General features: G+C 43.5%; 3 protein-coding genes across 3 annotated transcripts in view; 2 read left to right on the top strand and 1 right to left on the bottom strand.

Annotated features, from left to right (window-relative positions):
- The window catches only part of LOC137094847 (alpha-tectorin-like), a 15089-nt gene extending 8789 nt beyond the window's left edge, over positions 1-6300 (top strand). The window contains exons 5-6 of the mRNA XM_067460756.1: positions 2358-3010; positions 6142-6300. Of these exons, the coding sequence (XP_067316857.1) occupies positions 2358-3010; position 6142 (654 nt within the window). The 3' untranslated portion in view covers positions 6143-6300. The remainder of the gene's footprint in view (positions 1-2357; positions 3011-6141) is intronic.
- Positions 6301-47384: 41084 nt separating this feature from the next.
- Positions 47385-75157, top strand: LOC132780225 (uncharacterized). The gene is made up of 8 exons (XM_060783812.2): positions 47385-47659; positions 61226-61290; positions 62945-62977; positions 65563-65586; positions 66502-66576; positions 71062-71098; positions 71305-71342; positions 72848-75157. The coding sequence occupies exons 1-8, from the start codon at positions 47397-47399 to the stop codon at positions 72865-72867; spliced, it is 555 nt and encodes a 184-aa protein (XP_060639795.2). The 5' UTR covers positions 47385-47396; the 3' UTR covers positions 72868-75157.
- A 2816-nt stretch (positions 75158-77973) lies between these two features.
- Positions 77974-107591, bottom strand: LOC132780224 (leucine-rich glioma-inactivated protein 1). Its single transcript, XM_060783811.2, has 9 exons — positions 107300-107591; positions 100756-100827; positions 97212-97283; positions 93759-93830; positions 91593-91664; positions 88387-88556; positions 86795-86959; positions 83988-84493; positions 77974-79802 (listed from the first exon to the last, which is right to left on the bottom strand). Exons 1-9 carry the CDS (start codon positions 107488-107490, stop codon positions 79497-79499), a joined length of 1626 nt encoding a protein of 541 aa, XP_060639794.1. The 5' UTR covers positions 107491-107591; the 3' UTR covers positions 77974-79496.
- Positions 107592-132837: the final 25246 nt, after the last annotated feature.

Below are 132837 nucleotides of genomic sequence, written 5' to 3'. Positions count from 1 at the left end.
TTGTGTCTGATCTTTCTTGCCTTTTAAGGTCTTTCGTTGTCTGTTTGTCCAGGAATTTCCTTTGTGGAGTTTCTTGTGGTTTGGCTTTGATATGTTCTGTGTAGAAGATTTTGGCTTTCTCTTTTGTGTTCAACCAGTATTGTTTGTCGTGTAGTGTGACGGTGATGCCCTCCACTTTTTCCCATTTGAATTTTATTTTCCTCTTCTTGAGTTCTTCAGTTAGGAAAGCATATTTCCTTCTTTTTATTAGGGTTTGCTGCGTCACTTCCTTCATTATCGTTACTTTTTTCTCCTTGTAGAATACAGTTTTTTTGGCGTTTTCTTTCAGTATCTCATCCCTGGTGCTCTTCCGACAGAAAGTAATTACGATGTCTCTTGCTGTTCTGTGTTTTTTAGCATAACCAGTGGGAACACGGTAAACTCTGTCCACATCGTTGCCTATAATTTCGGTGCTAACGTCCATTAGGTCTGCTAACAGTTCAATCATAATTTGTTTTACGTTTTCATCTTTGGCCTCTTCTAGATTTCTGATTCTCAGTTGATACTCCAATTCCCTGTTCTCAATCATTTCTGTTTGTTGCTGTATCTTTTGGCTTATATTTTCCAACTTGGAAATTTTATTTTCCATTTTCCCATGTTCAGTAGTGATTTTTTGGTTTTCTTTTTTCATTTTGTCTAGGTCTTCTTGTAGTTTATTTATGTCCTTTTTGAGATCTGCTTTCATGCTTTTGATTTCATCTTGCAATTCTTTATGTTGTGTGTCTTGCTTTGTGGAGATCTTGATGATTTCTGCCAGTATTTGGCTAAGTGCGTTCTCGTCGGTCAGGGAGTCCTTCTTCGTTTGGTTTTGAGTCTTTATTAGGGGTGTGCTTTTCCCTTTGGCGCTTTGCGTTGCCATGTTCTTATCCTTCTTTGTTTATCTTTATTTCTTCTCTCTTCCTTTATTTTGATTTCTTTGGTATTTTCCTGTTTACTTTCTAGATTTATTTTGCCTTTCTGTGGTTATTCTATGTTATATCTGCTTTGAACTGGGTTATCTGAGTCTACACTCAGATAATGTGGGATTTTCTGCCTTGATATTATGGGATATAGGGCTGTGTGGAAGGGCCCCTGAGACTTTTTGAACATGATCTGAATGGTCCTATAACATGACATTTGCTCCATTCCATCAGTAATCTGTTGGAATCTGTCTGCAAAACATTGCAGAAATGGAATGACACAGGATTCTAGTCATGTTTTTTTTTAATTTACTACGATTTAATTTGTTGCTGAGATGCTGTTTTTATGACTGATCTGAAAATCAGGATCCATTCTGTGAGCTAAAACCTCGTGAGAATGGTAGTTCAAGTCTTCCAATGCTATGTCACCATTCAATATTAGAAAAATAAAAATGTGATGTAGTGGTATTCAATGGATTAGGAGGAGCCAGTCTTCTGAGTCAAAGCACAGTATTTTCAAATTGTAATAATCATAATAATCAGGTGTGATGGGGAAGGTATGCATCCCCTCTGAATATATAGTATGACCCCAGTCCTTTAAAAATACACAATGAATACTGATATAAACAGATTTATTTATTTACTTACTTACTTACTTTATTTGTGTACTGCTCTTCTCAGCCCTTAGGCGACTCAGAGCGGTTTACAACAATTTAGGTATACACAATACAAAATCATTAAGCATTTAAAAGCAATAGCATCACAAATCATTAAACATCAACATCAATACATCACTACATCAATATAACAAATCCATCAGGTCTCATCAATGAAATCAGAATCCAAACTCGTTATCCGATATTCCGTGATCCGATAGTCAGTCAATCAGTCACACTGCTTAGTCGAATGCCTGTTCAAACAGCCAGGTCTTTACTTTCCTCCGGAATGCCAGCAAGGAGGGGGTCGGTCTAATATCTGCAGGAAGGGCATTCCACAGCCAAGGGGCCACCACTGAGAAGGCCCTGTCTCTCGTCCCCACCAGGCGTGCTTGTCATATCCTAATGTAACAAGGCTAAGTTGGGATATCCAGTTTGCTATGGTGATAGTTTGGAGGTTCCTTTGAGAGGCTGTGGTAAGGAAGTGAGAATCAAAATGTGAAGGATGAGCTGGAGGCAAAGACCTCTCTTGAGCATTGTCCATGCGTGGCAGCCTATAACAGAGTAGCCCTTTCACTGGTTGTCTTCTGCAGTAATTAAGGAACCTAGTCATTTTTATATTTAGACCTTTGGACTCTTTCATTGATCTGAGGAAGATTCATATCCTAGGATGGTTAACGGTAAATAGATAAAGTTTGTACTTTAAAGATAAAGAAAGTGGTTGAATATTGCACAAAGATGGCTGATGATGCTTTTATTTTAGGCTGGATTCAACACTGGTGATAATGAAAACTACTATAGTATCCCTGGTTCCCGCTCTGCACATATTCTCAACATTATTAACACTAGCAATGTGGAGGTCCCAGGACGCTGGGCATTCCGGGCGGATAATTTCTCAGCGACTGGAGTTTCTGAAGAGCTTCAGAAATTAATACCCACTGTAGCGCCAGAGCCTGAGCCTGAGGAAGAGGAGGAAGAGCCACAGACCCCTGAAGAAGAGCCACAGACCCCCATGGAAGAGCCACAGACCCCTGAAGAAGAGCCACAGACCCCCATGGAAGAGCCACAGACCCCTGAAGAAGAGCCACAGACCCCCATGGAAGAGCCACAGACCCCCATGGAAGAGCCACAGACCACCATAGAGGAGCCACCAGCCCCTGTAGAGGAAAAGCCACAGACCCCCGAAGAAGAGCCACAGATCCCCATGGAAGAGCCACAGACCCCCATAGAGGAGCCCCAAGCCCCTGAAGAAAAGCCACAGACCACTGTAGAAGAGCCATCAACCCCTGTAGAAGAGCCACCGGCATCTGTAGAGGAAGAACCTGAGGATCCCTTCGTGGAGGAAGAACCCGAGGATCCCCTATATGATGATGATGATGATTATTATTATGATTATGATGATGAAGATTGTGAGTGGTAAGTATATCCAAGCAAGACCTCTAGCATGGGAGTCAACTGCCTTTTCATGCAATCCTGTGACCAAAGCCTTCCTCATGTCCCCAATATTCTTGTCATGATAGCAGAGACTGGGTCCTTCCTTCTTTTTTTTCAGGAAAATACCACATCACATTTTCAGGGAATGTCACATAAACAGATGACCTCCCTATTGGTACTTCTTCCCAATCAAAACATAGAGGGGGAAATAATTTTTGTAGTGTTTCCCATCATATTTGAACATCCTGAAATATTCCAGTGAATTTTTCTGCACAGAAAAAATAGCTTTCCAACACAAACACATATACCTTTTTTAAAAAGAGGAAACTGTGTATCCTGCACAGGAAATTTTGTCATCTGTGGAGAAAGTGTGTGTGTGAAAAATATTCTGGAACTCCAAGATGGTCAAATATGGGGAGAATCAAAAATATGTTTTCACCATCAGTGAGAGAAAAATCACAATTATATATATTTGAATGCAAAGATGATATAATCAAAAATTATATCACTGATCCCTTCCAAGAGAAGTCAAATTGACTCTATCCCTTTGGGGCAGTGGTTCCCAACCTTTATTTTATTTTATTTTTTTGCCCAGGGACTACTTGATAACATTAGTACCAAAAGAGTTATGAATCCGTTTTTGGTCAGCTTTAGATTTGGTTTGGTTATTGCATTGGATAGATCACATTACCTCTAGTTTCTGATACAGAACATATGCTATCCAGTAGTCGCCATCTGCTCCCCCAAAGAAAACCATATTTAATAATCTAGAACTGATACCAAAGTGCCCCCATTTCCATGTGTCACATAGAATGGCTCTGCTCAAGGGGAGGGAGGGAGAAAGGAGGAGGAGAAGCAGCAGTCAGGAGGCTTGTTGTAGCGCCTTTCATGGGTAGTCAGCCTCTCCTCTCCCAACATCCCCATTGCCTCAGCACTATAAGAGGGTTTTGCAAGACCAGTTGCTCTCGTTGCAATGGTATAGTAATGGTGAGGCTGTGGACCATATTTTAGTTCTTGGGAACCACTGGTAGTCCATGGAGCACAGGTTGGGAACCACTGCTTTGGGGGTACCAACAGGAAGTCAAGTCTGCATTATTTCAAATGGCCTTTAAACTTTAGTTGGCTGTTCGCACTATTTTAAGTGTGTCTTTTGGGGGGGGGGGGGGAAGGGTGGTTTCAGTTTCTTTTAAATAACAATTTTGATCAATTTTGCCCATTTTTCATGATATGTTTTTATCTGCCATTTTTACAAAGGCTTTGCAAAAAGGCAGTTCTTTGTCAGAGGCTTTTCAGCTGAGATGATTCCAGCAATTATCTTTCAATATTTGTTTGTTTGTTTAATTAGTGAAAGGCTATATTTATTGCCTCTCAACCCACCTAATTAATATTTTTTGAAATCAGCAAAACAGCGAGTCCATTAAAAGCGAACCGCAAAGTTGCAAGGGAGCACTGTAATACCATACATCTCGGTCCATGTCTCTTGAAATGGTCGGCTACTGCTACTATCACTCTCTTTACTTAACCTTATTGTTTTTTTGTGTGTTCTCCATCGGGGGGGGGGGGGGGGCAGTGACAGATGATAGAATTATAAATAGCCTGTTAGCCCTGCAGGCAATAAGATGTTAACTAGCCTAACTGACCACAAAATGGCACATGCAACTGTCTTTTAGGAAAGGGCAGGGTTAATAAGCAGAACTAGGGAGCCCCCGGTGGCGCAGTGGGTTAAAGCTCTGAGCTGCTGAGCTTGTTAACCGAAAGGTCACAGGTTCGAATCCGGGGAGCGGCGTGAGCTTCCGCTGTCAGCCCCAGCTTCTGCCAACCTAGCAGTTCGAAAACATTCAAATGTGAGTAGATCAATAGGTACCGCTCCAGTGGGAAGGTAACGGCACTCCATGCAGTCATGATGGCCATATGACCTTGGAGGTGTCTACGGACAACGCCGGCTCTTCGGCTTAGAAATGGAGATGAGCACCACACCCCAGAGTCGGACACAACTGGACTTAATATCAGGGGACAACATTTACCTTTACATAGGGTTATTAAGCAGAACTAGAAGCCCCCCGGTGGTGCAGTGGGTTAAAACACTGAGCTGCTAAACTTGTTGAATGAAAGGTCACAAGTTCGATTCCGGGGAGTGGCATGAGTTTCCTCAGTCAGCCCCAGCTTCTGCCAACCTAGCAGTTCGAAAACATGCAAATGTGAGTAGATCAATAGGTACCGCTCCGTGGGAAGGTAACGGCACTCCATGCAGTCATGGTGGCCACATGACCTTGGAGGTGTCTACGGACACTGCCAGCTCTTCAGCTTAGAAATGGAGATGAGCACCACACCCCAGAGTCAGACATGACTGGACCTAATGTCAGGGAAAACCTTTACCTTTACCTTAGGGGTTAATAAGGATGCACAACAGTAGTAGTGGTGAAATGGAGTATGCTGGAAGATGGTGTTCCGTATATAAATTAAGACGGCTGCTGCTATTTCTAACTGTGGGAAACTGTACCCATGACACAGGCCCTCGCCCTTCCCAGCCTCCCCCTCAGTTATCTCAGTAATTATGGTCAATTAGAAATCCACGACACCCCAGAAGAGTAGATTGGATGATGGTTGCTGTGGTTATGTGGTTGCTGGTAATGGCGATCACAGGGCCCCCAGAGATGCATCCCCCACAGCATTCCGCTGCTCCCTGTTCCACCGGCTGGAAGTGAGGTCAAAGATCCCCTAACGGCTTAACTGGAAGTCCCAGAACTAGACACTCTGTTCTGGAGTTCTGTTGTTTAGGCCCACAGACCTCCAGCACAGACTCTCTACACGATACTACAGCAAATGTTTCATCCTTGGCTAATGCGCCTGCCATGCAGGAGCTGAGAATGAAACGTCCTTCTCTGCATACGGCCCCATACTTCTCTCTATGCGACCATGTGTCATCGAACATGGCTATGTGTGTCAGTGCTGACATGCGTGTCATAGGTTCGCCACCATGGGCATACAAAAAGCTCAAAATAAAATGGCAGGAGTGAGTGGCACTGGAAGGGCATCAGTGTAATCTCTGAAAAATCTTCTTGAACTGCCTAGCTTTTTCTTCTAATGCAAATATGGTCTTTTTTCTCCTTCAGATAAAACCATCTCAGAAGAACTCAACTTCAAGTGGACATTGACAATGTCCTAAAAGAGCCAGATGGGATTTGGAACAGTCCTCTTCGTAGCCCACTAGAATCAGGAAGCCTAATGCAATCATAGCTTAATTGTAGTGTAGCAAAATAATAAAAATCAATTCTGGCATTCTCCTTTTTGTGTCTCTCAAGTAGTGGAGTAATTAAGAGGTGCCAAGAGAGGTTTGCATGTAATAATGAGGTTGATAGTTATGAATTTAAATGCACTTGTGTGTCAGAAACAGTTAGAGAAATGATAACAATATGCTGTATTTGCTCTCAAAAGACACTTTGTGCAGATTCAGAAGCCCACTATTTCTACTACAATTACATCCCATAGTCTGAATGCACGTAATTCACATGGTGTTATTTGGCTTTTCTGCAAGGACACAATTGTGAGTCTTTAACAACCCAGTAGTCCTGTCCATGGAACAGAAAACATACTGCAAACTTGTCAAACTTACTACCAATTAAACAAACCCAAATCAAGTTAGTATGCCACAGATTAGAAATGTGATTCTCTGGGCCTCCAATTGTTTTGGACTTCAGCTCCCACAGTTCCTAACAGCTGTTTAAGTTGGCTGGGATTTCTGGGAGTTGAAGTCCAAAACACCAAGAGGCCCAAAGGTTGGGAACCACTGTAACCCTCTGAATTCACCAAGCAAATAATTACCATTTATCCAAAATGCCTTTGAAACATTGATGGAAAGTATGGTTCCAAGTGCCATCTAGTGGACATATCTATGCCTCTCCCGTCCTTTGTGAAAGGGGTGCTGTACAAAAATGTTTTTAGATATGTTACAATGTTAATAAATAGAACTGGCAAGATTAAGATGTAATTTCTTTTTCCTAGAGTGATGGTAAAATATGATTGGCCAATATTCCACAAGAGTCCAAAGCTGTTGTTACGTATAGGCAGTCCCAGTTACAAATATTTGACTCATAGTTAAGAACAATAATAACTTTGTAATAGTAACTTTGTTTTTGAACCCCACTTCCATCTCCCTGAAGGGGAGGTTTACACATGGCACAAAGTGCCTAAAACTGCACATAAAATAAACACACAGTACAATACAAGATAAACCAGGAGTGTATAAAACAAGAATTTGAACTGAAAACAGTGCCCAATAACCTATACTGTCATAAAAACATAGCCAACTGTAAACAAGAAGAAGGGAAATGGATAGTGCAAGTTGTACCTAAGGGACATGGGCTTGGGCTGAAAGTGCTGTGCTGTATCATAATTGTGGACCATTGGGCAAGACATTTTCAAAGGTTTGTCTAAACCAGGGGTCCCCAAACTAAGGTCCTAGGGCCGGATACGGTCCTCCGAGGTCATTTACCCGGCCCTCACTCAGGGTCAACCTAAGTCTGAAACGGCTTGAAGGCACACAACAACAACAACAACAACAACAATCCTATCTCATCAGCCAAAAGCAGGCCCACACTTCCCATTGAAATACTAATAAGTTTATATTTGTTAAAATTGTTCTTCGTTTTAATTATTGTATTGTTTTAAAGTGTTTTTTGCACTACAAATAAGATATGCGCAGTGTGCGTATGAATTCATTCATGTTTTTTCAAATTATAATTGGGCCCTCCAACAGTTTGAAGGACTGTGACCTGGCTCTCTGTTTAAATAGTTTGAGGACCTCTGGTCTAAACATCCAAGTCTTTAATTCCCTCCAGAAGAAGGACAGGGTGAGGCTCTGCAAGGAGGGAAAGGCCTGATTCCCCATTAGGAACCTGCCTACTACCTTACGCTGGAGGAAAGGGCACAGCAGGGGAGCAGAGCAGCCTTAAATGGCCTGCAACTCCGCCCCTGTCAACTGCCCCCACCAAGTCTGGTCATGAGTGTTGGAAATAGCAACCTTTCAAGCATCCACTAATTATCACTGACTTTTTAGGATGACATTATTTCTGTTCTTATTGCATGCCACACACATCTTGCGTTTCAACAAGAAATTGAAAAATGCTTACCCTAAATATCCAAGCAAAGAAAAAGATGGGTTTCCAACAGACCTCACAACCTCTGATGGTACTTGCCATAGATGCAAGCGAAACGTCAGGAGAGAATGCTTCTAGATAATGGACATATAGCCCGAAAAACCTACAACAACCCAATGATTCCAGCCATGAAAGCCTTTGACAATACATCCACTAACTGTTTGTAAATATGTATAATTGCTAACCTATATTGTATGTATGTTTTGGTTTGCCAGTTTGACTGTAAGTCTTTGGTGTGGGAGGGGCTTCAGACACAGAACTCCATTTTGGTATTAGTATGCTATCAGACCACAATGGAGGTGGATGCATGTTGCTGTTTGGGCTTTAGTGGAGAAGTATGACTTATGGGCTTCAGTGAGTACAGCTATACTTAAAGACCATGGACAATTGATTAAGGGTAATAGTATGAAAGCTGGGTCCGGAAGCTCTGAGCCTTACGCTCTTTCTGCTTCACACCTTTGGGAGCGCTGTTTGCGCAACACAGAACGGAACACAGATATTATAGAAGGAATGTAAGAATTCTTTAATGGTAAAACCCTAATCCTTACCTGAAACCTAAGCCTTACCCCAGGGGTCCACAAACTTTTTACACAGAGGGCCGGGTCATAGTCCCTCAAACTGTTGGAGGGCTGGATTATAATTTGAAAAAAAAATGAATGAATTCCTATGCACAGTGCATATATCTTATTTGTAGTGCAAAAAACACTTTAGAAAAATACAATAATTAAAATGAAGAACAATTTTAACCAATATAAACTTATTAGTATTTCATTGGGAAGTGTGGGCCTGCTTTTGGCTGATGAAATAGGATTGTTGTTGTGTGCTTTCAAGTCGTTTCAGACTTAGGTTGACCCTGAGCAAAGGCCAGGTAAATGACCTTGGAGGGCTGCATCCGGGCCCCGGGCCTTAGTTTGAGGACCCCTGCCTTACCCCAAACCTTACCCTAACCCTAAGCCTAGCCCTTAAACCTAATCCTAACCCAAACCCTAATCCTAATCCTTACCCAAACCCTAAACTTTACCCTAACCCTAAACCTAATTCTAACCCTAATCCTGACTCTTACCCTACCCCTAACCCTAAACCTCACCCTAAACTTTATCCTAACCCTCCCCTCCTTTCTATCATTCCACCAAATGGAAGAATATTCCCTCCCTCAGTGTGCTGCTCTCCACCTCAATTATTCACAACCGCCATTGCGGAATGTGCGTAACGTTTGGAGCTTCTGGACCCAGCTATCATACTATCATCTGATTAAGTATCATACCCTGTGTGCTCAACACAGAGAAGAAACTACATCTTATCTAACTGAACTCTAATAAGAAATGTGTCTGTATGATGACTCCATATATAGGCATGAGTGGTTGTATATGGCCATGTTCATGAAGCATTCTCTTCTGACGTTTTGTCTGCATCTATGGTCAGCATCTTCAGAGGTTGTGAGGTCTGTTGGAACTAGGAAATTTGGGTTTTTGTACCTGTGGAATGTCCAGGGTGGGAGAAAGAACTTTTGTCTGTTGGAGCCAAGGGTGAATATTTCAATTGGCCACCTTGATTAGCATTTGATAGCCTGACAGTTTTTAGGTGTGGCTTCTTACTGCCTGGAGGAATCCTTTGTTGAGAGGCGATTAGTTGTCCCTGATTGTTCTTTGTCTGGTGTGTTTGAGTGTTGTTCTTATTTACCATTATAATTTTAGAGTTTTGCAATACTGGTAGCCAGATTAGGTTCATTTTCATGGTTTCCTCCTTTCTGATGAAATTGTCCACATGTTTGTGGATTTCAATGGCTTTTCTATGTAGTTTGACATGGTGTTTGTTAGGGTGGTCCAGCATCTCTGTGTTCTGTGTCCAGGTTGGTTCATCAGGTGCTCTGCCATAGCTGACTTCTCAGGTTGAGTTAGTCTGCAGTGCCTTTCACCTTCCTTGATTCGTGTTTGGGCAATGCTGCATTTGGTGGACCCTATGTAGACTTGTCCACAGCTGCATGGTATATAGTAGACTCCTGCAGAGGTGAGAGGATCCCTCTTGTGATCACTCTATGGCAGGCATCCTCAGAGGATCCCTCACAACCTCTGAGGATGCCTGCTATAGATGCAAGCAAAACATCAGGAGAGAATGCTTCTAGCACATTTTCATATAGCCTGGAAAACCTAAACAACCCAGGATTCCGGCCATGAAAGCCTTCGACAATACAGGGAACTCTACTATCTGGGAAAGGGGAGGGGGGAGCACGGCAGGGGGGCAGAGCAGCCTTCATCTCCACCTCTGTCAACTGCCCCCACCAAGTCTGGTTTTCATGAGGGCCTTCAAATCCCCTCCCCACCAATGCCTTAGGCTTTGCCTGCCAGTTATGGGTGGGCCAACTCTATATTGGCTATAGCTGCTAGTAATGATGAATTGTCAACATTTTCTTGAGATAGTGCTTGCAGTTCTGGAGGGACTTGTTTAATTTTTGCTTCTCATAGATTTAGCAGGGGGATTTGATTAACCAGTTCAAATTCATAAGTAAACCACGTTTTTAAAAACTTGAGCAATTTCAGGGGGACTTGAACCCCAACCCCCCCCCCCCCCTTGGCTACAGCCCCTTTTTGTGTCAGGAGGACTTGAGAAACTGCAAGTCGCTTCTGGTGTGAGAGAATTGGCCATCTGCAAGGACGTTGCCCAGGGGAGCCAGGATGTTTGTGATGTTTTACCATCCTTGTGGAAGCTTCTCTCATGTCCCCGCATGGAGAGCTGGAGCTGACAGAGGGAGCTCATCCACGCTCTCCCTGGATTCGAACTCGCAACTTGTTGATCTTGAGTCCTGCTGGCACAAGGGTTTAACCCATTGCTCCACCAGAGCACAATATGAGGCCAAATTGTCACTGACTTTTTAGGATGACATTATTTCTGTTCTTATTTCATGCCACACACATCTTGTGTTTCAACAAGAATTGAAAAATGTTTACATTAAATATCCAAGTAAAGAAAAAGATGAGTTATTTAATGACCACAAAGGAAGCAGAAGCATTTTAGATTATTACATATGTGTTGAAATAACATTGCTTGGGGTTTGCCTGCATTTAGATGCATAAAAGGGGACTGTGACTGCCAAATAATCTGAAAACTTTGGATAGTAGGGATGGCTAGGAATAAAACATATGAATTTGGACATCCGATGTAGTTTTGAACCATGCAGGAAAGGTTTGGGGGGTGGGGGTGGGGGGGAGGAGAGGAATCTGAATTTTAACCTTTTTTTAAAAAAAAACTTTTAAAAAAATATCTTATAATGTTTGGATGTCTCCCAAGGTTATTTTAATTTTCCTAACCATTAAGCAACTTTGGTAAAAGCAAGGGAAATTTTAAATCTCGTGCTTTCCAGTAGCGGGCAATGCAAGGAGGGAAGTGGTGGGTGTGGCTAATCACAGCGATCTTTAACTGTAGTAGTTTGTGAAGGCCAGGCCCCCAATGGTAGAGATTGCAAAAGGCCTTGCTGTTAAACTACATTGCCCACAATGCTTGCCTGCTCATTAGCCGAAATGGCTGAAGGACCCAAAAATAACTGTCTGTAGCAATCTTCGTCTAAATATAAAATAAACTGATTGAATCTACAAAGGAGTCTAAAGAACGCAGCAAAGCAATAAGCAACTTTTGCAAAGCCAAAAACCAATCATTTCACTTTGGCCTGATTGCCATGAACAAGGCACTGGGATAGCCAGCCACAGCCAGCCAGCCCTTTATGTCAGTAAGCAATTATAAAATAAAATGATTGATTGCATCTGCAAATAGGAATAAATGGGTGGATGTGTCTTGAGAATCCCCTCCAACTCAGTAGAGGAAGCAAATGGATGTCAGGAGAGTTTGGATGGTGACTTTCTGCTCCAAAGAAGGGGGTCAGTTTAGATGTCCCTTGATGGGGTCTGTACTATGATTTCTCTTCTCCACCAATTTAACACAGTTTGTGGCACACAAACAAAGTTTCTGGAGTAGAACAACAACTTTCAAAGTAAAGACCACTCAATGAAACAGGAAATAACACTTTCAAATCAGGAACAGATATTCTTTATTATTAAAAATGTTTTTTAAAAAAAAATGAAAATTCACCAAAATTCCATGGATAAGTCAAAAGTTATGAAACTTGGTGAGCTAACAGTGGCCCATGTGTTCTACCACTGTAGCAAATTTCATCAGGATTGGTCTAGAAACGAGGGAGGGAGAATCCCCTGAAATTTCCCTAGTGCCAGTGCTGTTTTTCCCTACTGTGCATGCGTGTCCACATTAACAAATCGATTCGGAAGTTTTGAATTTATTTTTTTTTGAAAAATCTGGAAGTGACTTTAGAATCGAACCACCAGCGCACCTCCTACATCCGAAATGAGTTTAGAACCAGTTTTTTTTAATCAACCAAGCCTATTGGATAGTGGTTTGTACAGTAGCACAGTATGTGGTACATTTTAAACATGGAGGTGAAACTTGCTTTGAACAGATGAAGGGGTGCAAATCTATATATCTACTAGATATTCCCTGCCATGCGTTGCTGTGGCCCAGTCTCCTGAGCTGGAAAATAAAATAATGAGAAAGTTTTGGTTTCTAATATATGTAATGCTTGTGGGATAAAAGTATTTCTTGCCTACTCTGGAACATGCAATATTCTGACAAAGCCTTTGCCAACTTCCAAACATGTAGAATTGAGAAAACAATTAAACGTTATTTATAGACAATAAGTTGATTTATATATGTTAAGGTAATATGTATATAAGAGAGCAGAAAAATTACATTTAAAGAGGGGGATATTGTTAATGTAAGATTAGTTTGGCAGAGTGGGTGACGGTGATGGTTAATGCCTCCTTATAGGAAGGAAAGTTTCCAGCGAGCTTAAAACAAGCAATTATAAAACCACTGTTGAAGAAACCATCACTGGATCCCACTCAATTCGACAACTATCGGCCAGTTTCCAATCTCCCCTATTTGGAACGTGTGGTGGCAACACAACTCCAGGAGTTTCTGGTAGACACTGATTATCTAGATTATCTAGATCCGGCACATTCTGGCTTTAGGCCGGGACATGGAACTGAGACAGCCTTGGTCGCCTTGGTAGATGATCTTCGCCGGGAAATGGACAGGGGGAGTGTGTCCCTGTTAGTTTTGCTGGGCCTCTCAGCGGCCTTCGATACCATCGATCACGGTATCCTTCTGGGGCGCCCAGAGGCGGCCATAGGTAATTTTCAATGGTAAGCAAACAGTATTTTGGCGCCCGCTCCCCCCAACCAATCATTGATATATATTTTCTCTTTGTCGTGGGAGTTCTGTGTGCCATATTTGGTTCAATTCCATCATTGGTGGAGTTCAGAATGCTCTTTGATTGTAGGTGAACTATACATCCCAGTAACTACACTTGCCACACTTGCTCCCTTGCCTGGCCCGCTTTGGGTCCGGAGGTGTGCCTGAAGACCTCGGCGTGTGCACCAAAAGTCACCTCTTCTCCTTACTTTCTCCTCAGCCATTGGAACCGAGAGAGAGAGAGAGAGAGGTGGAGATGCCCACCTTTCCTGAAGGTGCAAAAACAAAGGAGGGAGTGGACGTGGGAGATACCTCCAGCTGGAGGGGCTTTCCCTCTCTCTCTCTCTCTCTCTCTCTGGTCCCAATGGCTGAAGAGAAAGTCAGGAGAAGAGGCGACTTTTGGTGCGCACGCTGGGGTCTTCAGCCACACCTCCGGACCTGAAGCAGGCCAGGCGCAGCGGCTCCGCCCCTTGGCCCACCCACGGATTGGGAAGAGAGGAAGCGGGTGGAGCGCCGGGGGATCGGGAAAGGGAGCCGGTCATGGGGAAGGGATCGAATGCGGAGAATGACTGAGCGCCGGCTCTGTTCGCACACCGGGTGGCCGGGTGGAGCAGGAACAAGAGGGATAGGCGAGGCTCAGGGGCCCGGCCCCTTTGGGAAGAGGATCGCCCAGCAGTGAGGCAAGAAAGCCGAGGCTCCCCCCGGATTGCTAGGGCTGTTGTGAGCTGAGGGGGCGCTCCTCAAGTGGCAGTCGAGGGGCACTTACAGAGGCGCCTCTGCGCCCCTGGCAAAAAAAAGTGTTCTGCGACCGCTTACTTCGCGTAATGAACGAGCCGACCCTGGGGGCGCCTCATGGATATGGGGCTCGGGGGCACGGCTTTGCAGTGGCTTCGATCCTTCCTTGAGGGATGGTCCCAGAAGGTGTTATTGGGAGACACCTGTTTGGCCCCACAACCGTTGTTGTGTGGAGTCCCACAGGGTTCAATCTTGTCCCCGATGTTATTTAACATCTACATGAAGCCGCTGGGGGAGATCATTCAGAGTTTCGGAATGAGATGTTATCTCTACACAGATGATGTCCAAATCTGTCACTCCTTTCCACCTGTCACCAAGGAGGCTGTCCAGACCTTGAATCGGTGCTTGGCTGCTGTGTCGGACTGGATGAGAGCTAACAAATTGAAATTGAATCCAGACAAGACAGAGGTCCTACTGGTCAGTCGTAAGGCCGAACAGGGCATAGGGTTACAGCCTGTGTTAGATGGGGTTACACTCCCCCTGAAGACGCAGGTTCGCAGCTTGGGAGTGATCATCACTGAGCCTGGAATCCCAGGTCTCAGCAGTGGCTGGGAGAGCTTTTGCACAATTAAAACTTGTGCGCCAGCTGGGCCCGTACCTTGGGAAGTCGGATCTGGCCACGGTGGTCCACGCTCTTGTTACATCCCGATTGGATTACTGCAACGCACTCTACATGGGGTTGCCTTTGAAGACTGTTCGGAAACTCCAACTAGTCCAGTGAGAGGCAGCCAGACTGCTCATTGGAGCATCATACAGGGAGCATACCACCCCCCTGTTGTGTCAGCTCCACTGGCTGCCAATCCAGTTCCGAGCACAATTCAAAGTGCTGGTTTTGACCTATAAAACCCTATACGGCTCCAGCCCAGTGTATCTGTCCAAACGGATCTCCCTCTACATTCCACCCCGGAGTCTAAGATCCTCTGGGGAGGCCCTGCTCTCAACCCTGCCTCTATCACAAGTGAGGTTGGCGGGGATGAGGAGCAGGGCCTTCTCGGGGGTGGCCCCCTGCCTGTGGAATTCGCTCCTTGGGAAAATCAGGTCAGTGACATCACTCCTTTCCTTCAGGAAAAAACTGAAAACTTGGATTTGAGACCAGGCATTCGGACAATCGGGCAGATAAAGAAAGTACTTTGACAATGGCCAGGAAATGACTAATGGAATGGAATTTGGAACTCTGAAAGACTTACGCTAAGCATGTGAATAGTTTTATATGATGCGTTGTATACTGATGTTTTGATTGTTTTAATTTGTGATAATTGTTTTAACTATGGTGGTTTGTACATTATGTGTAAATTGTATAGGCATCGAATCGTGCCTTTTTTGTAAGCCTCCCTGAGTCCCCCCTCAAGGGTTGAGAAGGGCGAGGTAAAAGTACCCGAAATAAATAAATAAATAAAATAGTGTAATGTGAATATTTAAATGTAATTTTGTGTAATGCCTGTGAATGTAACCTGATTGCATTAGCAGAGAGTGTATTGATTCCGAAAGGGTTAATCAGTCAAGCCTCTAATTAACTGTGAAGTTGTGACTCTGAGTGTACCTGGAACACGTAGGGAGGATCCAGAGATAAGATTTCGTTTGTCCTTCTTACTTCGGCCCTTTTGTCTTGTTTCTGTCTTTATGGTTGGGTGTCAATGTGAGTGTGTGCTGTATATTTGCTCTACTCAGTAAAGCTATATGTTTGCTTTTACTGAAGTCTCAAAGTGTCCATTTTTCCAAGCTTCAAAGCTTCTGTCACACTCGGATATAATTGTCCTTCTTTAGGGGTCCCTTTCAAATCTATACTATTTCTGTCATTTACATATGTGTGTGTGAATCATATCTATCTATCTATATCTATGGCTGGATGGCTCTTTGTCAGGAGGGCTTTGATTACGTTTTCTTGCCCTGGTGAAGGGAGTTGGACTCAATGGCCTTAAGTATTTTCTGTTGGTCATGGGGGTTCTTTATGGGAAGTTTGCCACAATTCTGTCATTGGTGGAGTTCAGATTGTAGGTGCACTATAAATCCCAGCAACTACAACTCCCAAATGTCCAGGGTCCATCAGTGTTCACATTTGGGCATATTGAGTATTTGTGCCAAATTTGATCCAGAACGATCATTGTTTGAGTCCATAGTGCTCTCTGGGTGTAGGTGAACTAACTCCCAAACTCAAGGTCAATGCCCACCAAACCCTTGTAGTGTTTTCTGTTGGTCATGGGAGTCCTGTCTGCCAAGTTTGGTTCAGTTCCATCATTGGTGGTGTTCAGAATGCCCTTTGATTGTAGGTGAACTATAAATCCCAGCAACTACAACTCCCAAATGTTAGTAGGTGTCTTGTGGACAAATTTGGCGGAAGGGGCGGCCCATCCATTACGTGAAGTAAGCGGTTGCAGAACACTTTTTCTTTTTGCCAGGGGCGCAGAGGCGCCTCTGTAAATGCCCCTCGACCATCACTTGAGGAGTGCCCCCTCAGCTCACAACAGCCCAAGCAGTCCGGGGGAAGCCTCGGCTTTCTTGCCTCGCTGCTGGGCGATCCTCTTCCCAAAGGGGCCGGGCCCTTGAACCTTGCCTAGCCCCTCTCGTTCCTGCTCCATCCGGCCACCGGGTGCGCGAGCAGAGCCAGCACTCAATCGTTCTCCGCGTTCGATTCCTTCCCCATGACCGGCTCCCTTTCCCGATCCCCCGGTGGTCCACCCACCTCCTCTCCTCTCCCCAATCCATGTGTGGGCCAAGGGACGGAGCCGCCACACCTGGCCGGCTTCGGGTCCGGAGGCGTGTCTGAAGACCCCAGCGTGCGCACCAAAAGTCGCCTCTTCTCCTGACTTTCTCTTCAGCCATTGGGACCAGAGAGAGAGAGAGAGAGAGAGAGGGAAAGCCCCTCCAGCTGGAGGTATCTCCCACCTCCGCTCCCTCCTTTGTTTTTGTGCCTACCTTCAGGAAAGGTGGGCATCTCCACCTCTGTCTCTCTCTGTCTCTCTCTCTCTGTCCCAATGGCTGAGGAGAAAGTCAGGAGAAGAGGTGACTTTTGGTGCCCACGCCGGGGTCCTCAGGCATGCCTCCGGACCCAAAGCGGGCCAGGCAAGGGAGCAAGTGCAGCAAGTGTAGTTACTGGGATGTATAGTTCACCTACAATCAAAGAGCTTTCTGAACTCCACCAATGATGGAATTGAACCAAATATGGCACACAGAACTCCCACGACAAACAGAAAATATATATCAATGATTGGTTGGGGGGGGGGGGCGCCAAAATACTGTTTGCTTACCGTTGAAAATTACCTAGGACCGCCTCTATTTGGCGGCAATTCGTCCAGTGGTTTTTGACTTATGTTAATCCCACAAACGAACATTACATTTTTATGTATATAGATTTCTTCCATCTTCTGTTTCTACAGTCTTGATCACAGGTCACTGTCTTCACTGGGAGGCTCCTGAGGCACTTTCTGTGACATTCCATGAGCCGAGCACTGCTTCCAGTGTTGGCCACTAGAGGGCAGCGCCGCGCCCCCTCCCGGCTTGCTTGCAGTGTTGTGTAATTGTGCCTGGACCGGTTCCCAGGAGCAGAGGAGAAGGAGGAGAAAAGGCTGCGGCGCCCGAGCAGGATTCCTCTCCTGAAAGAAGAAGAAAAAGAAGCAGAGAGAGGGTGGTTGACATGATTTATGGTTGTGAGGCAGAAAGCGCTTGTTCGGGGCCTTTCCAACCATGCCAAATGCCTCCAGGGCGCCTTGTTTTCGCCTGTAGAAGAAAAGAAGGGGGCATAGACTGTTTTTGGGCAGATGAAGCTTTGTTTACTCTGCAGGCTTGTTTTGTCTTTCAAGAGCTATCTTGACAGGCAAATATCTTGACCACTGCTATTGACAGTGATATTAGATCCTCTTTTACTTCCCTTTTTGGGGACCACATTGGTCTGCATTGAAGGAAGGCTTAACTTGATCTCTGGAAATTTCCAGGCTGCATCTATACTGTAAAATTAATACAGTTTGGTGCCGCTTTGACTGCCATGGCTCAGTGCTGTGGAATCATGGGTGCTGCAGTTTTACAAAGTCTGTTGTCTTCTCTGTTAAAGTGTGCTGGGGCCAAACCCAAATACGACTGTGTTGTCGAAGGCTTTCATGGCTGAAATCAATGGGTTGCTGTGAGTTTTCCGGGCTGTATGACCATGTTCCAGAAGCATTCTCTCCTGACGTTTTGTCCCATAGATGCAGGTGAAACGTCAGGAGAAAATGCTTCTGGAACATGGCCATAAAGGTAAAGGTTTCTCCTTGACATTAAATCTAGTCGTGCTCATCTCCATTTCTTTTTTAAAAATATATTTTATTGGTTTTCTTAGAATACATCAATATATCTTCAATACTCTTATATTCAATACTCAATTCAATACATCGACTTATAAGTGTATATCTTGTAAAAAAATTTGTTCACCTCTGTCCCCCCCCCCCCCCCTTCAGAGCCACTTCAATTTACATTCTCTTTCCAAAATACCATTTCATCTTGTGGGGGTAATTTCCCATCTACTTCCTTCCGTTCTCAATAAATTTCCCCCAAACTTCATCAAAGTCATTTTCCTTCCATACCCCTTTCCTGACTCTTAACCTACATGTCAATTTATTGTTTATTGCTGATTTCCATAGTTCTTTATACCATTCTTCAATTGGTATATTTATTTTACCTCTCCATTTCTAAGCCGAAGAGCAGGCATTGTCTGTAGACGCCTCCAAGGTCATGTGGCCAGCATGACTGCATGGAGCACCATTACCTTCCAACAGAAGCGGTACCTATTAATCTATTCACATGTGCATGTTTTCAAACTGCTAAGTTGGCAGGAGCTGGGGCTAACAACAGGAGCTCACCCCTTGCTTCTGCTCAGCAAGTTCTGCAGCTTAGTGGTTTAACTTTCAACACCACCCTATACAGCCTGGAACACTCACAGCAACCCAAATACAACGCACATGATTTTGTGTCATTGAGTTATGGCAGTTAAAGTGCTGTCAAACTGCATTATCTACACGTTGTAGATACACCCTATGAGAATATAGAACCCCCCCCCCCCCCAGTTTAAACTTGCACCATCCATATAGCTAGGTAATCCAGTATCTGAATCCAGATTATCTGCTTTGGATTGGATTATATGAGTCTACACTGTCATATAATCCAGTTCAAAGCAGATAATCTGTATTCAGAAACTGGCAGTGTAAGGGCTCTTCCATGCATCCCTATATCCCAGAATATCAAGGCAGGAAATCTCACAATATCTGCTTTGAATTGGGTTATCTGAGTCCATACTCAGATAATGTGGGATTTTCTGCCTTGATATTCTGGGATATAAGGCTGTGTGGAAGGGCCCTAAGTGGGGTCTCAGTTTCTCTGATCCTAGAGTCATCTGAAGCAGCAAAATGGGTCTGAACCCATTCTTTTCTTATTTTGGACTTCAGCCCTTTCCCTGTATAATTTATTCCATGTCCACAAGGCTGAATCTAGTTTTCTTTTGGAAGAAGACAGACACAAAATAAGTGCTGATCCAAGGGTGAATGATGTTGGCTGTGAAGGAAAATTCAACAGAATCCACAAAAATAGTGATAGCTTTATTGGGTCAACAAAAATCCATACGAAACATCATGTAGGCTAAGTTCCACTGGCTTTTTTATCAGTTAAAGGAATTAGAAAATCATACATGACAAGCATCATGTTGGACTACACACAGAAGCCATTGAAATCCACAAACGTGGACAATTTCAACAGAAAGGAAACCAATAAAGAACAGCAGTCAAAAACAGGAGAATTCCAGATAGCAAACAAGCGTCAGTTAACACATCCCATACAACAGGCATGTAGCCGGGGGGGGGGGGGGGGGGGCTTGAGGGGCTTCAGCCCCCCCCCCCCTCCCCGAAATTCTCATGGTGATTCGCAAAAAGGCTTTACTGGTGCATTATTTAAACTGTTATGTTTATTGCTATCATGATCTGATCACCATACTCAATATATCCCATATGCATGGGGGTATTGGGGTAATGATACAAAAGGTTTGCTAGGGTAGACCCTCTTTCACTCAGACTCAGCCCGAAACTCAGCCCCCCCCGAACCCCCCCTGAAAAAAAATCAGCCCCCCCCCCCCCCCCCCCCCAGAAACGAAATCCTGGATACGGGCCTGCCATACAAAGGATATCCCCAGGCAGCAACAGCCAGGCACTTACTTACTTACTTAGGCTATCCCTTGTTCTTCGCGTAAGATGCTCTTCCGGGGTCTGTGTGCAGTGTGCGATGGGTCCGTAAGTGACTGTGGAGCCCTATTCTTGATCTGCATCTTCTCCCGCAGTGAGAGCATTGGTTTCCAGGTGGAAGGTGGTCCCAGTTGGGGTTGGCTTGACGCGCCTTCATCTTGGCACGTTTCTCTCTTTCGCCCTTCATTCGTGCCTCTTCAAATTCTACAGCACTGATGGTCACAGCTGACCTCCAGCTGGATCACTCAAGGGACAGGGCTTCCCAGTTCTCAGTGTCTATGCCAGAGTTTTTAAGGTTGGCTTTGAGCCCATCTTTAAATTTCTTTTCCTGTCCACCAACGTTCCGTTTCCTGTTCTTGAGTTCGGAGGAGAGCAACTGCTTTGAGAGATGGTGGTCAGGCATCCGGGCAACTCCAGCGGAGTTGATGGCGGAGGACCATCGCTTCAATGCTGGTGGTCTTTGCTTCTTCCAGAATGCTGACATTCGTCCGCTTGTCTACCCAAGCGATTTGCAGGATTTTCCGGAGGCAGTGCTGATGGAATCATTCTAGGAGTTGCATGTGACATCTGTAGACAGTCCACATTTCGCAGGTGTATAGCAGGGTTGGGGGGACAATAGCTTTATAACAAGCACCTTGGTATCCCTACGGATGTCCCGGTCCTCAAACACTCTTTGCTTCATTCGGAAAAATGCTGCACTTGCAGAGCTCAGGCGGTGTTGTATTTTGGTGTCAATGTTGACTTTTGTGGAGAGGTGGCTGCCAGGGTAGCAGAAATCATCAACATTTTCCAATGTTACTCCATTAACCTGTATCTGGCATTGGAGAGGGATTGGCTGGTGACTGCTGGAACAGCACTTTGGTTTTCTTGATGTTCAATGACAGGCCAAGCTTCTCGTATGCTTCTGCGAAGGTGTTTAGAGTGACTTGTAGTCTTCTTCTGAATGTGCACTTTATTAAGTGTCTCAAAGAAGACAGACTGTGTTTTCAGACTCTCTTCAAGAAAGGGGCAGGTAGGTCCATCAGCCCCTGAACAGGTAGGGAAATTGACATGCAGGGCTGATTTATCATCTATCCTGGAAGGAAGCCAGAGTTCCTTCATTTTAAATGTATGGTGAAGGACAAGTACCCTGAGGTACTTTCCTTTATTATGCAATGCCCCTTTACATCAAACGCTTGTTTGTTATTTAGCAAGGCTTAAAAAAACAAAAACAAAGAAGGGCTGGTGCAAAATGAAGGAGTTCTTTGAAGGTAGAACTACGAGAAAAACAGTATCTTCAACATTTCCACCATTTTAATTTAAACTACTTTGGCAAGGATATTCTAAAATAATTCTTAGCCTGGTTTAGAGTACGTGTTTGAGGAAGCTGGATCTACAATATATATAATCCAGTTTCTGGATGCAGACTAACTGCTTTGAACTGGATTATATGAATCTACGCTGCTATATAATCCAGTTCAATGCATCATCATCTGGCATTTTTTGTCAAACCAGATGGGCCCAGTAGTCCTGGGATTTTTTTGTTGGAGGTGGCCAGGCTTGGGGACAAAGTTAGGTCTTCTTGTAGAAGAATGATTCAGAATCATAAGCTCTCAGAGTCGCTTCCATTGGTCAATCCAAGAGAATTACTGATCTTAGACTTATCAGATTGTGATAACAACTCTTTTTGTTGTGTTTTCAGTCATATTGCCGTCCAGATTCTCTCCAAACTTTAGCCTTTGATACTTTGTTATGTTTCCTCAATATGGATTTTTATATTGTCTTTTCTGATGAATTCAATACATTTTTCCTAGTTTGTTTTTTTATTTTTGTGTATTATTGTTTGTTAATTTATGTGTAAGCAAATCCAGATACATAATGTCCCAAACTTTCAGTAGCCAATTTTCCATTGTCGGTATTTTTTTGGTTTTTCATAGTTGTGCCAACTTGATCCTTGCTGCTGTTATTAGGTAAATGAAAATTCTGTTTGTGTTCTTTTCCATTTCAAAATCTGTTAATCCTAATAAAAAGTACTCTGTTTTGAATTCAAAGCTGATTGACAAAATTGATTCTATCTTTTTGTGTATTGACTGACAGAAGGATTTGATTTTCTTGCAATTCCACCATAGGTGTATAAAGTACCTACTTTTCCCCTGCATTTCCAGCATTTTTCACTGGTTCTACCTTTGTTGATCTTTGCTAGCTTTTCCGATGTTAGGTACCATCTGTAGAATAGTTTATACCAATTTTCTTTAAATTCTGTGGAATATGTTAGTTTTAATTTTTTTGTCCATATCTCTTCCCACTCTGACATGTTTATCATTCTACGCCCTACACCACTGGAGAAATTACACTGCTTAGCCGGTATTGCACCACCTGACATCCGCCGGAAAGTAGCAGCCAATAATGAAAGGACCAAGGCAGAGACATCTCCAGCTCATCCCCTGTTTGGGTATCAGCCAGCATGTCAACGATTTAAATCTAGAAATAGTTTTCTAAAATCTACGGAGACACTCGCTGGAACACCTCAGCAAGCAAGAGTCCAAAAGTGGCAGGCTCAAACCCAGAACCTCAATCAATGGCTGATACCAAATGAGAGACTCCCCCCCTTGGCACACAGAGGACTGGGCGACTTGGAAGGCGCTGAACAGACTGCGCTCTGGCACCATGAGATGCAGAGCCTCAAGAAATGGGGCTACAAAGTGGAATCCTTGACATGCGAATGTGGAGAGGAGCAAACCACTGACCACCTGCTGCAATGCAACCTGAGCCCTGCCACATGCACAATGGAGGACCTTCTTGCGGCAACACCAGAAGCACTCCAAGTGGCCAGATACTGGTCAAAGGATATTTAATCAACTACCAAACTCACAAATTTTGTATTTTGTCTGTTTGTTTGCTTTGTTTCTGTTAGAAATGTAATATAATTGACTGGTTGCCCTGACACGACAAATAAATACGGATGTTTTAATTGGTTAAAGTGTTTTACATGTGTGTTTTAATTGTAATCTTGGTCGCCCTTGTAAGCCGCCCCGAGTCCCCTAGGCGGGGTATAAAAATAAAGTTGTTGTTGTTGTTGTTATTATTATTATTATTATTATTATTATTATTATTATTATTATTATTATTTCAGCTAGAGAATCATGGGGACAACACACGATGGGCAAGTGGGTGGTGCAGGCAATATGGGGTGCTGAATGACAGAGTCACCCCACTGCCTTATGAGTCCCCCCACCCCCAGGCTGTCCCCCGCATCAAGGACCTCAATGTGATGAAGTCCCAAGTGATTTCTGACTTATGGCAAGCTTATCAAAAGATTTTCTTGACTAGGTATGTTCAAAGAGGGCTTGTCTTCACCTGCGTCTGAGGCTGAGAATGTGACTTGCCCAAGGTCAACCACTGGGTTTCCACAACCAGGCTGGGATTCAACCCTGCTCTCCAGATTCGGAGCTCATCATTACACCATTCACTATGTACATCTTTACCTTGACTTTGACCATTGTCACTCTGCTGAACTCTCGCTGACATTTGTGCAAAGGCACAGATAGGGACGTTGCCAGGGTGCTTTGCAGGCTGTTGCTATTGCTCAGCCACACACAGCTGTGCTGGCTCAAGAAAACAAGCTTTGAATCACTCCATTCTCCCTTGGGCAAAAAAGAGTCCTCTTCATCCCTCCCTCTCTACAGGCGGCCCATGATTCAGGGACACCATTAGTCTCTGTGTTCCCCCATTTTTAAAATCTATTTTGGCCAATCTTGCCTCCCTTGTTCCCTCTATTCCAGCCAGGAGTTCAGTCTCCCTTTGCAAGACAGAAAGCTCACCATCCTTTCCTTTTCTCTCATCCTTGAAAGCCACCCAGACAATGTGGCTCTATTTAGGGACTGTGGCTGCATCCCACAGCCAAAGCCAAGCCAAGCAAGCTTGCCTTTGTCTTGGGGGTTGGGGAGGCACTCCAATGATCCAGAGACTCCCTCATCTTGTATCTGGGTTTTGTCATTGGTTCTCGATGTCTCATCTGGAGCCGGAACAAAAGGCCAAGCCCCCTGCCCGCTCTGCAGTGCCGCTATTCTCACATTGTTGAATGGGACGCTTGTTTTCTATCGAGCTTCCAAACAATGTCTCGTCTGTGCCACAAGCAGCCAAGCAGGGGCCCAGAGTCATTCTCAGAAGGGCTGGGGTCACTGCTGAGTTGAAGTCAGCGGAAATGGCTGAGAGGAGGGAAGCATTCAGGGTTAGACCAAAAACACCCATCTTGGAGGCCAGCACAAGGCCCCCTCTGCCCACAAACCTCCAGCCAGTGATGGAGCTTGATAATTTTAGACTCTGGACTGAATGGTTTCAGGGGGGCACCACTTCTTTATATGGCAATGGGTATTACTTGGATTTTTTTTTCCAAAATAGGATAAGCCAAGCCTGCACGAGGCCTTCCTATTCTTTCTGCCAAATGGGAATTCTGCTCCAGAGAGTTGCCTGACAGTGAGTGTTGGCCTGACAGTGCCGCCTCCTCCAGCCCTGGGGGCTTCAAATGGCAAAAGAGAGCAAAAGTTGAACTTCCTTCATGTCCGACTCTCCAGTCTGTGATTCTCCCTAACCCTATTCTGTAATGGATGTTACTCCTGAGGAAATTAAAATTGTTCTTGTTGTGTGCCTTCAAATAATTTCTCACCAATGGGGACCCTATCACAGGTTATTCATGATGGGATTTGATCCAAAGAAGTTTGCTCTTGCCTTCCCCTGAAGTCAAGGAAGTATGGCTTGTGCAATGTCACCAGGTTGAGTAGGGATACGAATTCTAGTCTCTTGGAGTCCTACTACAATTATCAAACCTCAATAATAATAATAATAAGAAGAAGAAGAAGAAGAAGAGGAAGAAGAAGAAGAAGCGGCGGCGGCGGCAGCAGCAGCAGCAGGACATCAGAACCAATGTCATTAAGGCCAGGATTGAAAAATCAGCTGATGACCCAAAATGCAGACTGTGGAAGGAAGCTGATGAAACCATTGATCATATCCTCAGCTGCTGCAAGAAAATCGCACAGACAGTCTACAAACAGAGGCACAACTCTGCGGCCCAAATGATTCATTGGAACTTATGTCACTGCCAGTAGTAAAGAACTGGTGGGATCACAATCTGCAAAGGTCGTGTAAAATGAACATGCAAAAATACTGTGGGACTTTTGAATCCAGACTTACAAAGTTTTGGAACACAATACACCAGACATCACAATTGTGGAAAAGAAAAAAGTTTGGATTATTGATGTCTCTATACCAGGTTACAGTCGCATTGAGAAAAAACAACTGGAAAAACTCAGCCATTATCAGGACTTGAAAATTGAACTGCAAAGGCTCTGGCATAAACCAGTACAGGTGGTCCCAGTGGTCATCAGCACACTGGGTGCCATGCCAAAGGATCTCAGCCAGCATTTGGAAACAATAAACATTGACAAAATCACAATCTGTCACCTGCAAAAGGCCACCTTACTTGGATCTGTGTGCATCATTCGAAAATACATCACACAGTCCTAGACGCTTGGGAAGTGTTCGACTTGTGATTTTGTGATACGAAATCCAGCATATAGATCTCGTTTGCTTTGATATACTGTGTTTTGTGTCAGTAACAACAACAACAATGTATTGTCGAAGGCTTTCATGGCTGGAATCACTGGGTTGTTGTAGGTTTTTTCGGGCTGTATGGCCATGGTCTAGAGGCATTCTCTCCTGATGTTTCGCCTGCACTTTGGCAAGCATCCTCAGAGGTAGTGAGGTCTGTTGGAACTAGGCAAAAGGATTTATATATCTGTGGCATGACCAGGGTGAGACAAAGGACTCTTCTCTGCTAGAGCTAGGTGTGAATGTTTGAACTGACCACCTTGATTAGCATACAATGGCCTGACTGCGCCTACAGCTGTGGACAAGTCTATATAGGGACCACCAAATGCAGCGGCCAAACACGAATCAAGGAACATGAAAGGCACTGCAGACTACTTCAACCAGATAAATCAGCAATAGCAGAGCACCTGATGAATCAACCTGGACACAGCATTTTATTTGAGAACACAGAAATGCTGGACCACTCTCACAACCACCATGTCAAACTACACAGAGAAGCCATTGAAATACACAAGCATGTGGACAATTTCAACAGAAAGGAGGAAACCATGAAAATGAACAAAATCTGTCTACCAGTATTAAAAAACTCTAAAATTGCAACAGCACAACAACAGAGAGGAAACAAACAAGGACATCTAATTACCTCTCAACAAAAGTTTGCCCCAGGCGCAGTCAGGCCATTGTATGCTAATCAAGGTGGTCAGTTGAAACATTCACACCTAGCTCTAGCAGAGAAGAGTCCTTTGTCTTACCCTGGTCATTCCACAGATATATAAATCCTTTTGTCTAGTTCCAACAGACCTCACTACCTCTGAGGATGCTTGCCAAAGTGCAGGCGAAACATCAGGAGAGAATGCCTATAGACCATGGCCACACAGCCCGAAAAAACCTACAACAACCCAACAACAACAACAACAATAATCTATTTATATCCTGCCACTATCTCCCAAAAGGACTTGTGGCTCACAAAACACTCAAGGTGTGACATGCAAAATACAACAAGTGCAAAACAAAACATATGATTAGACAATCAACAATCAATACGACATCATAAATTCACAGGACCTCCTGGTAAAACCAACAAAATACAGCATTTGCTGAAGATAAAATGGCAGTGTTTGATCTCAGAAATATAAAGTGGCAATAAAGAATCTAAAGATCCTCATATATATTATTAGTGAGTCTAAACATGATCAAAGGCTTGTCAGAAAAGCCAGGTCTTCAATTGTGGGTGGGGGCTAACCTGATCTCCCTCAGGAAGGTATCCCAAAGCCAAGGGGCCACCATTGAGAAGGCTCTATCTTTAGTCCTCACCAACTCTACCAGTGGTTCTCAACCTATTGGTCCCCAGGTGTTTTGGCTTACAACTCCCAGAAATCCCAGCCAGTTTACCAGCTGTTACGATTTCTGGAAGTTAAAGGCCAAAACATCTGGGGACCCACAGGTTGAAAACCACTGCTCTATACTATGCTGGCTCATGCTACCACACTGGTTCTGCATTCATTCATTAGCTACAGTTATATTCTGTAATATATTCTTTACTACAATGGCTCACCAGTTCCCTGCAGACACACACACCCATATGGCAGAGAGAAGGCTGAAGAGCTGGCCCCAAATCACCATACTAAGGGTGTGTCCAGACAGTACAGGAGCTTTCGCAGTAAACAGGAAGGTGGCCAGGTGCCGTTCCCTGTAAACACGGATGCAATAGCTACAAAAGGCAAAAAACACGAGATTTTCAGGTATGCGAATATCCTGGTTCTGAGCCGAAAATCCACAACTTCAAATGTCTGTTTATGTCCCCACACTCAGAAATCATGGAATTTTTTTATCTAGGTTTGTTCCCGGGTTTTAGATGTTTGTTCCTGGTTGGTTGGTTGGTTGCTAAAAAGAAGGTGACAGTTGAGTAGAATGCGAAAACTTTGTTTGTGTGTCAGAAACTTCATGAAACATGTGGATGGCACATTTTCTCTCGCCAGGACAAAGCTGTGGCCCCCGGTCAATGTTGTACATCTTTTTACAATAAGAGAAATCAGGAACAGACATATACATATAACCCAGGAACAACAGCCTGTCTGCACAGATGGCCCTGCAGCTTATATAATCCAGGAATGAAACTTATACAGTGATTCGCATCTTCACATCTTGAGTTTTCTTAAAAAAATAAAAAAAAAAAAACCAGATGTCCCACGGTGGCCATCTTGGGAGCTTCTAAATACTGCAATGAAGCAGCAAGTGTGCACCACGGAGACAGAAATCCCGGGACCAACAGGTCTGTATGTAGACCTCTTCTCAGATCCAGGGATTTTTTTGCCCCAATTAAAATCCGTGATTTGCTGTTGACTGGAAGCAAAGACTTAAAACACATGGGAAACTCTTGGAGTTCTTGAGTCTCATATGCACTAACGACTACACTTAATGGGTTAAGCCATCCAGACTTGAACCTTTCAAACTTTCTCCCTTTAACGCATACTGCATGCATTGCCTTCAAGTCGCATATCAACTTATGGAAACCCCTTGAAATTCATAGAGGTTTTCTAAAAAAAGAATGCTCACTCAGAGGTGGCTTTGCCAGTTCCTTCCTCTGTAATATACCATATAGCACCTCTAAAATACACCCTATGGCTGACCCTGCTCACTGTCCAAAATCAGATGGGATCCAATGCTTTTGGGGTATTTTGGCAGACACCTATATAATACCCTATCATGAGTAGCTTTGTCTCCAACCTAACCATGTGCCAGAAAATTGTGGAATCCTACATAGCATTCTTGTTCATGCAGGCTGTTGAGACCAAGCCTGCTAGATCTTGCAGTACTTTGATGGATGATGTTTATCTATTTGAAAGGATGTCATAAGGAAGAAGGAGCAGGCTTCTTTTCCGCTGCCCTGGAGACAAGGACCCAGAGCAATGGGTTCAAATTATAGGAAAGATATTTCCACCTGAACCTTAGGAAGAACTTCCTGACCTTAAGAGTGCTGGAACTCTCTGCTTCCGAGTATGGTGGAAGCTCCTTCCTTGAACTCCAAGAGGCTGGATGGCCTTTTTTCGGGGGTGCTTTGATTGTGCTTAACCTGCAAAGCAGGGGGTTGGACTAGATGGCCCATGTGGTCTCTTCCAGTACTATGATTTTAGGAAATAAACTATCATATATACTTGAGTATAAGCCAAGTTTTTCAGCCCTTTTTAAGGCTGAAAAAGCCCCCTCAACTTATACTTGAGTTAAGGTAATTTATTATTTTACTCTGTTGTTGCTGTTGTTGTTATTATTAATTTTATATTTATTATTGTTATTATTACATTTATTATTTTACTCTATTATTGCTATTATATTTATTATTTTACTCGATTGTTAGTGTTATTATTACATTTCCATTATTTTACTTATTTTATTTATTATTAATTCTATTACATTTATTATTTTACTCTATTATTTTTGGAAGGCTACATAAGCATATTTACATTGAAGAAGGTTAAAATAATGGTTTAACTAGAATAGGACAGCCTTATGTAAAATTACAGTTTTATGTAAATATTCAAAAACATTTAACCTTATGATGCCTCAATTAATGTAATTATATTGGTATCTGTTTTTATTTTGAAATTTACCAGTAGCTGCTGCATTTCTCACCCTCAGCTTATACTCAAATCAATACATTTTCCCAGTTTTTTGTGGTAAAATTAGGTGCCTCGGCTTATATTCGGGTCTGTTTATACTCAAGTATATATGGTACGTGAATGTCTTTAATGATTCTTTGCCATACTTGAGCACTTCACAACATTCCAAGTGGGCTTGAAGCAGTATTCTTTGGGGGGAAGGTTGTTGACTGGGGAAAGTCTAAAATTATTAAACCAACTTTAATCACTCTCAACACATGCACAGGATGATTCTTAGTTTGCATAGTTTAGGCAGGAAAGTGAGGTCACTTATCAAGAATAGATCGTTTAAATGCACACAACACCCCAAAGGTATGTCTCAACTTAGAATGAATGTTGTTTGACACAACTTTAACTGCCATGGCTTAGTGCAATGGCAGCATCAGAACAAGTTTTACAAGCTTTTTAGCCTTCTCTATCGAATAGTGCTGGTGCTTCACCAAACTGCAGCTCTCAGGATGCCATAGTATTGAGCCATGGCAGTTAAAGTAGTGTCAAACTGCATTTATTCTAACTGCACCCACAAGACAGGGTCTCTCACTCCTCTTCCACTCCACAACTGGGGATATGCAAATGATATCAAGCTCTGTGCCCCTTTGGTGGCAGGACATTCCCTTTCTTCACTCTTCCCTGGTTCAAGGAGAATTTTTGCAGAGCCCCAGGCAAGCATTTAAGCAAGCACACTTACCGACAAGTAATTAAATAGATCTAGATCTGCAGCGGAAGCACAGCACTAATGTCCCTTTTAAACAAGCCTCACCCTGCAGGAGAAGTACAGTTTGTACTGTTCATGTTGCATAATATGGATCGAGAAGTGAATCTTGGTACAGATGTCCACCCAGCAAAATAATGTCATTGGAGCAGACTCCAGAATAGATGGTGAGAGGAGGGCTTTATATAGTGCCAGCGTTAAGCAGTGGTTCATGTTGGACTGTGACAAGCTGCAAAACTGACAGTGGATAACACATGGATAACAAATGGTGCATGTATTTCTCACTGATGGCATAGGCTTCAAAAGGTTTGAAAGACACCTTCCCTAAATCACAGTCAATTCCTCCCAAATCTCTCCAGTATTTTCTCACCAGGAAAGGGAGTGTAGCTAAGAGATTTCCCATTGGAAAAGGTAATCTACAACATGTATGTCTGTGTTTCTCAACCTGAGTTCAGGACCACTGAGAGGGTTGCAAGGGGGTGTCAGAGGGGTTGTCAAAGACCATCAGAAAACACAGTACTTTCTGTTGGTTCTGTGGGTTCTGTGTGAGAAGTTTGGCCCAATTCTATTGTTGGTGGGGTTCAGAATGCTCTTTGATTGTAAGTGAACTATAAATCCCAGCAACTACAACTCCCAAATGTCAAGGTCTGTTTTCCCCAAATTACACCAGTGTTCACATTTGGGCATACTGAGTATTCGTTCCAAGTTTGGTCCAGATTTATCATTGTTTGAGTCCACAGCGCTCTCTAGATGTGGGTGAACTACCACTCCAAAACTCAACATCAATGACCACCAAACCCTTCCAGTATTTTCTATTGATTATGAGAGTTCAGTGTGCAGAGATTGGTTCAAGAATTTTCTTTGATTGTAGGCAAACTATAAATCCCAACTACAATTCCCAAATGACAAAATCAATCCCCCCAACCCCCAAATGACAAAATCAATCCCCCCATCAGTATTCAAATTTGGGCACATCGGGTATTTGTGCCAAATTTGGTTTAGTGAATGAAAATACATCCTTAATGTCAGATATTTACATTATGATTCATAACAGGAGTAAAATTACAGTTATTAAGTAGCAATGAAAATAATGTTATTGTTGGGGGGTCACCATAACATGAGGAACTGTATTAAGGGATTGCAGCATAAGGAAGATTGAGAAACACTGGCTTAGTCTTTCGCCTGACTTGACCTGCATTTGTTGGAAGGGCAGGAAGCCAAGTACTCCACTTTGAGTTCAAGGAAGGAAACAAATGTAACACAATGTAATAATTTTAAAAATTAATAAATTGTTTTAGATTGAGATCTCACGGCAACTACAGTTAGCTTCTGTATTGCTTCCTTGGGTGATAACAATACCACTTGGCATTGACCAAGACCCATATTCCAAAGGGGGGCATTCCTGAGCATGTTGTTATTGTTCATTCGTTCAGTCACTTCTGACTCTTTGTGACCTCATGGACCATCCCACTCCAGAGTGCCCTGTCGGCCGTCACCTCCCCCAGCTCCTTCAGAGTCAAGCCAGTCACTTCAAGGATACCATCCATCCCTCTTGCCCTTGGTTGGCCCCTCTTCCTTTTTTCTTCGATTTTCCCCAGCATCATTGTTTTCTCTAAGCTTTCCTTTCTTTTCATGATATGGCCAAAGTACTTCATCTTTGCCTCTAGTATCTTTCCCTCCAATGAGTTGGGCTTTATTTCCTGAGCATAGAAGTCCCAATTTGTCAGATCCTGTTCCTGTCTGTTCAATGGCCTTCCAGAAATGCTGAGAGTGAGAAAAGAAAGGAAGAACAGCAATGACTCCCACTTGTCTTTTTTTCTTTATCTTGATTTTGGTAATAGTGTTGCCGGTGAGAAGAAAGTGGGCCAACTCAAGTGGGTGCACAGAGAGCATTTCACCCAAGCTCACTTCAGGCTGATGCTGCCCCAAATGGACAAGGAGGATTAGTCTGTCTCCTGGGTTGCTGTGAGTTTTTTCGGGCTGTATGGCTATGTTTGTGTAGCATTCCCTCCTAATGTTTCACCGGCATCTATGTGAAGCATCCTCAGAGGTTGGTTCAGAGGTCTATTGGAAATTAGGCGTGGAGTGTATATATATTCTGGAATATCCAGGGTGGGAGAAAGAACCCTTGTCTGTTTGAAGCAGCGTGAATGTTGCAATTAGCAAGCTTGATTAGCACTGAGTAGCCTTTCAGCTGCAAAGTCAAGCAGTGAGGGTATTAGAGTTGTGTGTGGAACTGTTTTCCTTCGGTACCTTCATTCTTTCATTATTTCTGTTACCTTCGGGAGCACATAATGGGAAGGCCTCTCCTGGTACAAAAATCAACTCTACACAAAAGCAAGCAGGAACCGATCCTGGCTCTGCACCTATTTTTCGTTAGCACGTGGTACTCCATGGCTCCTTCCTTGGAATGAGTGTGTGTGTAGTGTGCAGGCCCAGAAAACATACCTGTCTGCCTGCAGCCAAGTGTCTCCTCTAGAATAAGAATGAGAACTTGCTTCCTTGCCTTGGAAAGAGAGAGTATGTGTGGCGTGCAGGACCAGAAAGCACACACTCCTACCTGCAGCCAAGCACCTCTCTTCTAGAGTAGAAACAGGTAAGAAACCTTAAAGTGCACACCTGCCTACTGCTGAGTAAGACAGCTTAAATGCCTAAAATGATGGGAAGGGGAGCCTGGGAATCCCCCATAATGGGTGGATAGAAAACGTATCTTTTGACACCCCAGAGCGAAAACAGATATGTGACCTCCCGACTTCGGGAAGCTTCTAAAAAATGGATCGGGACCCCTACCGAAAGCCAGGACATGAAACGGGCCAATGTTTATCCTGAATGCACAACTTTAGAGGATATCTGCATAGAGATAGCCTAGGTGCTGTGCCTGGAGGCATCCTTTGTTATGGAGGTGTTAACTGGCACTTGATTGTTTGCGGTCTGGAATTTCCGCTTCTGAGTTTGTCCTTATTTACTGTCTTGAATCTAGTGTTTTTTAATACTGATAACCAGATATTATTCATTTTAATTGTTTCCTCCTTTTTGTTGAAATTGTCCACATGCTTGTGGATTTCAATGGCTTCTCTGTGCAGCCTGACATGATAGTTGTCAAAGTGGTCCAGCATTTCTGTGCTGTCAAATAATATATCTCCTCATGGCTAACGGGTTTGACAACTCAGTAAGGCTCAAATAGAAGCCACCAGAGCAAGAGACTCAAGGCAAGAGGTATTGTATGAATTAAAACAGTGCAGACAAAAGGATATGTGCATTGTGCATTAGTTAGCACCTTCCAAGCCCCAGCCTTCCCAACAAAGCATCCTCTGCTTGCTTCCAGGCTTTCTAATTGGGAAGTAATGCTTATGTTCCCTACAGATTCTCAGAGATCTGAGGACTTTTGACAAGCTGTTGCCAGGATAAGGCATTTAAGATGCTCGCTGCTCCCATCCCTCCACGCACCCTCCTTGTCTCTCTGCCAAGGGGCTGATTTGTATGCACATCAGGTACTGTACATTCTGGGCTTGGTTCCTCCACCCCTGCTCTCGAAATGCTGACCTATAAACAGACAATCAAGAAGAAAAGACTGTGATCCAAAATCGCAGCCACTGCCCTGGGAAAAGGGAGTGGGAATGGCATGTCCCAGAGCCATGAATTCTGCAGTGTTCCGCTTTTGCGCAGGAGAGATCTTTCTGCAGCTGTGACTGCGGTGACATAGTGGGCCTTTTGTCCCATCACACTCCTATTTCTGAACCTTCAGTACACAGAAGTTCTTTTTAAAATATTGTTCAAATATTGTTCAAATTTACTACACTGTGAACTTGTAATGAGAGCTAAGTCTGTTCCTGAGCTTTCTACATATATCCCTCTGCTATATAACATTGTGTTTTTAGAAAAGCAGCTCCAATTATGAGTCCCCTGATATGGTTGGACTTTACTTGCCCAGACAGCATGGCCAATATCCAGGAATTCAGGAAATTGTAATCCAAACTGGAAACCGGTGTCATTGAATATGAGGGCAAGTAGAAGCTTTTAGAGATACTGATGCTGATGATAACAACAAATAAAACTCAGATCTCCCAGGTCCTAAGACAGTGGTTCTCAAACTTCCTCATGCCATGACCCCTTAATACACTTCCTCATGTGAATCCCAACCATAACATTATTTTAGTTGCGACTTCATAACTGTAATTCTGCTACTGTTATGAATCATAAAGTAAATATCTGATATATGGGATGTATTGTTATTCACTGGACCAAATTTGGCACAAAGACCGATATGCCTAAATTTGAATACTGGTGGGGTTGGGGAGGGGGGGGGGTGATTGATTTTGTCATTTGGGAGTTGCTGGGATGTATAGTTCACCTAAATCAAAGAGCATTCAGAACTCCACCAATGATGGAATTGAACCAAACTTGGCACACAGAACTCCCATGACCAACTGAAAATACGAGGAGGGTTTGATGGGTATTGACCTTGAGTTTTGGAGTTGTAGTTCACCTACATCCAAAGAGAACAGTGGACTCAAACAATGATTGATCTGGACCAAACTTGGCATGAATACTCAATGATAGAATTGGGCCAGACTTCCCACAAACAATCCTCATGACCAACAGAAAATGCTGTGTTTTCCGATGGTCTTTGGTGACCCCTCTGACTCCCACTCATGTCCCCCCAGGGGTCCCGACCCCCAGGTTGAGAAATGCTGTTCCAAGACAATATTCTAAGACAATACATTAGATTTTGCAAATATAGATAGGCTACCAGTGAACTGAGATTAAACAGATTTTCTAAATGGAGAAAAATATATAATGCTATGTTTTTAATGGGTTTGGTTTATTTACCAATGTATTAATATATGGCCTTGAATTTTTGCTTTTTTAAGGCTGCCCTGAGTCCCCTTTGGGGTTGAGAAGGGCAGGATATAAATAAATAAATAAATAAATAAATAAATAATACATAAAATAATCATGGTGGTTGCTGCTTATCTTCATTTGTTTGGAAGTGTTTACAGGGGCCATGTAATGATCTAAGGAACAGCTGAACTATTGTTTTATAGCCATTCTGAATTCCAGAGAAATGCCATCAAATGCCACTTTTAAGAGGTTTCCCCTCTATCTATGTGTATCTATGGCGTCCTCTTGAAAGACAATTAAATCAAAGGTGGAGTTCAGAAAAACTACTTTTTTGCCTCATGCTGTCAAAATTCACAGTAACCGTGATTCCTGGGAGTTGTAGGCTCAATAAGTAAATCTCCCAAATTCACATCAGGTGAAAATATAACATGCCCATATTTCCCCAGAAACCTTTTTGATAAAGTTAAAGTTTTAGTTATAGTATCAGTTATTACTATTTATTTATTTATAGTACTTATGTTCTACCCTTCTCACTTCGAAGGGAACTCAGGGCGGATCACACAACACATATACGGCAAACATTCAATGCCATTATTTATTTATTTATTTGTCATGTCAGGGCAACCAGTCAATTGTATTACACTTCCAACAGAACAAAACAAACAAACAAAACACAAAATTTGCAAGTTTGGTAGTTGATTAAATGTCCTTTGACCAGGATCTGGCCACTTGGAGTGCCTCTGGTGTTGTTGCAAGAAGGTCCTTGTGCATGTGGCAAGGCTCAGGGTGCATTGCAGCAGGTGGTCTGTGGTTTGCTCTTCTCCACACTCGCATGTCGTGAATTCCACTTTGTAGCCCCATTTCTTGAGGTTGGCTCTGCATCTCGTGGTGCCAGAGCGCAGTCTGTTCAGCGCTTTCCAAGTCGCCCAGTCTTCTGTGTGCCCAGGGGGGAGTCTCTCATTTGGTATCAGCCATTGATTGAGGTTCTGAGTTTGAGCCTGCCACTTTTGGACTTTCACTTTCTGAGGTGTTCCAGCGAGTGTCTCTGTAGATATTAGAAAACTATTTCTAGATTTAAGTTGCTGACGTGCTGGCTGATACCCAAACGGGATGAGCTGGAGATGTCTCTGCCTTAGTCCTTTCACTATTGGCTGCTACTTCCCGGCGGATGCCATTATACAATGACAAGACAGACAACAGATAGAGGTATATTTAGGCTTTTTCTTCATCATTTGGCACCTTGCTGAAGAGCTTTCTTTGTTCGTAAACCTTCCTCCAAAATGCTGTGCATAAAATACCTCCCCGCTTAATGCAGTTCCTATTAATTTACTCACCTTGCTGTTTTTGATCCGCTAGGTGGGCGGGGAGCTGGGCTGAAAGTTAAGAGCTCACCCTGACCCGGCTTTGAACTGTCAACCTTTCATTTGGCAAGATTTACTGCAGCTGCAGCTAGTGATAAACCTTCTGTGCTAAAGCCAGCCCTTGTTATTATATTCTCCATTTTTAATACAATTTTGCATATTTAGAAGATGTGAACTTAGTTTGCTTATTTTTCTGGACTTGGGAATGGGGAACAGGCCAAACCATCCTATCTGGCCAAGCATCCTCTTGTTTCCAAAAATGTCCAGCCCAGCCAAATATATCTGGGAAGTTTGAAGGCAGAAGTATTTTGGCACCAGTTCTTCATCATATTCTATCTACATTTGATGTTCAAAAACAATATATTATCTCAGCATTTCAGATGGCACTCATATCAGTCCTAATGGACTGAGAAAATTTAGTTTTTAGCGTACAATAGAATCCCATAGCTATTATATTTGGGGATTGTGGGAGTTACTAGAAACTTTCACAGACTTATTGTAGGGAACATCCAGAGGGCTTTAGGATAGGCAAGGCTGGGATGCCTGGAAGGACAGATTTAGCCCCAGGGCCTGAGGTTGGTTAAAGTCAGTTCTGGGATTTGGAATGATGGGATTAAGAATCTTTTTGTAACTGCATTCAGAAAGAGTCATTTCTGCAAACAGCATGGAGCCTGGCACAAAAGCCAAACCCTTCCCTAAGGCTATTCCCTAGCCCATAAAAGACAAGGGAAAAAATCCCCAGACTGCCTCTTGCTGGTCTTTGCAGCATCCTGTTTCAACCCCTCTCCTGTCCAATCTGGATTTCTGAAACTGCCTAACAACCGGTTTGGTAATCTCACAGTGACAGATTGTGCCAAGGCCTTGTTTCTACATGGGAAATTTTATGATTTGCAGCTGCCAAGAATGCTTGATAGGGATGCTGGCAAACACATACAATTGCCTACAATGCCCACAAAGCAGATGTTTGCCAAGCCTAAGAGCTGGCCAAGGAGCCCACCTACACCTGGGTAATCAAAAAGACGTCATAGTCTTTTAATACAAATATCTGTTCCTAGTTCTTCCCCATTCTTTGAGCCTGATTTAGAAGAGGCAAAAGGGCATCGTTAATTGCAGTAATTAAATACTTGCAGTCATAAATCCATGCTGATCTACTGCGTATGGGACTACAACTGCTATAATGTTTTACTACTGGGTATGTTACCTGGGATTTCTGGGAACTAAAGTCCAAAACACTGAGAGAGCCATCCCATCTATGATGCCTAGATCCTTACTGGAACTGTCATTGTAGCTGATGCAGAGCATCTTCCCCCCCAAGCATTTGTAGTTCGCCAAGGGCCAGACAATGGATTCTGCTGCTTCCTGACCCAGCACACATAACTGGGTTCCTGTTTCCTCTCTGTGAATTCTCTGGCTTGTGCACTGGACCCTGGCCCAAAGATCAGGGAAATGTAGTTCTCCAAAGGACATTGCCCCACTCTCCACCATTTGCGGATTCCTTGAGGACTTTCTCTGCCCTCTCTGACTGACTTGGTGCCCTAGCGTCACGGACTTCCTCTATGAACTCCAAACCAAGCCGCTTGAGAAGCATGGCCCCCGCCTGTGGGTGCATGCCCTTGTTGAAAAGGATCATACCTCAGGAACTCTGCTGATTGCCTTTATTAAATTGCTGTGGGTTTTCTAATAAACTTTGCTGGGATGGGGAGGGGATGGGGACCCTTTTTATGAAATCTATGAGTTATGAAAGACTGTAAAGAATATATGTATGAAGTGTGTGTAATATGGAATGTAATGGAATGAGGTGCACCCTCACCCCTTTCCTTGCCTTTCCCCTCTTGAACTTTACCCTATAAAAGAATATGTGACCAGGGGATTACAGTTAAGGAAATCCAATTTCCTTGGAAGGAACTCCATTCATATTGACATTGCATGGAAAATACTGGCAAATCTATGGCTTTGTTTTTCAGAGTTCAGACAAACAAAAGCCAGAGATTTTGTCAGCCAAAAGCCCGGAAAAACAGACTGATTACACCAATTGTGGTGTTTGTGCATGCTCCCTTGTGACAAAGGATCTCTTTGCCCACAAGGTTGAAGATCCAGACACCACCCATAGCCACCCTTTTTGCCTATACACATCTTTTATCAGGACCCAGGAAATCCCTTGTTCTCCCCATCCGCCTCCCTGCCGTGAAGAGATAAAAGGTGTTCCATCAGCTGGCAGACGCCTCCCAGGCATTCCGCCCCTCTGCGCTGTCAAACTAGAGCCCGCCTCCTGGCCGCTGATTGGACAATCTCTGGAGGCGCTCCGAGGGCTCTGATTGGCCCTCTGGAGGCAACAGCGGCCGGCGATTGGAGGGAGGGTGGGACCAGCGGCCAAGCCTCCTCCCAGCTGTTCCAGAGCCGGCCAACCAGGACAGAGGGGACTGACAGGAGGCGGGCGGGAGATTCAAGCCAGGATTCCTTTGTTCTGTCTGTATAAATATGCCTGAAAATCACTGTACTGTATGCTTATAGAGGAAATATCCCTGTAATGCATCCTTTTCAGCTGAATCGCTAAATAAACGCCTCGGTCGCAGATTGCCTCTTCAGCCTCTGGCGAGATTGATTTTCAACGTTTTTGCGTTTTTTTGAATTGGCATCCGCTGGCCGCTCGCCAAGGTCAGGACCCCATTCGAGGTCCTTTGGGTCTCCCCTCGCTGGGAGAACCCCCCAAAAGAGCTCGATATCATTTGGCTTTCCACGAAGGGACTCTGCTTGAGGTCCAGACTAAATTATAGCCTAAATTTTCAAGCAGGCGCCTTGGTCTGATTCTTTGGGCCAGCAGCGAAGGAGGAACGGCTTGGGAAAAGAGGCGCCTCTCCCAATTTGGCCTTCCATTTGACCAGCTAACCAAAACTACAAATTCTCCCGCAGCCACTTCCTCCCAAGCTCTGACCTAGGGTTTCAGCACAAAGGAGCGCCAGGGAAGCCTTGACCTAAGGACTTCCAGGAAGAGGAGCGACCGACGCGAAAAGGGGGGAAGAAAACGTCCGGACGGGTAAGAAGCCAACCGCGGGCTGCCTTGGCTGCCAGGTGGGAGGGGATTCTAGGCTTTCTGAACCAGCTTCGGAGTCGGCCCACTGGGGAGGGATTCTCTAGGTCTCGGTAACAAATTCCTGGCGGGAGGTGGCGAACATCCACGTTTGAGGTCCAGAATAGCAACTCAGCTCGCTTTTGCGGCCTTGGCTGGAGCTACGCTGGAGAGGGAGCCCTTCCCTTTCGGACTGCCTAGCTGCCAAGGGCTGATCGCCTCGGGCTCTCCTGCTAGGGACCGTTCAGGCTCTAGCCTGCCAGCGGTTGGGGGGGCTACCCTGATTAGCCACTTCAGTGTGGGGCTACCAGGAGAGATGGGCGCATGTTATTCAGGGGTCAAACGTCCTGCTTCATCAGAAACATCTTTTGGGAAGATACTGGCGGAATGGGGCAGGGTTGCGTCGCCGACGCAGGCCAGTAGGGTAAAAATCGCATGGAGAGGTGGCCCTCCGGGCCCTCAGCAGGTGGAGTTTCGTGGCCCCTCATGGCAGTCGGATCGCTGTGAGGGGGCCAAGAGGGCCGAAACCGCCTTTGCCTCATGCTTTTTTACCATGTGCCGGTGGGAGGCGGAAGGGGGGTAGCTGCGACCAACTCCGACCATGCAAGGGGAAGGTTACAGAGCCCCAACCCCCAGGAAACCCCCTCCAGACCCCTTCACCCTCTCCCTTTGGAAGAAATTGCTTGTTCCCCTACCATCCCATTCCCATTTCCCTTTACCCAATCTCCCTGACTCCTTCCTTCCCTTCCCAACCCCTCCATTTCCCTATTCCCTATTTATGATGCATTCATATGCCCCTCTGTCTGTTTGTTTTTTTTTTTTCCACTGCTCCTTGAGGAAATGATCAGGGAAATTCTTTGCTCTCCTCCTCTCCTGCTTCCTCCTGTGCCACCTTTTTCCTTCCTTCAGATGGAAAAGGGAGGCATTGCTCATTCCCCCCTTCACCAAGCTACTACATCCCTTTCTTTCAAAAGCTGAATCTTCAGTGCCTGTTTATTTATAATAAACAGTGTTTCCCCTCACCAGGAGAGACCCTGCCACTGATGTGACTCAGCTGCCTTGCAAAAGTCTCTCTCTCTCTGGTTTCCCTGACCCAAGAACTCTCTTCCTCTCCCCTTCTCTTCTGTGCAACTACAAAACCCATTTTTCAGGGGCAGTCACCAATGTCCCTGCCTTTCCTTTGTTTTCTCTTCACTCTCCAACCCCCCTTTTTTGCTTTCAAACCCCTCCTCCCTCTCTCCTCTTGCAAACAAAGGGAGGTGTAAGGGGAGGGGGACCTTTTTCCTGCTCCTGTTTCCTTTTGCCAAGTAAAGTTTGCTGGGTCTCTCTCTCTCTCTCTCTCTCTCTCTCTCTCTCTTCTCCCTCCCCTCCCATCTTCTAAGAAGCCAGTATTCTGTGAATTCTTTCCTCTATCTCCCAGAGAAATCCTGCTGCTCCCTCTTACCTCCTTCTCCAAAACCCTAAGGAAGGGATGTTCCAGAAGCATTCCCTCCTGACATTTCACCCACATCTATGGTTAAGTCTCTCTCTCACACACGCAGTCCCTCTGATGCTCTTTTCCTTCCTGGCCCTTCCTCCCTCCCCTTTCCCTGAGCGCATGTATGTGTATGTCTAAATTATCCCATTAACTGCCTTAAATATGAAGGGGGCGTCGAGGTCCAGGGGTCCCCTCTGCGCAGTGAAGAGCAACTGGTCGAACTGTGGGACCCATAATCCACTCCTGCCGCTGAGGACAACTACCTGGGTGAGGTGAACAATGGGAGGTCTGTGGACTTTCCTGTGGGGAACCCAGATGGCACAGGAGGATCCCACAGAGAGCAGGAACAGACCCCATGCCGCCCAGAAGAGACAGCCCTTCCAGAGGCTGATCTGAGCCCCCACGGGGGAATGCCATCGCAGGAGGAGCAACCAGGATCCCACAGCAACTACCATGAAGGAAGGAGGCCCTGCCCGTTCCAGAGGCTGTGCAGAGGAGTGGCCCAGAAGGAGACCACGGACGTCCCCACTAGGTATGAAAGTTTTTTTCCCCTTTTGTTTCCCCACTAACTACCCTTGGGCTGGGAAAGGGGTGGGGGGTGGGAGGGGGCTGTAAATCTTCTTTCTGACTGTCCTAGACTCTACCCCTGAGTCTCTGTGATGATGGAGAGCCGGACCTGTCTGCGGTCACCAGGAGGCGCCACGCCAGAAGGAGTAGCCAGACTGTGCCCCATCTTCTCCCTCCCCCAAGCGCCAAGGGAGGAGCCAGCGCCCCCAGGAGGCCTGAGGACCACTGCCAGATGGGAGAACTCCACCGTGTGCTATCCTTCTTCATTGGGAACTCACTTGGGACCCCTGAGTGCTCCATGCTGGCTGCCATCACAGACTCCATCATCCCCTGCCTCCACCGTCTTCGCCTTCTTACTTCAGTTTTTTTTCTCCTCCAACCCAAGGGACATTCTGCCACTGGTCTCTCCCACCCGGCGGGGTCCTGCTGTTGTTGCTTGAGTTGGGCCCCGAAATAATCAACAGAATACAATCTAATCAGTCTAGAAAGAGGCCCTGGGTGCTTGGGGGGATTGTCGAGGCTTGAGGAAATGAGTGTAACCATTTCCCAGCCTCGAAGGGAGGATTTGATGCAGAGCATCTTCCCCCCCAAGCATTTGTAGTTCGCCAAGGGCCAGACAATGGATTCTGCTGCTTCCTGACCCAGCACACATAACTGGGTTCCTGTTTCCTCTCTGTGAATTCTCTGGCTTGTGCACTGGACCCTGGCCCAAAGATCAGGGAAATGTAGTTCTCCAAAGGACATTGCCCCACTCTCCACCATTTGCGGATTCCTTGAGGACTTTCTCTGCCCTCTCTGACTGACTTGGTGCCCTAGCGTCACGGACTTCCTCTATGAACTCCAAACCAAGCCGCTTGAGAAGCATGGCCCCCGCCTGTGGGTGCATGCCCTTGTTGAAAAGGATCATACCTCAGGAACTCTGCTGATTGCCTTTATTAAATTGCTGTGGGTTTTCTAATAAACTTTGCTGGGATGGGGAGGGGATGGGGACCCTTTTTATGAAATCTATGAGTTATGAAAGACTGTAAAGAATATATGTATGAAGTGTGTGTAATATGGAATGTAATGGAATGAGGTGCACCCTCACCCCTTTCCTTGCCTTTCCCCTCTTGAACTTTACCCTATAAAAGAATATGTGACCAGGGGATTACAGTTAAGGAAATCCAATTTCCTTGGAAGGAACTCCATTCATATTGACATTGCATGGAAAATACTGGCAAATCTATGGCTTTGTTTTTCAGAGTTCAGACAAACAAAAGCCAGAGATTTTGTCAGCCAAAAGCCCGGAAAAACAGACTGATTACACCAATTGTGGTGTTTGTGCATGCTCCCTTGTGACAAAGGATCTCTTTGCCCACAAGGTTGAAGATCCAGACACCACCCATAGCCACCCTTTTTGCCTATACACATCTTTTATCAGGACCCAGGAAATCCCTTGTTCTCCCCATCCGCCTCCCTGCCGTGAAGAGATAAAAGGTGTTCCATCAGCTGGCAGACGCCTCCCAGGCATTCCGCCCCTCTGCGCTGTCAAACTAGAGCCCGCCTCCTGGCCGCTGATTGGACAATCTCTGGAGGCGCTCCGAGGGCTCTGATTGGCCCTCTGGAGGCAACAGCGGCCGGCGATTGGAGGGAGGGTGGGACCAGCGGCCAAGCCTCCTCCCAGCTGTTCCAGAGCCGGCCAACCAGGACAGAGGGGACTGACAGGAGGCGGGCGGGAGATTCAAGCCAGGATTCCTTTGTTCTGTCTGTATAAATATGCCTGAAAATCACTGTACTGTATGCTTATAGAGGAAATATCCCTGTAATGCATCCTTTTCAGCTGAATCGCTAAATAAACGCCTCGGTCGCAGATTGCCTCTTCAGCCTCTGGCGAGATTGATTTTCAACGTTTTTGCGTTTTTTTGAATTGGCATCCGCTGGCCGCTCGCCAAGGTCAGGACCCCATTCGAGGTCCTTTGGGTCTCCCCTCGCTGGGAGAACCCCCCAAAAGAGCTCGATATCATAGCCATAACATTTTAGCCATAGCATACAAAATATTTTGGGTTGTTTAGAAAAGTGAAAGACTTCCTATCTGATTTCACTCAGAAGGTTTGATGTTTTGTAGATTCCTGGTGCCCAGACTCTCAATTAGTTCTGCAGTCTTGTTGCAGTTTGCAAAGGGATGGGGGAGAGGGAGCGGAAACTCCATGCAAGGCAAAAGATGGCATTGGTTTGGCAATAATGGCTTGCATAATAGTGAATGGCTAAATAGACTGCACATTGATCTTGCAAAATCATAAACTTGTGAGTTAATAATATGATGCTGTGGCAAGAAAAACCATTTTGGAAAACCACTGGTCACATGACCTTTTGGAAAGTGGAAATCTCCAAATCCTTTTGAAGATTTTATGATCTTTGGAAAGGATGACCTTGATAGAAGTCACAACTTTTTGAAAAATGATGCCATAACCTCTTGGTAAAAAACATGACCTGTTGGGGTCATAACCTTTTGGGGAAATGGCATTCACCAGCATTCATGCAAGGCAACTAGGTTTCTCAGCTGTTAAACAGATGTACCTAGGTATGTCTTTGAACTGCTAGGGACAAAGATATGCCAATGCACACACACACACACACACATATTATATATATATAGGACTATATATTTTGTCTCATGATTTAAAGGCAAATATATCTTAAGGGAGAATAGACTTTTTTGGGCAACTAAAAAGAACACTTCTGAAACTCTACTGATTATATATATAACAATGTTCCCAGGACTCTGACGCGGCTGCATCTCTCACTCACTGCGCTGCCTCACGCACATGTTCACCTCATTCAGACCTGCATTGCGCAACCAGCGTAGGGTCCCAGCTATCATACTTTTGCCCAGGTAGAATCTGAAGTAGTTTCTCTTTGCGGATAACACAGGGCATCATTCATAGAATCAATAGTCCAAAGCATCTCTCTGTTTTGAGCATCTAATATACTGTCTAGTCTCAAAGAGTATAGTTCCTGCATTGAAGTTTCAAAGGCATACTTCTCTACTGAAGTCTAAACTGAACTCCCTTACGTCTGAAGCATATATCTTCTAAAATGGAGTCAGAGTCTTGAACAAGCCCAGTTCTGATTGCATGGTCTGGAGCCCCTCCCACAACAAAGAAGTTAAAGAAAACTGCAAACCAATACATACATATACAATACAGTAAGCAATTATATACACAACAAATAACTAGTGGATGCTTGAGAAGGTTGCTATGTCCAACAAACCAGTGTATCAGTCTGTAAACCTCTATTAGCCAGTGATGAAGGCTGATGGAAACTACATCCTGATATCTGAAGGATCACAGGCTCTCCAACTCCAACCTATGTTAAGGCTTTTAGATGCTCTTCTGTGAACTCGCAAAATGTGCGTGTGATGGTGGTGTGATCAAAGACCTTTCTCAAATATCTTTCTTTGCCATGTGAGTCAGGGATGATGGGTAGGCCAACCCAAAATGTTCTGCAGCCTGAAAGAAAAAATAAATAAAATGGCACCCCATCATCCATTCCATCTACAGAATCTGACTGAGTTGGGAGCTGCATTTTACTTCAACAGTAGTGATTTGACAACATCTTCCACCCCAATGTAAGACCTTAAGTTAGCTTGATGGGATCAGGGTAGTCTGGCTAGACCTCTATTCTCCATCAGAGAAAAATAGCTAGAAGGCTGCCATTAATTGCAAATGGGCTGAAAGACCATATTAGTACAGAAGGAGCCCTGGCCACACCAGACTTAAGTATTAGATACATCAGATATACTATAGCTGAGGGCCTCAGATCATGAGTCATCTCTAAATACTTGCATAAACCATTTGAGATTACACATTTCAAGTGATATCCTGGGCCCTTTAGGTATAGCTTAAGGCAGGGATTCCTGACTGATGATCCTGTAGCTCTTTTGCACTTCAGTTCCAGAACCCTCCACCCCCGCAGCCAACCGCAACAGATTGAAGAAGCTGAAGTGCAAAACATTTGGAGGACCAAAGTCTGGGAACCACCAGTTTAGAGAAAGGGCCTGGGTGATTCTGCCTCATTGTTGTCTGCTCACCCATAGAAAAACATGATAACCATAACTACTAAACTATAGGAGATGCACTCTATGCAAAGCAATTTTCTAAATCAGTGCCCCAAATAACCACAGGAACAGACCTAAAAATCAAGACATCGAGATTGTTGTTGTTGGGTTGCTGTGAGTTTTCAGGAGATCACTTGATGAACCAACCTTGGGCACAGCATATTATTTGAGAACACAGAAATGCTGGACCACTCTAACAACCATCAAGTCAGACTACACTGAAAAGCCACTGAAATCCACATGCATTTGGATAATTTCAACAAACCATGAAAATGAACAAAATCTGGCTACCAGTATTAATAAACTCTAAAATCAGGACAATAAATAAAGAGGAACACTAAAAAAACAGGGGAGTTCCAGACAGTAAACAATCTGGGCCAGCTAACACCTCCCAACAAAGGATTCCCCCAGGTAGGAAGCAGCCAGGCTTTAAATCTACAAGGCCATTCAATGCTAATCAAGGTGACCAACATCCGGGCATCCCCCCTGGGCAATGTCCTTGCAGATGGACAACATTTCACACCAGAAGCGACTTGCACTTTCTCAACTCACTCCTGACATTAAAAAAGTTGACCAACTGCAACATTCACACTTGCCTCAAATAGACAAGAGTTCTTTCTCCCACCTTGGACATTACTCCGACTTACCTATCCCAACGTATCTCTCCTTATGAACCACCTAGGACTTTAAGATCATCTGGGGAGGCCCTGCTCTCGATCCAGTCTTTCTTGCAGATACGTTTGAGGGGGATGAGACAGGGCCTTCTCAGTGGTGGCCCCTTGGCTATGGAACACCCTTCCCAGGGATATAAGATTGGCTCCCTCCCTTCTAACATTCCGCAAAATGGTTAAAACCTGGCTCTTCCAGCAAGCTTTTACTACTGGAGCATAATTAGACGGAACGAGTATATGGAATGATCGACAATGCAATTGGATAATAATTCTAATAAAGAGACGTCGAGGATTTTGTTTTTATAGACGTTTTTGTTTCTTTTATATTACATTTGAAATGTTGAATTGTTTTTATAATTGTTTTAACTGTATTTTGATAATTGTTACGGCATCAAATCACTGCCGACTGAATTGCCTTGAGTCGCCTCTGGCTGAGAAAGGTGGTATACAAATGCGGTAAATAAATAAATAAACTATAAACTGCACTTGCATAGTTTCCAACCGACCTCACAACCTCTGAGGAAGCCTGTTATAGATGTGGGCAAAACATCAGGAGAGAATGCTTCTGGAACATGGCCATACAACCCAGAAAACTCACAGCAACCCAGTGATTCCGGCCATGAAAGCCTTTGACAACACACTGTTGTTGTTATTGGGTTGTGCAATCAATGGTGCAGGATTTGGGGAGCTGCAGTCCAAATAGGGCTTGCTAGCCACACCATTTATGGGCTCATGGGAGGTATTCTGAAGCCCAAGGTTCTTAGTATGTCTATATCTGGTGCTGGGCCTCGCAGCACATCGGGGCTGTGTGTCAAAGGAGTCTGCTTTCACAGACAGAAATTCAACCTCAAACACACCTAGGCTCCTATGAAAGGCAGGGTTGTTTAAAGGCTCCCTCTCTTTGAAGGAGAAGGAGGGAGAGAAGGAGAATGATGTGGCTCTCTTTTCCCCAACACGAAAGGAGCCAAGTCTCTTCTCAACTGGGGAGGAGGCAATGGCTCTTATGCAAAACGTTAAATGCAAAAAAGCACCGGGCCTTGTGGCCCTGCCCTGCCCTGCGGCAGCCAAACCTGTTCCTGCATACCTGGCCAGGTGTGGCCAAGGAGGCGCCAGCAGTGGAGAAGCAGCTCTGGAGCCAAAGGAGGACCCATTTCAGTGCCTTTCTGCTTGCCTTGAGTTCCCTTCGGAGGAGGTGAGTGGAAAAGGGCTTTTTCAGGGGAAGGGAGTGGGGTCCCAAGGATTATTCAAGGCAAATACTACAAGCACTCCTTTCTTGCAGACTCCTTGAGGTGATCATCGGGGCTTGCCTGTTCTTTATCCCATCTTTAGAAAAATAGTAAAGGAACATTCAAGAGGTGATGTGTTTCTTTTTGCGTGGAAGTTGACAACTAAATGTAAACCCATATATAGGGTTGCTTGGGTATTTGTCTCTCTCTGATATTTTAGGAACTCAGTATCAAAACAATTATTATTATTATTATTATTATTAATAATAATAATAATAATAATAATCAAGCTGCTCTAATTATTTAATATTAATAATCAAACTACTCTGGGACTTCCGAATTCACACTGACAGAGTTCTGGAGCACAATACTCGTGACCTCACAATCGTGTTAAAAAACAAAGTATGAATAATAGAATCAAAGAGTTGGAAGAGATCTCATGGGCCATCCAGTCCAACCCCCTGCCAAGAAGCTGGAATATTGCATTCAAAGCACCCCTGACAGATGGCCATCTAGCCTCTGTTTAAAAGCTTCCAAAGAAGAAGCCTCCACCACTCTCCGGGGCTGAGAGTTCCACTGCTATGAACTGTTGATGTTGCCATCCCAGGTGACAGCAAAATTGAAGAGAAACAACTTGAAAAGCTGACACAATATGAGGATTTAGAGATCGAACTGCAAAGACTCTGGCACAAGCCAGTAAAAGTGGTCCCAGTGGTGATCGGCACACTGGGTGCAGTGCCTAAAGACCTTGGCCTGCACTTAAACACAATCGGTGCTGACAAAATTACCATCTGCCAGCTGCAGAAGGCCACCTTACTGGAATCTGCACACATTATTTGCCAATACATCACACAGTCCTAGACACTTGTCTGCTGTGGACCCATCTTGTTGTGTTTCAAATAATAATAATAATAATAATAATAATAATAATGAAAAGCTTACTCTAAATGAGGATTTAAAAGATAGAATTGCAAAGACTCTGGCACAAGCCAGTAAAGGTGGTCCCAATGGTAATCAGCACACTGGGTGCAGTGTCTAAAGACCTTGGCCTGCACTTAAAAACAATCAGCACTGACAAAAAAATACCATCTGCCAGCTGCAAAAGGCCGCCCTACTTGGATATGCACCCATTATTTGCCGATACATCACATAGTCCTAGATACTTGGGAAGTGTCCAATGTGATCAAATACAAAAGCCAGTATAGTGATCTAGTGTACTAATATTGTTATGTATAACAACAATAATAATAAATATAATAATAAATATAATAATAAGCCTTTCCTTACAGTTTGAGGAGGGGCACAACGTAGTTAAAATAATCATAATACTAACAAATATTCCATAAAAGCACGTCTTAAAATATCTTTTGACACATATTAAAATATATGGGACACAAATTAAAACACAATAAACATAGAGTGTGTATTTAAAACGCATAAAATAATAATAAATGTATTATTGATTTAATATTCTAAATAATGACTCCTTCTGCATCTTTAGGGGATGAGCTTTGGATGACTATTAAGAAGTGAACATCTCTAAGGGAAGCACAGTATCTGGAAAGTATTGTGACTCTGTTGCTTGCCAAATGTGTCAGTTCTAACATCTTCAGACTTGTTCTCTTTTCCCCAAAGGGGTTAGTACAAAAACTGGCCTGCTTTGCATACTTAAGGAACATGCATTATCACAGACCTGTGTTGTGTTGGATTTGGGGTTGGCACAGCTCCGGATTAGGAAACTGGCAGATTCACAGATCCAGTCCTTGGTGCCAGTTTGGCCTTCCACTGGATAACTTAGATAACCTTTTCCAAAATAATAGACTCTTAAAAGTTGGAAGAGAACACATAGGCCATCTTGAACTGTCCACTGACCGTAATAAAGTGAACTTGAACTTGACATAGGACATGTAATCCAACCCCCTGCCATGCAGGAAAAGCCAAAACACCCTTAACAGATGGCCACCCAGACTCTGTTTAAAAGCATCCAAGAAAGAAGTTTGGCACTCTGAGGCAAAGAGTTCCACTGCTGAACAGCTCTTACAGTCAGGAAGTTCTTCCTACTGTTCAGGTGGAATCTCCTCTCCTGTAATTTGAATACATTACTGAGGATGAGAAGTGTTTTGGATTTTGGATTTTTTCCCAGGATTTCAAAATACCCATAATTTGTATATATGTACATAATGAGGCACCTTGGAGCTAGCACTTCAAATCTAAACACAGAATACATTTATGTTTAATATTTATCTTATACACATAGCCTAAAGGTATACAATATTTCTATAATTGTATGCACTAAGTGAAGTTTGTGTGTTTATTCAACCATCAGAAAGCAAAGATGTTACTATCTCAGTTACCTATATGGACAGTTCTGAAGGTTTTCAGAAGTGATGCTCAATCATGTATTTTTACAAAAATCTCCACCAAATTTAAGTCAGATTACACTGACAATGGTAAGACTGTGGAGTCTGAATGCTACTTATTGATTACGATGTCTTGATAATTGCTTGATAAAAACAAACCAAAATTTGCAAAGTCACAGTAAATAGTTTTTAACTTTACACCACAGTAGCTCCTTTGTCACTTGAACTGAAGCACAAATATGAATGTCACAAAATGTGTTACAAAGGATGTACACTTCAGGTTGCTGTTTGTTTTCCAGGCTGTATGGCCATGTTCCAGTAGCATTCTCTCCTGGTGTTTCGCCTGCATCTATGACAGGCATCCTCAGAAGTTGTGAGGTTTGTTGGAAACTAGGAAAGTCGGGTTTATATATCTGTGGAATATATATATTCAGGTTTATATATTTCACAGATATATAAACCAAACTTGCCTAGTTTCCAACAGACCTCACAACCTCTGAGGATGCCTGCCATAGATGCAGGTGAAACGTCAGGAGAGAATGCTTCTGGAACATGACCATACAGCCCGGAAAACACACAACAACCCAGTGATTCCAGCAATGAAAGCATTCGGCAATACAATGTAGACTTCTTTTGAAATAAATAATATAATATAATATAATATAATATAATATAATATAATATAATCTTTATTTATACCCCGCCACTATGTCCCCAAAGGAGACTTGGGGCAGCTAACATGAGGCCAAGTCCAAAAATAATACAGCAAAGTTAGACATAAAACAACAGAAAAATTGCATCACAACAAGATACATAAAGTAACAAAATAAAATAAACAGTGCAAAATAACATAATAAAATCAAACATAAATGGGACTACCTTTACCATGAGATGGACATAACAGCTAATCAAAATGACTGAGTGCAGATTGATACTGGAAAAAAAGCCATAAAGCTCCAAGTTATGGAATACTATTGTTTGGAATATGAACATATGTGTAATAGCAATATTTAGTAGCTGATGAAAAGTTGGAAACTATAAGGGAAAGTGCAAAGAAACAGCTCAATCCTACAATTAGGTAAAGCAATTCTGTGTGGACCGAAAGACCTGCCTCCTCCTCCTCCCAAAAAAACTAGAATGGTGTTCCAAAATGTAGCAAATGTTACCCAGTGCACATCTGAAATAAGGTTAAATGGAATTGAAGTATGTTGTGCTTCACTATGGCTGCCAAATCTTCCTCCCACTTACTCGGAAGTAACTCTTAGTTGTTAGTAGACATGTATAGGATTGTGCTTTTGATAGACACATTCATACTACAAACCTGGACTTGTTCAAAACTGATTCCATAGGCAAATTTCCTAAAGGGATAGGGAATGAGAAACTTCTAGAGGCATCCCAAACAGCAAAATTCCACAGTTGGGGGCAACGTCCAGCAAGGAGGATTTAAATTTTCAATGTAGACAGCAAGACACACTGTCTGTTGGAGGGTCTTCAGACTTTGCTTTGAGACTTTGGCCTCGTTTACACATTCCCTTTGCCAGTTATGCTTGGTGTTCAGCAAATGATTCAGAAACCAGCGCAAGGCTCCTATCTTTTACGTCGGTAAACCAAGCCACCCTGATCCCTTTGTCCAAATGTAAATAATTGTTTTACCTGTGGCGAGAGCCGAGAGACTAATAGGAGTCATTTCCCCGGGAACTGGGGATAAGTTTCAGGTTTCTGTGCTAGTCATTATGGAGCTGCCACTCTGGATTAGATACAGCTGGGCTGTTTTTATTTCTCTCTATGCAGACATTTGTTTCTTACAGGTGATGGAAACAACCTTTTGTTGAGGAAATCAATGGGAATGCAACATTACTTCTTAAGATTCTAAATGGCTCTTTTCCTTTATCTTACACACAAAAGAAAATCTGCACTCTTGTGGCATGTTGAAACTTTGTTTCCCCTCTCCCCAAAAACCAAGATACATAATTTTGTTGGGGTTTTTTTTGCAGATCTCTCTCTCTCTCTCTCTGCATATGTGTTTCTTTCTTCTGAATAATGCACACACTCTAGTCCCAAATTGCCAAATGAGGAAGTCACTTCCTTTGGGCACTATTTAAGCCAGCATATCTCAACAGCGTTTCTCAATATTGGGAACCCTGGGGGGGGGGGGGGGGGGTCACGAGGGAGTGTCGGAGGGGTCTCCAAAGACCATCAGAAAACACAGTATTTTCTGTTAGTCATGGGGATTCTGTGTGGGAAGTTTGGCCCAATTCTATCGTTGGTGGGGTTCTAAATGTTCTTTGATTGTAGATGAACTATAAATCCCAGCAATTACAACTCCCAACTGTCAAAGTCTATTTTCCCCAAACTCCACCACTGTTCACATTTGGGCATATTGAGTATCCGTGCCAAGTTTGGTCCAGATCTATCATTGTTTGAGTCCATAGTGCTCTCTGGATGTAGGTGAACTACAACTCCAAAAGTCAAGGTTAATGCACACCAAACCCTTCCAGTATTTTTTTCTTAGTCATTGGAGTTCTGTGTGCCAAGTTTGGTTCAATTCTATCATTGGTAAAGTTCAGAATCCTCTTTGATTTAGGTGAACTATAACTCCCAGGAACTACAACTCCCAAATGACATAATCCTCTCCCAAACCCCACCAGTATTCAGATTTGGACATATCGGGTATTTGTGCCAAATTTGGTCCAGTGAATGAAAATACATTCTGCATATCAGTTTACATTATAATTCATAACAGTAGCAAAATGGCAGTTATGAAGTAGCAAGGAAAATAATGTTATGGTTGGGGGTCACCACAACATGAGGAACTGTATTAAGTGGTTGTGGCATTAGGAAGGCTGAAAAACACTGATTTAATCAATCGGTTTGCAAAAGAACAATCTCACACTCATTGTAAACTGATGCTTTTGAAGTCTCCCTAATCTTTCTTCCGGGCTGGATGTTCAACAAAATAGAACCAGTGAGGTGAAAACAGGTCAAAGAAAGTTAAGTTGACGCCTACAGCTTTGCATGGTAGATGTTCTATTGTTTGGCACAGGTGGTTAGTGTTGCCTTTTAATCTGGTTGCCATTGGATGCCAGGGTGCCTCAGCAAAGATGGATCATTTTTTAGGTGGGTTTCTGAAATTGGGAGTACCTAAAATTCTGTTGCTGGGTTGCTGTGAGTTTTCTGGGCTGCATTCTCTCCTGATGTTTCACCCACATCTATGGCAGGCATCCTCAGAGGTTGTGAGGTCTGTTGAAAACTAGGAGAGGTGAGGTTTATATATCCGTGGAATGTCCAGGGTGAGAGAAAGAACTCGTGTCTGTTGGAGGCAAGTGTGAATGTTGCAATTGGCTTCCTTGATTAGCACTGAATGACCTTGCAGCCTCAAAGCCTGGCTGCTTCCTGCCTGGGGAAATCCTTTGTTGGGAGGTGTTCTGTTGGGAGAATAAATTAGGGCCCTTTCAGACAAGCCCTATATCCCAGGATCTGGTTGCAGGTTTTTTATTTATCCCAGATTATCTGGCAGTGCGGACTCATATAATCCAATTTAAAGCAGAAAACCTGGGATATAAGACCTGTCTGGAAGGGCCCCATGTTGTGGAGGAGAGTAAATCATGGGAAATAGTGGATCATCATCTATAGACCAAGTAAAGAGTACAAATAAGTCCCGTAAGTCCAATGTCAAACCAGTTGCAATACTGCATCAGCGGCACTATTATTATCAGTCAAATTCAAAGCCACCTTTCCTTCAAGCAGCTCAAAGTGATTTGCATATCCTATGCACATACTCTTCCTTATATTACCACACTAACCCTTTTAAAACATATAAGGCTGGGAAAAATAGTGACTTCCTCATGGCCTTCCTCCCTTTTGTTATTTTCAGCAATACAAAGTAGGTTGGATTGAGAAGGTAGGTTTTCCCCTGATGTTAAGTCCAGTCGTGTCCCACTCTGGGGGTTGGTGCTCATCTCCATTTCTAAGCCAAAGAGTTGGTGTTGTCCATAGACACCTCCAAGGTCATGTGGATGGCATGACTGCGTGGAGCGCCATTAATTTCCCGCAGAAGCAATACCAATTGATCTACTCACATTTGCATGTTTTTGAACTGCTAGGTTGGCAGAAGCTGGGGCTGACAGTGGAAGCTCACCCCGCTCCCCGGATTTGAACCTGCGACATTTTGGTCAACAAGTTCAGCAGCTCAGTGGTTTAACCCACTGCGCCACCAAGGGCTCCGATTGAAAAGGATAGCAACTGAACCAAGATCCTTTGAGGAACTTTGAGACATTTAATCCTGAGCCAATTTAGGTCCCTTCCACACAGTTGAATAAAATCCCACACTATATGCTTTGAATTGGAATATATGGCAGTGTGGACTCAGATAACCTAGTTCAAAGCGGATATTGTGGAATTTTCTGCCTTGATATTCTGGGTTATATGGCTGTGTGGAAGCACCCTTAGTCCTAGCTGAAAACTTTCAACCATGCTGTCATACTGGCTGCCTTGTAGCTTTGCCTTACAGATAAGCCAGCAGCCATCACCATATCTTTTAACAGCAATTTCCACCATGGTTTCATATTTCTGCTTTTGCTGTTTCTCTTTAACATATAGTTATAATGGAATTCCTGGCCTCTTCCTTAAGTGAATTGTTTAAAAAGTTTAGGCTTAAAACCTTTCATAAAAGCTGGCTTGGGACCAAGCAGATTCCTTGAGCTTGCCGGAACTTGTTTCCCTTTCACAATAATGCTGTCATAATGGGTGAGTAATTTAAGATTTCCAAGAAAGTAATTGTATTACGCCTTGCCAATCAGATTATGGTCTTGGCGCTCCATGCTTTTGGACGCAAAAAGGTTGTAGTGACATCCAGATTTCTTTGCAGTGTTGCTGTCAGCCCTGACCCTTCCACTAACAAACCATTTGTTACTTGCATCAGATTTGCTGCAATCTCATTTTTGCCTGCAATTCTTGTTTAGTTAATAAAACATATGCTCTATGTATATTATTTTTCTGAGGCTTTTGAAGTTTCACAAAATGTTGTTATTGAAAACCCGGAACCCCCAAGCCTGCAGCCATGGAAAGGTTTCGATAGCCAAGTCAAAGGCAACCTTTCACCTAGAAATTTAATTTGTGCTATCCTCCAGAGATGACTTTTAGCCTGGACATAAAAGTTTCACAAGTACTCAATAGGGGAGAACATAGAAAAACCTCATCACCCCTTCAGGCAGTAGGCATAATCCCCTAACAATGCTTCTGCTCACCTAAGAATCGTGCCAAACCAAAGGTCACAGAAATTGCCCAATGCCTCGCCTATGTCCTTCTGCTGGGAACTCACTCAGGTTGCCTAATATCTATTGCTACCCATTGTTTCACCAGCACGAAAAAAGTATCAAAGCCTTTGGATTATGGTCATACTCATATTTTCAAACTTTTGGATATAATTCTAGTTTAATTGCAACCCTTGGTTTACAGTTTCTTGCCTTTGCCTTTGATGATTTCTGGAATTAATATGCAGAGATGGTCATGGCATTTTGTTAAGATCCTGGAAATCTAGGTCATGATGTAACTTTGAAATAATAATAATAATAATAATAATAATAATAATAATATTTTTCTACCCCACCTCCATCTGCCCGTTGTAATTTATTTATTTATTTATTTATTTATTTATTTACTGCGCTTATATACCGCAATTCTCAGCCCCAAGGGCGACTCATTGCAGTGTACAACATAGAAAAACAAGTGCAAATTACAAAACAAAGTGTAAAATAATCCACAATTCATCATTATCAAAAAAACATCTCATCAAAACATCAACATTATTACAAAAGCCATTCCGAGTCGTCTCATCGTCAAACCCACAATCCGATATCATTTCCGTTGTTCCATTCCTATGGTCAAATTTCCAGTCATTGCACTTCTTGATCAAATGCCTTCTTAAACAGCCAGGTCTTTAACTTCCTGCAGAATATCAATAGGGAGGGAGCTAGCCTGATGTCCACGGGAAGGGTGTTCCACAGCCGAGGAGCCACCACCGAGAAGGCCCTATCCCTCGTCCCCGCCAGCCGTGCCTGTGACACAGGCGGGATCGAGAGCAGGGCCTCCCTGGATAATCTCAAAGTCCTCGTGGGCTCATAGGCCGAGAGGCGGTCAGTTAGGTATCTTGGGCCGGAACCATTTAGGGCTTTATAGGCCAATGCCAGCACCTTGAATTGAGCCCGGTAGCAGATCGGCAGCCAGTGGAGCTGGTACAGCAGGGGAGTTGTATGCTCCCTGCGTCCCGCTCCTGTTAGTATCATGGCTGCCGCATGTTGGACCAGTTGGAGCTTCCGGGCCATCTTCAAAGGCAACCCCACGTAGAGAGCGTTGCAGTAGTCTAAACGGGATGTAACCAGAGCGTGGACTACCGTGGCCAAGTCAGACTTCCCAAGGTACGGGCGCAGCTGGCGCATGAGCCTAAGCTGTGCAAATGCTCCCCTGGTCACCGCCGAGACCTGGGGCTCCAGGCTCAGCGATGAGTCCAGGATCACACCCAAGCTGCGAACCTGCGCCTTCAAGGGGGGTGCGACCCCATCCAGCACGGGTTGTAACCCTATACCCTGTAAGTCCTCCTGATCACAGTTTATTTCCCTCTTTCCATACTTCTAAGAGGGTGGGTTTCAAATTATATTGGTTATCTATTAGTTTGTCATATATGAATCCCACAATTCCTCTTCCTTTCTCAGTTTTCCATTGTAATATTTGATCTAAATCTGTCTTGGGACCTTCTTTCTTCGTCCACTCTGTGATCTTTTGCGACATTCCATGCCATAACAACCAATAACTTGACTCGTGTTTGTTTCTTAATTCTTCCCCATCTTTTGTTGTCCATCCAAATGTAAAAGATCCCCTATCTTTGTTATACAATGTTTAACGGTAAAGATTTTCCCTGGCATTAAGTCTAGTCATGTCCAAGTCTGAGAGATGGTGCTCATCTCCATTTCTAAGCCAAAGAGCTGGCATTGTCTGTAGACACCTCCACGGTTATGTGGCTAGCATGACTCCATGGAGCACTGTTACCTTCCCGCAGAAGCGGTACCTATTGATCTATTAACATTTGCATGTGTTTGAACCACTAGGTTGGCAGAAGCTGGGGCTAACAGCGGGAGCTCACCATGCTCCCCGGATTTGAATCATGAACCTTTCATTCAGCATGCTCAGCTGCTCAGTGGTTTAACCCACTGCGCCACCAGGGGTCCCTATACCATTTTATTTAAATATATTATCACTTTTCCATATATTTTATCTTTTTATTATGTAATATTCCTATTGGGAGTCTGTTTATTTTGTTCAACGGGAGTTTGTTTTGCCAGCATTCTAATGTTGAAGATAGTGGGCTTCCTTTTATTATCTTTATTTCTTGACTGTTCATAATTTTCTTAGGGCACGAACAGTGGTTCCACTCACGTATTGACTTCTCAGTTCTTACCCATCTTTCTGCATCATCAGATTTTAATTCTAATAGTTTCACATGGAATAGTTGGCATGGAATATTGAAATTGTGAGAAAGTTGTTAATCACAATTTCAGTCATTCTAAAATTAAATTTAAATCCATGCTGATGTTGAGTGTCATAAAACTATCTGCCACTATGTTCTAAGAAGGGGTCGGAAGATTTCACCTGACTGGTTAAAGGATCATGGAATAAAAAAGGTTAGGCTTTCTTAGTCTAATGAAATGAATTCTAATTTTGCTTCCTTTTATGGTTTATCCCCCCCACCCCCCGCTTACCCATAAGCTTCTGACATTTTAGATTGCTTGATTGGCATATTAAGCTATAAACACCAGAGAAATTCACTTAATGGGGAAAATGCCTCTTAATCTCTGATCTCTATCTCTGGCATCTAGTTTTTGGCCCTCCGAGGCATCCCTGAGGACGACAATGTTGTTACAGAATGTTCCTTTGTTCCCTCTCCTTGGAATGTTTGCCTTCCTTCCAGGCTTTGTTTCCGATTGGTTGAGGGTAATGTTGAGTGTTCTGAATGCCATGTAGGTAGGAACCAATTTGGCTCTTTACTCCCTTTGTTATCTTTCATCCTTTCTCTTTTAAAAAACTAAGCCCTCCCATGTATTGTTGTTGTTCATTCGTTCAGTCGTTTCGACTCTTTGTGACTTCATGGACCAGCCCAAGCCAGAGCTCCCTATCGGCCATCACCACCCCCAGCTCCTTCAAGATCAATCCAGTCACTTCAAGGATGCCATCCATCCATCTTGCCCTTGGTCGGCCCTTCTTCCTTTTCCCCTCCATTTCCCCCATTTTCCCATGTATAGCTTCTTACAAAGTTATCATTCTCTGAAGCTTTGTTTCAATTCTATCATCAGGATTATGACAGTGCAGGCCCGTAGCCAGGATTTCGTTTCGGAGGGGGGGGGGCTGAATTTTTTTCAGGGGGGATTTTGGGGGGGCTGAGTTTCGGGGGTAGGGGGCTGAGTCTGAGTGAAAGAGGGTCTACCCTAGCAAACATTTTGTATCATTACCCCAATACCCCCATGCATATGGGATATATTGAGTATGGTGATCAGATCATGATATGAATAAACATAACAGTTTAAATAATGCACCAGTAAGGCCTTTTCGTGAACCACCATGAGAATTTCGGGGGGGGGGGGGGCTGAAGCCCCTCAAGCCCCCCCCCCCCCGGCTACATGCCTGTGACAGTGTGATGATGGTCTACTAGTGTCTACCAGGGTAGGGTTCTGTCCATCAGGTAAACTACCCAATAGTGTGCCTTGCCAATAGATACGCATTCTGTTGTTCTAAACGGTTGGTATAAACATAGGTAAAGGTAAAGGTTTTCCCATGACATGAAGTCCAGCCGTGTCCAACTCTGGGGTGTGGTGCTCATCTCCATTTCTAAGCCGAAGAGTTGGCGTTGTCCGTAGATACCTCCAAGGTCACGTGGCCGGCATGACTGCACGAAGCGCCATTAACTTCCCACCGGAGTGGGATATAAATATAATATAAAAATGATATAAATATAAATATGATTTAAACATAGCCCAATCAAAAGTCTTTGGCCAAATATTTTCCTGGCTATTTTTTTTTCAGACTGAAGGTCATTCCTGTACCTTTAAAGCAGTGGATCTCAACCTTGCAAATGCCGCGACCCCTTAATACAGTTCCTCATGTTGTGGTGACCCCCAACCATAAAATTACTTTTGTTGCTCCTTTATAACTGTCATTTTGCTACTGTTATGAGTCGTAATGTAAATATCTGATATGCAAGATGTATTTTCATTCACTGGGCCAAATTTGGCACAAATACCCAATATGCCCAAATACTGTTGAGGTTGGGGAGGGGGTTGATTTTGTCATTTGGGAATTGTAGTTACTGGGATTTACAATCAAAGAGTATTCTGAACTCCACAAATGATGGAATTGAACCAAACTTTACACACAGAACTCCCATAAACAACAGAAAATACTGGATGAGTTTGGTGGGCATTGATCTTGAGTTTTGGAGTCGTAGTTCACCTACATCCAGAGAGCACTGTGGACTCAAACAATGATGGATCTGGACCAAATGTGGCACAAATACTCAATATGCCCAAATGCGAACACTCATGGAGTTTGTGGAAAATAGACCCTGACATTTTGGAGTTGTAGTTGCTGGTATTTATAGTTCACCTACAATCAAAAGAGAATTCCGAACCCCACCAGTGATAGAATTGGGCCAAACTTCCCACACTAGGGGCTCCTACTGCCATAGTAATTGTTCCTGATCTGTTGTGTTAACATTTTAGTTTTCTTATACTAATTAATAATATATAATGACATATGTTAGTTGCATCAATTTTCACAGGAAAATGAGGTAGTATATATTGAAAAAAAACACACACACACTTTGCCTCCATCCTTTCACAAACATACACCCAGAAAAGGATTCCCTGATTATCCTTGAAAGGCAGAAGTGCTATTTCCTATGTAAAGAAGGGAAGCAAACAAGAGTAGTGCTTTCCAAAGAGGTGGCCATGTTATTCTGTTGCAAGGAAACTACTAAGACTCCTTTAAGATATGTCTCTTTGACTCTATTTTAAGAGACAAGTGAAGGCCCTTCCAGACAGGCCCTACATCCCAGGACCTGATCCCAGGTTTTCTGCTTTAAGATGGATTATATGAGTCCACATGGCAAGATAATCTGGGAAAAACAGAAAACCTGGGATCAGAACGTGTGATATAGGGCCTGTCTGGAAGGCCCCTGAGATTTCAATTAAATAATGTTTAAGAATCAGTTAAAATAGTCTACACCAGGAGTGGAAAACCTTAGCTAGATGCTTTTGTACTGCTGCTCCCATCAAACATGGCCAGTATATTGATGGTAATATTGCCTGAATGAGTCAAAATAGACCAATTGATAGATTTGGAGATATTTATTTTTTATTATACCCCCTCCCCCTCAAAATGGAGCTTTACAATTAAAACAGAAAAAGTAACATTAAAATAAAATAGAAATAGAAGAACCCTGTTTTGATAGAGCACTGTCATATACTAGGTCAGACTACCTGTCCATTTTTGTTGCCTTCAGGTCATTTCTGAATTACAGTGACTTATCTATTCACTGAATTACATTTCTGAATTACAGTGACTTATCTATCTATTCATATCTAATTTATCATGGGATTTTCTTGGCACGATTTGTTCAGAGGAGTTGCCTTTGCCTTATTCCGAGGCTGAAAGAGTTCTGGAGTGGGTTTCCATGACTGGCCACCTCCATGCTCTTGCTTCTGAATAGCAGCAGTTCTCTGCTGGACCTACATTGCCGTATAATCCAGTTTCTGTTCCCAGATTAGCTGGTTGAACTGGATTATATGGCTGTGTAGACTCATATAATCCAGTTCAAAGTAGATAATCTGATACTGAGTTATATGGCAGTGTAGACCCAGCAAGAGGTGACAGGCAAAATTGGCCAGCCACGTCATCCCTTTCGGTGGGATGTCTTGAATAGAAACATGGGTCTGTGGGAAATGAAAGGAGATATTTAAATTCAGTTTACTAATTGTGTTACTGACCAACGTAGTGGTAATATGCGTTCTGTGGAGGCCGATAGATGTGGAGGAACTACTACATTCAAATGGAGCAAATATCCTAACCCTTGGATTTTCCTTCCATCCTTCCTCACCAATCTTTCTTTCCTTTCCATTGCCCCAGGTCTCACACAGTACATGCCAAGATGAAGTCTACTATCACAGAGATCCTGCTTCTCCTGTTGGCTGGTAAGGCTCTTGATCACCTTTACTTTTGGTCTCAGGGCCTTTTCTTGAAACTGTTTTCCAGAGTGTTACCAGTAAAATTCAACTTGTATGCAGAACACATCATGTGATGTACGGGGCTTGAGGAATCCAAGGCTGGGGTAAAAATTGCTGGAAGAAACATTAACAACCTTAGATATGCAGATGACACCACTTTGATGGCCAAAAGCGAGGAGGAGCTGAGGAGCCTTCTAATCAAGGTGAAAGAAGAAGGCGCAAAAGCTGGGTTGCAGTTAAACATAAAAAAAACTCAAGATAATGGCAACAAGAATAACTGAAAATTGGGAAATAGAAGGAGAAAACGTGGAGGCAATGACAGACTTTGTATTTCTGGGTGCAAAGATTACGGCAGATGCAGACTGCAGCCAGGAAATCAGGAGACACTTACTTCTTGGGAGGAGAGCAATGACCAATCTTGACAAAATAGTGAAGAGTAGAGACATCACACTGGCAACGAAGATCCACATAGTCAAAGCAATGGTATTCCCCATAGTCACGTACAGATGTGAGAGCTGGACCATAGGGAAGGCTGAGCGAAGGAAGATCGATGCTTTTGAACTGTGGTGCTGGAGGAAAGTTCTGAGAGTGCCTTGGACTGCGAGAAGGTCCAACCAATCCATACTTTAGGAAATAAAGCCCAACTGCTCACTGGAGGGAAGAATAGTAGAGCCACATCATGAGAAGAAAGGAAAGCATAGAGAAGACAATGATGTTGGGGGAAAATTGAAGGAAAAAGGAAGAGGGGCCAACCAAGGGCAAGATGGATGGATGGCATCCTTGAAGTGACTGGATTGACCTTGAAGGAGCTGGGGCTGGTGATGGCTGAAGGGAGCTCTGACGTGGGCTGGTCCATGAGGTCACGAAGAGTCGGAAACGACTGAACGAATGAACAACAACAACAACAACCAGTAAAAACTGCTGGGAAATTTGTGATATCTTAAAGTCCAGAGTTCGTGGCCTCTGGAATTTCAAAGGCCCCTCCTACACTGTCATATAATTCAGATTATCAAAGCAGATACTCCACATTATTTGCTTTGAACTGGATTATATAAATCTACACTGCCATTTAATCCAGTTCAAAGCAATCATTCAGATTTTATATGGCAATGTAGAAGGACCAGAGCTTCAAATGTTACTTCAGATACAGCTCCCAGAGCACCTGCCTCCACAGAGCCATGATAATATTGTCTGGAGAATTCTGAGTTTTGTTTTCAAAAGTAACATTTTCAAACTTGACCTGTTGTCCACATCTGAGTTTATATGCGACAAGTAGTTGAGTTGTATTCTGGTTCTTCTTCCTAACCTTGAAAGCAGGAGTCGCCAATAATCAGGGCTTTGGAGCTGCCCACAAATCAGGTCAAGAGTAAGCAATTCATGCCATATTGGTTTTTAATACTGAACTTGAGCCTTGTTTTTTTGTTTCAGCAGCTCATTTATGAGAGACTTTTAGTTTTAGTTGACAGTAACCTTTGCTATATCATATGGCAACCAGAGAGCTAACTGTACATCCCAGCTTATCTTTTACCATCTCATTATATTCCTGCTCTAAAAATATTAATTGTTTAGTATCTGTAAGTCTGCTATCAACTGAAAGATAACTTTTTGTGTTCTTTTGTAGCGTTTCCTCTTCTGGAAGCAAATGATCCTACAGGTGAGTAGCTTGTTGCATCCTATGCCAGATTTTGTATGTGGCAAATTACTGCCTTAACAACATAGCGCATCTTATCATTATGTTTAAAATCAGATTGGTCAGTGAGGCCCCTACACATTTCTTTGTCTTTCTGTCCTCGCTGCCTTCTGAAATATAAGGAATATTTGGTTCCTCTTTATGTTTTGAACATAAAATTCCAGAACTTCTATCCAGATTAGTCTATATCAGTGGTTCCCAACCTTTTCTTGACCAAGGACCACTTTGACCAGGGACCACTCTCCAACATTCATAGAATTATAGAGCTGGAAGAGACCTTGTGGGCCATCCAGTCCAACCCCCTGTCAAGGAGCAGGATAATCGCATTCAAAGTACTCCCAACAGATGGCCATCCAGCCTCTGTTTAAAAGCCTCCAGAGAAGCAGTCTCCACTACACTCCGGAGCACAGAGTTCCACTGCTGAACAGCTCTCACAGTCAGGAAATTCTTCCTAATGTACATTAGTACCAAAAGGGTTATGAATCAGTTTTTGGTAAACTTACGATTCAGTTTGGTTATTTGGGGTGCTGATTCAGAAACTTGCATTGGATCGACCACATCAGCTCTAGTTTCTGAACATATACCATCCAGCAGTTGTCATCTGATTGCCCATAGAAAACCATATTTAATAATCTAGATCTGATGGAGTCTAGTCAATGCAATTTTCTAAATCAGCACCCCAAATAACCCCAGGAACAGGCCTAAAAACAAAGACACCAAGGTGCCCCTGCTTCCAGGTGTCACATGGAACAACTTCACTCAGGGGGAGGGAGGAAGCGGAGAAGCAGCAGTCAGAACGCTTGTTGTCGTACCTTTTGTGGGTAGTCAGCCTCTCCCTTCTCAACGTCCCCCTTGCCTTGGCACTATAAAAGGATTTTGTGAGACCAGTCACTCTTGTTGCAACAATGTAGTAACGTGAGGTCGCGGACCATATTTTAGTTCTTGGTGGTCCATGGGTCACAGGTTGGGAACCACTGGTCTATATAGTAAGGGACTGTAGGAATTATGGTCCAAAACACTTGGATAGCCACAGGCTCTCTACGTCTGTTATAGACAGTGTGTTTCTGAAGAAGGTATTTTTCTGGTGAGGTGAGCAAATAAAACATTTCTGAAAAGTAAAATATTATTTAAAATGTGCCAAGGTTTACTAGCAACTGTAAAACTACCATTAGCCAATCTTTCTTTGAGGAGGTCAGCTGTAAAAGGACAGCAAAGAACCTCATATAGTTTGAAGTTTAGTTTGTAGAAGAGCTTGTTAAAGCCGACTTTATGCTTTTACAGATTCTATTTCATTGCTTCCTGCTCTATTTCATCATTTTGTATTATCCACCTAGAACAGGCATAGGCAAACTTTGGCCCTCCAGGTGTTTTGGATCACAACTCCCACAATTTTTAACAGCCGGTACGCTGTTAGGAATTGTGAGAGTTGAAGTCCAAAACACCTGGAGGGATGAAGTTTGCTCATGCCTGACCTAGAAGCACTTGGGTTCTGGTTGTTTCTTCAAGTTGTTTTTGGCTTGTGGAATCTCCATCACATAGTTTTCTTTGCACAATTTATTCAGAACATGCTTAACATTGTCTTTGTCTAAGAATGAAAAAGTGTGACTTTCTCACAGTCACCCAGTGGCTTTTTTTTTGTTTAGCTGAGTGGATATTTGAACCCTAGTGCTAATCTAGCTTGCAAATTACACAGCCTCCCTCCTTAGGATTACTACCAACAAATAATAAATCTTGTTATCCCATCTTTTGAATACCATTTTTTTAAAAAAAATGCATTGAGAAAGGTCTTTGAATAGTGCATGTAGTATATGTAGAAGGGTCTTTGAATAGGACATGTAGTGCCGGGCTTTAGCACAGCAGGTTAACCACCAGCTGCAGTAAATCTTGCCAGCTGAAAGGTTGACAATTCAAAGCTCAGGTCAAGGTGAGGTCCTGGCCTTTAGCCCAGCTTCTGTCTACCTAGCAGTTTCGAAAACAGCAATGTTAGTAGATAAATAGGAACCGCTTGGCGGAGAGGTATTTAAGGCACCCATTAGGAAATTACAGAAAAATTCCAGCAATTCAATCAAGGGGGAAGTTTACGAACAAAGCTCTTTCGCAGGGAAAGTGGAGCAACAGTACCCCCTGTAGCCAGAACCGAGCACAGCCTCCAAGGTGCCGAAGATGGAAAACCCTATATAAACCTCTATCTATGTACAGTTGTTTGTCTTGTCAGTGTATGACGGTATTGAATGTTTGCCGTATATGTGTACTGTGATCCGCTCTGTGAGTTTCCTTTGGGTTGAGAAGGGCAGAATATAAATACTGTAAATAAATAAATGCTTAATTTAATATTTTTGTTGTTTTTTGTATTTTAAAATTGTAGTAAATCTTTTAAAATAGAATTACGGAGTTAGTAATTTTCACCATTGTATTATGAGGTGTTTATTTAAAAAAACATATTTTGTTTTAATCTATGTTGTGAGCTGATTTGTGTCAAGTGTAAACAGAAAGAAAAAAATATTAAATGAATGAAATAATAATAATAAATATTTCCTTTCTTTCTCCAGATAAAAACAGTCCATTCTACTATGGTAGGTGCAAGTCATATTCAGTAGAGCAATGTAACCACCTGAAGGTTTATGTTTTTGTTGTTATATGCAGTAAAGTCCTATGTATGGCAGCCCTTTTTGAGTGCTTTGTCAGCAAGATTTAATTGGCGGTTTGTCATTGTCTTCCTCTAAGGCTGAGAGTGTGTGACTGACTCATGATCACCCAATGGGTTTCTCCTGGAGTCCTCCTCCTAGAATCCTCCTCCAGCCTCAGAGAGTTCCTCTCAGCACTCAAACCACTCTGCTACCCCAGTTTGATGTACATAAATTGATGTGATAAACATGTGTTTGCAATAAGAGGATGAGATCTTTGTATTGTCAAAGGCTTCCATGTCCAGAATCACTGGGTTGTTGTAAGTTTTTTGAGTTGTATGGCCATGTTCCAGAAGCATTCTCTCTTGAGGTTTCACCTGCATCTATGACAGGCATCCTCAGAGGTTGTGAGGTCCTCAAAACCTCTGAGGATGCCTGCCATAGATGCAGGTGAAACGTCAGGAGAGAATGCTTCTGGAACATGGCTATACAGCCTGAAAAACTTACAACCCGATGTGAGCTTTCTTTGTCTGAGCAGAAGAGCCCAACTGTTCAGTGGAACAGATCTCACTCCCATTTATTTAATTGTATTCTGTGTCTCTTCCCTGAAACCACTGCTCGTAGTGAGGGGGTTTTATTTTCTGACTTCCTTTCCACTGAATAAATCCCTTAAGACAAGTCTCTTGACAACTCTATGAGCAAAAAATCTGTAGACAAGGAGACAGCTTTTCTCACTACCTCCCACCCGTGGCATAAGTGGATTTGGAGTGGGTGAGAGAGAGCTTGCTGGATTGATGACAGGTTTTGTAGTGAAGGGACTGAGTAGCCTAAATGAGACAATCGTCTTATTTTTTTTTTCTCTAGACTGGCATTCGCTTCGGGTTGGCGGTATGATTTTTGCTGGCGTCCTCTGTTTTCTGGGGATTGCTGTCTTACTGAGTAAGTATTTATTTATCATGTCAGAAGCAAATTGAGGGTACAGTTGTAATGTATTTAAAAACACAAACAAAATTAAAAACTTGGCATTATACTAAATGTCCTTTGATCAGTAACTGGTCACTTGGGGTGCCTCTGGTGTTGCTATAAGAAGGTCCTCCATTGTGCATGTGGCAGGACTCAGGTTGCATTGTAGTAGGTGGTCTGTGGTTTGCTTTTCTCCACACTCGCATGTCATGGACTCCCCTTTGTAGTCCCATTCTTAAGATTGGTTCTGATCTCATGGTGCCAGAGTGCAGTCATTTCAGTGCCTTCTAGGTCACCCAGTCTTTTGTGTGCCCAAGAGAGAGTAAGTAACTCTTGAGGAAAGGAAGCAATTTATGGAGAGCAGGGAAATTCTTGCCAATGGCAGATGCAGTGCAGCCTATCTCTTACTAAGGTGTACTTGTATTGATGATGGGGTAGGGTTGCATGGTTGAACTAAAAATCCCTTCACATAGCATAACTTTACAAAGTTATAGAATAATAGAATCATAGAGTTGGAAGAGTTGGCATGGGCTATCTAGTCCAACCCCCTGCCATGCAGGAAAAGCACAAAGTAACCCTGGCAGGTGGTCATCCAGCCTCTATTTAATAGCCTCTGAAGGAGGAGCTTCCACAACAATTTGAGGCAGTGAGTTCTACTGTTGAACAGCTCAGGAAGTTCTTCCTAAGGTTCAAGTGGAGTCTCTTTTCCTGTTTTGTTGAACCCATTGTTCTGAGTCCTAGTTTTCAGGGCAGCAGAAATGTAGCCTGCTCCCTCTTTGTTATGACAACCTTTCTAATATTTAAACATGGTGATCATGTCTCCCTATCAACGTACTATTCTGTAGGCTAAATATGTCCAGCTCTTTAAGCCACTCCTGATAGAGCATGGTCTCCAGATCTTGATCATTTTAGACACCCTTCTTTAGACACACAGTATCAACTCATCTGCAGTTGGGCATTTTAGGGAAAACTACCCCAAAATATAGCAGAGCATCAAAAAATCAAACAGGATACAAAAAGTTGAACATTCAGCTCATTAGCGAGCAAAGTGTGAAGTGCTGTGTGATGTAGCTGTAACGAATTAAAAGCTTAGGCAGGCAAAGATGCAGAGTCCTATCTTTAAAAAATCACAAATGGTTTATTTACAGTAATAAAGAACTAACTACATTTCTTCATGGTAAAGAACTGGGTCTGAGCTACTCTAACACCCATCTTTTCTAAGCTTTCAAAGAGAGGGGAAAACACCAAATCACTACCTAACACACAAGCAGAGAGAGATCTCAAAGCACACAGCACATGCTAAGGTATAAGAAACAGAAGTCAGATTTTAAAAGGTTTGCAGTATCCATTTTACATAACCAATCGGAATGAGAGCAGAAATAATAGTAATAATAATAATAATAATAATAATAATAATAACAACAACAACTTTTTTCTTATATAATAATAATAATAATAATAATAATAATACTTTATTTATACCCTGCCACCATCTCCCCAAGGGGACTTGGGGTGGCTTACATGAGGCCAAGCCCAACAACACATTAGTAAAACAACAAAGCAGTAAACAAATAAAACAATGCAATTAATATAACTCACATATAAGCAGTAGCACACAAAAATTTAAAACCTTATGGCCAGACCAGATGTAATAGATTAAAATTTTAAAATAAACACAAGGGCATGAACAGAGGTAGGATGTATCTAAGCAGGAGGGTTTTAAAGGATAATGTAGGGAGAGCAACCCAACAGGTAGTTAAAGTGCTTCTGAGGACATTTTGCAGGAAATTGGTCAGAGCAGGGCATTGTTTCCGTTATTCAGGGAAGGCAAACTGGAACAGCCACCTTTTCAGGCTCCTCCTAAAGACTGTCAATGTGGGGGCTTGTCTGATATCCTTGGGGAGTGAGTTCCAGAGTCGAGGGGCCACCATGGAGAAGGCCCTCTCCCTTGTCCCCACTAATCACACCTGCGAAGGGGGCGGGAGCGAGAGCAGGGCCTCTTCAGATGATCAAAGAGATCGCGTGGGTTCATAAACAGAAATGCGGACATGCATGTAGGTGGGTCCCAAACCATTCAGGGCTTTGTAGGTAAGAACCTGCACCTTGAATTGGGACCGGAAAATGAATGGCAGCCAATGGAGCTCAAACTCCCTGTAAGTCGCTTCAGTTATATCCCACCACCACCTCTCTGAAGGGACTCTCGGGGTGGCTTACAGGTGCACAAAGTGCCTAAAAACAAACATAAAAGTGAACACAATATAAAATACAATAAATAACATAAAATAGAAACAGAGAAGGAGAGAAAAAATAGGTACATTCCCAACTGTCATTCAGGAGTCATGGAGCAAAGGAAACCCTTAATCTATACTAAACTAACTAAACCTTCCCTCATTGAGGACTTTATTCTTGGGCAATGTGGGGCTGAATTCCAACAATCCCCTTCTTCAGCCACAACTGCATAAGTCTATAAGATTCATCATCTTTTTTTGAGTACAGGAACAAATTCTGAGGCTCCATCTCAATGCAAAGACTGTCATTCCTGTAATTCTGCACTCTTCCATTTCTCTCCTTCACTCACTGGCAAACTCTTCACCACATTCCAGGATTTTTTTTTCATGTCAGGAGTGACTTGAGAAACTGCAAGTTGCTTCTGGTGTGGGTGAATTGGCCGTCTGCAATGATGTTGCCCAGGGGATGCCCAGATGTTGATGTTTTGCCATCCTTGTGGGAGGTTTCTCAATGATGGTTTCAGAATGTCGGCTGTCTTAGCCACATAAGCTAAACAAACTGGGAAAATTGCCTTCTTACTTCTCTCTGACCTTCAAATTGTTGACTTTGTTTGACCACCTTTTGCTCTGTATGAGTATTTTTTTCATAATCAATACAGAATTCTCATAACTTTTGTGAATTGCTTCAAATATTATGCTTATTCCTATCTTCCCATTTATATTCTCACCCATAGATGTTAACTCATCAGGGCACACAGTAAATGGAAGCACAATAAAAGGAAGAGAGATCCAGTGGAGGAGAAGCCTAGAATAGAACCCTCCTATCTTACTTTTTCACTTTAAGACAGTGGTTCTCAACCTGTGGGTCCCCAGATGTCTTGGTCTTCAACTCCCAGAAATCCTAACAGCTGGTAAACTGGCTGGGATTTCTGGGAGTTGTAGGCCAAAACACCTGGGGACCCACAGGTTGAGAACCACTGCTCTAAGGAAAAGCGTTCAACTTCTGCATCCCTTTTCCATTCAAGCCAGTTTTTGGTACTATATGCAGAAAGACATGGCATGCAATAGAATCATAGAATCATAGAATCAAAAAGTTGGAAGAGACCTCATGGGCCATCCAGTCCAACCCCCTGCCAAGAAGCAGGAATATTGCATTCAAATCACTCCTGACAGATGGCCATCCAGCCTTTGTTTAAAAGCTTCCAAAGAAGGAGCCTCCACCACACTCCGGGGCAGAGAGTTCCACTGCTGAATGGCTCTCACAGTCAGGAAGTTCTTCCTCATGTTCAGATGGAATCTCCTCTCTTGTAGTTTGAAGCCATTGTTCCGCATCCTAGTCTCCAGGGAAGCAGAGAACAAGCTTGCTCCCTCCTCCCTGTGGCTTCCTCTCACATATTTATACATGGCTATCATATCAATAGGGTTTGACAATCATGAAGTGGCAGCTAGTAATTGAATGTATTTCATCCATCTAGTCTGCACTTAATCCTTGCTTCCCCCAGGTGTCAAAATAAATTGGCTGTCTTAAGGTTTTCTACCCCTTGGTGTAGATTCAGAGTGTGGCATTTGCTGCTCCAACTCATCCCGCAAAATGTCTTGGAGCAGCCCCACTGCAGATGTAGTGGTACTCTGCAGAAAGAAGATTTGTGTTCATATTTTAAGACACACTTTTCCCCCTCTGTGCTTTGCAGCCTGAGTGGTTCCCATGGTGATTTAGGAAACTGAAATGTCTGCAAAATCACTGTAAAAAAGCAAAAGAGGTTTGCTGCTTCACTGTGAGCTCAGGCTTAGAAGGGACCTTATTGGATATTGTCCATTTAGCTCCTTATTTTATAGCAGAAATGGGAAACACGTGGCCTTCTAAATACTTATTGACTGCAGCATTCATCAGTTCAGCTTAATCTAGCTAATGGTGAAAGATGATGGGAGTTGTAGTACAACTTGATCCTGAGAGCTGTATCTTCTGCTTTCCTGCTTTTCCAGTACATATAAGTGGAACTGCTATATACTAATGTAGGTGGCATTACCTTCTATTTTAGTAGATCCAGCTCTGCAGGATTGGAAGTAGGGAATCCTTCTCCCTCTTCCCAAATCTGGTCTCTCTGATCCCATGAGCATATCCTGTTATCCTCCAAATGCAAAAGTGTTTTTAGAAATCCTGCAGTTGAGAAGCCACTGACAATATCATTTCAATATATCCATGATCCCTTTTCCGCTTTGTTTTTCCCTCCAGGTGGAAAATGCAAATGCAAACCCAAGAGGAGAAGCAGGTAGGGGGATAATTCTCTTGTAAGGGTTGGTGTGTGCAGCTTGCAGGCCATTATGGTTGGCTCCCAAAGTTGAAGGGTTATGGAGGGACAGGGCTATAATTGGCATGACTATGGAGAAAACAAGCTATACCTTTGAAACTGGGAAGCAGAATGTTCATTGCAGTTGTGATTTCACCAAGCATAATGTGTCCTTTTTCCTTGTCTAGTGTCCAGATCAGTGTGGCACCAAGGGCTCCTCTCGCAGGTAAGCAGTTGTTCTGGAACTGGGGGGACTACAGGGATCCTATTCACTCTGGAATAGGCTGCAAAAATTTAACACATGCGCAAGGAACTAGCAGTCCTCGAGATGTTGGTCATTTTTCTAAGGACCAAGGGAAACAGCAATATGCCTCTAACTAGAACTGTGTTTCTCAACTTTCCTAATGCAGCAACTCCTTAATATAGTTTCTCATGTTGTCGTGGCCTCCAACCATAACATTATTTTCGTTGCTACTTTATAACTGTAGTTTTGTTACTGTTATGAATCATAATGTAAATATCAGATACGCAGGATGTATTTTCATACACTAGATCAAATTTGGCACAAATACCATATTAGTGGGGTTGGGAGTGAGGACTGATTTTGTCATTTAGGAGTTTTATTTGCTGGGATTTATAGTTAACCTACAATCAAAAAGCATTCTAAATTCCACCAATGATGGAATTGAACCAAACTTGGCACATGGAACTCCCATGACAAACAAAAATACTGGAAGGGTTTGGTGGACATCGGCCTTGAGTTTTGGAATTATTATTTTTTTGTCATGTCAGGAGCGACTTGCGAAACTGCAAGTCGCTTCTGGTGTGAGAGAATTGGCCGTCTGCAAGGACATTGCCCAGGGGACGCCTGGGTGATTTTTGATGTTTTTATCATCTTTGTGGGAGGCTTCTCTCATGTCCCCATATGAGGAGCTGGAGCCAATAGAGGGAGCTCATCCGCCTCTCCCCGGATTCGAACGTGCAACCTGTCGGTCTTCAGTCCTGCCGGCACAGGGGTTTAACCCACTGCGCCACCTGGGGCTCCTTTGGAATTGTAGTTCACCTACATTCAGAGAGCACAATTGACTCAAATAATGATGGATCTGGACCAAATTTGGCACGAATACCCAATATGCCCAAATGTGAACACTGGTGGAGTTCCGGGGAAATAGATCTTGGCATTTGGGAATTGTAGTTGCTGGGATTTATAGTTCACCTACAGTCAGAGAGCATTCTGAACCCTGCTAATGATAGAATCGAGCCAAACTTCCCACACAGAGCCCCCATGTCTTGCAGGCTCCTTCCAGCTTTGCACATGCGCACCACGCTGCAGTGTCCTGAGCACACCTGCTCTCCCCTCTCCACTTGGGAGTCTCAGAAACAGCCAACCCCTTGGCTGAGAGGTTGGCTGAGAGGCCAGCCAATCACACTGGAGGAGGGCTTTTGGTGGGTGGATTTGTTGTTTCTCAAAAGGAAGACAAGGATAGGCGGAGAGATCTTTAGCCTTCTCTGCCAAAGGGGTTCCTAAGCCCATTAGAAATATATGTTTGTTGGTGGTGCTCTCTTAAACCCTCTCACGACCCCATCCTCAGGCCCCGATCCCCAGGTTGAGAAACACAGATCACAGGTTTTTTATCCTTGTCATTCTCATATTGCTTTATCAAAATGAGGATGACATTTATCACTGTCATTGTCATTTTGCTTTCTGATTTGTTCTTTCTCATTCTGTAGGAGATGCCAGTGAGTGCTGAGTCAAGTTTATGCTTGCTTTTGCTAACATACCTGCCCCATCCCATGGCCGTGAAATGTTTCCTCTCTCTTCTGGTGGCAACAGACATTCTTTGACTATGTTCCTGGGCCTTCACATCAAGATTCGGGGGTTTTCGAAATGCAATAAAATGTTGCTGTCTTCATGTCTTAATCTAAGATGTCTTAAATGAATTAACCTTGGCATGTGCTGGGAGGGTTTTGATCCAAGATCTTTCCTCTGCGTGGGACCAAATGAGTAGACATTTATCTTGGAGTGACACACACATCTAAATATTATATCAAGAGCATAACTGCAAATATGGTCTGGTTTTAATTTTCTGAGAAGGAACAAAGGCAGGGATCTTGTAACGGAGGACTCTATATATTGTGCATTCTACTACTCCCAAAATACTTTAGGAAAAGTCATAACAGTCTCACTGTTATGTTGTTTTTGGATTGTTTCAAACAGACACGAATGCATATGTAGGCCCTTTAATTTACATGGAATGGAATGCTTGTGGTTAAATATCCAATTATTGTCTTAGAATAAACTATCTTGTTCCAGGAGTTTTGTCTAAAATTTATTTTAAAACCTTTGAAAGAGATTAAAAAGATGACTTTTGAACATGGTTGGGAAAATTTCAGAAGTTGAAGCCCGAAAGATAACATTCTGAAGCTCTGCTATTAAACTGCTAAACCATCTTCAGGTCACAGATATAAATAAATCAGGTTTCCCACCTCAAGCTTCAGAGAAAGAGTCTAGACCAGGTATGGTTAAACTTTGGCTCTCCAGGTGTTTTGGACTACCACAATTCCTTACAGCCTCAGGCCCCTTCCTTTTCACCCTCAGCAGCTTAAGCGGCTGAGGGCGAAAAGGAACCCGAGGCTGTAAGGAATTGTGGGAGTTGAAGTCCAAAACACCTGAAGGGCCAAAGTTTAACCATACCTGGTCTAGAAGCAGAAATTATTTAAGGACTCCATACTTCCCAACTTCTCAGATTACAGTTCACAACCCAGCGTTGTACATTCTTTGACCTAAGTGGACAAAGAAAGCAAATCAATCCTGCAAAACATGAGAGAAAGAAATATTTCCATTATTTAAGATCCCTGGCAGCATTCTCAAACTGCTGTCCTCTAGATTTTAGATCACAACACCCATCATTCTTCATCATTATCAGTCCTATCTGGGACTGGCTGAGAAAGAAGTGGAATATACCAAAGTGGGGATGCTTGTTTGGTGGTTCAAAGTGAAAATTCATACAGATATGATCGCTCTGTAATAAGGTTTTTTAAAGTTGAAACCCTATGCATTTCAAATGGATTCCTTAGAGCAGTGGTTGTCAACCTTCCTAATGCCACAACCCCTCATGTTGTGGTGACGGTCGGCCATAAAATTATTTTCATTGCTACTTCATAACTGTAATTTTGCTACTGTTATGAATTGTAATGTAAATATCTGATATGCAGGAAGTATTTTCATTCACTGGACCAAATTTGGCACAAATACCCGATACGCCCAAATTTGAATACAGCTTGGTTTGAGGGGGGGGGGGGTGATTTTGTCATTTGGGATTTATAGTTAATCTACAATCAAAGAGCATTCTAAACTCCATCAATGATGGAATTGAACCTAACTTGGCACACAGAATTCCCATGACCAACTGAAAATACTGGAAGGGTTTGGCCGGCATTTACCTTGAGTTTGGGAGTTGTAGTTCCCCTACATCCAGAGAGCCCTGTGGACTCAAACAATGAAGGAGCTGGAGCAAACTTGGCACGAATACTCAATATGTCTAAATGTGAACACTGGTGGAGTTTGGGAAAAATAGACCTTTGACATTTGGGGGTTGTAGTTGCTGGGATTTAGAGTTCACCTACAAGCAAAGAGCATTCTGAACTCCACCAATGATAGAATTGGGCCAAACTTCTCACACAGAACTGCAATAACCAACAGAAAATACTGTGTTTTATTTTGGTCTTTGGAGACCCATCTGACATTCCCTTGTGACCCCCTTAGGGGTCCCAACTCCCAAATTGAGAAACGCTCCCTTACAGTATCTCCATTAGGCCACCAAATTGATGTGTGCATCCTGACTGATTACTTTCAATTTGGAAGATCTTAAACAATTTTCATGCAACTGCATTTCTGCTTATAACTGGTGTGTTATAAATCTCTGTTTATTGTAATACATTGTGCTTTTATTGCTTATTTTTGTGTGAACCACTCTGTTGGGACTCTGTCCTACAAGGCATAGATATCCAAAATAAAACGATGAAACATTTTGTACTGAACTGACTGTCCTTCTGTCAATTGCTGCCTGTCTCTGTATTCAAGGTTGTGAGGCTAGAACGAAGACCTTGGTCAAAGGAGAGCAACGCTAATTGAAAGCAGATTGAAATATTTGAAGCTTCTGCAGGAGATTTGTGTTGTTTTCTCTCTGTTTGACAGTTCTAAGGGATCTTGCACAAGTCCTTGAGTGTTGCTGTCAAATGTTTGGTGTGTTTTTGTTGATGGATTCTCTTTTGGCTGGTGAACAACACAGTTGTGAAGGTTGCCAGATATTTTTTGATTTTTTTTCCAGTGATTCAGGAGGGAAACGTCCAAACCCTTCTGCAACATGAGTAAGAATAAATGTATGTATTTGGAGGCTGGGAGATGATCCTTTTGTTTTAGATTGAATCCTGACTTAAAACTTAAGGGTTATTTTTTTAAAGCAATTCCTTCCTTTATTCTTTGGACTAGTTAAACAGTAATTCATTGTTGTTGTGCAGTGGTGTTGGGAGTGTGTTAAAAAAAGATTGAAAAAGAGAATGGCATCTAACTTGAGAAGCTGAAAAGCAAGATACAGTTATCGTACTGCTTCAGTTATTTTCTTTGATCTCATCTCTCATTCCCAGCCTTTTCAATCCTAGATCTAATAAGCCTGCTTTGGCTACAGTCCTAGATTCACTTCCAGGTAAGTGCATCAGCATTTTTTTGGTGTCAGGAGCGACTTGAGAATCTGCAAGTCACTTCTGGTGTGAGAGAATTGGCTGTCCCCAAGGACATTGCCCAGGGGATGCCTGGATGTTTTACTATCCTGTGAGAGGCTTCTCTCATGTCCCAGCATGGGAAGCTGGAGCTGATAGATGGGAGCTCACCCCACTCCCCAGATTCAAACCACCAAACTTTTGGTCAGCAGTCTTACCGACAGAAAGGTTTAACCCATTGCGCTACCGGGGGCTCCTGCATCGGCATTAATATAGTTCATTTTGGCTTATTACATGGACGGGAATCCAATTGCCCTTCTCATCAAACACCAATCTAAAATGGTCAGTGCTTGGGCATGATGGACATTAGAAGCTCAACAATGTCTGCAGAGCCATAGGGTTCTTCACAACTTCCTTATATAGTCATCCCCAAAATCTGGAGGAGTGTTTTGATCAAAATCGGTCAGTAGCTTCCATTGGTGGTGAGAAGGAAATGACAGATAGTTTTCATTTTTGATATGGACTCTTTACACAACCTAGGCCCCTTCGGTGCTGATTCTTTGAATGCAGCACCTAATCCATTCACTAAGATGCCATGAATAAGAGGTACTAGGTACCATGTTCTAACCAAGACTGGCCTGAGATAGTTAACACTTGATGTTGCAGAACATAAGAACATGCTTCTCCCATTCCATGCATATATGCCAACTAATTTTGCAGTACAACACAATGTGTTGTCGAATGGTTTCAAGGCCAGAATCACTGGGTTTCTGTGAGTTTTCCATGTTCAGGAAGCATTCTCTTCTGACGTTTTGCCCACATCTATGGCAGGCATCCTCAGAGGTTGGGAGGGACATTCCACAGATATATAAACCTCACTTGCCTAGTTTCCTACAGGCCTCACAAGAGTCTTATTGTGGGATTTTGAAATAGATATAAGATTTTTGGGAGTACATTCATTTTAATAGCAGAGATTCTTCCCAATAAGGATAAATTTAGGTTTTTCCAATTCTCCCAATCTTCTAAATTTTCTTCAATTTCAGTTCATAATTATTTTTCAAAAGTTGAGCGTTCTTTGCTGTAATCATAATACCTAAATATTTAATTTTATTTGCAATTCGTAGTCCCGATATTTCTTTCCATTCTTCTTGCCTTTTCTTTGTGATATTTGGTTAATCCCATTTTTTGGTGTATTATATTTATCTATTTTTATTCTCTACAGGATCTTCCACAATGTAAATTAAATAATCTATTCTCACTTTATAATGCTGAGTTATTTTAGTTCCCTTCAATGTTTTATCTTCCCTGATATTATTTAGTGGTATTTCCATCGACAATATGAAAATAAGAGAAGACAAGGTCTGTGTCACAACCTTGTCTAGTAAAGGACCAGGTTGTGACACAGCTAGTTGGGAGTCAGCTGCATTAAAATCACTACTGACTGAAAGGCCATGAGTTCGAAGCCAGCCCAGGTTGGAGTAAGCTCCTGACCATTTGGTTAGCTTGCTATCGACCTTTGCAGCCCAAAAGACAATTCTATCTGTCAAGTCGGAAATTTAGGTACCGCTTATGTGGGGAGGCTAATTTAGCTAATTTAGGACACCATAAAACTCTCCAGCAGCATGCAAAAGAATGAGGAAGTACTCCATCGGTGTCACAAGTGGACAGTGAAGTGACAGCTCCCTGAGGAATTTGAAGCATACCCTCATGAAACTGGAAGGTTAAGTAGGCTCTATGTGTCTGTCTATATATGTTCTGCGTCTATGGCATTGAATGTTTGCCATGTACATGTGCATTGTGATCCACCCTGAGTCCCCTGGGGGGTGAGAAAGGTGGAATATAAATACTGTAAATAATAATAATAATAATAATAATAATAATAATAATAATACCTTGGTATCCAATTCACTGAGTAGAATTTTGAACAAATTCCAATTAATATTGTCAAAAGCCTTTTCTGCATCTAGTGCTATCAAAGTCAATTCTTTATGATTGTTAATCTCGTAATATTCAATAATATAAATTAAGTTTCTTACATTGTCTTTGATACTTGCCTGTCGAGTTGCCTTCTGGTGTGATCCATCCATGATGCTATAACTCGCAGTAGCGGAGTAATTAATGTCACTCCTGAGCCCAAAAACAATATATTTCTTTTTATTTACAATGCTCACATGTGGGATCCCACATCATGAATGGGAGACAGAAGAGGATATTAGTCTGTCCTTTGGAAGATACCTCGTGTGGTGTGTTCCATCTTCACCTGTGTGATCCCAGCCTCACATCCTTATGATTCCAGCATGGGAATAAAATACTTTAGTATATGTATTCCTTGTAGTCAGTGCTGCCCGTTACTGGAGAAAGGTCTGATGGATTTGAACAACATGCTGGTTATTTACAGGTAAAGCATAAATAATACTGTATTTCTTCACTGTCATGTCCAACTCCTCCTTGACAGAACCTGTTCTAGATCTGCATTCTCTTCTACCTACCCACCTTATCAATCCGTTCAACCTATCCTGTGCCATCTTGTTTTTCTTTCTCAACCCCACCCCACCCTGTAAAGATCTATGAGAGATCCTTGTGTGCTTAAAGTTAAGTTTGTGCTTTTAGTTGTGTTTTAACAACTTGACATGGCACAATGCCTGAAATCATATCTATAATTTCTTTTAAAAAATAAACAATAAAGTGTAAGATTGAAAATGATAGTTAAAACACATTTGACGCAACTGAGCAGGCAGTAATTGCAACCTCTTTCTGTCTAGGGCTACGTGCCACTGAATGCCATGAGATTTCCATATGAGCATGCATAGGGATCATGCTGCTTGCCTCAGTGAAAGCCTGGAACAGCCCTTTGCTGTTTCTTAAACGACATTTATGCTTCAGTCCTAGACACCCTCGCTTTTTGAGCAGGCATGCGTAGGATTGCACTGTTAGTTACAACTATCTTGTGCCGGACTGCATGAATACTTTTTTTAAAGGAATCGTGCATTTTCAAAATAAAATAATTTATAGTAAAAACAAGCAAGCAGAGAAAATAAGCAATCGGTAATGGTTTCCACTGAACCCCTTTAAAAGGGAATAGAGGTTGGGAGAGGGGGTGAAAAATACAAAAGAAACAAGCATCCTAAGTCAGGATGAGAAATGAAACTGAAATGCAAGAGTATCCACTCTTTAGCTGGGGAAAAGTAACTTGCTGGGGACACGATTCGGAGTGATTACTGGCAAGGTTCTGCCTCTCCAAACCTATGTGCTTCATTGGTGATGAGGTTTCGTTTAGCCCCATTGAAAGCATGCGGGCCTCTGGTCTTACCATCTCCAGAAATCGCTGGATCTCTTTATTACCTACTAGTGGGTAAAGCAATAATGTAAGCATCCTGTTGAGGATTCCTCCTGCCATTCTTTGCACCCACTAGCAATTGATGATGGTTCTCAGTTGCCTGATTTTCACCACTGGCTAACTGTTGCCCAGCACTCCCATTTGGGGCCACTGGAGAAGTTGTGCTACCAGCAGCATCATCGGCTTCCAGTGCTGCCCCCTGGTGGTTCCCTTTGGCACTGAACTTCCTCCAGGGGCTGATGCTGCTTTCCGTTCCTGCACCTCCTCTCTTCCCCGCAGTGGCTGCCTCCTCTGCTGATGCCCACAACCCCACCATCACCAGCCTCAGGCACTCTGATCGATGATGACATGCTGGTAGATGTGCGTTTTGCCCTTGAAGCTGGAGGCGATAAGGAAGTCTCGCTGGTCCACGCTGAGGTGAGCAAAGGAGCGCGGGGCCTGGGTGTTCAGCTCTTGGAAGTGTTGGAAGAGCCCAGTGATGGGGTCATAGCGGTACACTTTGCTGAAAGAGTAATCGTTGCCTAGAAACGCATAGCGGTAGCCACCAATGGTCAGTGGCTGGAAGACCATAGATCCCCGGGAAGGCATCTGCTGGACATCTCGGAACATGGAGCCGTCCCAATGCATCACCTGATGGTAGAAGAGATTGCCATGAGTTCAGGAAAGAGGATGGCTTCCATAAATTGTGTATCAAGTCTTAACATTCTATGATGGAAACTACAGAACATGAACCAGTGCTAAGCAATAGAAGGCAGAGAGCTCGGAAAGAGAGCTCGGAAAACTTACCATATATACTCAAGTATAAGCCTAGTTTTCCAGCCGCTTTTTTAGGCTGAAAAAGCCCTCCTCAACTTATACTCGAGTCAAGGTTATTTGTTATTTTACTTTATTATTATTATTATTATTATTATTATTTTACAGACACAAAAACACAGTATGTCACAGCAAATGAGATCTATATGCTGGATTTTGTATCACAAAATCACAAGTTGAACACTTCCCAAGCGTCTAGGACTGTGTGATGTATTTTTGAATGATGCGTGCAGATCCAAGTAAGGTGGCCTTTTGCAGTTGTCAGATTGTGATTTTGTCAATGTTTATTGTTTCCAAATGCCGGCTGAGATCTTTTGGCACAGCACCCAGTGTGCCAATGACCACTGGGAATCCCTGTACTGGTTTATGCCAGAGCCTTTGCAGTTTGATTTTGAGGTCCTGATAACGGCTGAGTTTTTCTTGTTGTTTTTCCTCAATGCGACTGTCACCTGGAATGGCGACACCAATAATCCAAACCTTTTTCTTTTCCACAATCGTGATGTCTGGCGTATTGTGTTCATTTCCCCCTACCTTTGCAGGTTTACGATCCCACCAATTATTTACTGCTGGCAGGTGGTACTTGTGACATAAGTTCCAGTGAATCATTTGGGCCACAGAGTTGTGCCTTTGTTTGTAATAATAATAATAATAATAATAATAATAATAATATTTATTATTTTACTCTATTTATTATTATTGTTATTATTATTGTTATTATTATTATTATTATAACATTTACATTATTTTACTCTAGTGGATTACATTTATTATTCTACTTTCTTTCTTATTGTTATTCCATTTATTATTTTACTATTTATTATTATTAATTTTATTATTTTACCCACTTATTATTTTTACATTTATTATTTTACTCTATCATTACTGTTTTTATTACTTCTCCATTGTTTTATTCTATTATTATTATTATTATTACATTTATTATTTTTCTTTATTATTATTGGAAGAATACGTAAGCACATTTACACTGAAGAAGGTTAGAATAATGGTTTAATCAGAGTTGGGCAGTCTTATCTTAAATTACGGTTTTATGTAAATATTCAAAAACATTTAACCTACTGATGCCTCACTTAATGCAATTTTATGGGTAGCTATTTTTATTTTGAAATTTACCAGTAGCTACAGCATTTCCTACCCTCGGCTTTTACTCAATTCAATTTGTTTTTTTGTGGTAAAATTAGGTGCCTTTATTTATATTTGGGTCAACTTATATGGTGCCTTTTTTGGATAGTTTCCCACAAAGTTCTGGGAGTTCTAGTCCACAAAAGAAGCATGTGGTTCAGGTTCCAAGCATGTGGTTCAGGAAACAGATTTTAGAGTTGCAGGAAGCAATTAGAAGTATTTCTAAACAGGTACCACAAATTTTGGCAGCTGGACCCAGACACAAAACGGTGCCTCAGAGGTCACAGCCAACTACATACTGCACCCCATGACATATTCATTAAAATAATGTGCCATGTAAATAAAGTTGTTGCAAATTAGGGATTCTAGCACTCAAACCTAGATTTTAATTTTTAAAATAATTGGATAGTCACACTGATTTTGAAAATGCCTAGAGATCTTGCAGTATATTTTGGTCTTTTGCTTATCTCTGTGGTAATGCTTGTGATGAGAATTGGATCATCACACAGGTGCACCTCTTGTGGTTATCTGATCTGGCATTTCTCTCAGATCGACTAACCAAAGGGTGGGATGGAAAGCTATGGTCAGTTCATTTACATAAAACGGTATAAATGTAACATACATCCATATCCCTCAACTTCTCCAAGCGCTGAATAGAGTGCAAGCAAGAACCAGCATTTTGTTGGTGACATGTGCAGACATACCTGTGGATTACATTTGTGCATGCACTTTTTCATGCAAAAGAAGGTATACAGTACCATCTAGCTCAGGCATGGTCAAACTTCAGCCTTCCAGGTGTTGTGGACTTCAACTCCCACAATTCCTAACAGCTGGTAGGCTGTTAGGAATTGTAGGAGTTGAAGCCCAAAACATCTGAAGGGCTGAAGCTTGCCCATGCCTGATCTAGCTAGTACTGCCATCCAGAAGACCCAATAGTACCTCATGCAACAACAGCTGAGTGGCTGCTGGGCACAGCTCCATCTCCCTGCCCAGTAAATATCTCTTTGTTAAATCTAAGAGGTTTCAATTGCTCATTTTGCATTGTTACAGGAGTAGTTCTATTGTTGCTGAGAAAACCCATCCCATCCTTGTTTTTTTACTTAGTGTGAGAACTGCAGCTAAGCTCAGTTGTGCAGGCAGAAGCAAAGGACATAATTAAGAGCTTCAGTCCCATTTGTCCTAGCTCCACAACAACACTTTTCAAAATAAGACACCTTTCCAATAGAAGCACCTCACTTCCAAATCATTTGGAAGTTGAGATCATTTTGTGCTTTATGTGGAATTTAAAGGAGCAATCCAAGGTGCTGAATCTATTTTGGGTTAGGGTTCAGCACCTTGGATAGGTCCTTTAAAGATCCAACTAAAGTAAAGGATGGAGCTACATTACCATAGAAAGCAGTCTGAATATGTATTATATGATCAGTGCAAAACCATAAAATGCTGTTTAACTGCATTGAACTGTAATGTGTGTGTGCGTGTATCAGACTCAAACTGCAGTCCATGGAAGTGTGGATCCAGCCTAAACTGATTCATTACTCACCAGATGCAACAATCCAGATGTGATCTGATTAATGCAAAATAAAGTCATAGGCCTGAAACTTGTCCCACCCATTTGATTTGTGTTTCCGTTTCATTTCATTCATTTGGATGACATGAAACGGGAAGACCTCTTTTGGAACAAAATACACTCGAAATGAAAGGCAGGTGGGAGCGGATACCAGCTCCAAGACTGCTTTTTGGATCAATTGCCTGGGACCTGGCAGGGCCTGCAGCCGAGCGTCTAGTAAGGAGTGCTCCTTACTCGGTGTTTGGCTGCAGGCACCCCAGTGTTTTGGGTCTACAGGCGCAGACTTTGGACCTACACATCTGAGCCTTGCAGGGCCTGCAGCCAAGCACCGAGTAAGGAGCATTCCTTACTCAGGGCTCGGCTGCAGGTACTGCCAGGCACGGCTGCGTAGGACCAAAGCTGGCACCTTTAGACCCATGCACTTTGGGCCTATGGGGAAGCTCTCCCCCCCCCCCCCAAAAAAAAGGGTGGAAAGAAAATGGATCTTTCAGACCCGAAAACAAAAAACAAATATCTGACCTTCCAATTTCAGAAGGCTCAGACAAAATGGATCAGGGGCCCCACCGAAAGCTGGGACTTGAAACGGATGAAGGCAAGCCCCAAATGCACATAACATTCCTTCTCCAGAACTGGCAACTACAGTTCTAATAATGAAGCTTGAATATAACTGAGTGAAGTGGCCCTCTGTACTAGGGATCTGAAGGATATTCACAAATGTTCTATTCCTCAACAACAATGTGTGCCCCAACACTGAGACTCCCTGTCAAAAATTGTCAGTGATACCAAGATTTTGTCTCTGCAAAACAGCAAAAAGATAACTGCTTTTTCTCATCAGTGAAAGCAAAACTAAACAGAAAACGTGTCCAAAAAATCTCTTGTATTTTGTACAAGAGATGTATTTTTTTCGTTTGCAAAAGGCCAAACTCCTTTATACAAGAAACTCTTAAATACTTTTTCATTTAAAAAAACTTAAAATGCAAAATAAATGGAAAAAAATTGAAAAACCCAACACAAAATCCCATAATGTAATGGTGGGAGAAGAAAACTGTTTGGGTTTTTTTTTCAAGCACCTATGCAAGATAGAACATATATCCCATACTTAGTTGCTTGCTTAGATCCTGTTTTGCCTCTGAACTATCAGCCCTTATTTGTAGTTAGGAAACATGATGTGAAGTAAACTGTAAGTGTGGTGAGAATAGTGGCAAAAGTAGTGACACTTAATATATCTTTCAGTATGCATGCACAACTTCTTTTCCTGACAAGTAAGACCTGGCAGTGATCCCTAGTAACCTCACCTTGGAATCACCCAGGAAGCGAGTCAGGCAAATGTAAACATCCTCCTTGACTTTGAAATGCTTGACCGCATAGACATCATCCATGTCAGGGATATCCGTGCGGCGCACAAACTCCTTCTTATTCCACTGGTAGATGACGGGACGCTGGGAGCTGCTGGCCAGGATGAGGTGGGGCTTTCCCGCAATCTCCAGAAATTCGGCATCCGTATCGCGGTACCAGGGGTGCAGCGATTGGTGAGAATAGAAGCCATGACCATTCCAGCGGTATAGAGTGGTGGAGCCAGCCTTGGAGCTGTCAGCCATGATGAAATACCAGTCCCCTTCTACGCGGAAGACCTCAATGTCATTGGGTTTACGCATGCGAGAGCTCTCTATCACCTGCATGTGTAGGAACTGGCCTGTTGCTTCGTGCCGTTTGTAGATGTGTGAGCCTTTGAACAGCTGGGCCACAATCACAAAGAGCTCACCCTCGATCACCAGGGGCTTGCAGACCACTGTGGATGAACCTAGGAAGTGTCAAAAGGTGAGAAGAGAATGAATAGCAACTGCATCTTTCACTGACATCTGATGTTAGGATATCAAGGGCATCTAAGCAAGGAGGATTTTAATCCCTGTAAGATCATACTGAAATAAATCTTAAAGGTACCCAAGACTCCTCCTGCGCTTTCTTCCCTAATTTCCCATAGTTAACAGAACAGTGTTCCACATTGGGCATGCGTATCTGCAGCAGAGTAGCAAAGCATACGGATAGATGTCTTCACTGTGTCTGGTTGTAATCCCCATGTTGTGCCAGTAAATTTTATATAATATTATTTATAGCACACACTTTTTGCTTGATAGTTAGCAGTGCTTCTTGTAAGTCAGAGCACAGTCCAGGGTAACTCCCAGGTATTTGGGTTTGCTGCAATGCTCCAGTGGGATTCCTTCCCAGGTAATCCTCAGAGGTCAAGATGCTTGTCTGTTTACTTTTAAGCTTTTTTAAATATTTGAATTGTTCAATTGATCTGTCATGTTTATTACTGTATGTTTAAATTGATATGCTAATTGTTTAAATCGATATGTCATGTTTATTATTATATGTGTAATATGGCATTGTGTGCCATGGTCTGTAAGCCGCCCTCAGTCCCCCATTGGAGTGAGAAGAGCAGGTATAAATGTAGCATAACAACAACAACAGTAGCAGCATATGTCTTGTGCACCAGCTGCGCCCGTACCTTGGGAAGTCTGACTTGACCACGGTAGTCCACGCTCTGGTTACATCCCGTTTAGACTACTGCAACGCTCTCCATGGGGGGTTGCCTTTGAAGACGGCTCGGAAGCTCCAACTAGTCCAACGCTCGGCAGCCATGACTTTAACAGGAGTGGAGCGCAGGGAGCATACAACCCCCCTGCTGCGCCAACTCCACTGGCTACCGATTTGCTACCGGGCTCAATTCAAAGTGCTGGCGTTGGCCTTTAAAGCCCTAAACGGTTCCGGCCCAAGTTACCTATCTGACAGCATCTCTGCCTATGAACCCACCAGGGCTTTAAGATCTTCCGGGGAAGCCCTACTCTCGATCCCACCTGCTTCTCAAGCACGGTTGGCGGGGGACGAGAGATAGGGCCTTCTCGGTGGTGGCCCCTCGGCTGTGGAACGCCCTTCCCACGGACATTAGGCTAGCACCATCTCTAATGGTATTCCGTAAAAAAGTTAAGACCTGGTTGTTTGAGCAGGCGTTTGAATAATTAGTGCAATAATTGGTAATGAACATAGGAATGGAAAATGGTTGACGAGTCTGGATTATGTTTTTGTGGATGAGATGATAGTGATTAGTTATTGTAATAAGTGTTTATTAATTGTGTGCTGCGTGGGATTGTTAACTGTTTTATATCTAGCATTGAATTTCTGCTGTTTTTGTTGGTTGTGAACCGCTGTGAGTCGCCTTCGGCTGAGAACAGCGGTATATAAGTAAAGTAAAGTAAAGTAAAGTAAGTAAGTAAATAAATAATAGATGGATTAGGAATCAGCTTGTTTTCCCTGTAATAGACAGTAAGAGCACCTAAAGCCTCAGAGAGCTTCTGTTCAACCATTTCAACGCTCCCTGCTTTGGTGGTGATGCCATGATCATCAGCATAGATGAAACTCTCTGTCCCTTCTGGCAGAGGCTGATCATTTGTGTAAATGTTAAACATTGATAGAGCAAGCACTCTCCCCTGAGGCAGCAGAATATCAAGTCAATACCAAGACTCCCTCTTGGGCACACAGAAGACTGGGTGACTTGGAAGGACTGAGTTCTAGCACCACGAGATGCAGAGTCAATCTTAAGAAATGGGGCCACAAAGTGGAGTCCATGACATGCGAGTGCGGAGAAGAGCAAACCACAGACCACCTACTACAATGAAATCCGAGCCCTGCCCCATACACAATGGAGGACCTTCTCACCGCAACACCAGAGACACTCCAAGTGGCCAGCTACTAGTCAAAGGACATTTAGTATAATGCCAAGTTTGTGTTTTTAAATACATTACAATTGTACCCTTGGTTTGCTTCTGACATGACAAATAAATAAAAATAAGAGCAATAACCATGGGTTGAACCAGATAGCCCTGTAGTCTGTCTCAACTCTATGATTCTATGAATAGTTCCATGGGATATGGACAAAATGATGAAGAGATGAAAAACTGTTGTAGGAGGCAGGATACAACAGAGTTGGAGTAAGATATTTTTCAACCTGAAGAAAAAAAGGAAAGATGGACACACTGCTCCATGTCCCATGCTGTATCCTTGAGGATGTGAGGATGGAAGGGGAAGAGTGTGAGTGTCTCACCATTGATGTAGGCATAGTTGCGAAATTTCCCTGCCACGTGATCCCACTCTAAGAAACTGCAGCGTCCAGTGAAAGGCTGGGCAACCACCAAGTTCTGTTCTCCATTGTAGGTGAAGGTTTCTACTGAGAGCGATTGTTCAGGCAGGGTATCAAAGAGTACAAGGTCTAAGGAAAGAAGGTAGGAGTTAGTGCTAGAACAAAGAGCGGTACCTCACCCTGCCATAGTGTTTGTCATGGCAAACTACATTGATTACTATAAACAGTTCATCCAACTGGGTATGTTTGCAAGAGTTGTTATTTCAGATGTGTTTTACAGTTTGTACATAGTTATTTATCGTACTGCTTACTGCTGTGCTTTTTGTTTCTGGAGAGCCCTGCTGACTCATAACACAAGCCCATATCTTTAAAAGGTTTTCTTTGGAGCCTAGAGCACAGAAAACACAGTCCAAAGCACTTCCTAGGAAATTACGAAAACACAATTGTAGTTACGTGGAAAAGGGTGTTAACTCTCATTATGTTACAATTTGACTTGATTGCAGCTTGATTACTTGCAAACTCCATTCATGACTGGTATCTACTGATAGATCTCTCCTCTTTTACAAATTCTGGCCATTTTTCTTGCTGATTGAAATTTGTGTGTGTGTGGGGGGGGGGGGGGAGGGTGTTCTCTGTGTAGTCTGACATGGTAGTTGTTAGAGTCGACCGTGTTCTCAAATATGCTGTGTCCAACATATCTCAAACATATCTGAAACTGGACTGATAAGTTTTATACCTATGTATACTGTAAACCAAATACGTCATATTTTAAAATCAAAGTCTACTTCATTTTTGTCTCTTGAGTGCATGATATAAAACAAGTTGTTTTACGGGAGAGTATATATTTTTGGGCACTGAAAAACTCTTCTGAAGCACTGATACTTTTTTATACACTGGCAAGTCTCTATTTTCCTAACAGAGCAGAGATAACAGGTTATTCAGTCTAACAACTGAAATCATTGCCTTGCATAATTATATTTGATTGTATACCACAAAAGAGGATTCTGCTCTAAAGGGTTTTTGGCTCTTTTCTGAAAGATTAGGCTTAAAGGTTATGATCTCCAAATGGTGTTTTACAAAAGGTTATGAATGCCATTTTCCAAAACTTTACATGCTTTTTTTTTTTTTTTTTTTAAAAAAGCTTCATTTCAATTTTATTTTCTCTCTGTAGGGAGTTGTTATTCTTCTTGCACCTACTTATTTATTTGTTTGCTTAAAAACATATTTCATGTTTTTTATTTTTTAAAAAGCTTTCATGGATACATTTTATGAAACCAAGAGTAAAATGGCAACAACAACAACAACAATTTTGTCCAATAGCCCTTTTGTCTCATAGTCTGTATCAGATGCTCCATGCTATATGTATTGTGGTTCTGTGTGTTTTACTTACTAAACCACTAAAGCACAGAAAGTACTCCAAAGTTCTAAAGTACAGAAAGCTACCTCCAAGGGGAGAAAAGGAGAAGAACAAGGGAGTTCTAACCTTCAGTAGATGAGGCATGGAGAAAAGGGAATATTTCAGTGATAGAAGCATACAGGACAAAGAGATGTCATACCCGTAGTGATGCAGTCAAATTCCCCCAGACGGAGTTCACTAAGGCTGGTGCGGTTCAGCTCAGGTGGGGACCGGCACTCGATGGGTTCCACCAAGGCATTGGTTTGGCTCAACCACTCCACCAGCCATTTCAACTTGCAGTCACAATGGAAAGCATTTCCCCTCAAGTCCCTGCCAGGAAAGAAACCACTCTCACCAACAACCATTTTGAAATGTATCAACAAAAAAGGCCATCAAAAATCTAAAATGCACTATTCTACCTATACTATTATTATTTTGAATAATGATTCACATTTCACATTGTTCTAATTTGTCACTTCTGTAAAACGGGTGTTTATTGGCTCCTACTCTAATATCTATGCGAACGGTCTAGTGTTTAGCCAAAATGGACTCTCCTTCACCAGCAAACAGGAAAAGAGAGATTTCCATCCTTATGTATGCAGATGATCTAGTGCTTCTATCTCTTTTTTGGCTGGGTCTTAAAAATCTTCTGAAGGTTTTCAGTAAATATTGCCAAGAAGAATATCTATCAATAAACTACTTCAAGACCAAAGTGATGTTTTTTGGAAGACACTGTCCCAGGTACAAATGGACTTAAAACCAACATGCCAAAGAACAAACTCACTTACATTAAAGTCTCGTTTATCCAACATAAATGGGCCAGCAGAACGTCGAATAAATGAAAATGTCGGATAATAAGGAATCTCCTACTGGTACCCATCCAATGTGGCACTAAACACCTAGAATACTAACAACAGGGACTCAAAGCATTAAGGCAAAGCAACGCCTTGGGGCTATAGCAGCCCAGCAGGAAGTTCCCGGATGCAGAAGAGGAGCGTGGAAATCACAGAGGGAAGAAGGCAGGACACTTCTTCTTCTAGTCCTGCCTCTTTTCCCTCTTTCCTCCTGCCTACTCCTCCTTGTCTTGCCTTTTTTCACTTATTAGGAATGGAGAGAGAGTTATGGAGCACTCCTTTCATTAAAGGCGAAATACTGGAGGAAAAGGGGGCATTGGATAGGAGAGTCAGATAAGATGGAATGTCGGATAAGCGAAGGTCGGATAAGCGAGACTCTACTGTATTTAGTGAATCCCTTTCCTAGAAACATCACAGGGAAGCAGTGAAGCTGACAGCCAAAAAAACAATAGGTTCCCTGATGAACCCGCTCTAAAAAATTTCAGTAACCAAGTGCTGTCACAAATGCTTTTTGGTGCAGAAATCTGGGGCTCAGACACCAACATTTGTAAAACCTTGGAAATATTATAGAACAAGTTCCTACAAAAACTTTTTTCTCTTCCAGCTGGAACTCCAGCAGTACTTCTGTGCACTGAATCTGGACTGCCATTTTTGTGGGGGTTGGCCATTTTTAGCAACTTTTGACAGTTTATTGATTACTGCTTTATTAATTATCAATATAACACTATAACACATTCGTTTTATTCTTTTTCAGTTTTTTAGATTTAATGAACTAACTTTTGATAATTTAATATCAACATTTTAACATGCATAATTTAATATATTCACACTAAAGGTACAATTAGTTGTGCTATAGATTCTAAGAGTTGTGCAAAGAGGTGCTTGGGTTGTTGACCTCACTGTTCTTCTTCAACTGTATTTCTCTATTCCTTGGCTGCTGTCCACTGATATTGGACTCATTACTCTCCACCTTTCAATTCTTTCGGAATTAGGCTAGGATTCTGAATATCAGTTGGCACTTTGACAACAATTGGAAAAGTGGGGTTTTCTTTTTTACTACAGTCCCCAAAATTCCCTAGCAGGGAGCACACAATGAAAATGCATTAGTTTCTGAGGCACTTTCCAGGAACCTAGGAATACAGTAGAGTCTCATTTATCCAACATAAACAGGCTGGCAGAATGTTGGACAAACAAAATGTCGGATAATATGGAGTCTCTTAATGTTACCTGTCATACGGGGTGGTAGGCACCTAGAATACTAACAACGGGGACTCAAAGGATTAAGGCCAGGCAATGCCTTGGGGCTAGAGCGGCCCAGCAGGAAGTGCTCGGATAGAATCATAGAGTTGGAAGAGACCTCATGGGCCATCCAGTCCAACTCCCTGCTAAGAAGCAGGAACATTGCATTCAAAGCACCCCCAACAGATGGCCACCCAGCCTCTATTTAAAAGCTTCCAAAGAAGGAGCCTCCACCACACTCCAGAGCAGAGAGTTCCACTGCTGAATGGCTCACAGTCAGGAAGTTCTTCCTAATGTTCAAATGGAATCTCCTTTGTTGTAGTTTGAAGCCATTGTTCCACGTCCTAGTCTCCAGGCCAGCAGAAAATAAGCTTGCTCTCTCCTCCCTCTGACTTCCTCTCACATATTTATACATGGCTATCATCATGTCTTCTCTCAGCCTTCTCTTCTTCAAACTAAACATGCCCAGCTCTTTAAGCCACTCCTCATAGGGTTTGTTCTCCAGACCTTTGGTCATTTTAGTTGCCCTCCTCTGGACACATTCCAGCTTGTCAATATCTCTCTTCAATTGTGGTGCCCAGAATTGGACACAATATTCCAAGTGTGGTCTAACCAAGGCAGAATAGAGGGGTAGCATTACTTCCCTAGATCTAGACACTATATTCCTATTGATGCAGGCCAAAATCTCATTGGCTTTTTTGTCATCGCATCACATTGTTGGCTCATGTTTAACTTTTTGTCCACGAGGACCCCAAGATGCCGAAGAGGAGTGTGGAAATCACAGAGGGAAGGAGGGAGGATGCTTCCACTTCTGATCCTGCCTCTTTCCCCCCTTTCCTCCTTACTCCTCCTCCTTGTCTTGCCTTTTTCACTTTGGAAAGCATTCCTTTAATTGAAGGGGAAATGCTGGAGGAAAAGGGGGGTGTTGAATAAGAACGTTGGATAAGCGAGGGTTTACTGTATTGCAATTCAGAGAAAATTTTTTTCCAAGCTTTGTGGTGCTCTGAACTGTCATAACAGCTGCAGTGCCTCCCGTTAGTTAAGTAACTGGTTTTCCTTAACTGAGTACAATCCAAGTGGGCGGAATCATAACTCCACCATCTCCAGGATGGGATCTGGAATACAAGATATCTGTAATCAATGTGCTTTCTCAACTTGTCTTAGCAGTAAATTGGAAGAACAACGGGAAACAGGCAGGAAGCAAACTGTTAATCCTTCCTACTCATAGCCATTCCTCACCATTTGTTGCCCTTCCCCTTGCCCTTCAACTCACACTGAAGTCAAAGAATCCAAGCCTCGGAACAAGTGTCTTGGCAATGTCTGCAGGTTATTGTTGGCCAAATTCCTGTGGGTAAGGGGAGAAAAACAACCTTAGAAGAAAGGCACCATAAACATGCTCAGTTGGAGGCTGTGGGGAAAGATACTGCAATTAGGGTTGCCAGATGTTGGGGCAAGGAGGTGAAATCTCAGGAGGAGAGCACTGTCTTGAAAGCTGTCTGTGTTTTTACTAATTATACAGGCAGTCTCCAAGTTAGAAACATCTGACTTACAAACAATTCACAGTGAAGAACAGAGTGAGAAAAAAGAAATGAGAGAAATCTACCCCTCAGAAGGGAAATTCAGTCCTGAAAGAGTTATCATGGTTCCGGAAAGGTGTCTCCACTAAAGCTTTATCACCAATCCTTTTTTCCACAAGAAGCCACATTTTTCAAAATCCAATTATCATGAAGCCAAAAAGTGTCAATGATGGGCACGCTCTCTTTGTGGCTCTTTCTTTCCTCCTTCCATTTCCCTCACACACTTTCTCCCACTCTCTTTTCCTTCCTTCCTTCCTTCCTTCTTCACTTGCTTTCCCTCATATAGTCTTCCCTTCTTTTTCTTCCTTCCTTCCCTTCCTTTATTGCTTTTTTCTTTCCTTCCTTTCTCTTCCCTTTTTTCTATTTTTTTTCCTTCCTTCTCCTCATACCTTTCCCCCCTTTCCCCTTTCCTCTCCAACTTTCCCTGCTTTTAAAGTAAGCTCCAGCTGCAATCATTTCACAGTGTAGATGCACCCAGATTAGGTTCATGGACCTTGGGGAACTGCAATTCCAAAGATCATCTCATGGCATTTGAAGTAAGGTCCAACTGCATTCATTACACAGTGTAGATGCAGCCAGAGAAGGGTGTGGATCTTGGGAAACTATAAATCCCAGGAGGACTCAATCACACTGATTTATGGCATTTAAAGTGGAGTGCAAGGGCATTCGTTCCATACTGTAAATGCACCCAGAGAAGGGTATGGACCTTGGAAAACGATGAATCCCAGGACTGCACAGCATGGAGACATGGCATAACAACAACAATAACAAAAATAATACTAGCATTTAAAATGGGTCCCGGTTGCCTTTATTCTCCAGTGCAGATGCATCCAGAGAAGTTGTCCTGAGTTGCCTTTCAAAAACAGCCTTAATACAATGTTGAAAGTAAAAGAAAAATGCTTTACTTCAGCAGACACAAAGGATAAGCAAATGCAATTGAAAAGTGCAAAAGAAAGCAAGGAAGTCTTAATCCAGACACAAATTAAAGTCTCTTACAAAATCACAAAAGAAACACCAGTCTTCAATCAGACAACGGGCAATGAACTAAGTCCTGAGCAGCAGACACAAAGCAGGTTCCATTGGAGTAAAAACATCAGTATCAGGGTCATTGGTACCAGTGAAAGCTGACTGCTCCTGCTTCTGATTTATAGCCCTGAATTCCCCATGCAGGAGGTGCTAGGGTGTCTCCCAATTAGCTCAGCATTTTTAGCAGCTATTCTGTCTGAACGCCGTTTGTGCTCTTTTAAAAACCTCATTGTCTGATTCTTCTTCTCCCTCCAATTCCTGAGCACTTCCCTGCTCCCCTTCCTCTTCCGAAGATGAGGAATCCCTAACAGGTGTGGACCTTGGGAAACTATAACTCCCAGGACTGCATAGTATGGAGCAAAAGGTAATGGTGGAACTTTCCCTAACAAGGGTATTTTTGGCTCCTCCCATAATTTCTCCTTCCACAAATTGGGGAAACATTTCGTTTTTAATCTGAGAGCAATAAATGCCATCACTTTACAGAATTGGCCAAACATCTGGATCATTTCCAAATAATTTACTTCCCCACCACCTCCTGAAATGTTTGAAAAGGGTTAGGGTTTGAAAAGAATGCTGGCCCCACGCTTAAAATAAGCAAAAAATTCTCTACCCTATGCTTGAACCCAACCTAATTTGATGAACACAGTGGCTTACCACATTTTAAGTGTAGCACTCCATGGAATTTAGTAAATGTGATGAAGTAGTAAAATGCTAATCTATGCCCTCTCTTTCCCTCTTTTTGAGTGACGCATTTGCTCTATTCTGGACATTAGTTAAGTGGCTACCATAAGTTTGACCTTAAGTGGAGATTGGGAATATGTCCAAGAAACACTCACAGATGTAGAAGATTCTTCAGGCCACGAAAGGCATTCTTGGAGATCGTTTCAAGCCTATTTTGCTCAATGAATCTGCAAGTCAAGAAACAATCTTGTTAAGTCATTAACAAGGAAAGAGAGCGGTGGAGGGAGTCATTTCCAAAGTTTTAATGATGTGCTTTATGGCTTCAGGTGATGCGAGAGGGATTTAGAAGCCTAAAATTGCAACGCATGACAATATAGCTTGCTGTCGTGCCTAACGTGAAAAATTAAATGCTTGGTTGTTCATGCTTTACTGTAGTTTATTTTTAACTAAATTGGTTCTATTTAATTGTACATCACCTTAAATTCCCTTTTAGAAAGAAAGGTGGGATATATATCCCATTCAAAAAGAAAAGAAAAAGTATTGTGTCAATCACAAATTAGGGAGCCGCAGTGGCGCAATGGTTAAACCCTTGTGCCAGCTGAACTGCTGACCTGAAGGTTGGTTGTTCAAATCCGCAAGACGGGGTGAGCTTCTATCTGTCACCTCTAGCTTCCCATGTGGGCACATGAGAGAAGCCTCCCACAGGATGGTAACACATCCAGGTGTTCCCTGGTCAACGCCCTTTCAGGCAGCCAATTCTCTCACACCAGAAGCAACTTGCAGTTTCTCAAGTTGCTTCTTACATGATTTTTTAAAAATCACAAATTAGGATAAATGTAGGCTTACAATGACAATTGTTATCTTATTGTAAGGCCTCTACACTGCCATATAATCCATCTTCATAATGCAGTTTAACAGCATTGAACTAGACAATCCTGAATAGAATCACCTAGTCAGTTCTGAGAATTATACTGTAGGCTGAAGAACTTTTAATAGATTTCCCAGCACCCATCACATAGACACAGTTCCCGGGTTTCCATGGAGAGAAACTGTTACGATTCAGCCACTTTGCTATTTTATCACAATGGTTCTCAACATTTTGTACATTCCATCCCAGCAATCACTGTGTCATATCACTGGGTCCCAAGTAGAAGCAAACAGTCTGTTGTACATATAAGAAAAACACCCAAGAAAATCAATAAGTCCTTTAGTTGCTGAATATGTTGACAAAACCCTAAATTAATTCTGTGTCCAATTAGTGGTACATAGAGCACTAGACCCTGCAGGTTCATAGGGCAATTATACTTAAAAACTGTATTATTTATTTATCCATTTATTGACTTGGCACAAGGTTTCATTGCCTCTCAACCCATTAGGGATCTCTTCTTTTGTGCTGGACCCAGGAAACAATCTACGGCCACGTGCTGCTCTCTTCACATGTACTTCTTTTTGGCAGTGGCAGCTGGATTTTTAAAGTTCAGCTATGGCTCCATCACACTCCTGATAACTACTTCCCAGGACACTCTGTGGCTGAAGTGCTGCTGCCACCAAAAAATGGTGGCGATGGATAATGGTAGGCTCCCCATCTTTCCATATGTAAAGATGAGTTGAGCTGCTGAAAAAAAGGTAATGAATGAGGAAGAGGGAAAGCCACCACGGAACGGGGCATGGAGAGAAAGGTCCCCACACTCCCTGCACGACCACCAGCAGGATGCAGTGATCCACAACAATTTCGGCGGCCTGTCTGACAAGGTCCCTAGAATATCATTTACAGCAGGTAGGGCCAAACCCAGACCTGAGGGTCAGATGCGCCCCCTTGGACTCTTTTCTAAGGCCCTCCTCTCTCTCACCATCCTATTCTTCCTTCTCTCTTTTCTTCCTCCTTCTCTCTCTCTCTTCCTCCTTCCCTTCCACTGTTTTGTACTTCCTTCCTTCCTTCCTTCCTCACTTTCCTTCCTCCTTTCCTCCCTCTTTCTCCCTCCTTCCTTGCCTTCCACCCTTTTGTCTTTCTTTCCTTCCCTCTTTCCTCCCTCTCTCCCTCTTTCTCCTTCCTTCTTTCCCTTTTGTCTTTCTTTACTTCTCTCTTTCCTCCCTCCCCTCCCTCTTTCTCCCTCCCTCCATTCCCTTCCACCCTTTTGTGCTTCCTTCTCTCTTTCCTTCCCTCCCTCCCTCCTTTCCTTCCTTCTTTCCTTCCTTCCATGCATCCATCTTTCCCTTTCACCTTTCCTTCCCTCTTTCCTCCCTCTCTCCCTCTTTCTCCTTCTTTCCTTCTCCTTTGTCTTTCTTTCCTTCTCTCTTTCCTTTATCCTCCCCTTTCTTCCTTCTTTTCCTTCCTTATATCTTTCCTACTCTTTTTCCTTTCTCCTTCCTTTCCTTTCTTCCCTTTTATCTTTCCTTCCTTCCCTCTTCCCTCCCTCTTTCCCTCTTTCTTCACCCATCCTTCCCTTCCCTTCCATTCCATTTCCTTCTTTCCCTCCTCCTTCCCTCCCTCCCTTCCATCCATCCATTAGCAGGTAGCCAGTCATCCTAGCAGGGAGTGCTAACATGTGGTCCCCAAGTTAGAAAGTTTGCCTTAGAAACCTGGCAGGGACTGGCAGCCCATGGCTCCAGGACCATCAAATATCCAGGGACCATCACTCTGAGTAACATGATCTGCTTGGGAATCACCCACCCAATGGTCATGCTGCCTGAGGCATCCCAAGAGCAATCATCCAGAATCATAACTTTTCTAAACACGAATACTGTGCTTTTGATCACATTCATCTGTATGAAAAGCTATTTCAAAATAAATTTAGATTACTTTAACAATTAAAGGCAGGTGTTTAATCAGCTAATTTTAATTGTTTACCTTTTTGCTCTGCTATTTATTTATTTAGTATCAAAAGCATTGCTTAAATAAGTCTAAAACTGATAAAATTGAGGGAGCACAAGAGACTAAATAATTTGAGACCAAAAATGGGCAACAGTGACCACACTGTCCATAGCTTTAAGCAATTCTTCCTCTGTGCATGAGGCAGGACATAGTGGACAGGCATACATTGTTTGTTCTGCTCCGCAGTCACACAAGGTGGAGGCTTCTTCTAGGTAGTGCCATTTTTCCAGGTTGTCTTTTGATCTGCCAACTGAGTCTTTTCAGGGACTTCCAAGTTGCCCATTCCTGGTTTGCCCCTGGAGGAAGACCCTCATGGGGGGCCATCAATTTGGGGTTTCCTGTTTTAGCTGCCCAGAGGGATACTTGTAATCTTGCTGTTGCTGGGGGAACATTGAGTAGTGGTTCTCATGAAGCTTTTCCTTGATTTGAGTCTACTAGAAAGGGGCTAATAGCCATGCAGTGGGTGGCTTTCACAATATTCAATTTTATTTCTCTCACAGTTAGCAGCAACTTCCCGTCACCCTGTTTTTAATATGGCTTCGCTTCTTGAAATCACTCAACTCTATACCATTCCCACACTGCCTCATGAATTAATCACGGTTCTATCACCCTCCCCCCCCCCCCAAACCACCACCTGCATGAGGCTCACGTCCCTTTATGCCACATCATATAGCACCCCATTCCCATTTTGCATGCAGCCCAACCCTCCCATGGCCCACCATCTTTGCACACTCACAGATACTCCAGGTGTACGAGTCCTGCAAAGGCGTCGTCCCCAATCAGTTCCAGGGAGTTGTATGTGATCAAGCTAGGGGAAGGGTGCGGGAGGGAGAAGCAGGCAGGTCAGAAAGTGGGAAATACAAAGGAAAGGCAGCCATGTTTTCAGGAGAAGGCAGGAACAGGGAGACTAACACCCCAAAGTGAGAGCTACAGTGCTACAGCTCCAGGACTTTAAACAGGACTCTCAAGTGATCTGGCAGTCACCAGAATCTTCACTTCTGTCTTCTGCACTCTGGTGGAGGCAACGTTGGACTCTCTTTGGGAATATGTCTATATGGGGACTGTCGTGATGTATGCCTGGACTTCAAATTTCAGCAGTACAGGCAGTCCCTGTGTTATGAACAGGGTGGTTTCTGCAGGATTGTTCTTAAGTTGAATTTGCATGTAAGCTGAAACAGGCACATATTAAAAGTATAATTTTGGATAGCAGAGAGAAAGGTTACCACCCCTTGTAATGATTGTTTTGCTGCCTGTGCCCCTGTTCAGAATTGTCACTTTATGTCTCTGGATTATGACAATTGGATTTTGGAAATTTTGGGTTGTCGTGGAAACATGGTTTGGTGATAAAAATTCAGTGGAGACACCTTTCCCCTATGATAGCTGTTATAGAAGTGAATATCCCTTCCTAGAGGAAGATTTCCTTTCCTTTCCTGTTGACTCCACCAACCCCATTTGTAACTAGGTGATGTTTGGTCAGATGTTTGTAACTAGGTGATTGTAACTATATAATAATAATAATAATAATAATAATAATAATAATAATAATAATACAAATTCAGACAGACAGAGTTTTGGAGCACAATAATCCCCCTCTAATTATATGTTTATTAAAATCTTTATTTAATTTATTTCCATTATACCACAGCTGCGTCCGTACCTTGGGAGGGCTGACTTGGCCACGGTAGTACACGCTTTGGTTACATCCCGCTTAGATTACTGCAACGCTCTCTACGTGGGGTTGCCTTTGAAGACTGCCCAGAAGCTGCAGCAAGTCCAACGCGCGGCAGCCAGATTACTAACGGGGGCTGGGTACAGGGAGCACACCACTCCGCTGTTACGACAGCTCCACTGGCTGCCAATTAGCTTCCGAGCACAATTCAAAGTGCTGGTGTTGACCTATAAAGCCCTAAACGACTCCGGCCCTGTTTACCTCTCCGAACGTATTCTCCCCTACGAACCATCAAGATTACTAAGATCATCTGGAGAGGCCCTGCTCTCGGTCCCACCAGCCTCGCAAGCGCGCCTGGTGGGGACGAGGGACAGGGCCTTCTCGGTGGTGGCCCCGCGACTCTGGAACTCTCTCTCTCTGGAGGCCAGAACCGCCCCATCCATCCTAACATTTAGGAAATGGGTGAAGACGTGGCTGTGGAGTCAGGCCTTCGAGGAATGAGACAACACCATAGGACTCTGGATGGAAGTGGATATAGATCCATCTTAATAGGACGGCTGACCACTGTAGTTTTATATTTAGTGTATTTTAAAGTTGATGTGTAATTTGTGATACATGATATTTTAATGAATGTATATGTTTTTATGGCTGTAAACCGGGCTGAGTCCCTCAACGAGGTTGAGAAGCTCGGTATACAAAACTGTGAAATAAATAAATAAATAAATATTATGGAGCTCTAGAGTCACACATGGTGAGACTTAGTGTCAAGGGGAAAGCTTTACCTTTACTTTACTATTTTAATTGGTCTGATTCCTTGTACTTATTATGTTTATTTACCTTAACCTTTTACTCAGTTGCTTATAAGTTATAGTGAGTTATTTCATTTTATGTTTTACCTTGATTGTTGTCTACCTGTTTTTTGGCATTGAATGTTTGCCATTTTTGTTATTTCTGTAAACCTCCTAGAATCCCTTTAGGTAGAGAGGGGATGTTATAAATAAAGATTTATTATTATTATTATTATTATTATTATTATGTTGTTGTTGTTGTTGTTGTTGTTGTTGACAGCCTTCATGGCCAGAATCACTGGTTTGCTGTGAGTTTTCCAGATTGTATGGCCATGTTCCAGAAGTATTCTCTCCTGACATTTAGCCCTCATGTATAGCAAGAATCCTCAGAGGTTGTGAGGTCTGTTGGAAATTACGAAAATCGACTTTATATATCTGTGGAATATGTATATTCAGGTTTATATATTCCACAGATAAATAAACTAAACTTGTCTAGTTTCCAACAGACCACACAACCTCTGAGGATACCTGCCATAGATGCAGACAAAACGTCAGGAGAGAATGCTTTTGGAACATGTCCATACAGCCTGGAAAACACACAACATGGCAGGCATCCTCAGAGGTTGTGAGGTAGGTTGGAAACTAGGGGAACTCCAGGCAATAATCAATCAGGGCCAGCTCACACCTCCCAACAAAGGATTCCCCCAGGCAGGAAGCACTCAAGCTTTGAAGCTGCAAGGCCATTCGATGCTAATCAAGGTGATCAATTGTAGCATTCACACCTGCCTCACACAGACAAGAGTTCTTTCTTCCATCCTGGACATTCCACAGATATATAAACCCCATTTGCCTTGCTTCCGACAGACCTCACAACCTCTGAGCATTCCTGCCATAGATGTGAGCAGAATGTCAGGAGAGAATGCTTCTGGAACATGGCCATACAGCCTGGAAAACTCACAGCAAGCCATTATTATTATTATTATTATTATTATTATTATTATGTTGTTGTTGTTGTTGTTGTTGTTGTTGTTGTTGTTGTTGTTGAAGGCTTTCATGGCCAGAATCACTAGGTTGCTATGAGTTTTCCAGGCTGTATGGTCTTATTCCAGAAGTATTATCTCCTGATGTTTTGCCCACATCTGTGGCAGGCATCCTCAGAGGTTGTGAGGTATGTTGGAAACTAGGGGAATTCCAGGCAACAATCAATCAGGGCCAGCTCACACCTCCCAACAAATGATTCCCCCAGGCAGGAAGCAGCCAAGCTCTGAAGCTGCAAAGACATTCGATGCTAATCAAGGTGGTCAATTGCAGCATTCACACATGCCTCAAACAGACAAGAGTTCTTTCTCCCATCCACAGATATATAAACCCCACTTGCCTTGTTTCAAACAGACCTCACAACCTCTGAACATGCCTGCCATAGATGTGTGCGAAATGTCAGGAGAGAATGCTTCTGGAACATGGCCATACATCCTGGAAAACTCACAGTAACCCATTATTATTATTATTATTATTATTATTATTATTATTTGAAACACAACAAGATGAAGTCCACAGCAGGCAAGATCACTCTGCTGGCTGTTGTATTGGATATTATTATTATTATTATTATTATTATTATTATTATTATTTCTCCAGTAAGATGCAGCAAAACAAATCCACTTCTGCCAGTGTAAAGGGATTCATATTTATAGGTCACATAAACAGACACACTGTTTGGGAGATGGATTGGTAAGCAGACATATTCCCAGGTACCACCTACACACAGCAGATGATGGATGATACACACACCCCACTCACAACTAAAGTATCAGGATTCTTACAGCAGTTGAAGAGATGGCACTTGTTGAAAGCTGCCCTCTAGGATCACCGTGAACCCCGAGCGAATGAGAGACCTGCAGGCAGAGAGAGGAGAGAGTGGGAAGCTGGACGATCCAGAGAGAGAGGCCAGCAGTAGCATCACTAACACCAGTGGCACGGCTGGTACATTCTGTACATCGTGTGAGCACTTGAATCAACCATGTCTGCAAGAGCTGAAGTACCAGCCTGGAAAATATGCTAACACATCAGCCAAGGACCATATTTCAGAAACCTTGTTCTCCCTCCCTCTCTGCTTTCACCACCGCATGAAAAGCAGCCACTGTAACTAAACCTAGCCCCATTTTTATGAGTGTATTTTCCGAATGCTGCAGACAAAGTAGTGAGATGCACCTCCAGCTTCCCTGGATTTGACACTTTTGCTTTTCAATCCTTGGTTCATGATGAGGAGAGATCCTACCTCTAGGCAGCATTCTTGCATCCAGGCAACAGCTAGACATCTTACTGGGGAGACACGTTTCATAAAGTATCAGCATCTATAGCCCTCCCTGCAAGATTCACTCACCATATCATAGAATCATAGAGTTGGGAGAGACCTCGTGGGCCATCCAGCCCAACCCCCTGCCAAGAAGCAGGAAAATCACATTCAAAGCACCCCCGACAGATGGCCATCCAACCTCTGTTTAAAAGCTTCCAAAGAAGGAACCTCCACTACACTCCAGGGCAGAGAGTTCCACCTCTGAATAGTTCTCACAGTCAGAAAGTTCTTCCTAATGTTCAAATGTAATCTCCTTTCTTGTAGTTCGAAGCCATTCTTCTGCGTCCTAGTCTCCAGGGCAGCAGAAAACAAGCTTGCTCCCTCCTCCCTATGACTTCCCCTCACATATTTATACCTGGCCCTCATCGTGTCTCAGCCTTCTCTTCTTCAGATGTTACCATGTGGAGAAGCAGGACCTCTGCTGTTATCCCCAATGAATACATGCATTTCCAACCAATTGCCAGCCCTTGGAGCATCCCATCAAGTGGGGTGTCCATGTCCACCAGCCCACACTGGGACCACCTGGGTCTCCATCTTCAGTACTAGTAGCTAGTGGACCTACTGGCTCAGAGGAAGGCTGTGCTTTGACTGCTTGTGGAGCAGGTGGTGGGGAAAGGAGCCTCTGGGCCTCTATTTTCTGGCCCAAACCTGCCATTATTCAAAGTTGGCCATATTGGGTCTGTGTGCCAAGTTTGGTCTAGATCTGATATCAGCTGAGTTCAGTGCTCTCTGGATAAGGGTGAACTACAACTCCCAGATTTCCAGGGCAATCACCCCCAACCCACAGTATTCACAGTTGGCCATGTTGGTTCTGTATGCCAAGTTTGGTCCAGATCCCTCGTTGGCTGGGTTCTGTGTTCTTTGTATAAGGGTGAACTACAACTCCCTGATTCCCAGGGCAATTACCCCCAAACCCAGCCTGTATTCACAGTTGGCTCTGTTGATTCTGTGTGCCAAGTTTGGTTCAGATCTGTCGTCAGATGGCTTCAGTGTTCTCTGGCTAAGGGTGAACTACAACTCCTAGATTCCCAGGACAAGCACCCCCTAACCCAGCCAGTATACAAAGTTGGCCATGTTGGTTCTGTGTGCCAAGTTTGGTTCAGATCGTTCATCGGCTGGGTTCAGTGTTCTCTGGATAAGGGTAAACTGCAACTCCCAGATTCCCAGGGCCATCACTGAGGGGTGAGAAAGGAGGAATATAAATATACAGTAAATAAATAAATAATCCCCAAACCCCTGCCAGTATGCACAGTTGCCCATGGTGGGTCTGTGTGCCAAGTTTGGTCCAGGCCTGTCATTCATGGGGGTCGCAGGGATCTTTGAAATGCTTTGATTCCATGTGGAGCAGGTGATGTGGAAAAGGGGGTCTCTTGGCCTCTCTTTTCTGGTCCCAGACCCTCCTTGTGTGCCAAGTTTGGTCCAGATCCATGGTTGGGTGGGTCCTGTGTTCTCTGTACAAGGGTGAACTACAACTCCCAGATTCCCAGAGCAATCACCCAGGAGTGAGAAAGGTGGTAGATAAATAAATATAGTGAGTAAATAAATGCATAAATGCTCTTGTTACATCCCGAATAGATTATTGCAACGCAGTCTACGTGGGGTTGCCTTTGAAGACTGTTCGGAAACTTCAATTAGTCCAGCGGGCGGCAGCCAGATTAGTCACTGGAGCATCATACTGGGAGCATACCGCCCCTCTGTTGTGTCAGCTCCACTGGCTGCCGATGCAGTTCCGAGCACAAATCAAAGTGCTGGTCTTGACCTACAAAACCCTATACGGCTCCGGCCCAGCGTATCTGTCCGAACACATCTCCCTCTACGTCCCACCTCGGAGTTTGAGATCTTCTGGGGAGGCCCTGCTCTCGACCCCACCTCTATCACAAGTGAGGTTGGTGGGGACAAGAAGCAGGGCCTTCTCGGTGGTGGCTCCTCACCTGTGGAATTCACTCCCTGGAGAAATTAGGTCATCAACATCCCTCCTCTCTTTCAGAAGGAAATTAAAAACATGGTTGTGGGACTAGGCTTTCGGGCAATCTGGCGGTTAGATAAGGACAATGATGACCAGAATCGATAGTATTTGACAATGTGGAATGAATTACAGACTTTGAGATGGCGAATGCTGAGTGTTAGATTGTTTTTATTGATTTTGATGTATAAACTGACTGTCTTAATTGTTATAATTGCTGTTTACATGTTTTATCCATTGTTACGCTTATGCTGGCATCGAATTGTGCCTTTGTAAGCCGCCCTGAGTCCCCCCTCGGGGGTTGAGAAGGGTGGGGTAGAAATACGCGAAATAATAAATAAATAAATAAATAAATAAATCTTTCCCATCTGTTGTGGGCTTGGTTCAGTGTTCTCTGGACAAGGGTGAACTACAACTCTCAGATTCCCAGGGCAATCACCCAGGGGTGAGAAGGGCGGTATAAAAATACAGTAAATAAATAAACAAATCACTCTCAAACCCTGCCAGTATGCACAGTTGCCCATGGTGGGTCTGTCTGCTAAGTTTGGTCCAGGCCTGTCATTCATGGGGGTTGCAGGGGTATGTGAAATGCTTTGACTCCATGTGGAGCAGGGAATGGGGGAAAGGGATCTTTGAGCCTTTTTTATGGCCTCAAACCCTCCTTGTTTGGTCTGTGTGCCAAGTTTGGTCCAGATCCACTGTCAGTTGGGTTCAGTGCTCTCTGGACAAGGGTGAACTACAACTCACAGATCCCCAGGGCAATCACTACCAAACCCATCCAATATTTACCGTTGGCCATGTTGGTTTTGTGTGCCAAGTGTGGTCTAGATTCATCATTGGCTGGGTTCAGTGTTCTCTGGACAAGGGTGAACTACAACTCCCAGATTCCCAGGGCAATCGCCCAGGGGTGAGAAAGGTGGTTTATAAACACAGTACGTAAGTAAGCAAGCAAGTAAGTAAATCACCCCCAAACCCTGCCAATATGCACAGTTGCCCATGGTCGGTCTGTGTGCCAAATTTGGTCCAGGCCTGTCATTCGTGAGGGTCGCAGGGGTCTGTGAAATGCTTTGACTCCATGTGGAGCAGGCGATAGGGGAAAAGGGGTCTTGTTGCATCTCTTTTCTGGCCCCCAAACCCTCGTTGGATGGGTTCAGTGTTCTTTGGACAAGGCTGAACTACCAATCCCAGATCCCCAGAGCATGCACCCCCAAACCCAGCCTGTATTCACAGTTGGTTCTGTGTGCCAAGTTTGGTCCAGATCCATCCTCTGCTGGGTTCAGTGTTTTCTGGATAAAGGTGAAGTACAACTCCCAGCTTCCCAGGGCAATCATCCAGGGGTTAGAAAGATGGTTTATAAACATAGTACGTAAGTAAGCAAGTAAGTAAGTAAGTCACCCCCAAACCCTGCCAATATGCACAGTTGCCCATGGTCGGTCTGTGTGCCAAATTTGGTCCAGGCCTGTCATTCGTGAGGGTCGCAGGGGTCTGTGAAATGCTTTGACTCCATGTGGAGCAGGCGATAGGGGAAAAGGGGTCTTGTTGCATCTCTTTTCTGGCCCCCAAACCCTCGTTGGATGGGTTCAGTGTTCTTTGGACAAGGCTGAACTACCAATCCCAGATCCCCAGAGCATGCACCCCCAAACCCAGCCTGTATTCACAGTTGGTTCTGTGTGCCAAGTTTGGTCCAGATCCATCCTCTGCTGGGTTCAGTGTTTTCTGGATAAAGGTGAAGTACAACTCCCAGCTTCCCAGGGCAATCATCCAGGGGTTAGAAAGATGGTTTATAAACATAGTACGTAAGTAAGCAAGTAAGTAAGTAAGTCACCCCCAAACCCTGCCAATATGCACAGTTGCCCATGGTCGGTCTGTGTGCCAAATTTGGTCCAGGCCTGTCATTCGTGAGGGTCGCAGGGGTCTGTGAAATGCTTTGACTCCATGTGGAGCAGGCGATAGGGGAAAAGGGGTCTTGTTGCATCTCTTTTCTGGCCCCCAAACCCTCGTTGGATGGGTTCAGTGTTCTTTGGACAAGGCTGAACTACCAATCCCAGATCCCCAGAGCATGCACCCCCAAACCCAGCCTGTATTCACAGTTGGTTCTGTGTGCCAAGTTTGGTCCAGATCCATCCTCTGCTGGGTTCAGTGTTTTCTGGATAAAGGTGAAGTACAACTCCCAGCTTCCCAGGGCAATCATCCAGGGGTTAGAAAGATGGTTTATAAACATAGTACGTAAGTAAGCAAGTAAGTAAGTAAGTCACCCCCAAACCCTGCCAATATGCACAGTTGCCCATGGTCGGTCTGTGTGCCAAATTTGGTCCAGGCCTGTCATTCGTGAGGGTCGCAGGGGTCTGTGAAATGCTTTGACTCCATGTGGAGCAGGCGATAGGGGAAAAGGGGTCTTGTTGCATCTCTTTTCTGGCCCCCAAACCCTCGTTGGATGGGTTCAGTGTTCTTTGGACAAGGCTGAACTACCAATCCCAGATCCCCAGAGCATGCACCCCCAAACCCAGCCTGTATTCACAGTTGGTTCTGTGTGCCAAGTTTGGTCCAGATCCATCCTCTGCTGGGTTCAGTGTTTTCTGGATAAAGGTGAAGTACAACTCCCAGCTTCCCAGGGCAATCATCCAGGGGTTAGAAAGATGGTTTATAAACATAGTACGTAAGTAAGCAAGTAAGTAAGTAAGTCACCCCCAAACCCTGCCAATATGCACAGTTGCCCATGGTCGGTCTGTGTGCCAAATTTGGTCCAGGCCTGTCATTCGTGAGGGTTGCAGGGGTCTGTGAAATGCTTTGACTCCATGTGGAGCAGGCGATAGGGGGAAAGGGGTCTTGTTGCATCTCTTTTCTGCCCCCCAAAACCTTCCTCGGGGTTAGTGAGGGATGGCAAAGATAAGAGATAAGGCTGAACTACAACTCCCAGATCCCCAGGGCATGCACCCACCCCCAAACCCAGCCTGTATTCACAGTTGGTTCTGTGTGCCAAGTTTGGTCCAGATCCATCCTCTGCTGGGTTCAGTGTTCTCTGGACAAGGCTGAACTACAACTCCCAGATTCCCAGGGCATGCACCCCCAAACCCAGCCTGTATTCACAGTTGGTTCTGTGTGCCAAGTTTGGTCCAGATCCATCCTCTGCTGGGTTCAGTGTTCTCTGGACAAGGCTGAACTACAACTCCCAGATTCCCAGGGCATGCACCCCCAAACCCAGCCTGTATTCACAGTTGGTTCTGTGTGCCAAGTTTGGTCCAGATCCATCCTCTGCTGGGTTCAGTGTTTTCTGGATAAGGGTGAACTACAACTCCCAGATTCCCAGGGTATGCACCCACCCCCAAACCCAGCCTGTATTCACAGTTGGTTCTGTGTGCCAAGTTTGGTCCAGATCCATCCTCTGCTGGGTTCAGTGTTTTCTGGATAAGGGTGAACTACAACTCCCAGATTCCCAGGGTATGCACCCACCCCCAAACCCAGCCTGTATTCACAGTTGGTTCTGTGTGCCAAGTTTGGTCCAGATCCATCCTCTGCTGGGTTCAGTATTCTCTGGACAAGGCTGAACTAAAACTCCCAGATTCCCAGGGCATGCACCCCCAAACCCAGCCTGTATTCACAGTTGGTTCTGGGTGCCAAGTTTGGTCCAGATCCATCCTCTGCTGGGTTCAGTGTTTTCTGGATAAGGGTGAACTACAACTCCCAGACTCCCAGAGCAATCACCCCTAAACCCTGCCAGTTTGTACAGTTGTCCATGGTAGGTCTGTGTGCCAAGTTTGGTCGAGGCCTGTCATTCGTGAGGGTCGCAGGGGTCTGTGAAATGCTTTGACTCCACGTGGAGCAGGCGATGGGGGAAAGGGGTCTTCTAGCATCTCTTTTCTGCCCCCCAAAACCTTCCTCAGGGTTAATGAGGGATGGCAAAGACCCCCGGCCAGGCCATGCGTGTTGATGGAGGCAGTGCGACCCCCCCCCCCCCCCAATATCATAGAGACATATATCTAGATAGAAGACATATCTTTAGGAAGAAGAAGAATAGGTAAGAACCATAAAGGGGGGGGGGGGGGCTTACAGGGAGACGAGGTGCTGAGGCAGGTCCGGGGGGATCTCCTTGACCCGTTCGCACAGCGCGGTGTCCTTGGTGCAGGTGCAGCCCAGCGGGCACTTCCTTTTGGGGGGCTTCCGACCCGCGCCGGGCCCCGCCAGCAGCAGCAGCAGGAGCAGAGGGGCGCCGGCCCCCCCGAGCCCCAGCCGCCACACCATCTTCCAGCCTCCTTGCCTTCCTTCCTTCCTTCCTTGCTTTCCTTCCTTCCTTGCGGCGACACCGCAAAGCGGGGACCCCCCCCCCTCTCCGCTTCCTCCCTTTTCCTCCCTCCCTCCCTCCCTCCCTCGCTCCTCCAAGCGGCGACGAGCTGGGCTCTAAGAGCCTCTCAGGAGCTCCCCCCTCCGCCGCCGTTGCCTGGTGGCCAGCATCTCTGCGCCGGGCTCCGGGGCAACAAGGCTCCTCGCCTTCTCCTCTTCCTCCTCCTCCTCTTCCTCCTCCTCCTCCTCTGATCTGGGCCCCATCGACTCCCCTCCAGGGAGAGAGAGAGCCAGAGGCCTGGGCACCCCTCCCAAGATGTCCTGCTTGCTTTTAAACCCCCTCCCAGTCTTTGTATTGATCGACTATCACAGTGGTTCTCAACCTGGGGTCCCCAGATGTTTTTGGCCTACAACTCCCAGAAATCCCAGCCAGTTTGCCAGCTGTTAGGATTTCTGGGAGTTGAAGGCCAAAAACATCTGGGGACCCCAGGTTGAGAACCACTGGACTATCAAAACATCGGCTTCATCACATTCTCCATCGGACCCTGGGTTGCTGTGAGTTTTCGGGGCTGTATGGCTATAATTCCAGAAGCATTCTCTCCTGACGTTTCGCCTGCTCCTATGGCAGGGTTGGAGAAAGAACTCTTGTTAGCATTTAATGGCCTTTTAGTTTCAAAGTCTGGCTCCTTCCTGCCTGGGGGAATCAATCAGAACCAGCTAACACCTCCCAAGACAGCATTCCCCCATGCAACAACCAGCCAGACTTTGAAGCTGTATGGCCATGTTCCTGAAGCATTCTCTCCTGATGTTTCGCCTGCTGCTATGTCAGGGTGGGAGGAAGAACCCTTGTCAGAACTCTGATTAGCCATTTAATGGCCTTTTAGCTTCAAAGTCTGGCTCCTTCCTGCCTGGGGGACTCAATCAGAACCAGCTAACACCTCCCAAGAAAGCATTCCCCCATGCAGCAACCAGCCACTTTGAAGCTGTATGGCCATGTTCCAGAAGCATTCTCTCCTGACGTTTCGCCTGCTCTTATGGCAGGGTGGGAAAAAGAACCCTTGTCAGAACTCTGATTAGCATTTAATGGCCTTTTAGCTTCAAAGTCTGGCTCCTTTTTGCCTGGGATGTATAACCATGTTTCAGAAGCATTCTGTCCTGACATTTCACCCACATCTATGGCAGGCATCCTCAGAGGTTGTGAGGTCTGTTGCAAACTAAGCAAGTGGGGTTTATATAGCTGTGGAATGTCCAGAAAGGACTCATGTCTGTTTGAGGCACCCACGAATGTTGCAATTGGCCACCTTGATTAGCATTGAATGGCCTTGCAGCTTCAAAGCCTGACTGATTGCTGCCTGGGGGAATCCTTTGTTGGGATGTCTTAACTGGCTTTGATTTTTTCATGTCAGGAATTCCCCTGTTGTTTGAGTGTTCCTCTTTATTTACTGTCCCAATTTATTTACTGTCCCACGTTTTGCCTGCTCCTATGGCAGGGTGGGAGAAAGAACCCTTGTCAGAACTCTGATTAGCATTTAATGGCCTTTTAGCTTCAAAGTCTGGCTGCTTCCTGCCTGGGGGAATCAATCAGAACCAGCTAACACCTCCCAACAAAGGAGTCCTTAGGCAGACTTCTCAGCATTCTTTCCTGACATTTTGCCTGTATCTATGGCAGGCATTCTCACAGATTGTGAGGTCTGTTGGAAGCAAGGCAAGTGGGGTTTATATATCTCTGGAATGTCCAGGGTGAGAGAAAGAACTCTTGTCTCTTGGAGGCAACTGTGAATGTTGCAATAGGCCACCTTGATTAGCATTTTATGGCCTTGCAGCTTTGAAGCCTGGCTGCTTCCTGCTTGAGGGAATCCTTTGTTGGGAGTTGTTAACTGGCCCTGATTGTTTCCTGTCTGGAATCCCCCCCACCTACTCCCGTTTTTTAGTTTTGCTCTTTATTTACTGTCCTGAAAGTTGCAAATGGATACCTTGGTTAGCATTGAATAGCCATGCAGCTTCCAGGTCTGGCTGCTTACTGCCTGGGGGAAATCCTTTATTTATTTAAAACATTTGTATTCCACCCTTCTCACTCTTAAGGGGACTCAGGGCAGAGCACAACATATATACGGCAAACGTTCTATGCAGGAACATAAAATAAACTATAAATATACATAAAAATTAAAACCAATCATTTCCACTTTAAAATCAATTGTTTGGAACCATCTCAGATCAGCTTTACTGGATTGCTATTGGTTGGCAGCTCGATATGTGTGTGTGTGTGTAAGCTGTCTGTGTAAGCGGCACTGATGTGTCTGCTGAGACAAGAAAAGATAAAGAGAGAAAAGGGGAGGGGGAGAGAGACTGACTGCCTTTGATAATAAATGGAAGCCTTAGGTGATGTGCTTTCTGACAGATGGCGATGGATTGGGGCCATCAATGAGTCTGGCTTCAAGGAACATGAAAGGCACTGCAGACTACTTCAACCAGAGAAGTCAGCCACTCTGGACACAAAATATTATTTGCTGGAAGGTGATTAGCTGGCCCAGATTGTTTTTTGTCTGGAATTCATGTTTTTGAGTGTTGCTCTTTATTTACTGTCCTGATTCTAGAGGTTTTTTTTTTTAATACTGGTGGCCAGATTTTGTTCATTTTCATGATTTCCTCCTTTCTGTTAAAATTGTCCACAACGCTTGTGGATTTCAGTGGCTTCCCTGTGTAGCCTGACATGGTAGATAGAGTGGTCCAGCATTTCTGTGTTCTCAAATAATATGTCCAGGTTGGTTCATCAAATGCTTTGCTATGACAGACTTCTCAGGTTGAAGTCGTCTGCAGTGCCTTTCATGTTCTTTGAAACCCATTGATGGCCCCAATCCATCGCCATCTGTCGGAAAGCAGATCATCTAAGGCTTCTATTTGTTATCAAAGATCATGAGTCCAGGCAATCAGTCTCTCTCTCTCTCACTCACTCACTCTCTCTCTCTCTCTCTCCCCTACCCTCCTTTCCTCTCATCTTTTCTTGTCTCCGCAGATACATCAGTGCCGCTTACACACACACACATATCCGAGCTGCCAACCAATAGCAATGCAGGATCCTGGCTGGCACAGCAACCAACCTTCACTGGAGACTGAAGCAAATGAAATTGGGATTTTAAAAAAAGGGATGGGGGAGATGGTGCTCAAAATTAGCAGCATCGTTATCTTCCCAGTGGCGAAGAACATGTCAAAAGGAGCACACAAACACCTCTGCTTTCCTCCTTTCTTGGAATGGGCATGCGTCGCATGCATTCGAAAGCCATAGCTCCTTCGCTGCAAAGATGCCCAATGTTGCTAGCAGAGTGAGACAGACACCAGCCGTGTAACTAACCAAGCGGTCATGAAGGATGAAAATGTTTGGTTTTCCTAAGGCAGAGAACATCAACAAGCCTTTCCAATCCACAACCCCCACACCTTTCACATTTAGAAGAGGAACCAAGGGACACTCACTGCCCCCAGGGGTATATCACCCTCTTCCCAGACCTGGAAATTCAGTTACTGCAGTTACCTGCTATGTATGTATGTATGTATGTATGTATGCATTTATTTATTTATTTACAGTATTTATATTCCGCCCTTCTCACCCTGCAGGGGACTCAGGACGGATTACAATGTATACATATATGGCAGACATTCAATGCCAAAGACACACAACAGATATGGGAGCCCCCGGTGGTGAAGTGGGTTAATCCCTGTGCCGGCAGGACTGAAGATCGACAGGTCGCAGGTTCGAATCCGGGGAGAGGCAGATGAGCTCCCTCTATCAGCTCCAGCTCCTCATGTGGGGACATGAGAGAAGCCTCTCACAAGGATGATAAAAACATCAAAATCATCCAAAATCATCATCCCCTGGGCAACGTCCTTGCAGACGGCCAATTCTCTCACACCAGGAGTCACTCCTGACACGACAAAAAAACCCCAACAGATAGGGGCAGACAGTCAGAGGCTATTTAACTTTTTCTGGCCACCAGGGGAGCTGTCACTTTCATCGTCCATCTGCGACACTGATGAAGTACTTCTGCATTCCCCGCATGCTTTTGCTGGAGTGCTTTGCTGGAGTCTTTTTTTTTATGGCCTCGTAAATTAGTTAAATTAGCCTCCCCACACATAGGTGGTATCTAATTTTCCTACTTGACAGATGCAACTGTCTTTCGGGTTGCAAAGGTCAACAACAAGCTACACAATTGGTCGGAAGCTCACTCCGGCCCGGGATGGCTTCGAACTCATGACCTTTTGGTCAGAAATTATCTTAATGCAGCTGACACTCAGACAGCTGCGCCACAGTCCTGGTGCATCCACAATGAAAGAAACATCGGTAGTCAATGGTCACAAATATGGTGCCAGTCTTTGGGTTTGTATTGTCAAATGCTTCTATGGCTGGAATTACTGGGTTGTTGTAGGTTAGCTTATCAGAGGTTTCAAGTTGATTCCAACTTATGGTGACTTTTTCATCTGACCTCTTGGGGTCCCAGCTGAGCATTCAAGCCAGGCTAACTTCAGAAGTACGGCAGAACCTTTAAATAGTAGTTCCTAGCACTAGCTCCTCATAGTTCCACCAAACAAATACAGTTATTGACATATAAGGAGTTATGGTATATAGAAAGTGCAGCATCTGAAAGAACCAGCCATAGCCAATTTCTTTTCTATCAAAAGCACTAAAGTAAACTGAACTCCCAGCAAAGTAGCAATCTCATTCCAAACTATAGTCCATACTGTGGAAGAGCTATCCAAGGTGCTGAAGCCAATATCCTAAGTATGAATAAATGAATGAATCGTTTATTGTACCAGCCATAGGCCATGACAATTATATCCCAAGTAGGTTCAGCACCATATACAAGCCAAAGCATGAAAAATATCCAATAATTCACAGTTTGAGATCAAAAAATCATAACTCAGATCAAGGTCTAACTTTAAAAGTCAATGAGCAGTCTGAGGCTCATACATGCTAAACCTACAACAAGGGCAGCGTTAGCGCAGAGGTTAAACTGCTAGCTGCAGCACATCTGCTGACCAGAGGGTTAGCAGTTCAAAACTGCATATAATGCAGCATATAATGCAAGTAGATCAATAAGTACTGCCTTGGCGGGAGGGTAAAATAGCGCCCCATGCTGACATGCTGGCAACATGATTGGAGAAGTCTATGGACAACAGGCTCATTGGCATGGAAAAATGGAACAAGAGCACCTCCCATGGCTGGAATTGAGCATCACCTCCAGAAAGCCGGAGATGGAAGTGAAGGCCTTTACCTCTATCTGTGTATTGTATATCATTGTTTACTGTGTAAAAAGGCATCAAATGTTTGCCTTATATATACACTTTCAGAGACTTATAATGGCTCTCCACTTCTCCTCTATTGAAACCAGATAGAAATCAGCTGGGGAGATAAAGCAGAATATAAATAAAGTGTAATAATAATAATACTTAAGCAGTGAACTGAAGTTTGCTTTCAGTAGCTTTCAACATTTGCCTGCTTTTAAAGACTGACAGTTCAGTCCAGGTCCACATGCCCAACAGTATTGAGAGCACACAGCTATAGACTTGTAATTCTTCACTGCATTTGAGGGTCTGCATCAAATGCCTCATTCTTCTTCTCTCAGGAAGGTTTGAAGATCTCTCCTCCAGCCCCCACCTCCCTGATGAACTGGAGGAGAACTTGGTTGTTCGGGCTGAAGTTCTGAAGGAGGACTTGGTTGCCATAAGTCTTCTTCATCTTCTGAAGAAAGCGAACTTCCTGGGGAGGGGGTGGGCACTGCTACCTTGGATAGGTTCTTCACAGTTCAGACATGAACATGAAGTGCATTCATTGCCTCCACTGACATAGAAGCCATCAGCTGCCATGGGAGACTACTAATCCTCATCTGTTTTGGCTACTGAAATTTCATCAACTATTGAAACCTCAATTCTACCACCCTAAGGTAAAGGTAAAGGTTTTCCCCTGACATTAAGTCCAGTCGTGTCCAACTCTGGGGGTTGGTGCCCATCTCCATTTCTAAGCCGAAGAGCTGGCGTTGTCTGTAGACACTTCCAAGGTCATGTGGCCAGCATGGCTGCATGGAGCGCCATTACCTTCCTGCCGGAGTGGTACCTATTGATCTACTCACATTTGCATGTTTTCAAACTGCTAGGTTGGCAGAAGCTGGGGCTAACAGCGGGAACTCAGTCCGCTCCCCAGATTTGAACTGCTAACCTTTCGGTCAGCAAGTTCAGCAGCTCAGTGGTTTAACTCACTGCACCATCAGGGCTCCTTTTTATCACCCTAAAGACCAGAAATTTATGTTTAAAAAAATAAAGGAGGAGAAGCTAATGGGGATATTTACATGGAGATTGAATAATGAAGGACGGCAACATAATAATAAAATAATAATAACATTTTATTTTTATCCCGCAGTCATCCTCAGTACATGGCAGTGTGGTGTGCACGTGCAGGTGAGGGAGAGTGTGTGAGGTGGGAGGGAGGCTCACACTAGTGAGTCTCTTCAAGGCAGGGGGAAAAGCACTCACACAACGTGGGACTGGGAGTGGCCCAGCAGCATCAGGAGGAGGAGAAGCAGCAGCAGAAGCAGCTTAGGTAATTTGTAAAGCTATTTATTGGAAAAAGTCAGTCTTTCCTTTTGTTTTTGTTTTAATTAATGTTCCCATTGGAAAATGCATATGGATGTGGGGGAAATACACTTCCCAAAATTATGGGTCAATCCTCCCCAAATCCCACCAATTGGCCATGGTGGGTCTGTGTGCCACGTTTGGTACAAATCTGTCATCAGCTGGGTTCTTTGGATGAAGGTGAACTACAACTCCCATATGCCAAGATAACTCACCTTCCAGCCCCAGCAGTATTCAAATTTGGGCATATCCGGTATTTGTGCCAAATTGATCCAGTGAATGAAAATACATCCCGCATATCAGATACAGGGTGAGGCAGCATAACTTCCTTTTTTAAAATGCGCACCATTCAGTCGGTTGAAGACATAGAGGAGCGCCAGTGGTCTCGTTCAAGAGGCAGGAGTATGAAGTTTTGTCCTGACACAGTTCAGTCACCATCATGTGTTGGAACAGTGAGGAGTGTGCTTTTGCCGTTGAGGCCTACTTTTCGAGCGGATTTGGAGTGGCTGGCCTGCTTTCCAGATTTGGCCCCTTGTAATTTTTTTCTATGGGTTTTTTTGAAATCCCGTGTTTATGTGAACTGTCCAAGGACCCTACAAGATTTGAAGACCAACATCCAGGAAAAAATTGCCAACATAACGCCTGCTATGCTTGCAAGAGTCATGACAAACGCCAGAAATCGTTTTACTCAGTGTATGGAGAATGGAGAATGGGGGACATCACCTACCTAATTTGATCTTCAAAACTATGTAAAACAAAACTTTAGGTATGCGCCTACTAAATTATATATAAAAAAATCTGATTCATACAATGGGTTTTATTAAGTTTTGAAAAAAAGAAGTTATGCTGCCTCACCCTGTATTTACATTAAAATTTATAACAATAGCAAAATTACAGTTGTGAAGAAGCAACAAAAATAATTTATGGTTGGGGGTCACCACAACATGAGGAACTGTGTTAAGGGGTCACGGCATTGGGAAGGTTTAGAACCACTAGTCTATACAGTATAGTTTTAACTGTAATAGAGGAGCCATTGCTGCGCTGACGTCTGACTCTTTCCATGAATCTCCATCATAACGAATGAGTCTTTGTGGTTTGTCTTTTTCCATTAAGGCCCTTTTGTTTTCCCTCCAAGTCTTTATTATTGGAACTGAATGGCCCTCATGGCATCTCATATTAATATTTAGTCCTGGGAGACCAATGAGTGAAAGAGAGAGGCTGGCCTCCACTCGGACTTGAAATATCGTGCTAGAGGAGAGTTTTTACAGATACTGTGGACTGCTCAAAAAACTGGTAAGTAGAGAAGGATCCACACTGATCACTTATTCTGAACCGAATCTAGCATGGCATACACTGGATTAACCCTGGAATGGGTTATACAGCTCATCCACATGACAACTGCAAAGGCTGAAAGGAGTCCTCACCACACAGTGGTGCCATCCTTACTGTTCCCTACCATTCCCCTTTGAATGGGGCAATCTCTGGATGTGACATGGGTCCTGTCAGTTGCTCGTCACCTGGAGTAAATTCAACTGTCCGGGGAGAGCGAGGATGAGTTCCCCCTGTCAGCTCCAGTTCCCCATGTGGGGACATGAGAGAAGCCTCCCACAAAGATGGTAAAACATCAAAACATTCAGGCATCCCCTGGGCAACATCGTTGCAAACGGCCAATTCTTTCACACCAGAAGCGACTTGCAGTTTCTCAAGTCGCTTCTGACACGAAAAAAACAAAAACAAAACAACAACCTGGGGTGCCAAAGCAATGGGGAGGAAGCAAAGGAGGAATCCCCCTTCCTTTCTTCCTCCCTTCTCTGATCATCCTGGCAATCCAGCCAATATCACCTCAGGTGATGAATGACTGGCAGGACTCATGTTGTACCTGATGGCCACCGCCACAAGAACAGGAGGAAATGGTGAGTGCATCTCATGTCCCTGGGTTGCCTGAATCTTGTGAACATGGGATGGCAGTGTCTGGTTCCATCCTGGAAACCTTCGCAACCGTTTACATAGGCCCAAGATTCATGGATTGTTCCTAATTCTGGGACTTTGCTTAACATGGATCTAGACTGCATTAAGCCACTTTATTTGAATTAAATCAGCTTGATTTGGCTATTTATTTATTTATTTATTTATTTATTTATTTATTTATCGTGTCAGTGTAACCAGTCGATTATATCACATTTCTAACAGAACAAAGCAAAAATAACAGAAACATACAAAATTTGTGAGTTTGGTAGTTGATTAAATGTCCTTTGACCAGTATCGGGCAACTTGGAGTACTTCTGGTGTTGCTGCCATGGTGTTGCTGCTATTGATTTGACTGCCATGGAAGTGCTTTTCACTCTAAGTGGTCAGCTTAGATGTGTCCAAGGTTTTAGGAAAAGATGATGGTGCTTGGCAAAGTGAAAAACAATCGAAAAGAAGAATACGTATCGTGGATTAATTAAATTACAACCACCACTTTGGCCACTTAATAAAAAGACAGGAAAGCTTAGAGAATACAATGATGCTGGGAAAATGGAAGGAAAAAGAAAGAGGGGCCGACCAAGGGCAAGATGGATGGACGGTATTCTTGAAGTGACTGGCTTGACTGAAGGAGCTGGGGGTGGCAACAGCCAACAGAGAACTCTGGCGTGGGCTGATCCATAAGATCACAAAGAGTCGGAAGCGACTGAACAAATAAACAACAAACAACAAAGCCACCGCCCTGAGTTTGCAAGGCATGAGCAGGACTGTAAATGACAATGATTGCTGTAAGTTGCCATAAGTTGAAGCTGGCTTGGTGGTAAAAAAACAATACTTCGAAATATAATGGACTTGGAGCAGGCTCGTAGCCAGGATTTTGATTTGGGGGGGGGGGCAGAGTTTGATGGCGGGGGGGGGGGGGCTGAGTCTGAGTGAAAGAGGATCTTTTGTTTTGTTATCCCAATACCCCCATGCATATGGGATACATTGAGCATAGTGATCAGATCATGATATGAATAAACCTAACAGTTTAAATAATGTACCAGTAAGGCCTTCTCATGGACCACCCTTAGAATTTGGGGGGGGGGGGGGCTGAAGCCCCTCAAGTCCCCGTTCCCCCCCCCCCCCCGCTACATGCCTGACTTGGAGCCATACTTAGAGAAGAGTCATTGGAGTACTAGATTGGGGAGGGCTCTGTGTGTGTAGGCATGTAGCCAGGGGGGGGGGGGGCTCGGGGGGCTTCAGCCCCCCCCGAAATTTTCATGGTGGTTCGTGAAAAGGCCTTATTGGTGCATTATTTAAACTGTTATGTTTATTCATATCATGATCTGATCACCATACTCAATATATCCCATATGCATGGGGGTATTGGGGTAATGATACAAAAGGTTTGCTAGGCTAGACCCTCTTTCACTCAGACTCAGCCCCCCCCCCGAAACTCAGCCCCCCCCCCCCGAAACCCCCTCTGAAAAATTTTTTAGCCCCCCCCCCCCCCCCCCCCCCCGAAACGAAATCCTGGCTACGGGCCTGTGTGTGTGTGTCTGTTTGTCTCTCTGGGACTCAATTTACCAGTATGTGATATCTACAGAAAAACTAGGAAAAACACAGCCATTGCTAAGAGTCTCTAATTGCAAAATGGCATGTTCCCTCTTCTGATTTTGGGAAGTTCCAGAACAGGGGGCAGCCAAAATTCGGTACCAAAAACAGCGTGGGGTTTCCCTGAATTGCACGCCCCTACTACATGCCTCAGGCATAGTCTACTTGAAAGACACTATTTTCCCATAAGAGTCTGACGAATCTCTACAATACACAGGGGAGGCACATTTTTTTATCCCACAGCCTTCAAGGGTTGGTGAGAACTCTTTCCCTAGGGAAGTTAAGATGGCTGCTTTTTTGTTTTCCTTTCAGTAACAGGTTAAGACCTTTCTCTTTCAGTAAACTCTTGTAAAGTTATTTTAGGAAAAATGCATTTTGCACTGCTATATTGGTTTTCACCTGTTTTAAAATAAGATTTTAATTGGTTTTAATTCTGATCTTAATCTTAAATTTGCATGTTTTTCTGTATGATGTGCTTTGTTTAATTCTCTTTTTGTCAGCCACCTTGAGTCCTAGCCTGGGAGAAAGGTAGGATATAAATAAAGTAATGGATGATTTTTTTTCATGTCAGGAACAACTTGGGAAACTGCAAGTTGCTTTTGGTGTGAGAGAATTGGCTGTCTGCAAGGATGCTGCCCAGAGGACACCCGGATGTTTTGATGTTTTACCATCCTTGAGGAGGCTTCTCTCCAGGGCCGTAGCCAGAAAAAAATTTCGGGGAGGGTTGAAAATTTCAGGGGGGGGGGGAGTTTTGAAAATTTCGGGGGGGGGGGGTTGAAAATTTCAGGGGGGGGGAGTCGAAACCTGCCTCCTAGCTCTCATTGAAGCAAAAAGCACATCAGGGGGCAAAGCAGCCTTCAATAGCTTGCAGCTCCGCCCCTGTCAGCCACCTCCACCAAGTCTGGCCTCCTTAATGAGAGCATTCAACCCCCCTCCCCCCCCCCCCAGCTTGGTTGCTTTGCTACATTGGCTGTTGCTGCAAGTAATGACAGTGTGAATAAATTGTCAATATTTGCTTGAGATAGTGCTTGCAGTTCTGGAGGGACTCTTAATTTTTTGCGTCTCATAGACTTAGCATGGGGATTTGGTTAACCAGTTAAAATTCATGAGTAAACCAGGTTTATTTTTTTTAACCTGAAAAATTTAACCTATTGCACCACTGGGGGCCACTACAGCGATAGTAATTTTTCCTGATCTGTTGTGTTAACATTGTAGTTTTCTTATTCTAATAAATAATATATAATTCCTTATGTTAGTTACATCAATTTATTTATTTATATTGAAAACACACACACAGTCTTTGGCTCCATTATTTGATGTTTTACCATCCTTGTGGGAGGCTTCTCTCATGTCTCCATATGCGGAGCTGGAGCTGGCAGAGGGAGCTCATCTGTGCTCTCCCCGGATTCGAACCTCCGACCTGTCAGTCTTCAGTTCTGTTGGCACAGGGGTTTAACCCATTGCACCACTGCGGGCTCCAATGGATGGGTGGAAATGGAGAACAGAACCCAAGGTACCAGAGTGTTTTAGCCTGATGCTCTGGCTTCCAATAATTTACTGACAGCAACAGCCATTCATTTCAGTCTTTTAAAATTAAATGGGCAGGGGGAGAAAACTGTGCAAAAGCTAAGAAGGAGACAAGGTTATTTGGGAAATCTCGGTGGACTTGACTTGTATCCAGTCTGACCTGATCTGGCCCAGGACTTGAGGTTCCCCATCCCTACTCTTGGCAGTTCTTAAGACTTATAGAAACTTAATAGACTCTGGAGGTATTTGATGAGGGAAACATCAGCTTCATACAACTCTCATCTAGAAGAGCTTTGCCTCCCTTTACTTTTGGCATCTGAGAACACTGGGTTCTTTGAATAGACTTTTTGTATGCGAGGATTACTTTTTGAAAAACCTGGCTGCTCCTGTAAGGCCAATTCCCTCCTTAACATCTCCAGGGAGTCTCCAGCAAGCACCAACATGCTCTAATAATTTCCACAGTCCCTGACACCATGGCCATTTGGCCCTCTGACACCCCCCACCACAAATGCCAAGATATAAAGCACAGAGCAAAGACCCAACCCTCTCTTGCACAATGGACCCAGCTGTTTGGCCTAGAGCCCTCCGAGCTGGGATTCCCGCCCAGGCCTCAGCATTTCCCTTCACACAGCGCAGCTTTGTTCCGCAGGAGGCTTTGGGGAAGGCGGTGGGGGTGGCATTGAGCAGGCCAGATTTTAAAGAGCAGCTGTTTAAAATAAGAACAACCCCAGGCAAAATCGGAGATGGTAGCAGGCACAGCATTTGAGGAAATAGTGGTCTGTTGCAGAGCCCTTGTCACCTTTGATGGGTAACAGATTGGGGGTGGCACCTGGCATCCACTGGTCCAAATCTGTCTCCTTCCTAATGATCATCCCCAGAGGGAAATAGAAGCATGGAAAAGCTGCAGTGTTGAAGAGATGAGATAGTATCCTATTTTGAAAAATAGGGAAGTTTAGTCAGGGACCAATCTTCCCTTCCTTTGGAACTGCCTCCCATCATAAATAATGCTGACTAGCAAAACACTCATTTATTTTAGTGTGTTGTTCTACATGCTTATCACTGTGGGTAGGTGCCACCTCCAACTTGGCACCCAGAAGAGCTGTGCCTATGACAACACTCGCATTCTGAAATTGCTCTCTAAGCAGGCGGAAAAGAGAGGAGAAGAAGCACATTGTTACAGCATTACTGAAACAACAAGGCTCACATGTGCATCAAAACATGGGGGACAGCAAAGTGAGTGGCAGCAGAAGGAGGGAATAGTCCAGTTCTTCCAAATGCATACATTTAAGTCTTCCTTAACTTGGTGTTCTCCAAACATTTGGGATTCTGATGCTCATCCAGTCCAGCCACTTAAACCACAACATTCACCATCTCCAGCCACATGAGTAGTGATGGTGGTCTTAGTTCAATATATGTGAACTTCACCTGGGAATAGTGGTTCAATTAGTCCAATTCCACTCTGTAATAAAGCGGTTCTCAACCTGGGGGTTGCAACCCCTAGAGGGGTCGATCCACAATTTGTGAGGGGTTGTGCCACTGCCTCCTTCAGCCCCACCTCTGGGCCCCCTCTGCCAGCCACACTGCCAGCTGAGCCGCCTTCCCTTCTCTCACAGAGTGCTGGTATCATTTTTTTCTGCTCAGGAACTGATATCCAGGAACACATGTACTTATCTGAGACATAGTTGTATATGAATTTATTAGCACCTGGAACTGTTTAACTTATATCTAAATATGCTACAATTTCTTACCTGTTCTGTATTTGTCGGGACATGAGTCCTGTGTTCTTCCTGTCTATCTAAACAAAATTCTGTTAAATATGTTCATTGCATATCTCTAGACTGCTCAGGGATTATAGGGCAATTTACAACAAGTAAAAAACATTTAAAATAATTCATACAAAGATTAAGAACTAATAATATTTCCTTATTTCCAGCCTTTCCTCCAATCATTTCAGAATGGAGCATGTAGTTTTTCTTCCTTCCCACTTTAATTTCATAATAACAAATCTATGAGTTAGATTAGTAGAAAACAGTGACAGGCTCAAGAGTTTCATGGTGTACCAGACACTAGAACCTGGATCTCACAAGCCTCCATTCAACAATATAACCAGGTGATGGGCAACTTGTGGTCCTTCAGCTATTGCTATATTGCAGCTCCCATTGCTCTATGCCAACTTGGATAGTGATGAGGGATAATGGGATACGTTGTAGTCCATCAGTGTGTGGAGGTCCACACACCAACATTCCTCATCATTCGTTGTATTGGTTAAGGCTGCTGGGAATTGTAGTTCAACAGCATCAGCACATACTTTCGACTACAGAATAGTTTGAACCGTTTGACCGGGGATCACTTGATCAGGGACCACTTGACTTGGGATCACTGGATCAGGGACCACTTGACCAGGGACCACTTTGACCAGGGACCACTCTCCAACATTAGCACCAAAAAGGTTACAAATCAGTTGTTGGTCAACTTTAGATTCAGTTTGGTTATTTGGGGTGTTGATTCAGAAAATTGCACTGGATAGACTACATCAGCTCTAGTTTCTGATACAGAACATATGCCATCCAGTAGTTGACATCTGCTTGCCCACAGAAAACAGTATTTAATAAGTCTCGGCACTTTAAGAGGGTTTCGCAAGGCCAGTCGCTCTCGTTGCAACTGTGTAGTAATGGTGAGTCCACGGACCATATTTTAGTTCTTGTGGACTACTGGTGGTCCACGGACCACAGGTTAGGAACCATTGGACTAGAACAATGTGAACACAGTTTGGATAGGATGGGCAGTTTGAATAATCCCATTACCTGGTTCTGGGAAGCGTCTAACAGCTGTGGTTAGAGATTCATTGAGATTAATAACTAATAATATTTCCTTATTTCCAGACTTTCCTCCAATCATTTCAGAATTAACTAATCATTTAACAAATGATTAGTTAATTCATTAAGGTAATCATGATATTAAAAGTATGCTTCTTATAACTTTTTTCTTGTCTGCACTTTAAACATTACAGTCATAGTATATGTTCATCTACATAAGTCCCAGATTTGTGAACATGGTGGGGTAATTGTGGCAGGGATTTCTGAAGCAGGACCAGAAATTGTTTCCAGCCCTAGTTAAGGACAGTCAAAGATGAGTAACGTTAGGAGTTGTAGTCCAACAACATTTGGAAGGCCATACCTTCCTTCGCCCTGCCATGCTCATTTTCTGGATGCCATTTTGACTGAAGGGTAGAACAAAAATCCTACAAATGAATAAGTCAGCATTATAACAGAAACCAGTTATAAACATGTCATGGAAGAAGTGCCTTCGGCGGTGACTGTATGGACCTCCTGATATGATTATATTTGTGGTTCCCAGTATTCCTTGCCATTTGCTTGAATGACAAGGGCTGATGGGAGCTGCAGTCCAAAAATATCCCAAAAATGTCACTGCTGATAGGGTTGGATCCTAATTTAGTGGAACTTTATAAAACCAGGACAGAGACAAGGATCTGGCTATAAATTCTGTGCAAACAGACCAGTGGCTGGTTTTTCCATTGGTTTTCCTTTTGAAACTTCCTGACACAGAGACACTTATTGGTGCTTTTTTTCATGCAAGGAAAGGTGGTATACAGGCATGTAGCCGGGGGGGGGGGGGGGGGGCTTCAGCCCCCCCCCCCCCCAAATTCTCATGGTGGTTCGCGAAAAGGCCTTACTGGTGCATTATTATTATGTTTATTCATATCATGATCTGATAACCATGCTCAATATATCCCATATGCATGAGGGTATTGGGGTAATGATACATAAGGTTTGCTAGGCTAGACCCTCTTTCACTCAGACTCAGCCCTCCCCTCGAAACTCAGCCCCCCCCCGAGCCCCCCTGAAAAAAATTCAGCCCCCCCCCCCGAAACGAAATCCTGGCTACGGGCCTGGTGGTATATGTCAAATACATCTGTCCTAAAGTGTCAAAATAACTCCAATAAATGGAATTGCATCACAGAAGAAAGTCCACATCTGGAGATCCATCCTCCTGCTCCCTTGGATGTTTTTTGGACTCTATTGCTGGAAAAACATTGCCCCCTTCAGGCCGTATCCTAAATCTCCTGACAAACACTCCTGAATTTTACCCCCCACCCATCCCTTTTTTGTACAAATGAGCACAGCCATTAAAGGGAGCACATTTTTTTAAAGTAAAAGTAAAGAAGCTCCAAACTGAAACCCTATCTTTCAATCTGCTTTTGGTTTTCTGTGTTAACAGAGACATTGGATCGGTTTTCCTACTATACTTCGGAATGTAGCAGATGCAAAAATGTTAGTATACTGTCTTTTGACTGGATCATCAATTGGAATTGATTGATCACTATATACAAAAATGATGCTATATGAACCAAGAATTGTCTCTTGATTTCAGGAATGAATACACATGAAATCCTTGAGGCAATTGGGCCACCTGTAGTACAACCTTCCTCTTTTCTAACTGGGGTTGGATCTACACTGACATATAATCCAGTATCTCATCTGCTTTGAACTATCTGCTTTGAACTGGATTGTATGGATCTACACTGCCATATCAGGTAATCTGTGATCAGAAACTGGATTATATGGCAGAGTAGATACTGCCCGCCTCTCACTTTAAAAGCATTTCTGTCTTTTTTAGAGTGAGTCATGTCTTTGTATTACATTTTCAAAGTATGTCAGCTGCAATTTAGCCATCTTTCCTTTTAGTGATAGTTCAGACTTGATTGGGTCTAAGATCTATTTATGTTCTTAGCCTTCCATAATATCTGTTGAGATCTCCTCCAGCCTCCACAATAAAGTGACTCCTTTCCTGAAAGCTTTCTTAATTGTTCAGCTTTTTCAAGCATAGAAACTGGAAGTACTAATGTGTAGAATGAAGATTCCAAGTTTGGTAACTTTACATGTGAGGGTCTTCTCCACTCGTGCCACAGCTGGCCTTTCAAGGGTGCATCTTTGCATTACAAATTTTGCGGTTTATTTATTTTTATTTTGTTTGCTTTATTTTTTCCCTGCCTTTCTCCTTATGGGGACTCAAGGTGGCTGACAATCACACAACCTGGTCACAGCTTAATACACTTTAACAACAACAATAATAATAACAACAACAACAACAACAGCAACAACAACAACAATAATAATACACTTTATTTATATTCTGCTTTATCTTTCCAAAGGGACTCAAGGTGGATTACATTTTTACATATATAAGGCAAACATTCAGTGCCCTTTTTACACAGACAACAATGACATACAATACACAGCCTCTGGCATCTGGAGGCGATGCTCAACTCTGGCCATGGGGAGGTGTTTTTGTTCCATTTTTACTTGCTGAGGAGCCTGTTGTCCATAAACTCCAATTGCGTTACTGGCATGTCTGCATTGTGAGTCCTTTTACCTCCCCGCCGAGGCGGTACCTATTGTTCTACTCACACTACATGCTTTCAAACTGTTATGTTGGTAGAAGCTAGGGCTGATAGCTGGAGCTCACCCTGACTCTCGGCTTCGAACTGCTAAACCCTCCGATCATCAGATTTTCTGCAGGTAGTGGTTCTTAAAACAGAGCAAATAAAAAAGTATTAAAATTAAATAGTACTGTGTAGATTTAGGTTAAAATATAACAAATACAATTAAAATTACATTTAGAATTCAAAATCCTCCTTCCTTCCAGAACTCCACTGCTTAAACTGCTATGGTTCAGTGCTATGGAATTATAGTATTTGTAGTTTGGTTATCGCCTTTGTTTATTGATGTGCTGTGGGCTTGGCCTCATGTAAGCCGCACCGAGTCCCTTGGGGAGATGGTAGCGGGGTACAAATAAAGTTTTATTATATTATTATTATTTAGCAATAAGGCTAAAGAGCTTAATAAAACTAAAATCCTCATGATTCTATAGCATTGATACATCGCAGTTCAAGTAGTGTCAAACAGCATTAATTCTACAGTGTGGATCCACCCCAACTCATAACCTTTTCCTGATTTCAGTCTCTACACTAATTGATGTTTGAACCAAGGTATAGAAAATGTTTGCATTATTTCAGTGTTTTCTTCATAGCCAACTGTAACCTTCATTTTGCATTTTCTGGGACTACAACCCCAAGTATTCGTGGGCTAATGGTTGTGGTGGCTTGGAGATTCTGGTAGTTGTAGTCCCAATTTACACTTTTTATGAGTGTAGCCCTGAAAAAATTCCATATAGCAAGGATCAGGAACAACAGATGGGGAAGGTGCTTAGTGCTTACAAGGAGTGCTCCACCTGGCTGCCAGCATTACTTCTTCTATTTTCCTTCACTTCTTTTAGACTCTTGGGATCAATGTAGATTACAGAAGGAGGGCACAAGTTCCTGTATCAGGAGAAAAGCAGGAAAAAACAAACAAACAAACTCTTTCTCCCCAGCACTGAAAACAGACTCATTTTCTCAGTTTTGGGGAAAATAGATTATCTTGATTTATAGATGCTGTGTTTAGAAAGGGCTACTCAGCCAGCTTTAACCATGAATTTTAAACTCACATCTTATATTCACTATATTTTAATCTTTGTTAGCACTGTGGGTTAAACTGCCAGCTACAGAAAATGTGCTGTCGCACGCTGGGCCTGTGCATTAGACTGTAGACAGGACATAAATTCTGTGTGCCCAATGGGACGCCGGGGCTGCCTCAGATTTAAGGCCCTTGGATTCCCCCAAACAGAGTTCTGTAGAGGCTTAAAGTAAATCCCACAAAGTTCTTTATTGATGAAAACAAACAGGTACTTTAACGGTTTTCTTAACAGTCTATAGGCTCTTTCAGTCTTGTCCACTGGGAACAGGCACTATCTTCTTAACTGTAATTAACTAATGGGGAAATCCTAACTTCTAATCTGGGCAGTCTGTACTTGCCTCTGTTGACGTGGAGCCCCTGCACCCGGTACCAACTGCGTCTGGCTTCTGCGAGAGACCCTTATCAGACAGAGCTTTGTAGACATCCAGAGAAAAAGAAGGAGTTCAGGTTGCTGTGATGGCCGGCTGAAGTCCCTCAGCCAAGCTGTGGGCCTTTTCTCCCCTGCCAAGCTGTAGGCTGTAGGCTGAATATCTCCCCGGCCAAGCCGTAGAAGACGAAGCTTTCTACAGGAGCTACTTCATTTTATGTCCTGTGCGAAAGGCTTCTCTGTGAGAACTGACTCAAAAAGGCTCCTATTCCCTCCAAAACTCAAAAAGGGGCGGGACCAGGGAACCTAACTATAATTGGCAGGTGGCTTACCCTATGATTGCAGCCTATAACAGGAAGCCACCCTGCTGCAAAATCCCAAGCCAGGGATTGCAAACAAACATTAACTGCAAAGCAAACAAAATAGGAGCTCCTGGTACAGCTGTACCAGCACAGAAAATCTTCCCAACCAGATGGTTGGCAGTTCAAGCTGTGGGTGGGGTGAGCTCCCACTGTCAAACCTAGCTTCTGCTTACCTAGGGGTTCGAGAATAGCAATGTGAGTAGATAAATAGGTACCACTGTGGCGGGGAGGTAAAATGCACCCCTGGAGACATGCTGGCAATTTGATCAGGAAGCTGGACAACAGGCTCCTCAGCATGGAAAAATGGAACAACAGCACCTCCCCATGGCCGAGGCAAGCATAGCCTCCAGATACCGGAAATGAAAAAGAGGGAAGCCTTGCCATTGTGTATGTATTGTCTGTCTTTGTTAATTGTTTAACAGCATTGAATGAATGGGTTTCAAGCTACATACAAATTCAACTTAAGAACAAATAGTACCATTTCATTATCTGGGCAGAGGCCACAAGGGGGTGCTAAAAAGAGAAGGATCATCATCAAAATCTTCTTCTTCTTCTTCTTCTTCTTCTTCTTCTTCTTCACCTTCTCCTTCTCCTTCTCCTTCTCCTTCTCCTTCTCCTTCTCCTTCTCCTTCTCCTTCTCCTTCTCCTTCTCCTTCTCCTTCTCCTTCTCCTTCATTTATTTATTTATATCCTGCCAATATCTCCCAAAAGGAATTCGGGGTGGCTTACAAGGCACTACAAGTGTAGTATATAACATAAATGGTACATGAGAATAAAAACAATATCCCATGGAGATATAAAAACAACCACTAATCTAGTGTTTCTCAACCTGGGGGTTGGGACCCCTAAGGGAGTTGCGAGGGGGTGTTAGAGGGGTCACCAAAGACTATCAGAAAACAGTTTTTTCTGTTGGTCATGGGGGTTCTGTGTGAGAAATTTGGCTCAATTCTATAATTCGTGGGGTTCAGAATGCTCTTTGATCGTAGGTGAACTATAAATCCCAGCAACTACAACTCCCAAATGTCAAGGTCTATTTCCCCCAAACTCCACCATTGTTCACATTTGGGCATATAGAGTATTGGTGCCAAGTTTGGTCCAGATTCATCATTGTTTGAGTCTGCAGTGCTCTCTGGATGTAGGTGAACTACAACTCCAAAACTCAAGGTCAATGCCCACCAAACCCTTCCAGTATTTTCTCTTGGTCGTGGGAGTTCTGTGTGCCAAGACTGATTCAATTCTATCGTTGGTGGAACTACAACTCCCAAATGACAAAATCAATTCCCTGCCACCCCCCCCCCCCCCCAATCCCACCAGTATTAAAATTTGGGCGTATTGGATATTTTTGCTAAATTTGGTCCAGTGAATGAAAATACATTCGGCATATTGGAAATGTACATTACGATTCATAACAGTAGCAAAATTGCAGTTATGCAGTAGCAACGGAAATAATTTTATGGTTGGGGGTCACCACAACATGAGGAACTGTGTTAAGGGGTTGTGGCATTCGGAAGGTTTAGAAACACTGCAGTAGTCCATTTGGGGGGTGGTGGTGGTGGTGGTGGTGGTGAAGGAATTAAACAATTTCCCCGTTTCCCTGTTATTCTCCCCACCCATGTTGCCATCATCATAACAACCATTGTTTATATGGGAAAGGAGGAGGGGGGGGGGCGGCGGAAATAACCAGTGAAAATGGGGACAATGGTTTTCCACCTTTGACTTGTTCCCTGGATTTGAACTGCCCCACCTTTCATTCAGCAAGTTAAGGAGCTCAGCGGTTTAACCCGCTGCACCAACAGGGAGCCTATGCTATGATATAGTAAACATGACCTTGGAGGTATCTACAGATAACACCGGCTTAGAAATGGAGATGAGCGCCACCACCAGGCATGGGCAAACTTGGGCCATCCAGGTGTTTTGGATTTCAACTCCCACAACAGCCTCGGGTCCCTTCCTTTCCCCCCTCAGCCGCTTAAGGAAAGGACCTGAGGCTGTTGGGAATTGTGGGAGTTGAAGTCCAAAACATCTGGCAGGCTGAAGTTAAACCATTTCCCTGTTTTTCTGTTATTCCCGTTGTGGAAACAACCATCATTTATGATATGGGAAGGGTGAACAATAACCTGTGAAAACTGGGAAAATGGTTTTCTTCTTTCAACTCACCCTGCCCCGACCCCCATAAAATGGACTATCCTTCTCTCTCTAGCGCCTCCTAATGGCTTAAGCCTGGATAATGGAACAGTACCTAAAATATTATTTCTTTGATCCCCCTCCCCCCAGTTTAAGCGGCTGAGGGGGAAAAGGAAGGGGCCCGAGGCTGTTAGGAATTGTGGGAGTTGAAATCCAAAATGAATCATAGAATCATAGAATCAAAGAGTTGGAAGAGACCTCATGGGCCATCCAGTCCAACCCCCTGCCAAGAAGCAGGAATATTGCATTCAAATCACCCGACAGATGGCCATCCAGCCTCTGTTTAAAAGCTTCCAAAGAAGGAGCCTCCACCACACTCCGGGGCAGAGAGTTCCACTGCTGAACGGCTCTCACAGTCAAGAAGTTCTTCCTCATGTTCAGATGGAATCGCCTTTCCTGCAGTTTGAAGCCATTGTTCCGTGTCCTAGTCTCCAAGGAAGCAGAAAACAAGCTTGCTCCCTCCTCCCTGTGGCTTCCTCTCACATATTTATACATGGCTATCATATCTCCTCTCAGCCTTCTCTTCTTCAGGCTAAACATGCCCAGCTCCTTAAGCCGCTCCTCATAGGGCTTGTTCTCCAGACCTTTTATCATTTTAGTCGCCCTCCTCTGGACACATTCCAGCTTGTCAATATCTCTCTTGAATTGTGGTGCCCAGAATTGGACACAATATTCCAGGTGTGGTCTAATGAAAGCGGAATAGAGGGGTAGCATTACTTCCCTGGATCTAGACACTATGCTCCTATTGATGCAAGCCAAAATCCCATTGGCTTTTTTGCCACCACATCACATTGTTGGCTCATGTTTAACTTGTTGTCCACGAGGACAAATGCCTAGAGGGCCGAAATTTGCCCATGTTTGGTTTAATCTTTTGTGTTTTAATGTCTAATTTTATATTGTTGTGTTGCTGTTATATTGTTTTGCATTTTATGTATTTTATTTTCTGATTTTATTATGTTTCTGTGTTATATTGTTGTGTATTGTATTGATGGGCGTTGCCTCATGTAAGCTGCACCGAGTCCCCTTGGGGGACATGGAGCGGGGTATAAATAAAGTATTATTATTATTATTATTATTATTATTATTATTATTATTTAACTCCTTCAAACTCTCCCCTCCCCATGGACTATCCTTCTCTCTCTAGTGCCCCCTTGTGGCCTCTGCGCAGATAATAGAACAGTACCTACAATTAGGTTCTTGTGGGTTTTTTCGGGCTATAGAGCCATGTTCTAGAGGCATTTCTCCTGACGTTTCGCCTGCATCTATGGCAAGCATCCTCAGAGGTAGTGAGGTCTGTTGGAATTAGGACAATGGGTTTATATATCTGTGGAATGGTTGGGGTGGGACAAGGAGCTCTTCCCTGCTGCAGTTAGGTGTGAATGTTTAGCTGATCACCTTCATTAGCATTTGAAGGCCTGCCTGAGCCTGGGAAAATCTCTTGCTGGGAGGTGTTAATCTGTGCCTGGTTGTTTCCTCTCTGTTGTTTTGCTGTTATAATCTTAAAATATAATTTGCTGTTATAATCTAAAATTATAACAGCAAAACAACAGAGAGGAAACAACCAGGAACAGATTAACACCTCCCAGCAAGAGATTTTCCCAGGCTCAGGCAGGCCTTCAAATGCTAATGAAGGTGATCAGCTGAAACATTCACACCTAACTGCAGCAGGGAAGAGCTCCTTGCCCCACCCTGGTCTTTCCACAGATATATAAACCCATTGTCCTAATTCCAACAGACCTCACAACCTCTGAGGATGCTTGCCATAGATGCAGGCGAAACGTCAGGAGAAATGCCTCTAGAACATGGCTCTATAGCCCGAAAAAAACCCACAAGAACCTAGTGATTCCAGCCATGAAAGCCTTCGACTGTACCTACAATTAACAGAACTCAAACAACTGGAAATCTCAAGTAAATGGGGGGAGAAGTGGGGGGGGGGGGAATCAAATAAAACATATTTTGAATAAACATTTAAATAATTAGGTTTATTTTTATATAATTAATATGTTTTTATTTCCAACTAGCCATCCCCTGCCACACATTGCTGTGGCCCAGTCTGTGTATATGCGTTTTAGGTGTGTATATATTTGTGTATATGTGTTTGCGTATATATATGTAGTTTTGGGCATGCGTTGCAATGTAATTTTTGGGTTTTTTGGCTTTTTAAGTCTCTTCTGCTGTGTTTTCCCGAGTTTTGATGGGTGATGGTCACTCATTGGCCTGATAGGTATATTGTGTCTAAATTTGGTGTCAATTCGTCCAGCGGTTTTTGAGTTATGTTAATCCCACAAAGAACATTACATTTTTATTTGTATAGAACTAGCTGTTCCCTGCCACGCATTGCTGTGGCCCAGTCTGTTGATATGGAAAATAAAGTAATGAGAAAGTGTTGGTTTCTAAAATACGTGATGTCTTTATGCTTGTGGGTAAACAGTATTTCTTGCTGTTTCTTTGTCAGTGTTGACGTGGAGAGTGTCTGGTTTGCCCACTCTGGAACATGCAACATATCATTGTCCTTCTTTAGGGGTCCCTTTTAAGTCTATGATACTATATGTGTGTGTGTATGAATTATATCTATCTATCTATCTATCTATCTATCTATATCTATGGCTGGATGGCTCTTTGTCAGGAGGGCTTTGATTACGTTTTCTTGCCCTGATGAAGGGCGTTGGATTGGATGGCCTTAATCATTTTCCGTTGGTCATGGGGGTTCAGTGTGGGAAGTTTTCCCCAATTCTGTCATTCGTGGGGTTCAGAATGCTCTTTGATTGTAGGTGAACTGCGAATCCCAGTGACTACAACTCCCAAATGTCAAGGTCTATTTCCCCCAAACCCCATCTGTGTTCATACCTTGGGAAGTCGGATCTGGCCACGGTGGTCCATGCTCTTGTCACATACCGACTGGATTACTGCAACGCACTCTACGTGGGGTTGCCTTTGAAGACTGCTCGGAAACTCCAACTAGTCCAGCGGGAGGCAGCCAGATTGCTCACCGGAGCGGCATACAGGGAGCATACCACCCCCCTGTTATGCCAGCTCCACTGGCTGCTGATCCAATTCCGAGCACAATTCAAGGTGCTGGTTTTGACCTACAAAACCCTATACGGTTCCGCCCAGTGTATCTGTCCGAACGGATCTCCCTCTACATCCCACCTCGGAGTCTAAGATCTTCTGGGGAGGCCCTGCTCTCGACCCCGCCTTTATCACAAGTGAGACTGGCGGGGACGAGGAGCAGGGCCTTCTCGGTAGTGGCCCCCCACCTGTGGAACTCACTCCCCGGGGAGATCAGATCAGCGACTTCCCTTCTCTCATTCAGGAAAAAGCTGAAAACTTGGATGTGGGACCAGGCTTTTGGAAACTCTGGCAGCTAAAAAGAAAGACCATAATGATGGGCAAATAATGACGAAACGTATTGGACCTATGGAACTCGAAACACTGACCATGAGACTGTTTATTATTGTGCTATTGTGTTATATATTGATGTTTTTAATCTGTTAATTGTTTAATTATGTTAATTGTTTTATATATGTATGTATTTGGATAAGGGCATCGAATTGTGCCTTCTTTTTGTAAGCCGCCCTGAGTCCCCCCTTGGGGGTGAGAAGGGCGGGGTATAAGTAGCAGAAATAAATAAATAATAAATATTTGGGCGTATTGAGTGCTTGTGCCAAGTTTGGTCCAGATACATCATTGTCTGAGTCCACAGTGCTCTCTAGATGTAAGTGAACTACAACTCCAAAACTCAAGGTCAATGCTCACCAAACCCTTCTAGTGTTTTCTGTTGGTCACGGGAGTCCTGTGTGGCAGGTTTGGTTCAATTCCATCATTGGTAGAGTTCAGAATGCTCTTTGATTGTAGATGAACTATAAATCCCAGCAGCTACAACTCCCAAATGACAAAATCATAATTTTTTGAGTGATGGTCACTCCTGGTGTTGTGAGACGTTTTGTTGCCAAATTTGGTGTGATTTCGTTCATTGGTTCTTTTGTTTTTAAGGTACCCATTATGCACAGAGCATTTATATATATATAGATTACAGATTCATAAAAAGTGAAACAAATCTATATACATCTATATATGTATGAACCAATATAATACTTTCTAACATCTATACCAGGCATGGGCAAACTTGGGCCCTCCAGGTGTTTTGGACTTC

Source organism: Anolis sagrei, chromosome X, assembly GCF_037176765.1.
Source record: "Anolis sagrei isolate rAnoSag1 chromosome X, rAnoSag1.mat, whole genome shotgun sequence".
In the NCBI taxonomy this organism is placed as follows: Eukaryota; Metazoa; Chordata; class Lepidosauria; order Squamata; family Dactyloidae; genus Anolis; species Anolis sagrei.
This window is presented reverse-complemented; position numbering and strand designations above follow the sequence as displayed.

Excerpts from the sequence above, each read along its gene's own strand:
- LOC132780224 (XM_060783811.2), bottom strand. The coding sequence starts at position 107,490 with ATGGTGTGGCGGCTGGGGCTCGGGGGGGCCGGCGCCCCTCTGCTCCTG. Across the intron at positions 88,557-91,592 it reads TTGGATTCTTTGACTTCAGT|GGACTTGAGGGGAAATGCTT; the intron begins GTGAGTTGAAGG and ends CTTTCCTGGCAG. Across the intron at positions 79,803-83,987 it reads GCTTCCTGGGTGATTCCAAG|GTGATGCATTGGGACGGCTC; the intron begins GTGAGGTTACTA and ends TTCTACCATCAG.
- LOC132780225 (XM_060783812.2), top strand. The coding sequence starts at position 47,397 with ATGATGTGGCTCTCTTTTCCCCAACACGAAAGGAGCCAAGTCTCTTCT. Across the intron at positions 61,291-62,944 it reads CCTGCTTCTCCTGTTGGCTG|CGTTTCCTCTTCTGGAAGCA; the intron begins GTAAGGCTCTTG and ends GTTCTTTTGTAG. Across the intron at positions 71,099-71,304 it reads AAACCCAAGAGGAGAAGCAG|TGTCCAGATCAGTGTGGCAC; the intron begins GTAGGGGGATAA and ends TTCCTTGTCTAG.